Raw genomic sequence first — 119,323 nt, 5'->3', positions numbered from 1 at the left:
AACAAAGAAAATCAATGCAACAGTTTGCATCAATTTTTATTTAGTTAAGACAACTCCTAATGAAATTGTCTTAAAGCAACAAAGTTATTTGAGTTAGGGGAGAAAGCTTGTCCTCTACAATCAGAGGTGTTTTTAATTACCACTTACTTAATAATTGGTAGCATAAACACATGTTTTTAAGTTGATTACTCAAAGGATTAAGTTGTTCCGACTTGTTTTACCGTATTATTTAAAAGGAATTTTAAGTTGTATGTACTTAATTATCCTCATTGTAAACACACATTTTTAAGTTGACAAGTTCTTAGCTTTTTCATGTTTTTACCTTCAAAGAAAGAAATTAATTGATTCCACAACAAAAATATTAGGCAATTCACTTTTTATTTTGAACTGCAGTTGTTTATTTCAACACATGATGTTTCAATCAGGAGAGAATTAATTTAGTTTGAACATTTATTGACACCATATGATAAGGTGCATGAACACCTGAAATCACAGCTGACTGCAGGAGAGAGGAGAACCATTTTATAGTTTGGCTGCAGCGCGTTGATTGGCTGCTGGAGAATGAGGTGAAATGTAATAGGTTAAAGAGAACGCCTGTAATGAGCTGATTATAAGCAGCTGCGGAGTGAATGTATATACACCCAGTCTTCCCGAAAGAACTTGCGCTGAGCTTTATTTAAATCTTGAAAAAAAAGATAAATAACACAAATGTAAATTGCCCCACAAATAATAAATAAACACATTAGCCATATTACCATATATTAGCAAATAAATGCTGCCATCACTTCGAAGTTAGAGGCCTTTGCATATTTAAAACCAGTGCCAAATATGTAAAATCTGTAAAGTTTTTGAAAAACTACAGAAACAAACTCTCAATGGCCACCGATCCGCAGATCACACACATCAATTTGACAAAAAATGTAACAAAGATGGTTGCCATCGTATGGTCAGATCCTGGGGTGGACCGGTCACTGATGAAGGCGATATTCATGTCCTTTTGAAGCACATTGAATAATAGGTTAGCGCATTAGAGATAATGCATTAGGTAACTGCATACTTTCGAAACTGTCACTCTTAGCTAATTCAGAGCCATTATTACCAGCTTCTAAAGCAACGCTGGTATTGTTTTCACCTATTGAGTCTGCATGTGTGTGTCATAATGGCAATGTGGTCCTGAAGACACACAGAGGTGGCTTTGAGTACTTTGCCTAGTGTTTAAATGTATGTGGACAGATTTTGTCAATCACAACCGTGCAAGTTTAAGTGTGTCTTCTCATCTTTTTAGCAGGCTCCACACAATATGTGAGCTGGTTAAGTGAAGAGCAGAAGACACTTTTCAAATGTTACACAATCCTTTTCCCATGCCATTGCTGTCAACACCTATCCATGCTGAACGTTGCTAAGATATTATTGTTTGGGTTGTGGCCAAAAGTGCAATATGCTTCAAAATGTGACTGACAGAGAGCAGTGCTTTTGTCCTGTGTTTTTACACTCTGCCCATGGATTTTATGTTATTTCAAGATTTGTAATTACGTCGCTAAACTCCTTGAAAAGGTCCTCTTCCTTTTCTCCAACGTACACGACAAGGCAGCGGATGGCTATAGTTCTCTGCGTACTTCAATTGTATTGTGCTATTTTTCAAAAAGGAAAAAAAGAGAAATTATGTAAATTAATATATACTGAATGGGTGACTGCCAACAACTTGCATTTCAATGACAACTCTAAATAATGATCCTACCTCAAGAAGCATGTCCTTGATCTGCTTCACCGAGATTCATTTTTAATAAAAAGCGATATCACAATAGTACCCAAAGTATTTTTATTCTCACAGTAGCCTCTACTACTTTGTATCCTCTCACAGAACTATTCACAGTTCAAAGGCTGCTAATGGTGGTCAAACACCAATTTGCCTATACAGTGCAACTACAAGGCTATCTGTATTTGAATGACAAAAGATGACACTCACCTTAAAATGTCCTTTGTATATTTCTATTTGTCTTAACTGTCGGAACTTGTCCAGGCATGTTAAGTGGGAGTGGACTTGAAATCCTTAACTCAAGGTGTGTAATTGCATTACTTACTACAACTTGAATTTTGTTTTAAGTCAATAAACGCAGAAATCAGAGTTCAAATTACACACAATATTAAGTTGATTTAATTACCAACATTATTACGTCAACACAACTTATAAATTAATGTTTGCAACTTAAAATGTTTATCTAAATCAATTAACTCACATTTGTATCTTGCAACCATGCATTTAATTAAGTGGAGGTGAAAGGTCGCCTGAATTCGTTTTTAGAGTGTACGGTGAACACAGTCCTTAAGACGAGGAGGACGTAAAGGGAGTGATCCAAGGAGGGACACGTCTCTCTGTGAACAGCTGCAAACACAAAACAACATAAATATACTATAATAAAAAACTCCACATATACTCTCCAAATGTAAACTACAGGTTATATCTCACCTCTGAAAGCCAGCCAGCTCTCTGGTGTGCTAAAAATGTGACATTTCTGGGTGACTTTGTCAGTTTATGGAGCTTATCCCACAAATCCTGGAGATTCCAGGCCGAATTTGGGAGCTCATAGGCGGCCTGCCATGCGCCCCCAACCGTGGAAAGAAGGAAAAATTAAAGAAAACGGTCAATTATATCTTAAAATAATCAAAAATGAAGCCACTAAGTGCCAACGGAGAAGGGGCTCAACAAAGCTCAACCCTTCGGCGCTTCGGGCCGAAGCCCCGGACACTTTTCCACTCCCCCGTTGCAACTTACAACGGAGAGGGGAAACCAAGCCTCCCCTACTCTGTCAAAAAATTCATTCCTCCATTTCAGACTACTGTCTGCACGTAATCGGAAACCCGTTTTTTGAGAGGGCTCAGAAAAAAAAAAAGGGTGTCTGATTTCATGGAGGAATGTATCCGCTCCATGTGCACTCTGGCTCGGATTCATTTGTTGCCCGGAGACCCCCCAGCATGGTTCTTACCAAACTTTAAGTATTTGAACTGGTCTCTGGAGGAATGTAAGGGGAGTTGGCAGGGGACTCTACCCGCATTATGAGGCACTATTTTCGGATACATTTGATCACTTTTAACCCTTTTTTTATGGTTCTCCAAAAAGTTAACAGACTTTTTCTGCCTCTGGAGGAAAGTGAGGGGAGTTGACATGTTCTCACTTTCACCCCTTTTCTATGGATGAATTGAAATACATTGCCTGGAGGATAGGACAGAGAGATGACAGACTCTCTGGGGTTGCCCTCTTGAGGCTGTGTAACGCATGCGCAGTTAGTCTGTGTCGACCTGGAGCATGAGGTCCACTGTTCGTTAATGGCTCTGTATTGGTGTTATGCACGTTGATTGAATAAACCAAGTTAACAGAAGATAAACGTTGTGTTTATTTGTAGTAGACTAACAGTGTGGATTTAAAATGTATTTTCCGTCATGTCATATTGCTTTTTGTCTGTTCTACACATCAAGACGTAAAGTTGTGTTTCTCACGTGTGAGTTTTTGGCCTCAACCTCTAATATTAACCCCACCACTGACACGTATTTCCTTCCATGACACGCGTCTGAGCTACAAGGCATTTCATTAGTGAGCCACATAGGAAGAGACCACCCCTCTTCTTCTTTTTATATTTCAGTGTGAGGTTCACTCAGTCAGCAGCCAGACGCTATGGAGGCCACAGGGCTCTGCATCACACTGTGTGAGTACTGAGTCTTCATCTGCTGTTTTTCATATCAAAGATGATATCATATAGTCTAAAGGAACATATGGTAGATTTGTGTCAATATTGCTTGATTTTATACGTTTTTTGTTACGACTGGAGCACACACAAAAATGTTAGGACCCAAATGCATGACTCCAGACAAAAGATGATTCAAAAAAAGGATTTACTTGAGGTGATATACAAGGTAATACAAAACTCTCAAAAGACTTCACAACTATATATATTCACGTTGTGTTGTGTTTGCAGCCGTTCACAGAGAGACGTGTCCCTCCTCGGATCACTCCCTTCACGTCCTCCTCGTCTTAAGGACTGTGTTCACCGTAGTGATGGTGGCTCTGCTGCTGCTGCTGGCGGGACTGCTGCATTGTGGGAAACTCAGGGTTACACAGAAATAACTCATGTAAAAAGATCATAGATAGTTTGGTCATCAAGACAATGAACACCACGAGCTGAGGACATTATCACTTCTTCAGCTTTGTATCTCTTCTTTTGCTCAGGTTGAGTGTGAGGTGTGTAACTTCTCTGTGTCTCATGATGGTACGAGCAGCAGCTGTTAGACTTTCTCACACTCAAGACAGAGTTGAAAACCACAGAGGTACTGACTGACGCATGCATTTATTTTTAAAGGTGAGCTGAGTGTATGTTGTTCTGAGTTTTATTTTAGATTACAGATTTCAGCTTCTCAGACACAATCCACAGAACATATTTGTATGTAAATCTAAGTAGAAGAGGCTTTGTAGAAACAGTAAAACTTGTATTGTTTTATTGCGTAACTGAAGGGGTCAACAACTCACGGGACATATATACAAAAACATATTTGGAAGTTGGTATTTCCAAAAGAAAATATCCAAACTGTATCAGCATCTGAACTTTTCAAATTAAGATACAATTTGAAATTGATTATATCTTCATAGCAGAAAGTATAGTGCTGTATTATAGTTTTAACATATACAATGACAACAATACACAATTCATAAGTTCTGTAATGATCGTATGCATTTCAAATCCAGTAAACTCAAAACATTTTATTTTGTTAATTTCCGTATTCTCACCTTTCATAAGAATGTTTTGACTGAAGAAAAGTATTATTTTTTTATAACAATATATAAAATAAAGATATGTTCACCACATTTTAAGAATATTTTTTTTTGAATGGTTGAAATACCAGAATAATAAAAGTAAAATGTTTGTTTGAGCATCACGACTGTCATGTTGTTCCTGATGTATGATGTGTATAATGTTGGAAATGTGCTAACTTCTCATATAACTCTTTCCTGTTGGTGATAAATCTGTTCAGAGACGTTGCACATCTTTTTCATGAGGCAGCGGACAAGAGCATCAAAAGTCGCAAATCTACTTTTGTTGCTATGCAGATGATGAGCAGGAGCTTATTTGCAACCTTTAATAAAAATAGAGTAAGATCAGCTGAAGGAAAATAATATGAGCAGAAAAGAAGGGGTTGGTTATTGTCTTTCAGGGGATTTCATACAGAGTTGATGTTGTATCACCCCCTTTTTGTTGCGGAGGCTGAACCACAGTATATCTCCAGATTTCCAGGGCTTCAGATCCTCCCACACCAGGTCATTGGGAGGATAACAGGGATCAGTCATTGGTACCCAGATCTGTAAAATACAAGTTCACACTCATAAGACGGAATCATGAAATGATGAAAAAATTAAAACAATAAATACAATGTGTTTTTAGACCTGGAATATATTAAATTCAGTGTTGAAAAAAGAAGAGTATTACAAATCTTTCAACAAAAATTTAAAATGCAACTCACAGTGACACAGTGTGTCTGTTTTTCTTTTTTTTGTTGTTGACTTGCAGAGTTAACTTCCAACCCTTCAACTGTTTGTCCTGCAAGAGATAAAATCCGGTTTTGGAGGGAGGACGAGAGACAGAAACCCTAATCTTTTAATATCACAGGTAAATCCTCTATGTTCCAACAAGTCCTCCAACTCATACGACCAAGTGGGCCGATTGTTCAAGTGCTTAATACGTCCTATAATTACGTTTTAAAGTGTTCGCCCTCTAGTGCTCCTGTTGAATGCAAACGTTACAGATGGTCGTTTATTCACGAATAACCCTCTCTGTAAAATCCTAAATTGTAGGATAGTTTGGCCATTAAAACGCTTTTTTATTAGATTTCTAGCGAGAAGTGTATATTGTACTTTTAGAATCCACGTCCAGTGGATATGTAGGATCTATAGTTTGATAGATATTACGAGGATGACTTGAGGTATGCGGCAGTATTTCCGGTCTCGACGTTTTCATAATAAAACCAATGATCAAATGATTTAGCAGTGATATCTGCAGTACTCATCAACTAAAAAACATCAGTTTATCCTTGTTAATTATACTGCATTTATTGGTTTAAATTGTGTACAATGCTTTTGTGTTTTTACCATAGGTTTTTCTCTTTAGATTCTGAGAGACACCTTTCTTTTTTCAGAGGTTTTTTGATAGGCTAAAACATTGATTGATTTTGCCGCAATGCATGTTGGGATATGGTGTTTGTGCGATATGAAATCGGAAAAACATTTTTTAAAAATAAAATAATACTTTATTCCGAGTGTTCTTGCTTTTCTCTTTGGAAGTCATCACATAACGGCATTCTAATACACGGTTCGGCTGCATTAAATATTACACATCTGCCGTAGATATTTATTTATAGAGCCCTGATCAGAAGACTTCTGGACAAACTTGAATAACTGCCGCCAAAACTGAATATGTGACGTGGATCATAAATATATCAACAATTAAACAACATCTTCCATTTCTTTTCACACAATACGTCTCCTTGCAGTATCAACACTAATTTGGCTGACTTTTATATTTGATCCAATTGGTAGATAGGTTATGTTTACACCATAACGGGGCACAGCTGATACAAAATGATTTTTTATAGTTTTTAAAGATATTATTTACTACCTTTCCAACTCCTCAGGCAGTTGACTGTTACAGGTCTATACAGGTTCATGGTACAATGCATAAGCTTCAAATCGAGAGACTGAAACTGTATTTTCCTTAACTGTTCTGTTTTAATTGTACAATAAAGTTAATAGTCATATTATGTTTGATATTATTATGTTTTATTAATTACACCACTGGTTTTTTAACCCGCGCCGCCTAGTGGTTAAAGCACGTTATTTAATTTTGTTGTTGAATACGTTTTATTTGATGAAAACATTTAAATATTAAGAGTAGACTACATACAAAATTGAACATATCAAGAAGATACTGTAGTGATCTCTACAATAAAACAGTTTAGTGCAGGACGTCCAAAGACATTAACAGGAGGATGTGCAAAACAGACAAACTGATAAAGCTTTATTTAAACATTAAAGAATACTTTAAGTTAAGGTCTTCTTTTGATTAAGAAAAAAACGTTGGGGTTATCCACAGATAAATATGAAGTCTGACAAAGTACTTAATGTCCAATATATTGCATAGTTTATTTTGGCCCTTGAGAATCAACTTCCCTGAATTTGACTCAGGTGTAACTAAAGTCTGATTTAAGGGTTGTTTATATTTCACATCATTAATCAGAATCTGCAAAGTAACTAAAATAAATGTGGAGTTAAAAATACCAGGTTAACCTCTGAATTGTAGTGGAGTAGAACAAAGTAGTATGCTGCTGTTACAAAAACATTTCCCAATTTGGTATCAATACAGTATATCTTATCTTAAGATGATCGATGGCTACTGCCATATTTGCAAAATGTGCCTCTGAACCTTGACAAGTGCATGTTTCTGGCTTATCAATGAACAACAGGACCGGTCACAGAAATAAGACCAGCTGTTAAATAAAGCTCTTCTGACCTTAGGTGTCATGTGGGTATATGAATTCACCCATTTATTAATTATATGTTTTACATTTGATAACACCACTGTGTTTCGTATCCCCTAAACATCCAGGGTGTAAACAGTTTAATACTGGCAACTTCTAATTGTGGGAAATACGAAAACGTCTTATAAATAGACGTGTCATGGAACATGTTGCAAAACACACAATAGACAGCATGTGTAAATTCCGAAAAAACTATTTGTTTCTCCGAATCGAAGGTTAAAAACACAAAAGCATTGTACACAATTTCAACTAATCAGTGTAATTAACAAACATAAACTGATTTTTTTTAATGGATGAGTAATGCAGATATCACTGTGTAATAATTTGACAGTGAGGGGAATATATCCGGTTTTATTATGAAAACTTCGAGACCGGAAAAACTGTTTTCACCCACGCTAATTTTACATGGAAGCTGCATACACGTTATCCTGACGAGACCTCAAATCATCTTCTTAATATCTATCAAACTATAGATCCTACACATCAACTGGACGTGGATCCTAAAAGTACAATATACACTTCTCGCTAGAAATGGAATCAAAAATCATTTGAATGGCCAAACTATTCTACAATTTAGGATTTTCCAGAGAGGGTTATTTGTGAATAAACGTCCCTCCGGAGCGTTTGCAATGAACGGGCCGGAAGCATGTTGTTTCTTACACGACCACTAGAGCACCTCTAGTTGTCATGTAAGAAACAACATACACTTTAAAACGTGTCTCTGGGTCGTAATAAGGGCATGAACAATCGGCCTATATGGTCGTTTTTTGTAGGAGGACAGGCTGAACAGAGCATTCCAGTTTCTGCCTGACTGCTTTAGACCATAAAGGGACTTCTGTAATTTGCATACTAACTTTTTCTCCAGTTTTTGACTTTTTCTCATAACCTTCAGGTTTTTCCAAATAGACCTCACAATCAATGGGTGCATGCAGGTATGCAGTTTTCACATCCATTTGGTGTAAAACTAAATCTTCCTGCACTGCCTTTTGCATGACAACTCTAACAGTTGTCATGTCAGCTGTAGGTGAGAAAGTTTCCTCATAGTCAATGCCTTGTTTTTGGCTTGAACCTTTTGCAACAAATCTTGCCTTATACTTGTCTGACCCATCATTATCACACTTGAGAGTATAGACCCACCTAACCCCCACTGCCTTTTTGCCTAGAGGCAACTGGGTGATCTTGAATATGTCATTCTCTTCTAGTGACTGCATCTCGTCATTCATTGCATTGATCCACTGCCGTGACTTGGTTGACCCTATGGCCTTCTGGTAATTTTGTGGTATGTCACAAACTGCTCTATAACAAGATTCTACACATGTTGCCAGTTGGTCTGTATCCTCAGTCTCATAATCCTGTAAGTGCATTGGCTTTCTCCTAGCTCTAGGTGGGTTCTTTCTAGCCTCACTCTCAGTGCCTGGCTGTTCACATTCAGCCACAGAAACATCCCCTTGAACACTTTGACCTGATGCATTTCCCATTTTTTCATCAACATTTTCCTCATTGTCAAGGACCCTGGGGTGTACCTCTCTGTCCTGACATTCAGTTTGTGACCCAGGTGTCTGTGTTTCTTTCTCTTTGGCTGTCTTGTTTGTTAATTTCACCAACCTATGTTTTTGGACCTTATCTCTGTCTGGACAGTACACAAGATAAGCTGGACTGTTCTTATCATATCCAATAAAAATGCCCTGCTCACATCTGGAATCTAACTTCCCCTTTTCTTGTGTGTAGGCAAAACACACAGATCCAAATGTCTGAAGTTTGGACATGTCTGGCTTCTTGCCTGTGAGCATCTCATAAGGTGTTTTCTTTGTGTGATTACTGTAACACCTGTTTCTTACATAGGCTGCCGTCTGTACAGCATAATTCCACAGTGTGTCTGGCAACTTACTTTCTAACAGTATACACCTGCGCATTTCATAGAGGGTTCGCCAACCTCACTCTGCTGTGCGATTTTGGTGAGGTGAATAGGGTGCAGATGTCTCATGTCTAATCCTATTCTTGGTTAACAGTGATTTGAATTCTGTATTAATAAATTCCCCACCGTTGTCTGAGCGTAAACATTTTACTTTTCCATAAGGTGCTGAGTCTGCCAAGAACCTCTCTGTGGCATGTATTGCATCACTTTTGGATTTGAGAAAATAAACAGTTATGGCACCCGAATAGTCGTCTGTAAAAGACTGTGCATATTTGTGCCCTTCTAAGCTTGGGGTTCTCATGGGACCGGCTAAATCAGTGTGGACCAGCTGTAAAGGTTCTGTAGCCTTTCGGTCGGGCTCCCTATTCCTTGTCTGGGGGAATTTTCCTTTTGTACAAATTTCACACAACTGTGCTGTGACTGCACTGCCTCTTATCTCCATGCCTTTTACCACACCCAGTAACATTTGTACATCCTCATAATTGCAATGTCCCAAAATGTCATGCCAAGTTTGCATGTCGTGGCACACATTACATTTATCAAAATGTTTCTGAACAGTTGGCAAGTAAAACAGATTACCACTTTCATGGAAGTCAAACCGGTTGTTACCACTCTTGGTGATCATGTGGCTGTCCCCCTTCTTGAAAGTGACTGTCACTCCTCCATTTGTTGCTCTTGCCACTTAGAAGATATCGTGTGGATACGTCGGCATATACAGTGCCTCATGCAGCTGTGCTCTTTGTTGACGTCCATCGTTGTCTAGCAGGTAGATCAGCGCCGTCCCTCTGCGTTGCGCCATCCCGCTGCATTTGTTCCCATCCGCCAGCTCGATTGAATGGGTGTCGGGATGGAATGTGTTTTCAAATCTCTTGAACTTGGCGATATCGTTCACTATGTGGGATGTCGCTCCAGCGTCCACCATGATGCCTTTCTTCTTTACGTTGGCTGATGGCCTCTCGCTTTTTGCCTGCTTGGCCATGAAGCAATGATCCTCGTCGCCGTTGTCCTTCTCTTCTTCCTCTGCAACCTTCCTGGCTCCGTCTTCTTTTCAATTTTTCCTGCACAGGGACTCTGTGTGTGTGTTGCTCTTGCAGTGACTGCACCACACTTTCTGGGTGCAGTTGCTTCTAATGTGTCCTTTTTCTCCACACTTGTAACAAGTCACTGAAGTCAGAGTGGCTTCTCCATTCTTCCTGTGTGTCTTGGTGCCTTGTCTACCTTGCCTTGTGTTAGTCTTCATCACACTGTCCATAGATCCAGTCGTCCTCATCTTCTCAGATTCTTCATAGACCCTTAGTCTTCTCTTGAAGTTTTTAAATGTAACATCGTCCTCGTTCTGTGTTACATGGACAGCCAGTGGCCTGAATGAATCTGGCAGTCCATTCAAAATGGTGGCTACAAGCAGCACATCACTCATGTTCTCTCCTGCATCACGTAGAGCTGCAATTATATTCTCAGCCCTTATCATGTAATCAGTAACAGTTTCATTGTCTGCCATTTGTATGGTGGTCAATGATGTATACAGGTTTAGAATCCTTGGCTTGCTTTTTCCTGAATAGTGCTCCCTCAATAATTTCAGGGCTTTTCTTCCATCCTCGGCGGCATCATGTCTTATCAATGACAGGCTCTTATCATCCAGGGCATTCACTAACTGTGCATAACAGTCTTCATTTTTTCCTGGATCTGCAGCTAATGCGACTTCACCCATGGGCACTCGCAAAATAGTGTCTTTTAGCTTCAAAATGTGCAAACGGCTAAGGAATTTCGTCTCCCACAGAACATACTTATCTTCTGTTCCATCGAATAAAATCTGCTGGGGTGTTCCTGCTCCGGCCATTTTTTACGTTGCATCCACGTTAACACGTTTGCTCTTTATACAGTTCACTTATCTCCAAACATTGGGTTGCGGCTTGTAGAAACACCGTTACTTTAGTTTACGCGGGAGACTATCAGCGCCGTCTTCATCCAGGTCCCACTAGTAGCTTCTCTTGGCTAACAGCTTGTTCTTCTGTTACCTTGTTGCTCTAGACTGGCATTCCTGGGCCCATAACCTGTTAGGCGGAGTGCGTTGCGGTGGAGATTTAATAGAACTCAGTCGTAGACAGCTTTCTTTAGCCTTCATTTGGCATATTTATTTATATCGTGGTAGGAGAGATGCGGTTGTGCTGCCGCTGTATTCGATCCAAACAACATCTGAACGGATAAGGTAGAGGCCACAGGTAGTGCAAGGACGCACTGCAGACAACATTGCCCTCTGCAGGACACAATGAGCAAGGGCACACATAATGGTACAACATTTAACACTTAAAGTTTCCAGAATTGTTCCACAGGAGGTGTTTTTATATATTGCGTGAGCTGAAGTGTGATAAATGGTGAATAGGTGGTGAATGGTGCTAAATATGCTAATCTGAGGGGGGTGCAGCCTTTTCGCTGCTGGAGAGGACGCTGGCGTTGACTGTTCGCCGCTTCTCGCCTCTGTCACCCTCTATCACCCTCAGCTACCATTCGTTCTTCAATCTTTCGAATTGGACCACTGCCCTGCATTTACACATCTTTAATGCAATGCACATTGTTTTTAAATGTTTTACTTATTTTTGACTTCTGCTTCCGTTGCTGGCTGTAGCCGGCTGCCCTCACGTAGCCATCAACGTGCCGGGTGGCTATTGCTATCTGCTACATCGCCTACTGTCTGTCTCCGTCCCACGCAACAACCGTGAACTCTCTCTGCCTCCTGCCTTCATCTCTGGGGTGCATCTGTCCCGTCCCGCTGCTCACATCCTCCTGCCATGTCGTGGATCTTCCTCGTCTCCACAACAATCCTCCACCTCTGTGAACCTAGCTAGCCCGCTAGCTGCTATCGCTGCCATCACACTGCTCCCAGCCATTCCGCCTGTCATCATGCTGAAATACTCCATCTCCCAGCTGCTGTCATTGACCAACTCCTCCACTCCGTCTTCCATCTCAGTCATCAGACATCTTGGACTCCTTCATCGACCCCGCTACATTCACCGAAGCACCCGCCGCAGTTTTGTTTACCTTCAGCACGGACAATCCATTGCATCCATCTGCTCCACGCAACGCACTGTTGCACACCTGACGCGTCATCAGAACGCAACTCCTACTGCTCCTCTTACACTCTCCCCCGCTCACCTACACTCCCAGCTGCACGGAATACCTGGAGCGGATCCCACTCCCCTCCGCCTCCCAACACATATAACAAGCCATTTCTCCCCACCATCAAGCCCCCCTTCTCTGCTCCACTGCTCCCCCTCTCATGCCCACCCCCGCGCTGCTAACCTAGACAACTTCATACCTCTCCAGCCTGCCACCAGCCCTACAACCCCCCACTTGACCAATTTTGCCCTTCTAAATATACGGTCACTCAACATTAAAGCCCACATCCTTCACGAACTCATCCTGGACAAATCCATCGACTTCCTTCTGCTCACTGAAACCTGGCAACAACCCAATGACTTCTTCTCGCTTAATCAAACATCCCCCCCTGGTTTTAATTACATCACTAAACCCCGCCCCTCACGCCGTGGTGGTGGGCTGGCTGTCATCTACAACCAGAACATCCGGACTACAGAACTCACCCTCCCCTCAGTACCATCCTTCGAATTTCTCGCCTTCAAAACCCCTCCCTCACTGACAGTTATCCTCATTTACCTCCCCCCTAAACCACACCCCTCCTTCCTCTCTGATCTCACTGAACTCCTAACCATTGCTTCATCCCTCTCCCCACGTCTGTTACTCCTCGGTGACCTTAACATCCACATGGACTCCACCACCTGCAAACACGCTTCTGAATTTTCCTCCCTTCTGGACAATTTCTCATTTACACAACATGTCACCTTCCCCACCCACGATAAAGGACACATCCTTGACCTTGTCTGCTCCACCAACCTCACAGTACTCGACCTCCACCCCTGCCCCTTTCCCCTCTCTGACCACAAACTCATACAGTTCAACACCGCCTCCCCCGTCCGCCGCCCCCCCCCCCCATCCAGGAACATCACTTTCCGTAATTTACGCTCTGTCGATTCCCAGCACCTCTCCGACCTGCTATCCTCTACTTTCCCCCTGGACTCGAACCTCAGCTCACTCGATGATCAACTCAACCACCTTAATTCAACCCTACTCGCCTCCCTCAATAGCTTGGCCACCCTCAAAAGCAACAATTTCACTTTTAAAACCTCCTCACCCTGGTTCACCCCTGCACTCCGTAAACTGAAGCAAACCGGCCGCCAGCTTGAACGCCTAACCATGAAATCATCCCTCACAGTTCACCATGATTCCTACAAACTCCATCTCACTACCTACAGAGACGCCCTCAATGCCGCAAAATCTGCTTACCTCTCCACCATCTTCATCGACCCCTCCCGTAACCCCAGGACCCTCTTCTCCACCGTCAACAAGCTCCTCGAACCCCGTGCTGACACCCTCTCTTCCTCCACTTCCACATGCAGTTCATTCCTCCAGTTTTTCTCTGACAAAATCACTGCCATTAATCACTCCCTATCCGCTGCATCTGACACACAAACATCTCCCCCAACATCCACCGCCACAATTCCTCCCTCCATCTCCCTTGACCTCCCGAGCCCTCCTTCCCACTGCATTCTCTCCCAGTTCACTCTGGTCACCCCCCCTGAAATACTCCAACTGATCAGCTCCTCCAAACCCACAACCTGCTCGCTTGACCCTCTACCCACCCCTCTTCTGAAGTCCTGCCTCCCCGTCCTCTGCGCCTACATTGTCAATCTTTTCAACTCCTCCCTGTCCCAAGGAACCGTTCCCTCTGCCTTCAAAACTGCTGCTGTCACTCCCATCCTCAAGAAACCCGGTCTGGATCCCTCCTCCCTCAGTAATTACCGCCCCATCTCCAACCTCCCCTTTCTCTCAAAAACAATAGAACGCATCATCTCCAAACAACTCCACCGCCATCTCCAAAAAAAAGACCTTTTTGAACCCCTTCAGTCTGGTGTTTGTCCTCACCACAGCACAGAAACGGCACTCATCAAAGTCCTCAATTCCCTCCTCACCTCTGCTGACACCGGTTCCCTCAACATCCTCATCCTCCTTGACCTGAGTGCAGCCTTCGATACCGTGAGCCACACCATCCTGCTTACCCGACTCCGGGATATCGGTATCGAAGGTACTGCACTCAGGTGGCTCCAGTCCTACCTCTCCGACAGATCCCACTTCATCTCCCTCAACAATCACTCCTCTACCAAAGCTTCAGTCACCCAAGGTGTTCCCCAAGGTTCAGTACTCGGCCCCCTCCTCTTCATCATCTACATCCTCCCCCTTGGTCAGATTCTCCGCCATCACAACCTGGACTTTCACTGCTATGCTGACGACACACAGATCTGTCTCAGCACCAAATCCCCCCACAACCCCCCTCTCACACACATCGAATCCTGTCTGACTGCAATAAAATCCTGGATGCAACACAACTTCCTCAAACTCAACAGCAATAAAACTGAACTCCTCCTCATCGGCTCCAAATCCACCCTCAGCAAAACCCCCAACCTGACACTCACCATCGATGGCACCCCTGTTTCCCCCTCCACCCAGGCACGCAACCTTGGCGTGATATTCGACCCCACCCTCTCCCTCGACCCCCACATCCGCCATGTTGTAAAAACCTCATTTTTCCACCTCCGCAATATCGCCAAACTCCGTCCCTCTCTCACCCGCCCCGCAGCTGAGCGACTCATTCACGCCTTCATCTCCTCCCGCCTTGACTATTGCAACTCACTCCTCTTCGGCATCAGCACAACATCCCTCAACTGACTCATGCGTGTCCAGAACGCAGCCGCCAGACTCCTCACTCACACCAAATCATGGCATCACATCACCCCGGTCCTCAAAGAACTCCACTGGCTTCCCGTCTCACACCGCATTCACTACAAACTCCTGGTCCTCACCTATAAAGCCCTCCACCATCTGGCCCCCCCCTACCTCACTGACCTCCTCATCCTCTACCAACCCTCAGATCCACCTCAGCCGGTTTGCTCTCAATCCCTAAGGCCAAACTCCGAAGCTTCGGGGACAGAGCCTTCTCTGTGGCAGCCCCGAAGCTCTGGAACTCCCTCCCCCAAGACCTCTGTGAGTCTGATTCCCTCACCCTGTTCCAGTCCCGTCTCAAAACCCACCTCTTCAACTCTGCTTATCCTTAAACCCGCCCCTCCCCCCTCTGAACCAACATCCTCCTGACTGCTTTTCTGTTTTTGTTTTGTTTTTGTTTTTGTTTGTGTTTTTGTTCTTGTTTTGTTTGTCGACCTGACTCATAATGTAAAGCGTCTTTGGGTCTAAAAAAGCGCTATATAAATCCCATTTATTATTATTATTATTAATCTAAAACTACTCTCTGAAGGCATAACATTATTAGAATAGATTAACTGTATTTTCCACCTCAGTTGAAATGTGTCTTAGTCTTTTCCAAGTACATCTCCAAGGTACTACAATATACATAACATAACACACCATTAAACATAGAAATATACACAAGTCCTAAGGGGCATGTGGCAGCAATACGTAATGGAAGTAGAATGAGAGCACATTATATCAAACAGCAGCATTCTCAGTATTTAATATATCAAATTAAAGATCCATTGTTGGTTTCAATTTGATGTTATTATGTTCTGCAGCATATACACTGACCAGATTTTATCAAATGTTCAATCCATTACAATTTAGTTTCTTTCACCTGCAGTATGGTGTAATACAGTGCCCTACAGCATTGAAAGAGCAACACTTAAATTGTTCCCTTTTTGTTAAGAATGCCTTATGCAGTGGCTCAAGCATTATTTTTATTTTACTTTTGTAATGAATTTCATTTCAAGTTTTATATTTGATCTCTCTCACAGATGTAATAGAAATATAATGCGGTGAGGCAGCATCACGATAAACTTGCATCATACTTGCATTTAAATTAAAAAGTAGATTTAAAACCCAACCAAACTGTTGTACTGGTTTACACTTCAGCAAAAACACATTTCAGTTTTTCTGGGAATTCAGTATGAACTATGATTTCATTGTAACCAAAACAGGGACATACAGTGTTGAGTAATAATTATGAAATATATCTGTCATCCTGTTTTTGACCAACTGTTTCCATTTCTCCTGCCTCCTTAATTTTTTGTATTGCGCATTCGCAAAGGTTTTATGTCAATGTACATAGACACAATGCTATAGCACTGATACAGTATAATGCTTGCAATCACAGTTTTTACGTGTCTCTCTCTTTCAGTGTCAGGTGGCAGTGTACGAATCCTTCGATTACTTCGAGCGTGTGGAGAACAAAGAAAGTGAATGAGGACCTGCTCTGGGAATTTTTATATATATTTTTGTATCCGTACTTTCAGCATGTAAATTATGTATATACCTTTTTACTTTTACCTGAAGCATGTACATGTTTTTAAATGTGTGTAAATATTTTCTATTTTCTATAAATTGTCTTTTCCATAAACTGAATCTATGCGGTCCAAGTTAATTTAAATCAGGACATTCTCTTTGTGCATTTAAAAAATGTTTACTTCGACTTTCACTTGATCATACACTGAAAAAATGTAAAAAACAGTAACTTTAATTACATGTATTATGTCAACAGGTTACACATAACTGTATTAGGTAAGTTGAAAGCAATTGTATTACTTTTTTACATTTAAACGTAATATTAATGCTTTCAATTGACCTACTACAGTTATGTATTTTCTGTTAACATAATACATGTATTCAAGTCAACGTTTCTTAAGTGTACTACAAGCTAGTCAATGGTCTGCATTAGTGAGAGGTTCTGTAGAAAAGATGCCAGTTTCACAATGTCTTCCGTTCACACTGTGGAAAGTGTGGTGTTACTGAGTTGCTGCATTAAAGTTCAACAACAGGAAGTGGAAACAGCTCCTGTGTCGGTCGAAGTCGCTACTTGTGGCCTTGTGAGTGCATTTTCATCACACACGCTGATGGGTAATTTTTTTTATAGGGTGCCATTTGGACTTCATATAGTTGGGTGAAATAAATAGTTGATTTACCTACTTTTTAATGTTCTATTCTATAAAGGACATATCTAATTTGCTAAAAAACATTTTGGTCAAGCTCAGGCACCTAAATCTTTATATATATAGATATATTAACAATACGTGACACCCGGGATATGTCCACCCTGTTAAGGACATACACATAACTGCTTAAATGAGTTTTCAGTGCATTCTTACAATTAAAATAATTTTTTAACAAGGGTTGTATGTCCCTAACTCTAATTAGATATGTATTTCATACCTAATTAGTTTTAAGTAGTATACATTGAGAAAAACAAGTGTAGATTATGACAACGTGGCATATTTTTCCACTGTTTTTCATGAGAAAACTTAAATACAATAAGAATTACTAAAAGTTTCTAGAATATATAATCAACCTCTCTCATTTCTTTATAGAGTACAAATATACGCTTGATATTTGATATTTTCATTAAACTATGCTAGAAAAATACCAACATAACAGGGTGGACAGACGTCTAAAAGGGTGGACATACGTCTAACAGAGTGGACACCAGTGGAAGTTCATCAGGGCCTTCAGGACCTTCTCTCCAGGCCCTATCATTTTAAAGTGTAATTTTTGGTTAAAATATTACACAGTATTAATTCTATTGTTAAAACAATCTTTTATATTAAATTATTAAAATTGTTTGAATATATCAAATCGTTTTGGTTTGATGAACCCACTATTTGGAGCTGGAGCTGCAACTTTGTGTATCTGTCTCTGCTTCTTCATAATTCATTCTTACTTCATTCTTTTTGCCCTTTTCTCCCTCTCACAGACGTCATTAATACCCATCTTTAGGCTTTTCTCTCTGTCCCTCTTCCATTTCTCTCTCTCATTTTCAAGGTATTGATGTCTTCTCTCTGGGTCAGCATCACGGTGTGCTCTGTAGTACCGCTGTGATTCAGCTGCACTTATCGGGGGTGCCATTCCTATACAAATGCATGCCATTACTTTAAGTACTATACCTATAATTCTTGTGTACATAATATACTAGATAATATACCCATCAGTGTTCCCTTAGGATTTTTTGCAGCAGTTTGTGTTGTGCCTATAGATCTAATGGTGGTGATAATTTATTATATTATAAAAACATTATTATAATGTTATAATAGTAATATAATAATATAACAATAAATAATATAATATTAATATAATATTAACAAATGTTTTAATAAGTAAACAATACTTACATGTCCACCCTGTTAGGATGTTGTCCACCCTGTTAGTTGAATAAACCTGTTACCTGCCATTAACAGGTTGGACACTAACAGGGTGGACATTTTGAGCAAAAGTTAGCCTTTAGCCTGCCTGTGTTAGCATATTTGCTAGCATGACCTTGGATACTTTATGAGGAATCAATCACTTTTTAAAGAAACTTTTTAAAATAATAAAATTCGATTAATATCCTTCATACTTAGGCCTAAAAGGTTGGACATTTTATGTTCAAAAACATTGAACTAAATTGACAGAAACATCAAAATCAGTTGTAAGAGCAGTAGAAACCAACACAGCTTACCTCAGTTGAATTTCCCGCCTCTGGTGTCATTTAATTTCATAGGTGTGATGTCACTGAGAAATAATGTATTTTTCTTAAAGGGACAGATACACAGCTCAACAGGGTGGACAGCGAGCCGGGACGAACATTAAACCTTATTTTTTATTTTTTTACAATTTGAATAAAAACATTATTTGATTAGATAGATTTGGACAAGTTAAATAAAAATAATAATAACATATTTATAAATGATTAATTTAAAAAGAAATTAATAGCTATATTTTAGATCTAAGTTGAATGACCAGCAGTGGGGACATGGAAAAACTCCTCGATATCCCGATATCACTTAGATGTGCATATCATTGTATTAATAATAAATCAACAATTGAACACACATTAAAACCAAAATGTAATTAGTATTTGTCCAAATTTAGACAAAATACAACATATTTTGTACTGGGGACACCAAAGGCAACAAATAAAAAAAATGACCCTGATACAGAACTTCTAAAATGCAATATTCTGGTTAACTGACTCTTACTGTTGGTGCATTTTGCTGAGGCAATGTTTCACTATCATTATCGAACTATCATTGATCTCAGTACATGTGCCACAGTGCTCTGTATTTGAGGTTAAATGTTAATTTTGTGAAATGTCCAGAAACGACACGTACAAAACAATCTTAGCATTATTTAAAAAATCAACATTACACTCAAAAAGTTAGCAGGAGTTGCTAATACCAAATGCACGTGCTTAATTTAACCTGAAATATGGTTAAATTCTTTGTTCGTCTATTGTTAAAGGTTTATAAGGATTATACCTTGGACATGACATAAATCGTTTTTTTCTGTTAAATATTGGTCACGGTCTCCAAAACTAAATAAAATATCTCAGTCAAAGTGCTAATTTGTTAGCATACTGTAGGCTATTTTAAATAACTGTAGCCTATACTCCTAGCATCCCTACAACACTGAACATGAGAAGCTTTAGCTGCATTGAGCTAGTTAGTTAGCAAGTATCATTACATTACATTACATTACATTGCATTTAGCTGACGCTTTTATCCAAAGCGACTTACAATAAGTGCATTCGACCAGGAAGATACAACCTTTAAGAAAACAGAATCATATAAGTACATCAGGTTTCATAGAGCCAAACATTTCAAGTGCTACTCAACTGGCATTTAGAAAGCCAGCCCTTTATTAGTATATAAGTGCTTTGTTAGTAATTTTATCGCTCGAAGTGGAGTCTAAAGAGATGAGTTTTCAGTTTGCGTCGGAAGATGTGTAAGCTTTCTGCTGTCCTGATTTCAATGGGGAGCTCATTCCACCATTTTGGAGCCAGGATAGCAAACCCACGTGTTTTTGCTGACGGGAACTTGGGTCCCCCTCGCAGTGCGGGTGCAGCGAGCTGTTTGGCTGATGCAGAGCGGAGTGCACGTGCTGGGGTGTACGGTTTAACCATGTCCTGGATGTAGGAAGGGCCAGATCCATTCGCAGCATGGTACGCAAGTACCAGTGTCTTGAAGTGGATTCTAGCAGTTACTGGAAGCCAGTGAAGGGAGCGGAGGAGCGGTGTGGTGTGGGAGAATTTGGGAAGGTTGAAGACCAGACGAGCCGCTGCATTCTGGATGAGCTGCAGAGGTCGGATGGCACATGCAGGTAGACCAGCCAGGAGGGAGTTGCAGTAGTCTAGGCGTGAGATGACGAGAGCCTGGACCAGAATCTGCGCTGATGTCTGGGTCAGCTGGGGACGTATCCTCCTGATGTTGTAAAGCGTGTATCTGCAGCAGCGGGTTGTAGCAGCGATGTTTGCAGTGAAGGACAGTTTGTTATCTAGGACCACACCCAGATTCCTTGCAGTCTGAGTCGGGGAAACAACAGAGGTGCCGATGTTGATTGTTAGGTCAAGAGTGGGACAATCTTTACCCGGAAGGAAGAGCAGTTCAGTCTTGTCAAGGTTGAGCTTGAGGTGATGAGCAGACATCCACCGAGAGATGTCTGCTAGGCAAGCAGAGATGCGTGCGACGACCTGGGTCTCTGAGCGGGGAAAGGACAGAATTAGTTGGGTGTCGTCAGCGTAGCAGTGGTATGAAAAACCATGCGGGCTAATGACAGACCCGAGCGAGTTTGTGTACAGGGAGAAGAGGAGGGGACCAAGAACCGAGCCCTGAGGGACCCCTGTAGTTAATTGACAAGGGTCGGACTCGGACCCTCTCCAAGTAACCCTGTAGGTGCGGTCGTTGAGGTATGAGGTGAGGAGGGAAAGTGCAGTGCCTGAAACTCCAAGTTCTTGGACAGTGCGAAGGAGGATCCGATGGTTCACCGTGTCGAATGCAGCAGACAGGTCCAGAAGGATGATGACAGAGGAGAGGGAGGCTGCTTTAGCAGTGTGCAGTTTGTCAGAGACAGCAAGGAGAGCAGTTTCTGTTGAGTGACCTGCCTTGAAACCAGACTGGTGCGGATCCAGAAGGTTGTTCTGATGGAGATAAGAGGAGAGTTGTTTAAAGACAGCGCGTTCAAGTGTTTTAGACAGGAACGGGAGGAGAGAGACGGGTCTGTAGTTAATAACATCAGACGGGTTGAGAGTGGGTTTCTTTAGGAGAGGGTTTACTCTTGCCTCCTTGAGACTGTTTGGAAAGTGACCAGAAGTTAGAGAAGTGTTGATGAAATGGGTGAGAAATGGTAGAATATCAGGAGCGATAGTCTGAAGGAGGTTTGAGGGGATAGGGTCCAGAGAACAGGTGGTAGGACGGGCAGAGGTAACGAGGGTAAGAACCTCACTTGGAGAGAGAGGGGAGAAGGAGGTCAGTGTGTGGGTGAAGGGAGGGTCTGGTGACCCAGCGGTGAGTAAAGGTGAGTCAGAAAAAGAAGAGCGAATATCATCAACCTTTTTTTCAAAATGGTTAACAAAGTCGCTTGACAGAAGGGAGGAGGGGGGAGGTGCTTTGGGGGGGTCCAAGAGGGTGGAGAAGATAGAAAATAGTTTTTTGGGATTGGAATAGGAAGATTGGATCTTATCTTGAAAGAAAGTGCTTTTTGCCTGAGAGATGGAAGCAGAGAAAGAGGAGAGGAGAGCCTGATAGGTTAGGAGGTCGTCATGGTGTTTGGATTTCCACCATTTCCGCTCTGCTGCCCGAAGGATGGTTCTATTAGCACGCAGTGCATCATTTAGCCAGGGAGCAGGAGGGGACTGACGAGCCGGCCGCGATGTGAGAGGACAGAGAAAGTCCAGAGAGGATGAGAGAGTCGAGAGGAGAGTTTTTGCAGCAGCATTTGGAGGCAGGAGTTGGAACGAGTCAGAGGAAGGGAGGGCTGAGAGCACCGATGAGGTAAAGGTAGAGGGGGAGAGGGAACGGAGGTTACGGCGGACAGGAGCAGAGTTAGAAGAGATGAGGTTGTTATGTTTGGAAAGGGGTAGAGAGAATGAAATGAAGAAGTGATCGGAGGTGTGGAGCGGGTTTACAGAGAGGTTAGAAGTAGAGCAGTTCCTTGAGAATATGAGATCAAGGACATTGCCAGCTTTATGAGTTGGTGGGGATGGAGACAGTGAGAAAGCAAAGGTGGTTAACAGAGATGTTAGTTCAGATATCTTCCCTGTCTGGAGGTTGAAATCGCCGAGAAGTACAGCGGGAGGGCCAGTTTCAGGGATGTGTGAGAGGAGATTATCTAAATCCTCCAAGAAGTCCCCCAAGGCGCCTGGTGGACGGTAGAGAACAACAATGGTTAATTGTATAGGATGGGTTACTGTGACGGCATGGAATTCAAAGGTGGAAGGAGTGAAATTAGGTAGCTTGAAGAGGGAAAAGCTCCATTTGGGAGAGAGCAGGAGACCAGTGCCACCTCCTCTGCCAGAGGGTCTGGGTGTATGGGAGAAGGAATATGCTGTGGAGAGAGCTGCTGGGGTGGATGTGTTGGATGGAGTGATCCAGGTCTCCGTGAGAGCAAGGAAATCCAGAGACTGCAGGGAAGCGTAGCCAGAGATGAAGTCAGCCTTAGGAACAGCTGACTGGCAGTTCCACAGGCCCCCTGAAACGAGATGTTGGATCTCAGTGGAGCATGTGGGATAGACGAGAGCAGGCCGGTGAGATCTAGGAGAAACACGGGGCCAGTGATAATTGCGAGAAGACACATGAACAGGAATGCAGAAAATACACATGATTAAAGCATGAGGGGCTAGAGAACCCAAGAGAATTGAATAAAACTAAATAACACCAGCGATACTTGGCGCAATCAGAGTAGGATTTGCCTCCTCTTTGCCTCCCACGTGACTCACACAGGACTCTTAATGTCTTTGTCAGTCTTACTCCCACAGGACTCTTAATGTCTTTGTCAGTCTTACTCCCACAGGACTCTTAATGTCTTTGTCAGTCTTCGTCAAGCTGACGCTGAAGCTGACGCTCCAGGAAAATGCAACTTAAGATGGATACCTGATTGCTCAGTTCTCACAGCTTTGGGGGCACGCCCCTGTAATTAGTTAACTATTTTCTGCTGATGGGCGACAGCAGAGTCTTCCTGCCTATTGAAATGCACACTTGAGGGGCGTGACTCACTGAGACCTGAGCAGATCTGAGATTTTAAAATCTCTCAGAAATCGCCGTTTTAGCTACAATAACTACAGAACAATTATACAGAGTAGAATAAATGAAACAGAGAAGTCTATTTAAACAAGAATATAACTTACAGTGATTGCTGAGTCAGTATCGATAGTGTCCTCGCCGATTCTGGAAGCACACTGAGTTATTCTGATTTGAAATGCGCTATTTAAAATGTTTTTGCACTTCCCGCAATCAGCAGAGTCTTCCTGCCTATTGAAATGCACACTTGAGGGGCGTGACTCACTGAGACCTGAGCAGATCTGAGATTTTAAAATCTCTCAGAAATCGCCGTTTTAGCTACAATAACTACAGAACAATTATACAGAGTAGAATAAATGAAACAGAGAAGTCTATTTAAACAAGAATATAACTTACAGTGATTGCTGAGTCAGTATCGATAGTGTCCTCGCCGATTCTGGAAGCACACTGAGTTATTCTGATTTGAAATGCGCTATTTAAAATGTTTTTGCACTTCCCGCAATCAGCAGAGTCTTCCTGCCTATTGAAATGCACACTTGAGGGGCGTGACTCACTGAGACCTGAGCAGATCTGAGATTTTAAAATCTCTCAGAAATCGCCGTTTTAGCTACAATAACTACAGAACAATTATACAGAGTAGAATAAATGAAACAGAGAAGTCTATTTAAACAAGAATATAACTTACAGTGATTGCTGAGTCAGTATCGATAGTGTCCTCGCCGATTCTGGAAGCACACTGAGTTATTCTGATTTGAAATGCGCTATTTAAAATGTTTTTGCACTTCCCGCAATCAGCAGAGTCTTCCTGCCTATTGAAATGCACACTTGAGGGGCGTGACTCACTGAGACCTGAGCAGATCTGAGATTTTAAAATCTCTCAGAAATCGCCGTTTTAGCTACAATAACTACAGAACAATTATACAGAGTAGAATAAATGAAACAGAGAAGTCTATTTAAACAAGAATATAACTTACAGTGATTGCTGAGTCAGTATCGATAGTGTCCTCGCCGATTTCCTTGTAGGAAATGGTTAGCAGATATAAAGTTAGTCAAATGTGTTACTGCTCTTCATATGTTACTCAGAACCATCTGCTAGATTTTATTTGAGATGTTATCCTGTAGTGGGCTAAGGATTTTCATGATTCAAAACATGTATGTCCAGAATGGCAAAAATGTTGTCCTGGGAAAAAAAAGATGTTTAAATCCAACATTCCCACTTTGCCAAAGCATTCAATGCCAATGTGCTATAGCATGATATAGTAAGCAGTGGCTGATGCCGTCTGAGGTTTTAAACATTAGATTCAAGAACTTTAATGGCATTTTTAAGGCACGACAAAATGCTTGTCCCGTAGGTGCAACATATAAAGAATAATATAACAAATGAGGATTGAATAAATGTAAAAACCCATAAAATAAAATCTAATCTGATTTGATCTGAAGCACCTGTCTGATGGGGGGACTTTGTATACTGCAGGGTAGTTTGTGGATTTACTCCAGGTGGAATTAAAGTCTGATTTGACACTTGATTATATTTCACATCATTAATCCACATCTGTAAAGTAACTAAAGTTATTAAATACATGTAGTGGAGGAAAAGTTTACCTCTGAATTTGAATGGAGTAGAAGTAAAAAGCAGCAGAAAATGGAATAACTCAAGTAAAGTACCTCAAAATTGTACTTGAGTAAATGTACTTGGTTACTTTACACCACTGCTATTGCAATGCCATTGTGTGTGTGTGTGTGTGTGTGTGTGTGTGTGTGTGTGTGTGTGTGTGTGTGTGTGTGTGTGTGTGTGTGTGTGTGTGTGTGTGTGTGTGTGTGTGTGTGTATAGATGGTTAAGAGGAGACACAAATGGTTCTCACCAGTAACTTCCAGTAGTTGTTAACTAACATTACTTTTTCAAAAATGTTTTTAGGAAAACAATGCTAATACTACTTAAGAGAAATATACAGATGTAGAGTAAAAAAAAAAAAGAAGTGTCCTGGAACTATTACAACTCCTGGAAGCAACATTTAATACAACTAATAAAAAATATGCTTTTGCCTTAAGTATCTTGCCACAATTGTGTGTCCATTCCATCTAGTAACAAAAGGTGACAAACAGCACATTGTTCATAATTCAGCACTTTAAAGTCCAGACCTACCTTTTTAATTCAGATTTTAAAGCTATGTGTTAATCTGATTATCAACCGGGAAGGGGGAGAGATAGTATTGTTTCTATTTGTGAATTGTCAATGTGTTTTTGTGAAGCACTTTGTGTTACTACTGTGTATAAAAGATATGCCATATAAATAAAGTCAAATACAATATGTTGTCAAGAAGAAAGGGATAAAATATCTTTCTGAAAATGTAAATGTTTTAATCACAATGAAAATATATATAATCTACTTTGTTTCTGTCCAGGACAGGGTGGACACATGTTGGATGTCTGCTTGCAGTCTATACAAAAAACAGCCTGAGATCCATACAGGACTGTCTCAGAAAATTAGAATATTGTGATAAAGTTCTTTATTTTCTGTAATCCAATTAAAAAAACAAAAATGTCATACATTCTGGATTCATTACAAATCAACTGAAATATTGCAAGCCTTTTATTATTTTAATATTGCTGATTATGGCATACAGCTTAAGAAAACTCAAAAATCCTATCTCAAAAAATTAGAATAGTTCCTCAGACCAAGTAAAAAAAAAAGATTTATAACAGCAAAACACAATCAAACATTTGAAAATGTCCATTAATGCACTCAGTACTTGGTTGGGAATCCTTTTGCACGGATTACTGCATCAATGCGGCGTGGCATGGAGGCAATCAGCCTGTGGCATTGCTGAGGTGTTATGGATGCCCAGGATGCTTCAATAGCGGCCTTTAGCTCATTAGCATTGTTGGGTCTGGTGTCTTTCAGCTTCTTCTTCACAATACCCCACATTTTCTCTATGGGGTTCAGGTCAGGGGAATTTGCAGGCCAATCGAGGACAGTAATGCCATGGTCAGTACACCAGTTACTGGTGGTTTTGGCACTGTGGGCAGGTGCCAGATCATGCTGGAAAATGAATTCCTCATCTCCATAGAGCTTTTCAGCAGACGGAAGCATGTAGTGCTCTAAAATCTCTTGGTACACAGTTGCATTTACTCTGGGCTTGATGAAACACAGTGGACCAACACCAGCAGCTGACATGGCTCCCCAAACCATCGCTGACTGTGGGAACTTCACACTGGATTTCAAGCAACTTGGATTTTGCTCCTCTCCAGCCTTTCTCCAGACTCTGGCGCCTTGACTTCCAAATGAAATACAAAACTTGCTTTCGTCTGAAAAGAGGACTTTGGACCACTGTGCAACTGTCCAGTGCTTATTTTCCTTAGCCCAAGTCAGACGCCTCTTCCGTTGTCTTGAGTTCAGAAGTGGCTTGACCATGGGAATACGGCTATTGTAGCCCATTTCCCGGACACGTCTGTGAACAGTGACTTTTGATACCTGGACTCCAGCTTCAGTCCACTGTCTTTGAAGCTCCCCCAAATTCTGGAAGCGACTCTTCTTCACAATGCTGTTAAGGCTGCGGTCATCTCTCTTGGTTGTGCAGCGTTTCCTGCCACATTTCCCCCTTCCAACAGACTTTTTGTGGATGTGCTTTGAAACTGCACTCTGTGAACAGCTTGCTCTTTGAGAAATTTCTTTTTGTGTCTTACCCTCCTGATGGAGGGTGTCAATGACGGTCCTCTGGACAGCAGTCAGATCAGCAGTCTTCCCCATACTTGTGATTTAGTTTACTGAACCAAGCTGAGTGTTTTTCAAGGCTCAGGAAACCCTTGCAGGTGTTTCGAGTTAATTAGACGATTCAAGTGATTCGTTGAACACCCTACTAGTATACTTTTTCATGATATTCTAATATTTAGAGATAGGATATTTGAGTTTTCTTAAGCTGTATGCCATAATCAGCAATATTAAAATAATAAAAGGCTTGCAATATTTCAGTTGATTTGTAATGAATCCAGAATGTATGACATTTTAGTTTTTTTAATTGCATTACAGAAAATAAAGAACTTTATCACAATATTCTAATTTTCTGAGACAGTCCTGTATAATAAAATCACTATGAAGTGACACCACTCATGACGTCTGAAAGGGCGAAACCCTGAAGTTTTGATCACCTGAATTTTTGGATCCAATCCATATTTCCAAAGGTATCAAAAGAGCTTGCCTCCTCCTACTCCTGCTTCACATCTACAGCTCTTTCGATCGCTGTTGGTCTTCCATTTTCCTCTTTACAGCACCAGCCACCATGAGCAAGCTAGAGAGAGGCATGGGCTTCCCAGGAGGACGGAAAGAAAACCCTCACCAAAAGCGACTCAGGAAGAAAGCCCTCAGGATTACAAAACACCTGAGCTCTGTAAAGAACATCCACAACATTCACCTGTTTGCATCTTGCTATTTATTTATCTATACATCATATTCCATTTATGTGTATTTAGACTCTTCTTGCACTATTACTATTTTATTTGTATTTACTTGCACATCTTACAACATTCTCTTGCTCTATTTTATTTACATTCTTTTATTTCTTGAACTATTGTATTGGTTTTATTTGTTGTATGTTCTATATATATATTATGTTGCATTGTTGGAGGAGCCTTGGACTTCAGTTTTTCATTGCCATATCTACAATGTAGCTACTGTGCATATGAAAATAAAGCCTCGGATCTTGAAATAATTGATAAACATGCAGACACATGAGTTAAGAAAAATATGCGTAATCAGGATGATCAGGGCACTTCTGAGACAAATAAAATACAACCAAAGTATCTAATATAGAAGATGAAAGACATCAATAAATAATTCAAAACACTGGTACCGATATTTCATGGTGTGCGATAGAATCTTTTTTAAAGCACTGTAGCAGGGGATCAAATAGCCTGTCATGTTTGAACAATCACTAGATTTCCTGTCTAAGTAGGGCATGCACACAGGAGGTTCGATTTGTGTTAGTTAGCCTACTAGCCGTGGTGTGATTGCTCCATCCTAAGCTTTAAAGGACACTGTTTCAGCACACAGTTTGCAGAAATCTCAAGCGTGTGGTCAGAGCAGTGGCTTTGTATCAGATGCAGTGCTTGAATTGGGCCGGTACTCACCAGTACGCAGTACCGGTACTCAGCCGCAGGCAATATATATTGTAAACGCAACGCAGCGCAAATGTGGGTCTGACTCTGCCTCACAGAGGGTGACTGGCTGTCTACATGACGTGGCCTGCCGACATTGCCACTTTCATACAGATCATACACTAAAGCCCTCGATTGGTCTCTGTGTGTCATTCAAGCTCGGGAGGGTGTGTGTTGGTGTATGTGTGGCGCGAGCGAGCGAGAAAGCGCGCGCACCGGTTACGTGTATTGTTGTTAGCATCTGGTGCTAGCTAGCTGCGCTAACGGATATAAGGAGCTGTTAAAACAACAAGGTGGAGGGAGAGTCCTTTGCTGTCAGACTGAGAGGCTGATAACTACAGCTCTGGTGAGGTAAATTACTCTCTGAGTCTTTAGATAGTTAACTTAGTTTAAGTTATCTCAGTGGGTCTCAAACGGTTCGGTCACCATTTATGTAAACATATATTTCCATTTGAGGGGGTAGTGATAAATAAAAATATGCATGAATAATTCAAACAAAATGTTAACTAGGTGAAAAAAGGTAAGATAAAGTTGTTGAGAGCTAAAACTAGTCTTTGCTGTTGCCTCAAAGAGGAGCAGGGGGGAGAGGAGGGAGACAGGAGAGGCCGATTCAGGAGCCCAGACACACTCACAACTATAAATGAACCAAAAACAAATAAATAAACAAGTTTCAATGTTTTTTCATATTGGATATTGTATGTTATTGGTTATGGCCATGTACTTATGATTTTATGATTATTTAAATGTATAAATTTTTGTTTCATATGGGTGTAGTCTCTTTATTTCCCCCTCAAAATGCACCAGATTGATGCATTTAAGTCCAACATTTAAAAAAAAATCTTACCGGGGGAGCATGCCCCCGGACCCCCCTATAGGATTTGAGGCCCGGCCCCACTGTTCCCAAATAGATTTGCAATTTGTTTTTAAATAGTAATCCATCTCCATATGTTTCTTTTTGGGGAGTAGATTTAAACTAGAGGGCTATCACTTTGTGCAGCAATGCTATTGACAAATAAATCCAGAAAAATGGCACATAAAACTGGTAGTGGCCTCAGGGACGAGGAGTCATTTAACCAGCCAGGAGTCAAGCTTTACTTTCTTTTATATCCATAAAGAAAAAGTAAATCTGTTTACAGTGGTTTCATTATGGATGTTGAGAGGTATCCATATATCTCTTCATTTTGCTCTCAAATTGCACCAGATTGATGCATCTAACTTCAATATTTTAAAAAAAATGTTCCCGGGGGAGCATGCCCCCGGACCACCCTAGACTAGAGGGTGTCAGGTCCACTCCCCACTTATAAAAATAGCACTTTACCACTGCACCCCCTCTAATCTCAGATGCACCCTGAGTCATTTTGTTTAAGTACAGTGAGCCTTTCTGAAATATACAGTAAAGAGACAAACCCACCAGCATTATAGGATATACTATGACTTTGTGCCAAATACTTGTTGCTGATTTAGAGTACTGGCACCTTTTTTATTCCAATTCAAGCACTGATCAGATGCAACAGTGATGAGCCGCTCACACAAAGTACGTCAACACACAGCTTCTTGCCGACACAGCGGTCTCACACATCTATTTCCATAGGTGTTATTCAAAGTCAAAGTGGGGGCATTGGGAAATACACAAAAGTGGATATTTGGCCTGCGTTTTGTGTATGCATGACTATTGTAAAGCAGTTGGAAAGTAATGCACTTTGTACATTAAAATCGCATTTTTATAGTTCCTTTCTGGTGATGGAAGTAGTAGTAAAAAGCACAATTACACAAGTGCTGAACTTAATTATAAATATTAGAACCAGAAGTTAACTTTATTGGCAGAGAATTTGTATACATACGTGGAATCTGCCTCTTCTGTTGAAGTAAATGGACAGAAAAACACATAAATCTACTCACAGCTGAATAAAAAGCTTCACAGAGGGGGGAGTTGGAAAAGGAGTGAGTCAATGTATTTGTGCAGCCTGTTCTGACATGTATATCTTAATGGAGGTATAGCTTAGCACCAAGGTTTCCGAAATGAATGTGTTCCTGTCCTTTTTGATGGCCAATCCAAACCATACAGTGAACACACACTGAATAACTGCAGTGCAGAAAGGAAGTCAAGAGGTGTAGACTAGAGGTTTTCAATTTGCTTGAGTATTTTCTGCTCATGTGACTTTTAATTTCTACTCCACAACTCAGAGGGAATAGGTATAATTCTTTAGGGCCATTTACTTTGGATTTGATAGACTAAAAAATGAAGCAAAATAAGTTCATTCATCGAACAGGCACCCTTCAAAAACACGTCTGTTTTTTCTAACCTGGCTCCTAGATGGTTGAATGAGCTCCCCATTGACATCAGGGGGGGAAAGCCCTTTAAAGAGTTAGCCTTGGCCTTGTATTAAATTCACCAGCATTTACATGGTAATGCTTGCTTGAAGTGAAATATATCTGTACTTTCCATTTTGTTTGGAGTTTGAATCTCTATGGTTTTTGCACTTATTGTAAGTCTCTTCGGATAAAAGCGTCAACCAAATAAAATGTAATGTAATGTAAACAACGTGAATTGCCCCTTGCGGATAAATAAAGGGTTTTATTCTTATTATTGAAGTGGAATAGATTAGATGTTTTAGATTCAAATGTATTGTCATTGCACAGAGTTCAAGTACAAGCACAACAAAATGCAGTAAGCATCTTACCAGAAGTGTAAAACAAGTGCAGTGTTACATTTCCCTTTTCTTACTTTTGTATAATTTTTGCAGTACTTTTACTTGTAATGGAGTATTTCACAGTATGCTTTACTTCAGTTAAGCATCTGAAAAGGATAAAGGATCGGAGTCGACCTGCATTCTAATCAGTCAGGTCAACCCTTTATTAGCAGGGAGCTCTGGCCGAGTGACACACTTCCTCCAGCTGGGACTGTTGAGTAACAGAAGCCCTCTGCTGCCCTCTAGTGGCAGACCCAAAACAGATCAGAGGTTCATCTTAAAGGTGGGGTCGGTAATTCACTTCAGAAACATTTTTTGTATATACCATGGAATGCTCTTAACATCCCGATAGTAATGAATAAATTAAATGCTTTGACAATAAATATGTAAACATATTTCATCTGTGGAAGCCGTGGTGATGTAAAAAGCACGTCCAATTATCTGCCCGGCCCGGGGGAAATAATTGGATGGCCTACCTGCCTGTCAGCCTTCCATCTCGTGCACAAACTTATCTCGTGCCCTCATTGGTCATGTCCGCGTTCATGTGTGTTGGAGGAGGGGCTCTGTAAGGAAGTCTGAAGGAAGGGGCAGATTTTTTTCGGTTGTGTACTTTAAAATTCTGGCGCACTCGAGCTGGTTTCTCCATTCTTACCTATAGTCTACCTACCTTTAAGGTAAATCATGTACTTTAACTCCACTACATGTATTTAATACCTTTAGTTACTTTCCAGACTTGGATGAATGATGTGAATTCTAATCAAGTCTTAAATCAGACTTTAGTTCCACCTGGAGTAAATTCACAAGCTACCCTGCAGTATACAAAGCCATTAAAACTACCTGCACCTTTACCAACTTTGATAACACTTTCATGATCGATCTTTATAAAACATATATATATTATTCCGAAATGGACCAATCTGCACAATGACTACTTTTACTTTTGGTACTTCAACTATATTTTGATGCTGATACTTTTGTACTTTTACTTAAGTAACATTATGAATGCAGGACTTTCACTTGTAACAGATAATTTTTTTGTTAACTTTTACTCAAGTTCAAGACTAGAGGACTTCTTCCACTTCTGCAGATTACATGTAACGAGGAATCTGGATGGAAAAAAAAGGTATGTGTATTTGATTACAATTATACTACAACAAGTAATCAGATTACTGTTACGTTTTTTATTTTTTAAATGCGTGAGTGTTCCAATACATTTTGGAATAAATATCATAGACATACTAAATACGTTTTCTTCGTGGTTTATATTTAGGCTACTTTTATTTTAAATATATATATATATTTGAATGCAGTAGGTGGAGACCGGATTTATTAAACAAAAATACTGCATTTGATGAATGTATTAAGCTTAAACAGCTGTTACTGTTGCTACATTTTTATATGATATATCTTTGTTTCTTCTTTTCCAAGATTACATTGTAACATACACTTAATTAAAATGCATTCTGTTGTTATTTATTTTCACTGGTTATTATTTGCATTGCATTCGATATTGAGGTAATCCAAAATAAACATAAAGTAATCATTCATTTTATATGTTGACGCTCAGAGTAGGTCAAATCTTTTTTTACATGTTAGTCATTGTAACAGATTACATTTTTAAAGTACCCATCCCAGCCCTGGTTATTTGTAATAATCTATCATTCCTGCCACCCTGAATGACCTGGATTCATCCCGTTCTCTGTGAATGGAGATGGTTTGGCTGAAGGAAGGCCTCACGGCTGCTGAGTGGAACGTGGCCGGCCTGTAATCGGATTGTAAGGTCATTAAACTCCCACTCAACACTCTCCTCTCTGCACTTACTCTCTCTCTGGGGGCATTATGGGGGCTTATGGGGATTAGGTCTCCAGCAAGGAGGACAATGGAGCAGTGGATTCAGGAGGTTCAGGTGAGAAGAAGTGTAGTGGGGCACGGAGTTCACTGTATTTGACCTTTAGGACACATATAATAAACACTAAACACAGTTTTTATTTTTGTTGAAGAAAATAGACTAGACTTAACTGAATAAGTAGACTGATATAGTCTTGTTGCCAGCATAGTGAACCCGGAAATGTTGAGTACCCCAACGTTTATGATTGAAATTTATAATTTGATAACTTGCATATGTTGGTCAATTTGCACAATTAAGTAGGAATTATAGCCGATAAAATTAATTCTTGGCAGATTTGGAACATTTTGGACTGGTTTGGGGGTTATTAAGGATGCTGAATCCATTTCTGAACATTTTCAGGATGACAAAAAAAATTGAAGTTTTAATCACAAAGTGGCCTAATTTGTACTCTTGGATTTTGACAGATATTGCCATCTTTAAAAAAATATAGTTTTTTTAAACTATAACTATCTATAGAATTTACAAGTGAAAAGGACTTTGAGCAAGTATTTTGTGTCTTTTTTGACAGTATAAAATCACTTTGATGTCTATTTACTCTATTCTGTTCTTACTACATTATTACCAATAAGTAATGTGAACAGGAGCACTAACATATTATTATATTATTATTTGTATATCTGTTCTCTTTGCATTTTAATAAAGTATATGGGCATGCAACAACGTTAATAAAGTAAAACATATTATTAAACTCAAATCATCATCAAATTAAAGCATACAAATAATAATAATAAAGAAATATATAAAGTAATAAAGTAAATGTTATTTTATGGCCTATTGCCTCAACATTATAAGCTATTCTTTTTTAGGCTTTGAAATTTGGTTGAACGCTCTGGGCAACTAAACTAAATGGACCTTGCACTTAGAATAGCAACCACAGATAGTCAAGTCAACAAAATATCACCATGCCCAAGACTTTAAAAAGCCTGTATTAGCCATAACAAATGGCATTATTAATTGTTAATAAGTCTCTCTTTAAAAGCACACTGACTCATTTTGGAGAAGTGCCAATGCAAGCTATTTTTGGTTAGAGGTTTACACACACACACACACACACACACACACACACACACACACACACACACACACACACACACACACACACACACACACACACACACACACACACACACACACACATTGCATGGCTGGATCCACGTGAGGAGGTGTGCAGCAGTTATGAATCCCTCATTCTGTTTTAGAGCCACACATGTGGGGTTATATGAGCTGAAGGGTGTCCTGCTGACTCTCAGCAGGAGGAGCACGACAAACACACTGCTGCTCTTTGTCTCCCAACTTTAACCCAGTGTGTTTTCTTTGTGGACTGCAGGAGTCATAGGGCGTCACTGGGTTCTACTGAACGTCTGCAATATGTCTGTTACCATCCAAAAGCAACACGTTTGTTTGACCTGACGTCACACTGAAAGAACGGAAACATCACTTTAATTAAATGTATTATGTCAACAAATTCCATTTCATTGTATTAGGTTAGTTGAAAGCAATAAGTTGAACCTAATATTGGCGGTATAAATGGAGAGGTTAACATAGATTTGATGAATACATATTTCTCGCAGGAGGTGGTAGAGACCAAACCAGAGTTAATGTGAGAGTGAGAATGTGCTGGGTCATATTATACGTGTTTTAATGTTTTTAATGTAGTACACTATGTTTATATGTTTCTGTTCCTTTGGTATATTGTTTTATATTTTATGTCTGCACCATGACATCAAGTCAAATTCCTCGTATGTGTGAACCTGCCTGGCAATAAACCTGTTTCTGATTCTGATTCTAAAGAGCATTCTTTTTCATGTTGTATATTTTCTAGTGTGTAGATACTTTTCTGAATGTCTTTTTTAATTAGAATATAATACAGTATGTATTGTTTTACACTTTAAATGTTTTATGTTTATTTGTATTTTATTCTATTTTTAAGAAACTTTATAATTCGTGTACATTGACTGTCAAAATTCTGCTGTGATGTATGTATGTATGTATGTATGTATCTATCTATCTACTCTTCCTAAATTAATCAATGGCAATGTTTTTTGACAAAGGAGTGTAGCTATTTGCTCTAGGGATTGCAATCTAAAGTCTGTTGAATGGATTGCACATTGATGGCGCCCCAGGATGATTCCTAACAACTTTGGTGATCTCTTGACTTTTTCTCTAGCGCCACCAGCAGGTCAAAGTTTGTACTCCTTCAGTGAAATGCCATATTAGAAGTATCAATAAAGACACTTTGAGCCCAATGAAAACCATGTGACACGTCTCTTCATACCACAGACAGTTGCTGAGTAAGGCTTTATGTTTATAATGATGCATGCCTGGAATCATTTGTGTTCGTTTTGCATTGCAAAAGAGGAGGAGAACCTGGGAGGGTGATTTGCCAAACAAAGGCTGTGTAATGAATCCCTTTTTCCTTCAAACCTGTCTTCCCAGAATATCATGTTGTGTGTGTAGCGTGGAGGATTGAGTCTGGGCCAGAACTTATACAACAGCATTCCTTTCAACTTAGTGTCAAAGAGGACACTTCTGTCAAACAGGAGGCTGGTATCTGTAGACTAAAGACTTGTCTCCACGGATGAATTCTGACTTCTGAAGACGGCAGAACCAGACAGATGCTTTTTTAAGAAAAATCCATGTGTAAGAAGCTTTAAAGTGGCTCTTAAGTATGAAAGTGAGGGAACAGACACACACATCAGCTCTCATGACAGTAGTGTCAGCACTGTCACCTTTGACCTACACTCATGATAAGCACTGAAAAGACTGAAGCGTCGTCTTTAATTAAATGTATTATGTCAACAGATTTCACATAACTGTATTAGGCTAGTTGAAAGCAATAATATTAAGTTGAACCTAACATTTATTTATTTAAACTTGATATTATTTATTTTAACTAACCAAATACAGTTGAGTGAAATATGTTGACATAATACATTTACTTAAAACCAACATTTCTGTTTTTTCAGCGTGGGAGCAGGGGCAATTGTGCAGGAACTTATTATGATATTAGTCCCACCCTTATTTTAATTATGATCTTGGAATATAAATGAAAACATTTTCTATGGCCAAGGCTTGTAGTAAATGGGCCCGAGGCGTGATTGCTCTATTATATAATTATGTATGAAATGATCCATCAAATGCACTCACTATGATTGCAGTGTCACACGAGAACATGTGACACAGCAGCTGATCTGGGTAATGGCCTTGATTTTCACAGCTGAGCGTTAAGTTGAAACCATTGGAAGTGATAGATAAATGTAGCTTTGTTAGTTTTTTATGAGTGGACATTCAGTCACAAAAAAATCAAGAACATGATAAATATGGTATAGGCATACTTCTCCAAATGTGTTATTCAGTCTTTTACAGTTATTCTTTCTGACTTAAATAACTAACAGGAGGAAAACAGTGCATTTGTAGTGGATTATTTTGATTTGTCGATCAATACACATCTGTAGCTCATTCGTGTATTTGTATTAGTTTTCAGAGAACTATAGAACAGAGGAGTAAGATTCACATTACATTCATTTTTCATTTTGATGATCGCGTTTTCCTTTAACTACGTTCCAGTGGTGGAAATAACTAATTTACTCAAGTACTGTACCCACATTGTGAGGTACAAGTACTTTACTTAAGTTTTTCATTTGATGCTACTTTATCATTCTGCTCCACTACATTTTGGCCGAAAATATTGAACTTTTTACATTTATTTGACAACATTAGTTACTTTTGCAGGTTTATATGATTAATACAAACATTAAATAAACTAATACAGTACTATTAAGGATGAAAATGCCTGGCAGTATAAAAAGTTATTCATGTTTATGTCATCCTTTAACCGCTGCAAAATTAAAATGATGGACCACAGAATAATGCATCACTAATTATGAACCAGTCATATATTATTTTTTTCAAAAATTGACACTATGCATAATGAGCACCTTTACTTTTACTTATAGAAAAATATAGGTATAAGTATATTTTGATGCAAATAATGTTGTACTATTACTTAGGTAACATTTTGAATGCAGAAACTGAGTATTTTTAGACTGCGATATTCTTACTTTTACTATAAGAGCTGACTGAAAAAACGGAAACATTGATTTTAATTAAATGTATTACATAAACAAATTTCACGTCACTGTATTAGGTTAGTTGAAAGCAATAATATTAAGTTGAATCTAATGTTAGTTATTTTAACTCAATATTATTGCTTTCAACTACTAACCTAATACAGTTATGTGAAATCTGTCGATATAATACATTTAATTCAGTTTTTCAGGGAACTTCTTCCACCACTGCTACATTCATTCACATGTAAATGTAGAAACATCAACTCCAGATTGTTTTAGGCTCCTTCAAATGTACTTTTTTTAAATGTTTAAGCAGGATCTGATCAAAGAGAAAGAAAAACAAACTTTCTTCACTTTGTATACCCATTGAAACATTAATCAGTAATCATGCATGATGCAGACAGACAGCAGACAGGTTAACAGAGGGGCGTGGGGCCGTGCTATTTGCATTGAGAGCACATTCATGCCTGTACTGTGCTGATAACAGGCTCTCTGTGGATAGACTGTGACCGCATGATGTAATCCACATTTTCCTGCTTATACTGCCGCTTGCCTGTGATGTAAAATTTGGTGCACCATCTTGATGAGAACAGGACTGCTCTCTGTATTATACACACAGAGTGAAACACATGACAAGGAGACTTTGTCCTTTCTTTATCGTCAGTCAGCATAGACACGTTTGCACATTGTCGGAGCCAGTCATCAGATATATGAATTCAATGAACGTTTTTGGACGTGCAGAAATGTGTTAAGGCCTCCAGATGAGCGGTTTACATCGGTTTGATACATGCACATACACAAATCAGTAGTTTAAATCCCTTGACAACCTCCGACATTGCTGATCCATATTATTCAGGAACATTCCGGCTATGTTTCAAATGTTTGCTTTAACAAGATCTCCGTATCATAAATCATAATTGATCTGTGTCTGTGTGTATTATTTCCGTTTGGCTTAATGATGGTTAGAAAAGGATGATCATTTGTGTTAACATTTCATTCTGAATAGTTAATTGCATGAAATGATGAGCTATTATGTATCTTTGACGGTGTGCGTGCAGACCCCAGGAAGAATGGCCAATGCTCATGCTAGTGCTGATGGGGATATTAATAAATAAAAAATTACCTACTGACAAAAACATTTGTATGAATTCCCATTTTTACCATATTGGTCAGAAATGATGGGATCCAACAAGCCATTCTGATTTGGCCCCTCTTTCTATATCACAATCAGGCCTATTAATCTCAAGCCATGAATCAACAAATACCTTAGCAATTTTTCTCGTGAGCCAATCAGAGTGGACTTTTTCTGGAGGGTGGTTTAAAGAGACAGGCACCAAAACCAAGAGCCTAAGCCACCAGACTTATTGATCTGTATCGACTGGTATCGACTGACCTACTGACCGATCTCCCTGCTGCAGTGATAATTGAGTAACAACGCAAATCATCCTTTTTAGATCATGTGTTAATGAGTTTTTCTGAAAACAGATAAAGACAATAGTGCATGTTTACAAGTGCAGTTGACCTTTAACACGAGCCAGTAGACAAAGCATCTGTCAGGCTGGAAACCGTCACATACCTACTGCAGAACGAACTCAGTGACCTCAAGTAAGTTCCACTGCTGGCGGTGGTAAACAGTGTCGCACAAAGATGGAAACTATAAGGTGATCCTGTTGATCAGAATGTTATGAGAATCATGTGAAACGCTTCTCTACACCACAGACACCGCTAGAAAATAAGGATAGCAAAGGAATGCATAAAAATCAATAATTGGATCAACTCCTATACTTTAAATTATTCAAAATGAACCTGAACTTAACACATAACTAGGGCTGCCACAAAATATGTTTTCATTATCTATTCATCTCTCAATTATTTTCCCAAGTGACCAATAAAATGTCAGAAAATTGTGAAACATATTGTTTTGTCACTCCAATCCTCACATTTTTTATTTAATACGATATTAAACAGGAAAAGAAAACAGAAAATATCCATATTTTTAAGCTTTAAAACAGCATGTACGTTGATTTGTGCATGAAAACTTACTTTGTCCAGTAATCAATAACCAAAATGATGGCTGTTAATACAAGTTTGAAGCCATGTTATCTATGCAGGACACAGCATGACAACAGCAACAAAGGAGAGAGGATTGTAAGAAAGTACATACAAGTAGTTGTACGTTCAGCAAAGTGGATCTACAGCTGTTCTCATTATCTTTCTGAATTTCCTGAGGTAAGGTATGGTACATGGCTTGGTGCCAGAAAAGATTTGCGCAACAGGGAACAAAACATCACTCAGGCAGGCTGTTACACTGTTACATCAGTCTGTAATGAGAGGAGATCTGAGTGCATGTGCCACCAGGCATGCAGACAGAGTCCAGACAGAGCAGAATGTGGTAAACAGATTTGGAGACAAGAAAGAGGAACCAAAGTCATGGCTTAGCTCGGGGCGGGATCTCTTTCTTCCTCAAAGATCCTGATTAGTCTTTGTTAATAATGCCCCATCTGTGATTGGTCTCTTCCTGGGAAAAGTATTTAAATTCTGTAAAAATGATTATTCCTGAGAAGTGTGTCAACTTAAAAGGAGGTGAGAATTGTTTGTCACAATAGCATTAGTCCTTATGATGAATCCTGACATGTGACTGTCTTTGTCCAGGTGATTTTAATGAAGTCCGTCTAGATAACATGTGATTAACTTCTGTTGTCTGAAACTCTTACTAGTAAAACTGAAAACATAAAAGCCCCCCGACCCAGCAGATTAAAAAAAAAACATGAGCTAAAATGTTCTTGACGCCTTTGCAGGTTTTGAACCACCCATGTATTTAGACTTACGTAAATTGGAGTAGCGGAAAAAAATCATAGCTTTGAGTTTGAAAATGCTTAAAAGGTTGTGTTAGGACACAGAGAAAATGTAAACAAGTCCCAGTGTACAATATACCACATGTCTAAAGTTATAAAGCTTGTGAGCTATGAGGAATAAAGCATTTACCTCAGTGACCAACCCTGCCGATGATAATCAGCTTCACCTCAGATAGCATGTGAACCTGCTGTGAAGGTGCAAAGTAACACTAAAGCTTCGTGGGACACACTTATCTTACAGTACACAACCTTTGAGTGAAATCACCTAGAGGCCCCTTCCCCCATCTATAGCCCCCTTCCTGGGAGAGGATTATGGTGCATCTTTTAGCCATGCCATCTGCTCCAAATTGACTTTCACTTAACAAATGAGTAAGCTGTTGGAGCAAACAGCAGTGCTGATTTAGAAGTTTCTCTGTGGATGTTATGTTGTTGCATGTGATGTGCCTGAGGCGGAAGCGGAGGTTCAGAGGAGATGTTATCAGTGACAGGATGATGAGGAAAACACTTCCACTTCGATCAGGCCTCAATGCAGTCATTTGTGTTTCGCCTTAGCTAAAGATCAAAAAGCAGTACTCAATATTATTCTGCTGACTCTGATGGACCCTGGGAACTGTAGTTAAATACTTGCCTGTATAACCTGCCAGTTGCTGCCTCACTTAGACACACCTCACTTCCTCTCTCCCTTTATTTAGTTTTCTGCTCTCATTTGCACGTGCACACTCTCCTGTCCTCTTTTGTTTTCACACACTTACCTCAAACTCAAACCCATGAAGATAATAACGCCTGCTAATCGAGTAGGCAATGCAGCATCGGGTTGTGTGTGTGTGTGTGTGTGTGTGTGTGTGTGTGTGTGTGTGTGTGTGTGTGTGTGTGTGTGTGTGTGTGTGTGTGTGTGTGTGTGTGTGTGTGTGTGTGTGTGTGTGTGTGTGTGTGTGTGTGTGTTGTGCCAGGAGCACAAACAGCTGGTCAATAGCCCTTGACTCGTCTCTTCCCACCAGAGGTCATGACCCTATAGGGGCCAGAGGGCATTTGAAGTGTGCCACACTATGGACCCTTGATCGAGCCTAAAGAATATGCACCACCCACAACATACACTCACACATATATACACTTAGTGAAATTCATCTGTGAAAAGCAGTTGTATTGTTATTTAAAAAAAGATGTAGGACCTATAACTTATAAAAGGTAATACTTATACAAATGGCACAATTGCACAAACATTTGTATTTCTGTTGTGGTTTAACTTTAATAAATGTGTGTTACATGTTGACTACGTTTATTAGGTGTGTACACCTACTTGGTAGACTATAAGATTATTATTATTTATCATAGAAACATTAAAAAGAAAAATAATGAAAATTGACAAGTCTAGTCATATTGTATTGTGTACGCTATATTGTGTATTTAATAATAAATATTAGTGTGTTTTTTCTTTTGAAAACCTTTGTGTGTGTCTCTTTTTATTTTAAGAAATTATCATAACGTTGACCCAAGAGAGAATATTAGGTCTCTTATTTAATGTGTAATACTGACTTTAATCTGCGCATTGTAATTCATCATTTTACTTTTAGCCTACAAATATTAAGAGCACTAGTTGGGCTTCTGATGCAATACCCTAGCGGAGGAATCAAACCTTTGAGAACAGGACAGCAGAGGTTTGCCTTGTTGCCTAGATACGAACGCGGAGGGTGGCGAATCTCTCTGAATGAAACTGGCTTTTCGATAGCGGACATTGTGGTTCTGGGTATGAGTATCATCGAGGAATGACCTTCCTTATGCTCGAGCCGGAATGTCGCCAGTTTCCTTGACGCTGTTGAAGAAGCAGTGGATGTGAAAACAGCGCCATTTCTGTCGGCGTCCATGATACGCGATGCTACCGCAGCGGATTCCAGAGCTCGAGCTCGGAACGGCAGCGGGAGAGAAATAGCCGCTCCCCTTTCGCCGCTTCTCTTTACTTCAGCCCACGGCAGGTAGGTCAACCAGTGAACCGGCTTGGAACTTACTGTCGCACTGTGTTGTTTTTCTCCATGTTTTGTGTTTAGTTAGCCTACTCTGTCGTTGTATGACGATATGGCGTACATTTTGAAAGGAAAACGTCTGACAGTCCGCTTGTTGCCTACCCGGGCAGCCGCCTCCCCCTCGGTCACAACAAGCGGACGTGAAAGCTAACGATAGCAAACGTTTGTTTCAATTTGTACAGGACAATTTGCCACAATGTATGTTGACTGTTGGCCATTCTGGGCGCTACGGCTCCAACTGCAAGTTTAGACTCGGCCTAACGTTTGCGTGTTGCGGTTTGCTAGCTAACTATTTAATGGAGCACGGCCAGGGCTCTAATGTCACTGTACATAGGAGCCTCCGTTCACCTGCCCGACATAACAATCCAACGTTAGTCTGCTCGGGGACGGGGGACATCGCAATTGGAGTTACATTAATAACACTGCAATATAACATAGGTGTTAACCTGTCATGATGCCCGTTATGGTACCGTAAAACTAATACTTAGTGCTATTGACCGGAGACGAGCAGCTCTTGGCAGCTAACTTGGCTAACTTAGCTCATAAGCTAACGTTAAAGGTCGGTGGTCCAGCTAACCTTGCCATTTGACTGCAAAGTGACGCTATCACAAGTCACTTTAACGTTTGTTGACACTTCAGCAGCTACCAAACACTGATTGTGTAGTATTTAATCAAAGTAATGACAATACTTCTTAATCCTTATGAGTGTCCCTGGCTGTTATGTATTTGTATTGCCGCACTCGGCAGCCCAGCAATGTAACGTTAGCTACACTATACCTATTTGCACAACGTTACAATGCACCTGAAATAAAGATAACTAGCCCGGTAACTATGTACAAATGGCATTACGTTGCTCCCTTTCCATGTCAGCGAAAAAAATGGGTTGTAGGAAGAAGTTGATATGTGGGCAGTGCAGTCTGAAGCTAGCTGCCGGGGCTAATGTGAATACAAGAAACAGCTGGGTTGTAGACACTGGTCAGCCATATTTAGCAATTATCAATGGAGCTAGCTTATTTGAGCTGTTGTCCTTTCGTATTTATTATATACCGACATTGTTAAAATGTGATATATTTATTTGTGCTAAATAATTGGTTCGGATACTGCGAAACTTTTGATATTGCCCTATTGACGCCGCAAACGACTAAACCATAATGGGACGACGGGTCCAGCCAATCAAATCGCCGCAGCCTCCATTTGCTCTTCACGTCGGTCCCCTAATCCGCTGCTGCCATATACAACACATGCACTTGACAGCCAGCGATCCCCGGCCCGTTGCCCGAGTTATATTATCATTGTTGTCCTGTCATTGGCACAAATCCAGGACATACTTACTGTAATTATTTGCCAATTTAAATTATTCAGCTGTTGATTATGTGATTGCAATGAAGGGAATAACAAGCAACATGTTACTTCCTCTTTTAGTAGTTTTACAAAGCCTTGCTTTCATCCAATCGTTTCAAAATTACATGGTCATGATCATGAACAGTTCTTCTGTAATAAAGTTATTATGCTCTGTTGCATAGATAGATGGTTATTACACATGCACACTTGAATAAGAGTTAACTAAGTTGTAAATGTGAAGCACATTTACAACTTAGTTAAGCTGCTCCTCCTGAAAACCTCTCTTGCCCCTATCCCTTCATTCACAATCACATTGTCAACCTGTTTATCACATGTAAAAGTGTCATGATTAGAAGAACTGCTGCTGCATTATCTCAAGAGTTCATGATCTCTCATGAGCCCGTTAGCTTGCTGGTAAGCAAGGCTTTAAAGTTTAAACAGTCAGACTACGTCCTTTTCAAAGTTATTTTAAAATGATTACATTAAATATTGAAAACCAATTTATGTTTGCTCTGTTACAGGTTGTGCCGTTGAAGTAAGACGTAGCCCCAAAATGGACCACTCCGACTGAGACGCAAACACATCCTGTGTTTTGCTCAGCACTGAGGTCTATCTGCAGCCTAAGCCATGCCTGACGTGTAAAATCCCCTTTTTGCTAAAAGCAATAATTTAAAAAAAAACATCCTACATGCCTCCCCATGCAGAGTCGCTTCAGTGCGTCCTGCTGGAGTGACTACCCCCTCTTCCCAAGGTTCTGCCTCGTCCTCTCTCTGTTCCCTTCTCAACCGACCACCCTACAGTAACTACCCATCACAATGTTACTCCACCTTAGAATGGCCAACACCTGAGGTCCCATGCGTCCAGTGAGCACCGATTCAGACGGTCCTGCTCCTCCTGAAAACCTCTCTTGCCCCTATCCCTTCGTTGGCCCCCTGCCTGCCTCAGAGATGTCCTTGCTCCAGTCGCTGGGTCCAGTACAAAGCTGGCTTGGCCAGGAGCTTGAGAAGTGCGGGATAGATGCCCTGATTTACACCCGCTACGTCCTCAGCCTCCTTCTGCATGACAGCTACGACTATGACCTGCAGGACCAGGTAAGCAGCCACAAATGTTTGGAAATATTCTTTGTCAAAAAACTTAAAAAACAGTTTGTCAACTGTTTGGGTTTTGCATTGTCAAGTGAGTGGGCAGTACGCATTGTTTAGGAAGGGAAGTTATTTTTTGAATATAAAGGGCTCATTAGAAAAAACACCAATGTGCCAGGAGAGGTTAACAATGGGGGATTCCTTTCACCTCATAGCACTTGCACAACATCCTTTGATCTCTGTCATTTGTCATTACAGCTCTTGTTATGCTTTAAAAAAAATAGTAATAGTAACACCAGTGTGTCTTTTTGTTACTGACTTTCTCGTTTTGTGTGACAGGAGAATGACATCTTTTTGGGCTGGGAGAAGGGAGCTGGAAAGAAATGGGGCAAGAGTAAGAAGAAAGGAGGGACTGACCTGAGTCTCGAGGAAATGAAGAAGCAAGCTGCTGTGCAATGCCTCCGCTCTGCATCTGATGAAGTAAGCACTAATATCAATATCAATATAATCATTTAAAAGGAGTGTTATTCAAGTAAGGCTTTTGTTTGACCTGCCTCTTATTTTATGAAACCTTTAAGTGAAAAGCAGTCTGAATACAGGCACGTCACCAATTTGTAACACTAGTAATACTTTCTGTTTGTTAATGTGCAGTCATGCAGATGTAAATTGTATAAATCACGGTGAATAGACATGGAATAAATCTCTCTGGGAAGCTAATGCTATAAATCAGGGAAGATCTTCATTGTACATGCATCGCAACTTCAATTGTGTCCAATTGGTGTTCATTGAAAAGGGTCATATTAAAGTCAGGACTTAACATAAACCATGCTTTACACACTTATGATGCGTGACCTTACAATGGTGCTGTTCGCATATAAGCATTTATCTTAAGATTCTATCTATTGTTATCCATTCCTTTTTGTGAATCATAAAGCCACAGAGATTTACTGACATTTCTGTCACTTGCCGGCAATAGTAAGGGGAGGATGGTCTCGTTGAGAATGACACAACGTAGAGCTGGAGGGAGGGGAAGGGTCTGCAAGGCAGGAGGAGGAGTGTTGAGCTCCTCTCTGGGGAGTGGATTCTGCAGTCTATTTTTTAACCAGCACACGCTGCGCAGGATTGCAGCAGTGAGCAGCGTAGTCGGTCGGTTGTCAGCTGACCGGCATTAGCACAATGATGCAAGAGGAAACACAGGGCAGGAGAAAACTTTGCTTGGCTTTCATGAGGCGGCATGGTAAGGAATATTATTTTCTGGATGAGTGAACAGGGAAGGAGTGAGCTAAAGTGTCTGTCAGGACTGAGGTGATTTGTTTGAGGCAATTTCCCTCGACAGTGCCTGCTTGATCGAGCTTGCGACCTGACATTGTTGTGTTGTTTATTTCAAACCCTTGTTGTTTACATTTTCCACGAATCAAATTGCTCAATGTGAGAAGGAAGTAAGCTAAACCGGATATGTAGTAAATGTTCACTTACTCAGAACATAGTGAGGCAATACCTTGTCCTGTTGTTTAGCCTCTTTATTTATTTATTTTTTCAAAAAGTATTTCGGCAGCATAGCTAAATATAGAACCGTCATGACCGAGCATGCCTAAGCTCTCGCAAGTCAGCTGGCTTGACTTGTGTCAACCCCATGCCTTTCATTCTTCACATTTTCTGTCAATGTAGCTTTTGGGAATTCTGCATTCTTACCTAAGGCTATTAGATCTCAGGAGTCATGTTGTATTTGGAGTTTGAGTTATCTATTGTATTTATTTTGTTTATGTCATAGCTGTTTTGCAAATATCTTTTTAATGTTCTTTTTATCACAAAGAACAAACATGATTCAGTTTCCCCCTTAAAATAACTGAGCAGGATTTTGATAATTCAACTGATCAGTACAATATCACTAAGAAAATGTAACATCAGTAAAACCCTACCATGATATTGACATCATCATCATTTCTGTTTCATAGTAAGATATGCAATTTCAATAGACTTTTGAGAAGGTCCTTTATAGGTGTAACCTTTTTTCCCAAAACAGGTTTTTGAGTTGGAACATGCTCATACCAATTTTAACTATTGTTTTTTGCCCTCATTTGTGCAGAACTCTGGAATTGAGAGCCTGGTTGAAGAGCTTTGTTCTAAACTAAAGGACATCCAAAACAAACAGAAAGGTTTGTTCGGTTTATCATTACTAAATGTTGTGTAAAAAAAAAAAAAAGAAAGAAAGAATTTGAATAATAATTGCACTAATAAAATGTCTTGTTCAATTTCTTTTTTTATAGAAGAGAAACAGATACAAAAGAAATCTGATGGCTCTCAGTCTCCAGAGCGAGCTGAGTCCCCCTCTTCAAAGGACCAGGTGGAAATGTAAGCTATATAATGGATATGTGAATCATTTTATGTACAAAAGTGACTGCAGAACAACATCCACATGCATTTGTTTATTTCAACTGTACTGTTATGAATGCATTTAAATCAATTGTTCTCTCTTTTTGTTGTGACTGCAGGTATTATGAAGCCTTTCCTTCTTTGTCAGAGAAACCTGTTTGTCTCCAAGAGATCATGACGGTGTGGAACAAGGCTAAGGCCTGCGCATATTCGAGTTCATCGTCTGCTGCTCCACAGACCAGCACAGACACCTCTTCCCCAAAAGATTGCAACAGTGAAGGGGAGGCTGCAAAAGAGAGAAACCTCGAAGCATGTGGTACCATCACTACGACGTCCAACGAGAGAGGCCAGCACCGACGGAGCAAGAAGGAGAAAGAAAATAGATACCGTGGTGGTGCAGCAGCAGAGGAGAAATCTACCGTCCACTCGAAGAGACAGATGAGACACAGATCTGAGGGCAAAAACAGACCCAGATCCTGGTCCTCTGGCTCTAGTGAGGCCGGCTCAAGCTCTAGCGGGAACCACAGTGACTTGAAGTCATCCAGAAGCAAGGCAGTTAGAATAAGGCACAAATCCAGGGAGGCTGCTAAAAATAAGAGAACACGCAACAGCGGGCAGGTGAAGCTGCAGGTGAAGGTCATTGAAAAGGAGGAGCGAAGAAATACAGGAGGGAGCAGTAGCAGCGCCACTGGAGGCGCTGCTAAACAACCACAGCTTTACAAGAAGGGGAAGAGACCTCTGAAAGAGATTCGTAGAGATCCAGGCTGGAAGGAGGCTAAAGAGTCCGGAGTTGAGGCCAGAAACAGAAAGGAATACATGGAGGAGCCTCTTTGGTACACTGAGCCCATCACAGAGTATTTTGTACCTTGCAGCAGGCAAAGCAAGCTGGAAACAAAATATCGCAACAAGGTAGACTCTCCTGATGGTTTTGATTTGTCGACCGACATGGAGAGGCTGCCGGAGAGATTCCAGGGAATCTGCATTGCCAATGAGAGCTTCCAGAGAGCGTACCTAGCAGCAGGCTCTTTTGTGGATGGGCACTTTGTGGAAGGGCCTGGCGAAGCAGAAGATGAAAGTGTTGAACTCACTGGGACCTCATGCTGCCCTCAGCCAGAGGATAGTAGAGATTTAGATGACAAGCATCTGTCTGAATTCACTCACTTCTATGAAGTTGACATTTATCAATCCATATTGGATACTAGTGCCTCAGACTCTATACAAGAGAGTCGGATCTTAAGCATGATTCGACAAAAAAGCAAAGAGCAAAGAGACGTTGAGGCAGAATGTTGTTTAGTGTTAGATGGCCTTGAGCAGCATGGGAAAATTGCAATACGGGCAGACTCACAAGAACCTCTGGGATCAGTTGGATTCCTAATGGAGGATCTTGAAAACATGGCTCAAGTGTGGGGATGTTATTCACCATCCACTTCAGAAGATATAGATGGAGAAAGCTTCATAGGAGACTCTCCCATCCGCCTCTCCCCCCTCCTTGATAGTGTCTCGTTCACCCTGAGCAAACTATCTGGAAATTTGGAGGAGCCAATTGTCCCTGAAGCCACCAGTGAACCATCTTGCTTCTCTCTTTTCGAGCTGCAGTATGAGAGCCCCACGTTCCCTTTTCCCCGCGACTCACTCACCGTTGGTCATGAAAACAACACAGATTCTAGTAGCTGTCTCGACCCGCATTCTAATAAACAGTCTCGTTTGCTAATATGGACCAAAAATAGTGCCTTTGACGAAACTGAACACTGTTCTAACCTTTCAACAAGAACTTGCAGTCCGTGGTCACATTCAGAGGAGACTCGTTCAGACAACGAGCAAGGAAATGTTCTGACCGAGGATGCTGTTCAAATTGGCAATGAAGAGATTGATTGTATAATCCCTCCTCTCTCTGGTACATATCTAGAGGATGAAATCCTGGATTTCTTGCAGGCGAACTCTGGCCGCAAATGTGAGGAGGTCAGTGTAAGCACGGCATCCAATAAGACCTTCACCAAAAAATCTAAATTGGAGTCCATTTGTGGTATAGCATTGGAAGAGGACGAGGGTAAACAGTACAGCACTGGCATGTTTTCGGACGACACAAACCAACACGGTGACGACTACAGCTCAGGGATAATAAAGGACATTTGGACTGCAATAGGAGATGAAAAATCTGTAACGGTGAAGCAAGGAGCAGAACAACCAAGCGAGGGCCTGTTCTCAGATGAGTCCGGCGGTTACTGCTGCAGCCGCCTGGAAGTGCAGGCCAAAGGGGATCCAATTAAGGAACCTCAGAAAAAAGCAGTGCAGCGCTCAGAGTATCACCTTTGGGAGGGCAAGAAGGAAGAACAGGACTTAGCCAAAAACAAACTCTCCAAGGTAGATGGTGCAGGGGATTATATGACTCCGTCCAAGCCCTGGGACCTGAACTCTGACAAGGAGAACACAGCATTCATCCTTGGAGGGGTGTATGGAGAGTTAAAGACACTAAGTGGGGATAAGAATTGGGCTCTTGTGCCACCTAGTGACACCCAACATAGCCTGCTACAGTGTACCGCTGCGTCTGCGTCTGCTTCCAGCTCAGATATGCTCACCATCACCGGCACAGATGTGTTCATGAACACTGGCAGCTGCTTTGCCCCCGGGCACCGGCCCCTGTGGAGACCTCTTGTGTCTTTTGGGCAGAGTGACCAGGCCATTAGAGGTAGTGGGGATGGATTGAATAAAGGATTTTCTTTCATCTTCCATGAAGATTTGCTCGGTTCCTACGGAGGCTTGCGTGGTGAAGAGCAAGGTTTGGAATACCCGTTCACATCCTTCAACCTGAACAATCCCTTCTCTCAAGTCCTCCACGTCGAGTGTTCTTTCGAGCCTGAGGACATGGCTTCGTTCAGTCCGGGCTTCAAGCCCAAGTCGATTCTTTGCTCGGACTCAGAGAATGAAGCCTTCCACCCACGCATATATGGCATCAACCGGACGCAGTACAGGGCCATTCGCATCTCCCCCAGGACTCATTTTCGACCAATATCGGCCTCAGAGTTGTCTCCCGGTGGAGTGAGTGATTCCGAGGCCGAGACTGACAAGGAGGAGTTGAGTTTTCCCGTCCTGGCGCCTGTGGACGTCTTCGATGATCCTCAGGCAGATCTCAAACCTCTGGAGGAGGATGCAGAATGTGAGGGCCCCTATTACGGGAAGTCAGAACTGGAATCTGGTAAATTCTTACCCAGATTAAAGAAGTCTGGCATGGAGAAGAGTGCCCAGACCTCTTTGGATTCACAGGAGGGCTCCAGTACCCTCCTGCCAATTGCTGAGCAAGAGATTTGCTTAGACTGCAAGACTGCAGAGGCTGCATCAACTGCAGGCGGACAGACAGACGTCTCTGTCGGCAAGATTCAAAAGAAGGAATCTTCAGAAGAAAAGCAGTCCTGCTTCTCTGCACCAGTGGGTCAGATCCCCAAGTATGGGATTGCTTATGACTTTGTGGGAGATGTTCCAGAGGTGAGGGTTTCCTCCTAAAATGATGTTGTAAGAATGTTCTGTGTGCTAGTGCATTACAACAAAACTGTTTGCATAACCACACAGTGTTTTCATAATCTGTCAAATGGCTGTTAAAAGGGTTTCACCTTACTGACACACTAACCACTTCTCATTTGTCTTTTATAGTTCCCTCTGTTAAATATAAGTGGACAAAGAGGAACCGGCAACCAGCAAGACGAGTGCTGGTGGCAGAACACACTCTGTTCCCCCCTTTTCCCTGGATCGCAGTGTACAGGTATACCGTTTAAAAAAATAAAATACTTTTACATTTTATTCACTAGCAAAGAGAAAATATAATCACTGCCAACTATTTAACTGTTATTGAAACTGTATTAGGTACAGTGGCGGTTCTACGGGGTGGCAGCTGCCACCTCAGAAAAATGCCTTGCTACCCCAGTTGGCAGCTTCGTTTTGAAAGAAAAGTTGTGGCTCATCGGACATTTATGAGAGAAAATATCTAATGTCCGAGTGCAAGTGAATGCAGCACAAGACGCGAGCCTTGTAACCCCTCCCCCTCCCCCGGCCCTGGCGCGAGCCTGGAAATATGATTGGTGGCGATTTCATTTGAACGGGGGGACAGCGTTTTTCTGCTAGATTTTTTTCTCAGCCCTGTGAATAAACTATTGCAGTAGTCGAGTCTATTAAAGATAAAAGCATGGACAAGCTTTTCTAAGTCCTGTTGTGACATTAGTTTTTTAATCCTCGATATGTTCTTCAGGCTGTACTCAGCATTGAATCAAAACGCACCATAGCTTTAACTCTTAAAGGTGACATGTCATGCTTTTCCGGTTATTACCCGTCCCCTTGTGTGTTATGAAGGTTTTTCTGCATGTAAACGGTCTGCAGAGTCAAAACCCTCAAAGTACACCCTGTAGCGAGTAAAACTCTAAAACAGAAAATACCTCCACAAAACGCCTCGTTGGTGAAACGTCATCATGACGTCATCATCCATTTGATTCTTCCGGGTACGTCCTTACGAAAGCACGTACCCGGAACTAAATGGGCCAATCCGTGGAGCAGTTACGTTACGTCTACGGAGCCGTTACGTTAAGCCCCCGCTGATTGGTCCAAATTGACCAATCCACACACACACTCAGTGCAGGCAGCCCTGCTGATTTCTCCTCCCTGGCTGCAGGCTGATAACAGACAGTTGGGATTGCGCGAAATTCTCTCTGCAGACCCATTCTCACGGCCTTTATCAACCTATAAACCTTTTTCTTACTCAATATCAAGCCACACTTATTGTTTTTATTTCGGCTGTGACTTTGTGTGTGTTCAGGTTGAGTTTGGCTGTGTATCGCTAAACAAGGAAATCACGGAGGGCGGAGGGGGGGGGGGGAGCTGCAGAGAGCCATTTAGTGGAGAAAGTGAATACTGCTGAATACACATACAGAGATGCTGTATGCGAAACCAATGTGAGTTTGGAAAATTGCACAGTATTTTTCTATTTTAGTATACCTCAACAATGGAATTATGATCAGTGGAAATGGCCATGACATGTGACCTTTTAATACGTTTGTGAGGCGTTTTGCTGAACAAGATGGTAATCGCCACATTCAGCTGTTAGGCGCCAACTTGATGCTCTGCTCACGGATGACTCGATGAGCATAACAAAACTGTTAAGATGATGACCTTACGTGTGTATATATTTTTTTCTTTGTGGGGGTCTGCCCCCAAAAAACTGTTTTAAGTCCTGAGAAAGTCAAATAAGACGTAAAACTACACTGCCCAGCCAAAACAAAGTAACCACTTTGATTGAACTAGGCCAGTAGGTAAGGACTTTCCACTGGTTAATAACTTACTGCAGCGATGTATATGTTTTAGCTGAATACACGTTTTTTAACCCTTACTGATGCAGTTAGTCACTTCTTTAATGTTTGTTCTTTCTGATGTAAAGTCCAGGTTGTAACTGTTTGCAATGAAGTTGTGGGGCGCTGAACTGTTCCTTTGAATCTTTTGATTTATGATAGTAATTACTTACTAAGGAGGGTGACCAAGCATCTTGAGGAACATTCATCATTAACTCCTCCAAAAAATATAGTTTATTTAATAATAACACTGAATATGTGAATGATAACAGTGATTGACAGCTGATAGGAATAATATGATTGTTAATAGTATCAAACAAACATTGATGAGACAGTTAATTAATGTACTTATTGCGGCAGTCTGCATACATTGGTACCCCTGCTGTTCTAAGAGTGAAACAAACTCATTCAGTTATTGTTCAGTTAAAATTCATTAAATTGAGTCTGCCACCTTATATATTCATATTTAAGGCTTTACTGATGTGCCACAATAATGTCACCTATGTTATTCAGTTAAAATAAATATTGTGGCTTTCCAAGTTAACATTAATTGATATGACTGCGATTAAATCAGCATATACTTCTGCCAGGGGATGCCACCCCTCAAATTCTCCTGCCACCCTCTTGCCACCCCATCAATATTTTTCTAGATCCGCCCCTGATTAGGTATGACGGACAGAGACTCCCCATCTTGGGCCCAAACCTTCCTCCCACAACACATTCACATTGACACTCTTTATAGATGTCTATCAGTGCTATATACAAAGCACAATCTAATTCAAAAAAAGATATGACCTATCAGGTGCCATGACCTAGAAAGCATTGCTCATGCAAAAAAACTTGATGTTCCCAATATTGTGATGTTAAGATCCTAGAGACAGACCTGTATAATACTGGCCATCAGCTTCTGCTGTTGCAGGCATCAAAATATATGAGCTATCTAAATAGTATACCCATTTTTGGTGATGGCTACCTGCATTCCACTGAGGGGGTTTTAGAAAAACATTAGCAGTGAAAATATGGCTGAAAGTCCTAATCAGGTCATGAGTGTAAGATGTAAAGGAGAAACATAGGCAGCATGGACCTTTTTAGACTTGTATCAATCTAACCTTTTTCGTCTGACTTCTTTCTCCAGGGAGCAGCAACATTTGACTACTCCAGTTTTGCAGAGGACTCCTGTCGTAGAGAGGACATTCTCCTCTCCTTTTGTGACTGGAACTCTACCAGCAAAGATTCAGGTTCATCTCGGAGCTGGAAAAACCTAATGTAGGCTTATTGTCTGACACACCCATCCAAAACCCCCACACATAACCCCTGTTGGTTTTAATTTACTAAACATTGTGTAATCAACAATCAGATCAACAAAAAGTGAGAGAAAATATGAAAACTCAAAAAACATGTTCTGTCTTTGAGTGATGCCATGTGCAAACATGCACTTTAGGCATTTTAGAATTTGTTTAATTTGGTTCTCCTATACGCTGATCCTCATTCAAGTCTCACAGTTAGGTAGTAGGGACAATCTTTTGTTCTATCCTTGTCAGTTTTGTTCCCGCCATCTTTGCTTTTGAGCTAGGATACTGCTAGTTGCTGGTATCTGAATGGTTGTGCATGTATGTTCGTCCAGCCAGTCTCACTCCTCTTTTTCTAGTTAAACATAAAGTTGTGTGAAACGACTGCTTTCGCATACTCTACTTTCCATCTTATGTTCAGAAAGATAATTATAAGGAAGTTGAGATTTTTGAGTTGTGTAAGAATTTCGAGAGTTTAATTTAAATAGTTTGTTTGGACGACTTTCTGAATGTGAAGTAGAGAATGTGTGCAGTTTTTCTTCTAAATATCCATAAATTCCCCATGTGTGAAAAGTTATCATAAATGAGTCTGATTTTTGAATGGTGATAGTCTTACAAAAGCTAGTAGTAGACATAGTATGGTTTGTGAGGCTAAAAGAAAAGAAAAAAATCCTTTTTTAAAAACAGGAAATCAAAAGGAGTTTTGTTGGAAAAAATACTAATGGTCTACTTGAAATGCAATTCTGTAAAATAATTGGGGAAAAAAAAAAAAGTTTGTTTTGGGGTAAAGACCCAACATGATAAGACTTCAGCCATGTCTGCAGACACCTGTGTTGCAATTGAATGAAACTTTGTTTTAATTTTTTGTAATTCCTATGGTACAAAATATTGGTGCTATAAATATGTTCAAGAATCTTTTGAATTGCAGTTCCATAATATGGCTGTGATACAAGTAGATGGCATAGTTTTCTTTGTAGTCCAGACAGTCAGACTCCATGAATATCTTTTTGCGGAAAAATTGAGAAAAGAAGAAAAAAAGATTAGCTTGATCGCAGTTCTTGTTTAATGTGGCTTGGTTTTTTATTTGAAGTTAACCTCTTAGTTGTCAGGCCTGCAGCAGAAGCAGAAATACTTGCAGGTGTTTAAATCTCATGTTCATCTTTTAAGTTACTTGTCCCCAAACAGAAAGGACAGAATCAGCATTGTCTAATGGTTTATTGTCCATTTTGCAACTAAAAAAATGTATAACCAAGCAAGTGGCGAGTAGAGGTCAAACCAAAAACATGGCATAATTACTCTAAGGTACAAATGCTTTTTTTTTTTCATATGAGGTGTGTTATTTTTTTATTTTTTTTGGTTTACAATATATCTTGTTGAAATATTGAGTAATATCTCACTGTGTGAGTGTGTGTGTTTGTGTGTTGGCAAAACTTGTGGAGGTTCAGAATGAGTGGACTAGAACTTTATCTCAGAGAAACGTGAATGTATGCAGACTTACGTTCACAAAAAATGCATATGCATATTAGCGCCCCTTAAATTTGAAAAGCCCTGAACAAATTGGCAAACCTTCTGGCTTTTACCTTCTTTCGATTTCAGCTAAAAACTATAGGTAGTGAGGCCAGTAGTAGGGTAACTTTTCGTCACATACAATGAAACTGAAGCACACAACTAAAACTATCCTTCTGTTATGGGCAATTAAAAATGTGCAGACTTTCGGCAAGTCGCAGGTTGGCATGGCTTTGTAAATGGCTTCCTGATTTTGCAACGACTGTATTTACAGGCCAATGGTTTGCTCAATCCAATGCCACTTCAATTAATAAAAAAGGGCCCCAAGGTACTCCAACTTCAGGGTCTTGTCACCTTTCTTCGACAGTCACCAGACACTCAGGAATTTTTTAATATAAGCATAATCTACACTCAGACCTGTGACAGTGCATCGATGCATTAATGTAAAAACTTTTCTTTTGATTGTAGAGCAGAAATTATTGACAGTTCCTTCCGCGCAAACCACAAAGGTGACTGTCGTAAACATATAGTTTTAGGGAAGAAAAAAAAGCCATCGTAGGTTGCATAAGCAATGTGGAGGGGAATTCAAAAGTCCTATGCAATACCTTTGGCGCATGAAAACATTAAAGAATATACGGAGAAAAGTCATTCAGCTAATTTAGCATGTTGATACGATTTGAGTGAGGGACACCTGACAGGAAGAAAACAAAAACACGGACTGTCTCTAGAAAAACAGCATGCAAACATCACACTCGTTTTATGTTGGATTTAACAAAAAATATTTTGGTTTAAAGAATAAAAGTGAGGTTAAATTGAAAGAATGCTATGACTGTGTGAATCTGTGAGTGAATTGTGTAAGAAGATAAGTCACAAAAAGCACTTGGATGGGAGGTGAAAGGAATGCATCACACCTTTCTCCGTTTAATTCTTCCATTTTGATAGGCCGTGTTAAAAACACAAAGCGTGTGAGATGAAAAAAGGAATTCAGTGAGGGTATATGTGTTTGGAATGACACTGTTCTGATTGCACTGTGGTCTAAAGAACATATCCGGCACCGAAAACTGGACGTTTTCCTCGTCTTCTCATTCCCAACTAGACGCTCCTTCACCCTTTCCTATATTTTCCTGAATCCCATCTGTCCCGAGTAGATGTGTTGTTCTAATTTCATGTACACCCTGAGTCAATTATTTTGTTTCATTGTGGATTTTCTTAACATCTAATAAAGGAATAAACCAAACCTCAGTCTGAGTTTACCTGTTTCTTTTCTTACCTTACGGCGACACTAGAGGGCAGGGTGATGATACTCATTCATATCACAAGCTTTAATCATTATGTTCTATTCATACTTATCAACAGTGAAGTGAAAAGCTGCAAACAATTTAAGAAATAACCCTTAAAAATATATTTTATATGCGGATGTTATTCAAAAAAAGGGCAATGTTTTGACTAAAAGTTGACCAAAAAAAAAACTATTATTGTAGCATTTATTTGCTTATAGTCATTTGAGGCCAAATTGAATTGTCATCAAAATAGTGTTATATTTAACATTTTATAAAATGTTATATATTTTGTGTGATCTGACACTCACAAAATGAGAATTTAATGTCTTTCCCTATGCACATGTTGCAGTTGTTTTGAGTGCAAGTGTTTAATTTTGACCTTTGAAATATCAGTTCACCAAGCAACAAGTCAGTATATTTTAAGCAAGCAGTCGCCCATCCCACAAAGGGTGCTGTGCAAAACAAGTTTGATTAGTTAAATGACGCATTGAACAGGTGAGACAGTACCTGGGATAATGGTAGCATTATGACATTTATACTGCACTTAAAGTACATAGAGGAGGGGTATTTATAATAATAAACGCAGCAAACTATTTAAAGCATGGAAAGTGTAAATTCTAGAAATACCAAAGTATAGGAAAGTACTCATTCTGCAGATTGGTCGATATCAGAATAATATAATTATATGTTTTGATTATAATTATTGATGCATTAAAGTAACTAAAAGTATTAAATAAATGTAGTGTAGTAAAGGTAAACAATTTAATTGTAGTTGGGTAGAAGTACAAACTAACATAAAATGGAAATACTCAAGTAAAGTAAAAGTACCTCAAACTTGTACTTAAGTACCGTACTTCAATAAATGTACTTAACTTGTCTTACTAACATGTTCTTAAGTACAAGTTAGCCTGCAGGTACGCGATCGATTATTAATGCCTTCATTTCAAGACAGGTGAATCCATCGACGGTGAACATTCTTCACTCGATTGCACCGCACTCACGGTACAAGTTTGGTTTAAAATGGCGGCGGAAGCGTCAAAATAGGTATGAAATGTTAACGATACCGGATAAACTTATGACATGTGCTTGTTATAACACCGGTGAAGCGTGTCCTCTCCTGTAGAGATGACGTGAGAGCAAAACATGTCCGTCGCATTTGAACTTATTTTTGATATAATTCACTTGAGGAAGCGCTGCTAGAATCATCGTCGGTAGAAAGTCCGGGAAGACGTGTTTATATTTACCATCCTCCTTTTCCCCAGAGGTGAATTTACATGTTTTTGTATTATTATTTTTTCGACTCTTTTCCTCACACTGGTGCTGTTTGTGTACTCTAAGCTGCGTTGAGGAGGCATGGGGATTAGGGCGGTGCAGCAGCAGTATCACAGCATCACCATGGACCGCTTCAGCAGGCGGCTACCTGCCGGACACCTGTAGCATCAACCGGCATCATGGCGAACACGACCACCGGGACCCGGGACCGCAGAGACAGCCGCTGTGGTAGGTTATTATGATATGCTTTCAGACCTTTTTATGTAATTATTTTTTATTTTAACAACACGTACCACATGAACTGTGCCCTCATACTGTAGGCAATGTGCATTTCTTCCTTGGTATTGGCAACATTACAGGTCACGCCAAACTGCCTTTAAAAAATATTGGAGTTCAATTCAACCTCGAATATTACACATGTATACGGTTGTTAAACCAGAACATTTTGCATTTTGTGATTAATTTAAGGCCAATAATAAATTCGGCATACATCTAATTAACTAGAAGTACATTTCTGAACTCAAATCTAGACTTTCTAACAACTGTTTTTTTCTTAATCATTAATTCTGTATTCCCTTTGGAATTCAACATGATTTTAAAGTAGAATACAGAGTTGCACAGCTGCTATTAATTTCAAACTTTAACCCCAGCAAAATGGCTCAAAACCTTTTATGAATTGCTAAACCACTTAATTTAAGACTCAAGAGTACAAATACCAAGCTGCACTTTTGGAGAAAAAACAGCCTTTTATCTACTATTTCTTTTTGCTAACCATCATTCTTGGAGGTGATAGAATGTATCTGTTTAAAAATAAATACAGCTGCATTGAAAAAATGAGGCCTATAGGCTTGAAAAACCAGGCATACTTATCAAATATGTTTTATGTCATGTGCCCTGTATTATATGCATCACACCATGCATTCCAACCTTACCCTGCAGCAGTGCCACTTAGGAACTTGCTTCCGAACCCAAACGGAGGACAACTTTTCTTAGAAAACCACTGAAGCATATGCCCTTATTTTAGAATTTGTGAGATTATGTTTACCCACACTGAAAGTCATACTATTAATAATTATATCATGACTTGCAGGATAAGATTTGTGTGTGCATATACTCTAATGGGTGTTTCAGTTAATTAAGTAGCCAATAAGGAGTCAGCCACCTCTTTCTTCTGTCATGCCTTGTCTATGTTGGCGTGGCCTTGCTTTTACACTACTATGCTAATACTTTTGAATGATTTGTGGTTAAAACCTTATAAAGGGCATTGTTTTTATGTTTGAAAACATAAGCTAGGCTAACAAGAACTCCAGTTTTTCAGCAGTACACAGTAATACATTTAATAAAAGTAAGTGAGTTTGTACAGATTACTCTATTTATTGATATGTCCTACTGACCTCTGGTTGTAGATTATTTCCAGAGTGGCACAAGACCAACCTTTGCTATGTTTTGGGACAAAGTTTACCCAAATCACATGACAACCTGCAGGTCAGGGTTTAAAACTTGGGTAAGAATCTGGCTTTATGTGTCAAACATTTGCACAAAAAAAGGGCCCCGTTGTCTGTTAATGTTTATTTATTTGACCGTTCTCTTTTACCTACCTATTTATTTTAATTACCCATGGCATTAGCATTTACAACACTATGGTGCTTGAGTACAGGACTGATTGGAGACCCTGATCCATTAGCTTTAGCTTAGCTTCCCAGCTGGTGTTAAAGCATGCTATAGCCTTTACTGGGGCCCCTGTTCACATTACAGTCCGCACTCCAGTTACAGCCTGGTTTCTGTGGGATTAGTTTTCACCTCTCAAGGCTTCCACTCTAACCTGATACCCCGGTCAAGCAGAAAAAAACCTTTAAATATTGTATTATGTAGAGCTGGTGTTATTCATTTGTATGAATACATCTCATATATACACATGTTCAAATGGCATCACATTCAGGGTTGGATTAAAATGCTCTGGGCCAAGGAGACATCTTAATATTACTTATCATCTCAAACAAACAATCCATAACCGAGTTTTATTCAATTTGAAACGCTATAATAACTGTCATAGCTGCATATCCTCACTTTTGACAAGATGGAACCAGTGAATGTTTAGCATTTTTTTTATTGATGAAAAGCTATAAATTATTTAAATTATTGTAGAATAATTCTAATACTGTCAATCAATTTGACTGAAAGTGTAGTTGTAATGCACATTGCAAATTTTTAGTGTGTTTCAGATTGATTAACAGTAAATCTGATACAAGTGGAAATAAAACACCCAATCATAGAATATAAAATAAATAATCAGTCTTTTTCGTTTTTGTAAAACATTTTTAAAGGAATTTTATATAATCGAGGCCTTTATAAATATACCACATTTTCTGAAGATGTATATACTTTTCAAATCGTTATTGTTAACAAGTATGCTTTAAAAAAATATATATTTTGGACTTCCTTGGCACAATTCTTTGTGGTTTATTGACCCACCTGTCAGTGGAAACTATTGACATGATACCCTTTTTTTTTTTTTTTCAGGTAAAGCACACTCAAACTTTAAAACATGTGGATTATAAAAGCCTACTATAAATCAATAAAACATACAGTTAATCATTATTATATAATACATGTTCTCCATTTCACAGGATAGTTTATTCAGGGTCCCTGGAATTTGGTACAAAAAAGCTGGGCTCTCTTTGAGCTCATGTCACACCTATACACCACTGGAAATCGTTCAGAATAGTAGAATTGTGACCTTTTTTAAATTCTTTATTTAGGGTCAAATAGTATTTATATCGCATTTTTCTCAGTTAATAGTTCAATCTTTTTTAGTGACTCAACAATTGCACACAAACCAACGTACAATAAATAAGTAAACAATCAAACCAAAAATGAAATCAATTAAAGACAAATACAAACATAAAAATCAAACAGTAGACATTTATCTGTTTTCTGTTTTAAGGAAACATTTGAAAACACAGCCGGTATTATACAAAAGCACAATCAAACAAGGGATGGATAATGTATTGCTTGCACAATGTCCAAGTTTCTTTTTAAATGGTTTTAAATTGTTTTATTAAAAAAAGTGTTGTATAAAAATCCTCTAATTAAATGTCACTTTCTTTCTGAAGGTTTGTCTGGAGAAGCCATAGTGCAGAATGGCTGTGTAGTGACGGAGCTGGCTACCTCTGACATCCACAATCACACCAACAACCACCACCATGACCTCAGCTCCACCATGCACAGTGAAACGGTCGTGCCCACCTACAAGCCATCCTGCTCCTCCACCCCCATCTACTACTGCAGCCCCCAAAAAAACTACTCGGACATGAACCAGGACTGCCACAGCTTGACTTCCCAGGACTCGGGTATCCCCACTCTGGAGATCAACCCTCCAGAGCCCATCATCCACGCCCACCAACGCACCGGTGACGGAGGCCTCGTCTCTGACTCCAGTTCCTACTCGCCCGCCACTTTAACTTTGGAAGATTCTACTGATGGCAACTCCATCCGCAAATCCTCCACCTTCCCCCGCAGCGGGTACGACTCCATCCGCCACCTTAGCCCCGCCCTCAGATTGTCAACCACCTCGGGGGCGGCCGTCGGAGCTTTGAACCGCAGCGATGACATATCCAGCATGTCCAGCATGAGCACCGAGCTGTCCGTCTCCAATGAAGACATCTTGGATTTCACCGTCACCTCCAGCTCCAGCGCCATCGTTACCTTGGAGACGGACGACAGCAGCGGCAGTCATTTCACAGACGTGACACTGACGACGTCACCTGGAAACCCCGGAGACCTATGGAGTCCTGTACGGGGTCCGCATCAGGAAGAGGATGGAAGGCTAAAGAAATTAGGACCTCTAGCAAGCTTATTCAACAGGTATGTTCAGAATATCCGTCTACGATAACTCATGTTTCATTCAGATGGTTGATTTGCACTACAAAAGCCGGGCTCCATGCTCTTTATTACGTCATGATCATTCATTCATTTTAACTTCGCCCCACAATTTCTGTGTCTATCAAGGTAGTTGCCATATCATTTCATTGTAGCCATACCTGCAGTTATCCAGGACTTGGTTGGTAACACTTTACTTCAACCCCCCCTTATTTAATATTCATAAGCAGTGTAGAAACATTTCATAAATGGTTTATAACACACTTTAATGTAGTTGTAAGCAGCTTATTTGGCCATAAGTGGAGGCTGGGGTTAACAGAAAGCCATTTGCAATATAGTTAAACCCAGTTGTTATAACAATATAAAGTTTGTCTCCATAGGAGAACTTGATGAAATATACTGAAAAAAATATTTAAAAGGTCAAAATAGGTTAAAATAACAAGCTGATTTTAATTGGGACTAGAACAATGACATTTGGAAGTTTTAAATAAACATCCCTACTTTAGCATCAAGACAAATAGGGGAAAAGTACGGAGAAAAGTACTTTTCCCCGTACTTTTCCCCTTTAGTTCCGTTAGTACCTGTTATATGGAAGCAAGAAATATTGCTTCTCTATCTAGCCTATTCTATCATTTGGGTATAACAAGAGATAAAGCACAGGTTATCACAGGAGTGGCCAGAAATAGAAAAATAAGCCTCAGCAAACTAATAATCATTTTCTGCTTCCTCTCGTTCGACTCTGTGTGGAAGGCTTTATAATATAGCCTTAGAGAAGTAGCCATTGCTCAAAGTTGCTTTACAAACCTTGCTTAGCCAACATATCCCCCCCACCGTCCTTCCACTCTTGCATATTACGGCTCACCTACAATGACCCTCTGTAAAACAAAAAGCTCTGCGTTTCCTGGCTTCAGTGCACTTCTCGTTAATAACATTACAAAGATAAAACCTTGTTTAAATGAAGGTGTTTTTTTCGTTCCAATGAAAAACAACTTTGCCTTTTTTATTAATCAAGGGTTCCATTAACACCCTAAATCCCACCATCACCATTTTTAGTTTGCATTTTGACTGCATCATTGTGCTGCTTTGTTTGTAAAGAAGACAAGGCATTACATTCTAATTCTGTGTGTGATTGGGAGTGCGTCTTACTCTCTGATGTTGCAGACAGAGCAGGTGGGAGACAATATTTTACCTTTTTGAGATAATGATCCATGATTACTTTGGCTGTGGGCCTAGCCATTATCCACCTAGTGTTTTTAAATGCATCTACCAACACGGCAGGAGCATATGATATGCATGGCCATGCTTTTTGTCTTCTTTTGTCTCTCTGTTAGGTATCATTAGTCTATCATTTCCCATGGTTCAAACTTTCAATACATTATTTTGAGAGCTTGAATATTTAGTCGCTGAATGCATCAAATAGATAATTGATTACCTAATCATCTGCAACTGTTAAGTTAATTAAATAATGACTTGTCAACCACCACTAAAATATCTCAAATTATTTTCTTTATTTCATTTTTAAGAACTCCAACAACTCATCTTCGACTGGGCCTTCTTCAGACAAACAAGAACAAAAATGAAAGGAGAAACCGAGCTACATTCAGCATTTTACAAAGATTAAAAACCAAGACTATGAATTAAAAGTTGGAAAGAAAAAGTTATACATTTATCCAGATCTGAAAATGAAATGGAAAAATAATCAATCAGGGGAGCTTAGCCATGAATTGACCTATTAAAAATGATCAAACAAATCCTAAACGACTTTTTGGTTTTCACAAGACCCTTCATTATAGGTTTCTGTTTACCCATAACAACTTTTTGTATTAATTTACATACAATACAATGGTTTGCTCTGGCTGTGTTGATTACTAACTATCACTGTTAACACGTTTTATATATTTCAACCGGAGAGCATGTTGAAATTGTATCCAAAATTCAGCAAAGTTAGTCAAGAGTTCTTGGAAGTAGTTCTTAGGATGGTATTTAATTTCCTCTCACTGCTTTGCCACATTCCACTCTCTATTGAGTTGTCCTTGAAGGAACAGGCAGGGGGTTAACAGCACCTAGTCAAACTTGTATTTTTTGTTGTTGTCACTTTTGCACCGGTCTTAGAAGCTGACCCCCTCTGTGTCGTTTTATGACGTGTATCGCTTTATGACGTGTCTTCTGTTATCCTGCTGCCACACAGGCATTCTCTTAGCGTAGATAACACATTGTACATGTGTTAACACCAGTGTTAGCACTAACGTAACACTTAGTGACAGATTTGTATACTTTTTTCCCACTGTAATTGATTTAAAATGAATTACATTTAGTTTAATACACCATGGCAGCACCTCCTCTTACTATTCTACTATTATCCCTCCTACCTCAAACGGAGAAGTTACTGATTCCCTCAGTGCCCTTCAGACTCCTTCTCCTCACACCCACTCCTCCCCTCCCATTTGTGAAGTCAGGCCTCTCATTGCCTCTTCCTCCACAATCTCACTGTCTCTGAACATAGTGGCCGTGTGGGACTATTTCCTCTCTCCACCTTAAACTTTTGGAAGACATGGGCCTGAATCTTGACTAAAGAAGAGCTTTAGTCTTTGCTCTTCTTTTAAAGAATTGTAATTTCTAGAACCCTTCAGGTGCCTTCTCTCGGTTTTTTGGGGGAGAATTCCGTTTTTTGTGGTGACAGGGCAGCATGGCAACCCCATCACTTCTTCTGTTCATTGACAGGTAGGATACTAGCACATACAAAGTTAGTTTTCTAGTTGACATTCTTTGTACTTGTTCATCTTTGTGTGTTCTGCATGCCAGAAAGCACTGGAAGTTTGGTCAGAAGTGATGACTTTTGTACTAGAAAGTCTATTTTCTGTTGGATTACATTCATACTAAACTCTTTAGTGTGTGGAAGCAGCTCCTCATCAGACACTCTGATGTTCTTTCTGAAGGAAAAAACTCAATGTTCTTTCCCAATTCTTGTACTAGCTTGTTTGGTATTTCCATGCCATTGTTACCTGAAGCATAACCTTATCAGCTCCTGTGCACACACCAAGACTGAACGTAATGTTGTGAAATCAGTGTAAAGCCTTTAGCTTGAACTCAACATACAAACAAGCAGCTCTGCCATTTTCCGGCTGTTCCACTTGAGCACTGGACCATAGCCGTGGCCATTCAGAGGTCACGTTGAGGCACACTTAGCCCCAGACTGAATGCAAATCATGTCCCTGCATTGTAAACACCCCCTCTGTGGCATACACTGAAAACATAATGTTCTGTTGAACTGTACAGCACAATCTGGTGTATGAAGTTTTCATAAACTTAAAGTCAGGCGTTGATTTGTGAATGAAGGACTCAGTTGGCCTCTGTACCTCAATCCATCACTGTTTTATGTTGGCTCACAGGGTTACTGAAGTGCTCCCAGGCCATAGTTCAACGTAGAGATGTCCCGATCACGTGATCGGTGATCGAAGCCGATCACGTGATCGGTGATCGGAGCCGATCACGTGATTTTCAAAAGATTGGAATTGGGAGAAAAAAATCGGGGATCGGGATTTTATTATTATTATTTTTTATTTATTTTTTAATGTTGTATTCAATGTTACAAAACAAAAATGACCATGTTCAAGTCTTAAAGTCATCCTGAGGCCTTAGTTTTGGTTTCAAATTACACAACATCATGTATGTGTTGCTTCTTTGGGGCTTGTTTTCATAGACCTGGTTGCTTATTTCTCTCAAATCTGGCAACAGAGTGTGCAGGGCGCAGTGTCTAATTGTAGCAGTAAGCTAACGAGTACTGATAAGCTTTATTTTGTTTTGATCCAATGCTGCACAACTGAACTGATCCAATGCTGCTGTGAAAGAAAGAAGCTATATCCATGTTGGATAGAATATCCAATTTAAATAAAAAAATAACCTTAAGGGACAACTTGAATGCTTTTTTTCTCTTAATGCATTGCATAAAGATCGGATCGGGAAAAATCGGTATCGGCAAATTGTCAAAATCAAATGATCGGAATCGGATCGGGAGCAAAAAAAGGTGATCGGGACATCCCTAATTCAAAGCCTGGGTGCACTTTATTTTTCCTCAGCGTGTCCTTGGAAAAAAATAAATTGTCAATTTTTGTCCGAGTTATTGGAAAAAGTCCCTGGTTGAGCTGGAATGTTCTTTATTGACCTTTTTGAAATAGTAGTTTGACACAACGAAGGATCTTTACAGACTTTGATATTTTTCCGGAGCTTTCAATCATGCTTAATGGTCTTATTCAGCAAATAGAGTTTGCTCAGTTGAAATAGAGATGGTTCTGTTGTCATCATGTGACCTGAGTATCAAACTTTAGCACATTACAAAAGGTGATAACTAGAGCTTGGGACATGAATGCTGATGAAGACTGTTAAAAGGTAGTGCAAGCTCAAATACAAACTTGCAAGTGGACCTTGAGTTTGGAATTCACTGGTTGGTATTGGTCACACTGTTCTTTTTCTGATCTTCCCTTTGGATCAGATGCTTTCTTCTTTGTAACTGAAAGCTGATGTTTTCTTCCTTTTCCTCAGAGGGGAGTTGGGTTACTTTGATAACATCAGATATTCCCGTACACAGATGACTGCATTCCTTAGTATAAAATGTTGCTCTACAAGTGTCTGATGCCTAATTTCTTCCAGCATATGTCTCTTATCTTTCCACGAAAAAAAAGTTGCAAATCTAGTGGTTGCTTATTTCCCGTTCTGTGATTCCAGTGTGCAGTTCTGGGAACAGCTGAACAGATAATGCCACTGCATTTTGCACCTTTAAGAAATTGCTTCATGATCTTTCATATCTGTGTTGTCATTCAACTTCTTCTTTAAACGTTGTAGTCCCCTACTTAATGAGGAAATACCTTCCAATGCTTGCATTATCTTGTGTTTTCCAGTATCAGTAAATACAGTGGAGGAAATGGGTTGGGGTTGGATTGAGATGTTTCCATTGGAAAGTAAATGTCAAAAAATATCTTTAAAACTGCCAAATTGGCATGAAAAGACAACTGCTATAAGTCTTTTTCGGGGCAGCTTCTCTAGCGTAAATGACTTGTCAGAATTCTTACACCATAAGTAACGGGTTTATTTGTATAGCTCCAGTTAGTGTAATTCTCACATGTTCTCAAATATATTAGTTAGTCTATATGCTGAATACGTAGACAATGGGCCAATATTTAAACATCTCCAACTTGGCCATATGGTGCCATCACAACTTCCTTATCGGAACGGCTTATTAATCTTGACTAATACAATGTCACTTGATTATAAGATAAGGCAGTTGACATTGAGTCACTTGATGAGATGTAACCCAGACAAACAGCATCATATGCCCTCTTTGATGTTACTCCTCTTTACTCTGTGTGTTATGTTAAGTGTCCTGGTTAGAAAAGGTTTTTAATTTCACATCATTCATTTCTTCTTTTCATGACAGGGCTCTATTGAAGCTTTTAATTAAAGCCCCACTAACCGCTCTTTGACAACACGGCTCTGATGGATAAATGAAAGGAATATCTGGCTAAATGACACAGTGGATGCTTCTGAAAAGAGGAAGCTTTTCAGAAGCTTTGCATATGGTATTCAAACTCCAGGTGGATGGAAGCTGGACGGAGCGAGCAGATTCATGTTCTATTTACGCGTTAAGGTGGTTTTTAGTTTTGGGTGCAGAGCTGATAGTTTAGTGGTTATTTCAATTGGAAAGTTCCTATTCTTTAATGAAGGCAGCAGTGACGGGTTCCCTTTTCTCTTCAATGGTTTTTCAAATACGTTTTTGGTTAGATGACTAAAGTATGGTCTTAAGGTTTCAAGATTTTCACGTTTTGAATGACCCCGCTATCCCACTGGTAAATGTCCTAAAAAAGGCGATTGCTAACAAACAAACAACTAAACATCATCACGCCCCGTCGCCCCATCTACCTTTAGCTTAGCGGAGTTATGGTACCGTGATGTAGTTTGTTTATAGCATACGTTAGCTCTTTTCTTCTGCTTTATGCTTCAGTTTTTATTAAAGCGGTGTTAATATGTAGAGATTTTACTGCTGAACAAAACGTGTAAGCATCATAAACTTTTTTGCCACAGATCTTATTTTCTGCAATATTCCAAAATCCAATGGAAAAATCCCATTAGCTTTTTGTCGAAGGAGCCCTCGCTACCTTCCGGGTTAGCCTACAAAAATAAGTCATAACTGCTCCACTCTATGCGTCCAGGTCTACTTTAAATGACCCTGACCAGCCTGACAGCTCACACGATGTCACACATTGCCTTTACCCTTTGTTCTTTAAATCCACAGATTCCTGTTGTGAGCTTATCTAAGTCGTGAACTTCTGCAGTAGCATGCACACACACATATACTGCAGCTCTTTAGACCCCAAGAGGGACCCAGTGAGGACCGCGATCGTAGCTTGTGTTCTATGCTTTGCCCTTGTGTTTTAATGAACTCATATTATATACATGTTTGTCCTCCAATCTAATTCCCTCTCCCATTTGTCTCCCAGGAGCCTGTTTGCCAGGAGGGTGAAGGACAATCGGCCGGTGGAGCAGAAGGATCCGGGGTGGAAGCTGTTTGGGAAGGTCCCCCTCAGGGAAGGCCCCGTTAAGGACCCAAAGAGAATACAGAAGGTAGAAATCTTCTTTTTACAGGTTTACACACACAGTCTATCATTGTGTTTATTAACCATATCCTGTTTGGAAGGGCTTGTGGTTTTGCCTAAACCAATAAGCAAAGACCAACATGTCAATTCCAATGTCATTTTGAGTATGTTTGCTGTACGTTAGCTGTAAATTAGTTTTTTTTAAATACACAAGAATCATGATTTTGAATCATGAAGTGCTTGTGTGGTTTGTTGACTGAGATCTCACAAGAGACTTTGAATATTTCTGTCATTTGACTTAAATTGACAGGTTTTACTTGATAATATGCTCCTTGCGTTCAATTTGCGCTGCTATGTTTGAATTTGCGTATGTTACATCTCTCCATTGATTTTAAAGTTGCATTTTGTCCTTACTTATACCTAGATCATTAATGTAATAGTTGGTTATTTTGGTTATAGTTGACTTTTACACTGTTAAAACCTCAATTAGGACAGTGCAGCAGCTTGTGGTGCAGAACAGCTGCTGCTCAAAGGTCAAATGGATGAGCAAATGCTTTTGATGCAGTAATGCCTTTTAGCAGGGCTTATCACTCTACCATGGACAATACAGAGGGGAGTATTGTGTATGCTGTACACAAACATTATAAGGACTCATGATAACATATACAACTATGACTAAGATTGTTGTTTTAAGACACTATGGAAATGGATTTCTAAAATATCAGTAACATACTATACAATGGTAGTGAAAGTAGAAAAGTAGTACAATGCCTTCAGCTACAGAACTCCCCATCAATGACATGTAGCTGCTTTGGCTATCTTAAGAACTGCACGAGCTACTACTCGCAGTGCTTAGAAACTTATTTGACAGGGCTAAATATTTATTAAACCACAATAGATGTACTTTAACAAAATGTCTTTGTAGCATAAGGCGGCATTGCTATTTTCAGTTGGCCATTTACAGATATCTTCAGGAGTACTATATGGTACCTAAGATGAGTTGTTTATTTTTGGGGAAAAAGCTTTAATTTGTCTTTAGTTAGCTGAAGAGTTATGTCACTGTAGCCTGACTATTTCCAATAAAGAATGTAGCTCCCTTAGCTACATAAGTACTTATAATAACAATTGCTTGGCTACCTTTTATCCATTTCCCCAGATGGAAGTAACTTGGGTTGATTTAAAACCCAAACATTTCAAATGTAAAATAACATAATCAATATATGTTTAGTGTTTCTCTAAGATTTGTCCTACGTGCGTGTTGTGTTGCTAAGCTAGCTAACATAAAAAAAGTATAGTTCTTTTAACGTACTTTTTTTTTTTATAGCTGGTGACTGTACAATCCTTTGTTATTTCCGACCACCATTTAAAAGGCAGTCAGGTTGTCTTAAAGCCAATTAAAGACCACAGCATCTCCCTTCTGGTCAAATAAACCAGAGAACATGATGACAGCGTGTAATTAGAGCCCGTAGAAGCCTGTTATTGGTCTACCATTATCCCTGTGTCTGACACCACGGAAATAGCACTCTCTTCTGTACTGAAACTGTTTGAACTGCACATTAACAGACCTTTTTAACCTGGTTGAAAGGCCGGTAATGTGCAGTTCTAAGAGTTTACATATCCTCCCTTTAACATGTACCTTGTTTTGTTGACTTTTGTTGTAATGGTTAGAAATGAATCCCTGAAGACTGACACGCTGCGCTTCTTATCTGCAGCCCATCTCATCTGTGGCTGTAACCCTATATTGAACCTGGGGAATCAGTTAACACGGCTAGGTTTTCATGCTTTTGTCCTGCCGCTGTTCGAGGGCGGGGTCAGCTCGCTCTGTGTGTTTAATTCTTTATTTACCAAGGTTATTGTACAGCTGCGCCGGGACACATTGTGTTCTCTTTCAGCCAGTATCATTTCCCCTGTGAGGATGCTGTGAATCAGGTTTTTACATTCTAATTTACACCATTTCAGCCTGGGGACTTCAATATATCTCGGGGCCTCAGTAGAATGTCTGGGCACAGTGAAATGCTATTGCTGCTTTCTGAAGAAAGAAATTCAGTTCCCCGCTGAGACTCTAAATTACATTTTGCGGCAGCTCAGGCTGTTTGAGTTTCTGAGTTTTTGGATGTAGGGCTGAACTGAAATTGAACAATATTCCCAGCAGGCATTTTAACTTTCAAATTAAGCCATTCAAACCGCTTCTAGACTTTAATACATGTGTGATTTTGATAGTCAGCTATGCATAAATTGGGCTAAAGCTAAAAGTGTGTGTGTGTGTGTGTGTGTGTGTGTGTGTGTGTGTGTGTGTGTGTGTGTGTGTGTGTGTGTGTGTGTGTGTGTGTGTGTGTGTGTGTGTGTGTGTGTGTGTGTGTGTGTGTGTGTGTGTGTGTGTGTGTGTGTGTGTGTGTGTGTGTGTGTGTGTGTGTGTGTGTGTGTGTGTGTGTGTGTGTGTGTGTGTGTGTGTGTGTGTGTGTGTGTGTGTGTTTCGAAATTATTTAGGTATTAGAATATGAGTTATTTCTTCTTCTTTTTTTGGGAGGGGTGCCTAGGTTGATTACATATTATCAAATGGAATAATTCAATGTATACGACAGTGCCATAGCTAAGTGTGTTAGGTCTAAAGGTGTGTTTTGCTCCACTCACCGGTCCCTCACAGCAGGCAGAGCTGCAGGTGCTGGTCTCTCTCTCGCGTCCGGTTATACTTCACTCGCGTTTATGTCCAAATCCATCAGATCTAGCTAGTTCTAGCTAATGATATGCTGCTGCCCCTCCCTACACGCAGATCACGCAGACTCAAACCTCATCTTATGCCCAAATTCCAGCTGAGAGGGTCTTCTCTACAGCTGGCCTGATTGTGAATTGTCTCTGCACCCGCCTCCCCTGAGTAGACATGCTCATATTCTTAAAGAAGAATGAGTATTGAATGGCTGCATTCTGTGCATAGGCCCTGTTATAGGTTGATGATCTCTGTTGTAATAGGGTCACGTTACCCTAACCCGTTATGTTGTTCGTGTATGATCCCTCTTTCATTTAAAAACCAAGTTATGTTCTAAGCATGAAAGCTGTAGGCCTATAGCTGTCAACTGTTCAAACTGTGATCACCAGTTCAATACATTTGACAAATGTGACTTGGTTTCTATACTTATTTGAACATTTATTTATTTATTTATTTTTCAAAATTTAATTTTTTATATTTATTTTGGTTAATCGGTTAACCGTTTTTTTGGGAGTCGAATATACATTTGCTTTCAAATTCCCATCCCTAATATATATGTAAGTAAATAGGTAAGTACATGTAAGGATAAATATTACATGCATAGCCTGACAAGAAGTCATCGTATATCTCAGTAAAGTAATATTGTCATGGCAAAATATGGCAATTAAACATGCGACAAATTAAGGTAATTCATCACTTCCTGCAAGAATTATTACAATAATACAATTTTAAAAAAAAAGGAATTTCACGGTATTACCCCTTTTGAGAGTGAGACACTGAATACTTCAAAATAAAAAACATGAAAACTTGTTTTATTCTTGTGATAGCTACAGTATTGCTAGGCAACGACTGCATCAACACAAAGTGAGGAACATCCAATTAGCAGAGGAACAATTTCTCTCAGAGCAGTAGATGTGTACATTGCATCAACACTTGATTCCTGACTGGATTAGGAGACACAGTAACTGAAACCTGATCCATTGCTCTGGGATTGATTAGCACGGCTGCCAGGGTTGAGCAGAGCACAGAGCTCCTCTCAGTGCAGCGATGGTGACTAATAACAGACGGCGGTGCTGATTTGCTGACACACAAACGCACAGCAGCAGCCATAGACCTGATGCAGAGCAGCTCAGGCTAGCGTCAGTGCTCAGAGACACAGAGGGGGTGGGGGGGGGGCAGGAAAATAGAGGGGTGTCATGCTGCTGCTGCTGCATCCTCTCCAATGCGGGGAGTGTCCCTCTTTTGGCAGCTTGACTGTCCTTCTGCCTTCCTTTCTGATCTCCTCGTCTTCTCGTTCCTGGGTGTCTTGTTGCCAGGAGCAGCGATGACGCTACACTAAGGTTTTTTGGAAACAAATCCCCAGCGGAGGACTGTAGGGAACAGCAGCGTTCATGGTGAGTGAGCATTTGCACGACGAGGACAAGTGGATGAGATGGGTGACCCGTCTCCTTGTCTTGCGGAATCAGAGGGCATTGGTAGTCGGAGCGTGAGGGAGACGCTGCAGAGGAAGAGGATGGCTCGGATTTCACATGATATTCTCTTTCAGCTTGTCGTAGCTCTGCTTCGTAGTGATGGAATAGAAAGATTATTATATCCTGACTGATGATGTCCAACCAATAGATGACCCATTTCCATTGAATGTATAGGTGCAACAGTATGACAGTATGTTTTTGTTATGTTTTGCATGAATGTCAAGGGATTATAGCCAGCTGATGCAGTTAGAGATCAGCTGTATCAGTGTTTATTTACGCTTTCTAGTAAGGCATGCTGATATTTTCTTTTTTTAAATGCTTTGGCGCCAGTGCCCGTGGTTCCATCTGTTTGTCTGGATATTGCATATTTAGTCTCAAGAAAGCTGCCAGATCATTACAGCCTTACTAACAGAATCCTCAGCTCCCCTGCGGTAACTGTTACTCAGCTGGTCGAGTCCAAAATGAATCATAGCTTGAAACTCATTCAAATATATTCAATCAAGAATATTGTGCACAGCTCTTAAATGGGGGCCATTGCCGTTTTCTTCTATGAATATACATTTATGATAGCAACTTGCAACAGAGCATTAGCACGTCTAGATTGTTCCTTACGATTGTTCCTCACCCAACCCGATGATGTGACTTCATTAAAACAGTTGACATTGTCATAAGTCTAGGAGATCATTCAACACAAATATAAAGGTGCTTCTTTCCCATTCTGATTTAAAATGGACATAGCAGAGTGCTCCATTTAAGGACACTTTTTCCTATTTGAGAATGCTAATATATAAATTACTTTGTAATGTAATTGACATCTTTTAAAGGAAATCAGTGGCATAACCGTGTTGAATTTGGACAGTTCTGATGAACCTGTAGCACTGCCAACCACACAGAAGCCATCTGACTCATTGACATGTCGCTCTGAACTTGATGGGCTTTGGAAAAATACTTTGGGACTACCTCAAGCAGTTTCCAGTTAGAAGCCTTGTGATTGGCATGTAGTGAAAGCAGGCTAGGCACACTGCTGTGGGCCACTTGTCTCATACAGTAGCTTACATTTAGAAAGCCAGTGTTTTCATTACAATATATTGCATGGACACACAGCAAATAGAAGGACAGCGTTGCCAACATTTGTAACACTGAGCTCCTTTTTGCACATAGAAGGAACTTGCAAAACATGCCGTTACCTTTGTAAGACTTTAGGGTCACATGGTGTAAAAATAGTTTAAAAAACATCTCTTTCTTTTAGTTTGAAAGCATAAAGAACACTGGCAGTGAGCGTGAAAGCCAGTCAGTCACCCAGAGAGCTCTTGCTGCTTTAACAGGAAATTGGAGAACAACTAAGAGCCAGCATGACAAAGCCGGTTGCCCTGGCACCAGGTTATCATGGGACACAGTCGCTTTTGCAACAGCTTAAAGCTAATACAACGAAAGAATAAAGTTCTACCCTGGGCGTTTCTTCCCGTTGTTGAGAAATATACATACATACATACTTTATGTATGCAAGATGGCTTTTCACAGGAATGTAACTTCATTAATAGATATGAAAAAAATAAATACTGAGATGATCGAGCTTCAAAATCTGTATGAATCAAAGTTTTATAAATGTTTTTCTGTGTGAGGGAGCTGTTTGAAGTCAGATAACGTTCAGCCCAAGTGCTGATTCACCAGTTGAACTAGTTGTCGAGAGGAGAAGGAATGTAATGTGGTTAGTCTTTACCGGATTCAGCTCCAGTGTCTTGATATTGCACCATCAGTCCATTGTTATTGTTTTAGCTAATGTCTCATTGTAGGGAGTTTCTCAACCTCACATACTTGTTTGCACCATTCACCTCATGTACCTCCCCTTCTATACACCTCTCGGTACAGCTTCACACACATTATGTCTTGTGTTTCACCTTGTTGGTAGCACCTGCATTGCTGCTGGACAGATGCCAAATGGTCCCTCCCCCATCTACCTCCCTTCTTGTCGTCTTCCCTCTCTCTTTCTGCAGTATTCATCTATTGTCAGGGTCCTAAACCCTAGCTTACCTTTTTTTATCGAGCTGCAGAGGTTCCCTCGGGTACACACTGTCTTTGAAATGCGCATCAGCAGCACATCCATGTAACCTGTTCATTAAAGCACAAAGAAAATCAATACCTGGTCAACCATTCGCACAAGGGACATATTGTTTTGTGAATGTGTCTGTTTCTCAAAATAACATTAAGCTAATCTGGTTGAACTGGGGATTTGTTAACTGCACAATAAATGATTAACAAAACTACCCAAATATGTGTTTTTTTAAACTGAATCATAAATGGAGGAAGTATCCTAGCCTCCTTTCCTCTTAAAAAAAAAAAGAAAAAGAAAAAGGCCCATTAGCGACCAAGCTAGCTTTCTTGCTCACTGACCATTAACAATCTAGCTAGAGGGCTATTCTGACTTAGTAGTGCTAGCATGTTTCCAGCTAGCTAGATTTATAAAGGTTAGCCTTCCAGCTACAGTAGTAAACAACTGGCTCCACAGGAAGTCACTAAGCTTCTAAGGGAGTGAGGGACGGACAAACGGCAGGGAAGATGAAAGTCAGGATAAAGATGGCAAAGAAATAGGGAAAGTACACATAAGAATGGTGACTCAGCCCTCTGTGTAGCACTCTACTCCCATCCCAGTGCTGAGTGCAGGCTTACCCATGAATGACCTCCATTTCCCAGTGACGGGGGAGTTCACTTCCTTTAGCACTCTTGACTTTCATCCTCAATTCACCATTTATTTCTGTCTTCTGTGTCAACTGCTTTCCACTAATGCTCAATCCTCAGGAGAGGCATTCTACTGTCAGGCTTTCCCTTTGACTTTCTCTGGTCCTGTTTTTTCTTCTGCGTCCCTGCTAAGTGTAGATAAGATGATACCCTGCTATTACTCTGTAATCTGGTCACCTTTTTTTTTTGACACCTTTTGGCTTTTCTGTGGTCTCTGCAAAGGTAGAGACACTGGCAACTGGCGAATTTTCACTTTCTAATGTTTTTATTTAATTCAATCTATTTTTTGCTTTCTTGGAATAAGTTGGTTAAAATTGGTACCATTCTCATATTTGTGCTTTAAATATAAATAATGCCCTTCTCATTCAATGAGAGGTATTGATAGGTATATTTATTTTATCTTTTGAAAAATTTGGGCTAACGAGTCCAGTTTCAAGCAAAACTATTCTTCAACTTGATTTTTCATTCAGAAATGCGAGAGTTTCTATCTTCTCATTTAAGAATCTGCAAGAAAGAAATAAGCATATGTTCTAACTTCTAGAATGTGGGACTATTTTCAAAAACTATGATGATGAACATTACTAAACTTAAAATGTTAGCATTGTATTTGTAAGAGTGTGAGCATGCTGACTTTATCATCTAGCTTGTGGTGCCTAAGTTAAGACTCACACAGCTGAGCACTTATATATATAGATTGTTTTGACTGCTTATTCTTTTATTTTATGGCCTATTTCATTAACCTTGTAGAGAACTTAACTCTCTGTTAGGTGCTATTATCAATAGGTCATGATGGATTTGTCTTTTATGTCTATTACTTTTAATCTCTGATGCCCTGCCTTATTGGGTCTTATTCAATTAACTTTATTGCTCCCCCTGGCTTTGGGAAACAAAAAAAACGCGACAGAAAGGCGGATAGTAAACGTGGACAGCATCTGTCACACACACGCATACACAGCTATTGTGGAGAATAGATTTCCCTGTCTGTATTGTGACCAATGTGAACGGCCCTGTGGCAGCGCTGTGTTAAGCTGCCTACATTATTAACCAGCTCCATGCACACTGCAGGCCATTTTGGACACACAGTACGTAGTGTGTATGTGTGCTTGTATTGCACTCGTCCTAAATACAATGGCTTTTAAATTAACCAGACAATCTTGGGTTTTATCTAAAGGTCTTCCCTGAACTGTGTGTGCTCTTTAAGACAAACACAGAAGTCAGCTGGTAGTAAACCTTGTGTTGGTTGCTGTTTCATACTGAAAGTCACATGGCCTCCTCTTCCTATAGGCCAACACTCATTAGACACCAGCTGACAAATGCTCAAAGGCCAAAGAGCCTTGTCACAAGGTTAAGACATGCCTCAGTGTTTCTGTGTGATGTAACGTACACAAAAAGTTCTCATTATGTTTTTAAAATGATTCCCCAGCTATTACATCCTAGCAGTTGAGTCTGATCACAACATGCTTTTTAAGGTCAGCTTGTGGCAATTTACTCATGTACTTTGACATGGATTATAAAGCAAGTAATCCACCACATTTTCCGCTGTGTGTATTAATGTTGCTCACATCTCATGAACAGCAAAAGCAGACTGTATTTCCTCTAAAACTCCCAAGTAAGCTTTTTTTTTTTGTCTAAATGTGGGTTTTTTTGTCCACAGGAATATGAAACAAAGAGTGGCAGAGCTGGACCTGGCAACCCGACGTCTCCCAGGCACACTGTGAGGAAAAACCTGGACTTTGAGCCCCTGTCCACCACCGCACTCATACTGGAGGACAGACCTGCGTATGTAAACACTGACACTTGTCTGTGGCGTAGTTGAATATCTGTGGGATATTAGCATGTCCCACATTCTTCACTGCTTCTCAGACAGTATAGCCACGTATGTCGCCTCTATTATATCTTCCCCTCATTCCTCCTTTATCACTCCTCCTTCCTCTGTAATTAGACCCCATTCAGTATTGTTCCAGCTCCCCCTGTTTGTATCACAGTCGGTAAAAGAGAGGCGCTGCTGAAAGTTTAATGACCCTCCCTCAGCCTGGCTCCATTACCCTAGTTTTTTTTTCTTAAATGTAAAACAGGTAATGTAAAAATGTAAATCTTAAAATAGGCATACACACAGACATATTCCAGGCTTAATTTTTCATTCAGTTTTGCTGCTCAGCCACACGATTAAAACTTCTGCTCGTAGTAAGTAAAAACAATTGGCCTGATTTCCTGTGTGAACAAAAGGAAAGTTTATTCTAACACCATGACTGGCAAAATGTGAGCTCAGCCTCCCACCGCCTTTCCTTCTTTACTGTCACCCCCTACTGGTGAAACTCATCTGAAAAAACACTGAACATGTGTGTTATTGCCTTAGTTAAATTAAAATGAACCATTTGTTTGTAGCCCGAAATTAATGAAAAGCGTATACACAGTGACATTTAAAATCACGTGATTCCCACTAAGAAGACCCAATAAAATGTAGATTATATTCGGAGTGTAAAAACGAAATACTGAAATACCTTTCTATCACTTATATTTACAAAATAAGTGTATCAAATCTTAAAAAATGAAAAAAAGGCTTTGCTATATGATGTATTTTCTTTACAAAGGTCAATTTAGTAGCTGTTCTGGAGCTTTCACTCGTATAACCTGGTTTTCAGCAGCACAAATAGTCCAGTTGTCTTGGAGATGTGTATTTTTAATATAGAGCACATTAAGGGTGCACTTTGTGCTGTTCCATGCAAGCTAGCTCAACATGAATAATTCAAGTGAAGCTCAGAACACATAGTGGCTGATCCATTTCCCTGCATTGATGTGTGTTACAGTAATCTGCCTGCCAAGCCCGCCGAGGAGGCCCAGAAGCACCGACAGCAGTATGAAGAGATGGTGGCCCAGGCCAAGAAGAGAGGTGAGGAGTCCAGGTTCAGAGCAGGGGTGTCAAGCACACGGAAAACCAGCCCGCCAGAGGGTCCAATCCGGCCCGTGGGATGACTTTGCAATGTTACAAAATTACAGAGAATATTTAGTGCAAATCTCACAATTTAAATGCAATACACTTTAGTTTGTATAAGATAAGATAAGATGGACCTTTATTTATCCCTGTGGGGAAATTGAGGAGTTAAAGCAGCAACAGAGTGAGCATGAAAAACAGGACAGTACAGATTCTCACTAGGTAAAAAAAAATAATACAGAAAATACAAATTTAAATTATATAGTTATGATTAAACAAGATATCACACATGTAAACGTTGATCAGTTGAATGAACATATATACATATTTGGGTTTGTATTGTTAAATATATGTACTTGTATGTGTGCAGATGCGAGTGCAGGTCAAAGTAATTTGTACAAACAATGCAGATTTTATGTATGCACAGTGCGGGTTACTTTTAATGGTGCCGTGTCAGGATTACTGCACAGATGTGGAAATGAACTTAAAATAATTTGTATATCTTGACATGTTGTTTTTATCATAGCTCTTTCTAACGTTTCCTTTATTTGATTCTAACCACATTTCTCCTCACTCCTGTCTGCAGAGTTGAAGGAGGCTCAGAAGAGGAAGAAGCAGCTGGAGGTCCGGTGTAAGCTGGAGGAGAGCATCGGCACGGCCGCCCAGATCTGGAACCAGGAGATCTTACCCAACTGGAGCACAACGTGAGTACAATAACTCAGTCTATGATGACAGAAATAAGGATTTTCCATCAATTACAAAGCACAGTTGGGCCATTTATATCAAATCATCATTTCTACTGTCATTTACCCATAGCAAAAACTCTACTCACATGCGCAGCTTTGTGTTAGTTACGCTGCCTCATGTGGCCACATTTATGCTGATGAATGAGTCGCACTTAAAATCCTGGCAAACATATGAGGATGTTATCATAATGAAAACACCATTTTAAATAACTGAACATCTTAGCGTATCGTTGTTTAAACCCCAACCACAGTCAGCCAGCAGTTTAATACATGAATTGTATGTGTGTTGCACTTAGCGTAACATGCATTACACAATCAGTATATATTTAAGTCATCTATTAAGTCCTGTGTAAAATGATTAGTAAGATATGAAGACCTCTAGGCCTACATGGGAATTTAATATATGCCATTCTTTTTATCAGTGCATCAAATCAGTACACAGCCATTTATTGTGTCACAGTTATTGTGTCACCTCATTAGAGCGTACACTGAGCAGCTGCTGTAGGCGAGCATGCAAACACATAATGATTCATAATGAGGTCTACAGAACACAACCTGTTAAGCAAGCAGAACTGGCACCTATTCATTCCAGCATGTTGATTTTAATAATAAATTCAGAGCCTTTGTCATAAAGTTATGCAGTATTGCCACTCCTACATGTACAGGTGTAATATCTCAGATGTACTTTGCTGAGGTGTTTGTAGAGACTTTTGGTTTATTTGACAATATAGTAAACATAAACAATGAGTACATGGGTTAAGGATAAGTTTTATTTTGAAGAGGAGTCAAGTCCTGCACTTAATGTGGAGTCAGTGAATTCACTGTGAATGCTATGACAATAAACCTTTGAATCATGAATCTTCAGAAGTGGAGGAAATGACTGCCCCCTTGTGGCTGTAATCAATGAATGATGCTCCTCTATGATACGCAGTTATGAAGCAGCCTCTGGTGTGTCTATTTTTCAACATTTAACACACTTCACCTTCCTCCAGGTGTACTTCTCGACGCGTGAGGGACCTGTGGTGGCAGGGCATCCCCCCCAGTGTGCGGGGCAAAGTGTGGAGCCTGGCCGTGGGCAACGAGCTCAACATCACACACGGTACACACCAACCTGTGACCACACACACACACACACATATATATATATATATATATATATATATATATATATATATATATATATATATATATATATATAGATAGATAGATTTCACAAGTTCTATCTATGTTAATTGAAACAGTATTATCACTACACATACACTCTATACACAAACACACACAAAGCTCAGTCCCCTTCAAACATGTCCGTCTTTTCATAAGCTCAGTGCCATTATTCCTAGGTTTAATGCTGCTGCTAATGCTACTACTTGCATTTCTAAGGTTTATATTTCTTCTAGTGGCACTCAAGTTACAGAAGTGCATGATAAAAGTAAGGTGTGACACACTAAGATGATACTCATATTTTTAGATGCAGAGTTACTTATACTTCCTGAGGATGTCACTTATATCTATTGTTTCCGATGTCAACGCAAGCAAATGTCAGTTAATCTGCAAAGGAACATTCTACGCTGATTAGAACTCCAGAACTCCAGAAAATATCATCTTTTTTTATTTTTTTTATTGGAATATTCCAGTGATAGCTGACAATTTGCCAAACGGTGAACAAATGTAGGCTATGAATTATGAGAGTTGTGGTTACACCTAGAGCATAATCATCCATAAAAGAGATGAAGAGTTATAAGAGTGACGAAATCCATTTATCTCACCCCCTCCCAGTCAGTTGACATAACATTAAACAAAAACATTCCCCCCCCCCCAATCATTCATATAAGCCCAATTGAATCACGTTGTTGGATCATTAGAACAAGTCTGAAATGTTTTATAGATAATGCTTTTAATGCTTTTAATACTATTTATTTTATTTTGTATTATCTAGTTCCTCTGTGTTCTTTTCCTTTGGCCTTTTTTCAATCTGATTTACCATTTCTGGTTCTATTTCCTTTATTAAGCACTTTATTGCATTGTTCAAGAAAAACAGTATATACAATAACACCAGAGCTCCGTGTCTCAGAAAGCTCATTATTTGGATCCAGAAGCTCATCACTAGAGGGCAGCCACAGGTGGTCACAACACATCCCAGGCTATCTAACGTAGCATCATAATGGATTTCTTCTGGTAATGGAGGGAGATCTCTTTCCTTTAATCACCTCCAGACTGGGGTGTAACGGTTCACAAACATTTCGGTTCGGTAAGTACCTCAGTTTTTAGGTCACGGTTCGGTACGTTTTCGGTACAACAGAAAAAATGATCACAAAACATAAAATATCTTTTAGGGTTTTTTAATTATTATTAAACTGTGAATAATGTATTCACTCAAATAAATACAAAATAAAATAAACATTACGGTTGCAGCATTTCGATGAACTGAAATAATTTGTATTTGAACTTTTCTGCACTAGTACTCACAAAACATAAAATATTTGTTTTGGGTTTTTAATTATAATTAAAGGTGGGGTAGGTAATTTTGAAGAAACCAGCTTGAGTGCGCTAGAATTTGAAAATACACAACCGGAGGAAATCTGCCACTTCCTTATAGAGCCCCTCCTCCGACACACACGAACGCGCACATGACCAATGAGGACACGAGATAAGTTTGGGCACAGATGGAAGGCTGACAGGCAGGTAGGCCATCCAGTTATTTTAGCCGGCCCGGCTTTGGTTCGGTCCACCTGTCTTTGTCCGTCATCCTTGTACGTAACTGCGAAATTAAAATGTTCCCAAACCGGAGACTTCAATGATGCTGGAGGATTTTCAAGCTCAACTTTATCTGCGTTCGCCATTTCGCCAGTTCCTAAAATTAGTGACTTAATTTGAACGCATCCCTGTGACCAGCTCTCATTGTATGCCTCTCGTCCAATGAAATGACTTGGTCGCTCTTTGACGTGTTGAACCCAATGTGAGCAAATTACTCTGAATGCTGCGACGCAGCACCTGAGATTACTTCCAAAAAGTTGTTCACGTTCTCAATTTTTTACGTTTAACGTTATATTTGTTCGGTACACTTCGGTACACGCGTGTACCGAAGTGTACCGGACCGAATATTTTCGGTACGTATACCGTTACACCCCTACCTCCAGTGTTACTGCTGCAGAGTAATGTGAATCCTTATATCATCTGAAGTGGATCTATCCAGTCATCATGTTCTCCACTTTTTCTGTTGTCGCCCTCTATTTTTCTCATCGATTGTTGTGTGTTATGTGACCCTGCAGAGCTGTATGACATCTGTCTGTCCCGGGCCAAAGAGAAGTGGAGGACAACACCAGCACCGTCCTTAGAGGCTGAAGGTAAAGAAAAGAGAAAATCCTGTGGCTGTTTCCTATGCTGTTGGGGCCCTATTATGATCATTTTCAGGTGCATATCAGTATGTAGTGTCTCTAATGGGACATGTCTCCATGCTTTAATGTTCAAAAGCTCTTTATTGTTCTCATACTGCCTGTGCTGCAGCACCTCTTTTCACCCTCTGTCTGAAACCAGAGCCCAGTCTGCTCTGATTGGTTAGCTGGCCAGCTCTGTTTTGATTGGTCAACCTCTTAAAGATGTCCCGCCCCTTTGCCTGTCACGTACAATGTTTTGGAACACTAGCCAATCGAAGCACGAGTGTTACAGAGTGATGTCACTTTGTTACAGCTTTGTCCAAACCTTTTTTTTTTTTAGGTCTTTGTTTTTCTAAAATATGTATTTTTAAAAGCTTTGTAAAGTCTGACACTCCTTTTATTCCCATTGGTCATAAACACCAACTCCAGCTGTATCTTATTTAAAGCAATTCACAACATGCAGCCTTTTGGATCTCAGGATTGTTGGAGCCCACAAAGGGAAATATAATATCCAGCTCTTAAGTTGCTTAATGCTCGACTGGATTCACCATCTTCTTTTTATTTTATTTTTTATTTTGTATTATTATTGAGTCAGGCACAATGTGCGGATCCCCCAAAGGGACATGAAAAAAAGGCGGGATAACGGGTTAATATCGGTGCGCCAAGGAGGAAGTGGAGCGCACAGGAGACAACCGTTTCATTGCAGAGTGACTGTTATGTTTACGTGGGGAATGACAGTGCATAAATTATTTGAGATATATTTCGTACTCTGACTTCATTTTAAGGACATTTCGGTCAGGGGTGTGTGGTCACTCCAGGAGACAGCGGGACGTGCAATTGAGAGAAGAGCAGCACCAGCGCTCAAAGAGCTTTTACGCACCGCCTACACTGTGTTTACCTTCATTTGAACAGCTAAAGAGTGACCACAGGCTGTTACGTTTTAACTACACACACCTCTACACACATCGAACTGCCCGATTACTCCCCCTTTTATTAGTTTTGTGTGTGTGTGTGTGTGTGTGTGTGTGTGTGTGTGTGTGTGTGTGTGTGTGTGTGTGTGTGTGTGTGTGTGTGTGTGTGTGTGTGTGTGTGTGTGTGTGTGTGTGTGTGTGTGTGTGTGTGTGTGTGTGTGTGTGTGTGTGTGTGTGTGTGTGTGTGTGTGTGTGTGTGTGTGTGTGTGTGTGTGTGTGTGTGTGTGTGTGCGCGCAAGGGAACTTTAGAAGTTTACAGACCATTAACAAAAACATAAACACACTACAGGAAAGGGAAATCCCAAAAAGCATAACAGGGCCCCTTTTTTAAATGACAAATACATTTATTGGTTTCTAAATGTTTTGCCGTGTTTCCAGATGCTGGTTCGTCAGATCGGGAGTCGAGCCTGGAGCTCATCAAGCTGGACATCTCAAGAACTTTCCCCCACCTCTGTATCTTCCAGCAGGTCAGTGAAGAAAAGCTCAGCAATCCTATAATACTTCTGTTTCAAAGGAAATGTCTCATCAGCCTTTTTATTAAATACTATGGATCCTCTGTAACATTACTCTGATATTATTGTATCATCAGACACTGAATGCCGGGACAGGGTGTGTGTTTGAGTGTACTTTATGCCTGTTGGTTCTTAATTTCTTTTTGTTACATCAGGGCGGGCCATATCACGATGTGCTGCACAGCATTCTGGGAGCATACACTTGTTACCGGCCAGACGTCGGCTACGTAAGTCCCACACACAAAACATAGCATTTGCATCCTTATGTGTTCCACAAGCACATTGAATGCTTTTTGTCTCACTTTGTGTACTTTTAAGAAAAGCTGTCACATAGTCCCAAACAAAGGCCTTTTAATGTAGGTAGACATTAGATATTGTCTTCTGGGTCTGTATGCATGTGTGATGCCTGCATCTCTTTTTTTCCATCGTGTATTTTTGAGGTCTTGCAGTAGTAACACTTGCCTATCATGAAGGTTAAATATGACACAGCACAGACTTCCCACATAACACCTACAGTTTGATTGTGGTCTCTATGACTGGAATGTTCCAATATTTGGTTTCCATTAAGTGTGAGGTGTCATCTCAAAGTTCTGTTGGCTGCATATTGCAAACAACCAAAACTTAAAGTAATAATTTTAACCTCATGTTTTTTTACAATTTAGCTTTTTATAAGCGTAGGATAAGCTTCTAAATGTTATTCAATTGTTCATAATTTAAAGTGATTAAAACTTTATTTTCACACTATTAGTAGTTTTTCAGAAAAATATGATGATTAGCAAGAGAATACTGGTTTAATGCAACCTGAAATGTTGATGGCAGATGCTATTTGCACCCGGTGTCTATAGTCAACAATGCTATTTACAACCGGGGATACATTTGATTATATATTGAATTCATAGGTATTTTTGGAAATATTTTTCTCGATAACTTAACAAATAAATAGCTATGGTGTAGCTATTTTCAAAAGTGTGCAAATAGCACAGGTGTCAAAACAGGTATGTTAAAACCATGTCAGTCAAATATGCATGGTTGCACCCGTAATTTAAATTCTGTTAATATCAATAAATGGATAATATAGGTTTTGTTTGATATTCATTTTATTTGGCATATAATAGCAACAGATTCACAGAACTAGATGAATGTGTAAATTGATGTCAGCTACACGTTCCTAGAGGTGGTTGTGGTCACTTTCTCTGAATTTCCACAATTGTAAAACGCAAAATGCCTCACATCTTCAGTGTTTTTCCAGTGTGAAACTCTCTAATCAGACAGTACCATTAGAAAAAAAAGTGTTGGATGCTTTTCCTCTCACATGAACTTGTGTTTGCATGTCTGTAAGCCACTTGTAGATGCTGTGGTTCTAACCTCGCTGCTGCTCACTGCAGTCCCACGCTGTGTGTACTTAGGTGGAAATGACTGTGACTTCCTGCACTGACCCCAACCCATTAGCTGCTACACACAAACACACACACACACACACACACACACACACACACACACACACACACACACACACACACACACACACACACTATGCATTCACCTCTGTGCAGGCGTCTTTGTTTTCTCCTTTGCATCTGTCTGCATCAGCATTTCGTTCCCTTCTTTACATTTCATATTGAACCTCAACTTATTATGATTGTTAATTACAGTTAATAAGATGAATAGAGTGCTTTGAGTTATTATCAGTGTAAATTAGGGTAAAGTGTAAAACTTACCGTTAGCAGGTGTTAACTTTTTTCTCTGATGTTGTTTTTACAGCGGAAGTCAAAATATACGCTTCGTGGTAACTTTTTTTTGTTTTCACATACAAGACCCCGACAGACCGGGGTTTTGTGTTTGCTTGTTCAAACTATTATGTGTTTTTGTGTTCAGGTGCAGGGCATGTCGTTCATCGCAGCAGTGCTCATCCTGAACTTGGACACAGCCGATGCCTTTATAGCTTTTGCCAACCTGCTCAACAAGCCCTGTCAGATGGCCTTCTTCAGAGTGGACCACAGCCTTGTCAGTACACACAGACACACACACACACACACACACACACACACACACACACACACACACACACACACACACACACACACACACACACACACACACACACACGATGATATTATTTAAGTGCGAGACAATTTACATGGTTTAACCAAATGTTTATTAATAACATGACATTAATATTTCAATTCTAAATATCAAAGCTATCGTTACACCCGTATTCCAAGGTAGGGCTGCAACAAAAAATGACTACCGGTAATAATTGATAAATCTGTCAATTATCTTCTTAATTTAATCATTCAAACATCTATTTTGTTTAACCAACAGTCCCAAACCATAATATAATTAAATTGCAGATCACTGAGGAAATAATCAAATATTCACATTTAAACTGGAAGCTGTACTCTACTGGCATTACTTTCTTAAGACTCAAGGAGAAGCCTCCGCGCATATATATTTACTATTAGTTAACTTGGCAAAGTAGTACATGCAGCACGAGAAACAACAGCTTTTTATACAATTGCAGGTCTATCTAATTGAAGCCGCCACACACCACAGAAATCACCGGCCCCCCTCCACACATGACTTGTTGAACACTCATGTGGTTTCTGTGTTACCCCTCTTTAAGACCACCTTCTCCTCTCTTTGCAGATGTTGACTTACTTTGCGGCTTTTGAAGTGTTCTTTGAAGAAAATCTACCAAAGCTCTTTGCACATTTCCAGAAAAACAACTTGACCCCTGATATTTATTTAATCGACTGGTGAGTTGTTAACTTCCTGCAGTGCACGTGCTTGTCTCTTGTTTTAATCTGCTGTAGTTGATCCGTGTATCTCCCCCCCCCCCCCCCCTGCAGGATCTTCACTCTGTACAGTAAGTCCCTGCCGCTGGACCTGGCGTGCCGGGTGTGGGACGTGTTCTGCAGAGACCATGAGGAGTTCCTGTTCCGCACGGGGCTGGGGCTGCTGCGCCTCTACCAGGACGTCCTCTCCCCCATGGACTTCATCCACATGGCTCAGTTCCTCACCCGCCTCCCCGACCTCATCCCAGCGGATCAGCTCTTCCAGCACATCACTGCCATCCACATGACCAGCCGCAACAGGAAGTGGGCGCAGGTAGGATGTCGGAGAGTTACATTGGAGGGCTTTGGGTTGGTGCTAGGGCTGGGCAATATATATATTGATATGATATCAGTACTTTGATATAAGGCATCTTAGAAATTGGTATCGTGAGTGTTGATTTTTCTGGTTTTTAATTTAGCATTAATATATTAAAATAATACACCCATCTATATACATTAGATATCGTAGTACTATGGTCACATCTTTACTTTAACTACTTTAGTTAACATACATATGTTTATTCTATTTTAGTTTATCTCTTGATAGAAATATTCTTTCAATTATTCTTATCTGTTTATTGGACCTTATTTTTGTAACTTATGTTATTGTTATATCAATATTTTGATTACATTTTTCTATTTTTATTCATCTTTTAATTTATTCAACTAAGAAATAAAACCCAATTCACCCCAGGATAAATAAAGTCTTCTGATTTCTGGATTTACCAGAAATATCCACATTGTGTAAATATTTCCTGAGAGCATCAATAGTCAACCCTAAAATATAGTGACAATATCAAGGGCCACAAATAAATGAATGTCCTATTATCAGCCAGCTTTAGTCATGGCCAGTGGATTGGTGGATCTCTAACTGTTTCTGTGTCTCTCAGGTCCTGCAGGCGCTACAGAAAGATCCGGAGCGATGCAGCCCGGTGCTGAAGCGCTGATCTGAGATCAGAGGAAACCAGGTCCCCTCCAGCTCTCGGTGAATCAAACTGGACTCTCAGCAGGCAGAGTACGGACCTGAGCAAGACTTTTAACCTCAGCGGGACACGTCTGAGATAAACCTCTTGCCTCGCTGCTCTAACAGGAACCAGCACCCTGGAGGGGGAGAGAGAAGGGACACGAGGCCTTATTTATCTCCCATCACCCCTCCTCCCTTCAGAGGCCCAGCGAGAGGCGGGAAAGTGTAGTTGGTAGAGGCTGAAGAATGTATCACACACACCAGAGGAAATCAACTTTAATCCTCCACTCTAATTTGAATTCTATGCTGTCGATCTTTCTAGCTACACTTCCACTCGTCTTTTCTCTAAATGTGGCTTTTTAGTGCAACAAATCTCCACATCTCCCGAGTCACAGCTTCAGCTATATCTCTTAGTTTCTGCACCTTATTTTTCTCAGATCTTCTGTCATTCCTTCACTTTGATTTTGAATGTGTTTTTAATTTGTGTTGTTTCCTTTTCCATTCCATGAAGTCAACTCTGTCACGAGTTATACATCTATGAAATGCACGTCGCCTTCATGCTGAAGACAAATTGGTGTCTGCGAGAGCACCGTTACATTTGTTTTAAAACCTCTAAAAGGAGGTCGTAAACTGCCTGTAAAATTTAGTTTTGCAGATTATTTATGTCGATGACACTGGAGTAAATGATGATGCTGCTGTAAAACACAGTCATTGTCACACTGGACCCCCACCCTAATGTTTGAGGTGCATTTCAGCTTGTTAGTGTTCTGATTCCTGATGTCTTGGTGTGGGTGTGAAGTCTTTAAAGTTTGTATTTATTCATATTTATCCAAAACAGGACTTGTTCCAGTCAAATGAAGGGTTTTCGCTGAGCCTCTCCCCCACAAGCACATACTCGATTTGAACAATGAAAGTAGTAACAGCCCTAAACAGATAGAAAAGTCGTCATATGCACTCTTGCAAGTACATACTGTAGGCGCTGTAATCTAAGACACAGCAGCTTGACATTCTGTAGCAAACTGCCCGGCTTTTATCGAGTATGTATGGTTTATGGTGATAGTTTCATCAAGTTTTCTCGGTCACTAAAGCAAGAAAGCGCTTCATAGAATCGACTAGACACGATAAAAGGTGGCAAGTGTGTCTTTTTTCTTACCAACGTGTTTGGACTCAGATTTCCTGTTATTGTGAACACATGTGGCCGTCAGTAAACACCTGTGGAGCTCTGTGGCTGCTCTTGTTCTCTGTGTGCAGGCCCTTAATGTGGCTGCGTTCACAACGTGGTGGATGTGTCCCGACCAGCAGGGGGCGGGGCCAGTATTCAGATCAGTGGTGGTTGAGCTTTTATTACCAGCATTGGTTTGATGAGTAATGAGAGGTCGGGTAAAAATTAGTAGAATTACTTTTTTGTCTGTTGAGATTTGAAATCAATCTATTTGTTGACACTGGTTCGGCATTTGTTGATCTTAATAAATGAAGGACCATCTTACTTATGATCCCGTACAGGATGATAAATGTATTTTTTTCCGTGTATGTTGCCCATTTTGCACAGAAACTGCTAACGGCATTTCCTCGTGAGGAACTTTTGTGTTACTTCCTGTTTCCTGTACTATCTAGCTTAAATGTACTTTATTACATGCCTGGACTGCAGCTGAAGTATAACGGGAGCACTGGGTGTGAAAACAGGAAGCGCCTTTCATTTGTAAACCATCATGTTGTGCTTGTCTGTGTTTCAGTGTGTGCGTCAGCTAAGCACCATGCAGCACACTTTCTGATCACTCTTCTCGATGCAATCCCCCCCCCAGTGTGGTGACACACCGCAGGACTGCAATAAAGCTTTTTGCACATACATTTAAGCCTTTGAGTTGTGCCTCGCATCATCCCTTTCTGTCATCAATCGCAGGTTTAAACGAGTTGTTTGCTTTTGATCCTTTTTCGAGCTCAAGTCGTGACAATGCAAGTGTGTTTGTGTGAAGTGGCATTTTCACCAACACTACCCTCCTCCGATAACAAAACACCACTGTGTGATCCACAATGAAGCAAAATTCAATCAAACTAATTTGAAAATGTAATGTGCTGTAATTTCTTGTTTGTTTTGATTTGTCTCTTTCTCCCCCCCCCCCTTCCTGGAGAGACCTGTTCTGTTGTACTGTAGAGCGACATGGAGACGGCTGAGGGTGACCATGCAACTTTGTCTCACTTGAACTGTATACAAACAATGCTTTTATTAAAAAATAAAAAGCTGTACATATTCAACCAGCGTGTCTTTATCTGTAGAACATGTTTATTTTTTTCCCCTTGACAGACCTCATCAACTTTACATTTCCAATTTTCTCGACTCCAAAAGCCTGCTGACCAAATAACTATCAGAACATGGAGTCAAGACTTTTGACCCCCTTACATTATTATTATATTTAATGTGGGCTCTTACCACACGCTCAAAACAAACTTAAGAGTACATCATTTTAATCTTATGTCAATTTTAATATTTCACTTCCAGTAGTTCTTGTTTCAGTTGAATTTTCTTGCCTTAATTTTTATTCATGCATTATGTATGTATATATTTATTTATTTTATTCATTTTTCAATCTTTTGTTTTTTATTTATTATTTCTGTTTCTTGTTCACTAGAATTTGTTGTTTTGTTATTTTATAGCTGAGCTTATTAGGTAAATGAGGTCAATATAAAATAAAACTTCAATAAACGTTACTTAAAGCAGCTTCTAATGAGCACTAAAACTATTTATACATTTTTATTTGCTATATTTTTTAAGTATTCGTATATGGAAAGGAATAAATCACCCTTAAATGCAAAACACATCTTAATTTCCGTGTCTTAATAGGTGTTAAGAGATCTTTAGAGTTATTAAGGGCTGAAGTGATATCGTAGCATTTGGTTTCGCAGTATTTCACGTCAGTACTTTGAGCTACATCTCTTTAACCACATGCATTTCCTGTAATCTACCTCAGCCTTTGAAAAACCCAGCGGAAAGTTTTGTAGCAGGCAAAAAGTCGCCTTAAAACCACAATGTCCTCCTTCCTTTACACCAACAACACCTTTTTTTTAAAATACTTTTTTGATCGTGATAAACGCAACACCCCACCACCTTTTTGTCAGAAGCACTTTCCTGCAGACGAGGAGCGGTTTGATATTAACCAACATCATCACATCCAGAAACATCTCCAGAGGCCACCATGAGGACCAGTCACATCCTCCTGCTCTGCATCCTGGGACACGCTCTATTCGCCACGGTGTTCTGCAACAGTAAGATGATTTAAGATGTTATGACTTAAAACATTTTCTGTTACACTTCTCAACTCATTCTACTTTTTCTTTCTCCAGATGCTAGTGGTCCTGACAACTGCTGCTTCGAATACTACCCGAGAAGTTTGAACAAAATATACATCCGCTCGTATTACATGACCGACCACAGATGCCCAAGGACTGCAGCCGTGTAAATTAATCCTTACATTTATATGATATAATGACCAGAATAAGCATAATAAGTTAAAAACCTTCACAAATGTCCCTTTTCTCATTAAATACAGTATATTTCAGACAATAAGATTTTGAGTCTCCATTTCCTACTTTGTACTTGGTTTTAAACTGTTAATTTATTCCCTTTCCTTCCTCCTTTTACTTATTTGTTTCAGTCTGACCACGATGAAAGGTGCTACCCTCTGTGTGGATCCGAAGCTTCCCTGGGTTGTGAGGGTCATGAAAAGTTTGGACTAATAGAACTTTTAAAACTCCATGCCCGCTCATCCTTCTTTTAAAGTGCCTGCGCCATCTGTTGCTTTAAAATGCAATGAGATCATGATTTTGGTGTGAATGTGTAAATCTGTAATGGTTGAAAAGCATTTTACCCCCAAATGGATTCCTTTTGATCCTGCCTTGATATAACCAACCTGTGTTTTTTTGCTATTTCTTTGGTTGCTTTGTATTACTCATACCGTTTCACTGAATAAAGAACAACGTAAGGAATACCGACTCTCCTCTTTTCCTTTGACCATTAACACTATTACATTTTTGCTGCATGATTACCGACCGTGAGTATTACTGGAATTAATCATATAATATTTATTATTGTTTTTCTTACAATCTATTTGCATAGTTATAGTATCACAGGAGTAAACAGAGATCATAATGAGGACTCGTATAAAGACCATTACAATTAGTAAAGACGACTAACAATAAGCGCATAAACTGAATGTCTGCCTCTTGTGGCTCATTTCAGGTCTTACCTTTGGAAATAAGAACATTTAGTTTTGCTCAACAAACTAAAATGAGCTTTAAAATTGAGATCGGAATCTAAAATGAGCGAAGAGTACTTTTGGTCATGTCTTCGAAGCCAAATTAACTCATTTGAGAGAATAATGTTCCCTTTTTTTTTGTTCCAACTCGGAGAATCTTAAAACCATCTTGATTTTTTATTGTAGTTCATCAAATCTGTTGTCTGGCCTCACAGTCTTAACTGTGAAAAGAGTTTTAAAATGTAAATGTTTATATATTTTGTGTTACGCATAGATTTTTATTTATATTTTACACAACTCCCCTTCTCTTTTAAGCAGCTGTTTTCTGTCATATAATATTATATACTGTCCAAATTATTGCATTCAAAATAGCAAAACACAAATTGCACAGAATGTTATTTGATGCAATATTCTACCCTAGGCTGCTAGTGTGCAGCTTTAGAAATGCTGGCATTTGTTCAACGTCATAATGATTATGCTGCCACCTTTTGCTACAGCAGTTAGAAATAAGCTTCAGAATATTTACAATAAGTTATAGTTTGATACAAATAATACCTCATCTCATTGCTATTTCTAGTTTTGTCAAATATAGCTTTATTATCATGTGTTTTAAGTTGTGACCCAAACTATAACTTAACAAAAGTCTCATCAAAATGAGTGTAAAAGTGAATCTAAAATAAGGCAAACGTTATCAGAAACACAGAGATTCTTCTTCAAGAGATGATGTCATTTGAACAAATGTTTAATCTACAGCCATAAAAAGAGGTTTACAATTTATAATCTGAGTTGAACACTGTGATAATAACCTAAGAACACGTTTTCTTTATTTATACAGAAACCTGCCAAACTACTACTTCTTGTAAAACCAGAGGTAGAAAAAGTACTCAAGTATCTTGTACTTGAGCAAAAGTAGAAGTACCAGAGTGTAGAAATACTCTGTTACAAGTAAAAGTCCTGCATTGCAAATGTTACCTAAGTAAAAGTAGAAAAGTATTAGCATTAAAATATACTTAAAGTAGTGAAAGTAAAAGGCAAAAAGTCGCCTTAAAACCACAATGTCCTCCTTCCTTTACACCAGCAACACCTTCTTTTTTTTGAAATACTTTTTTGATCGTGATAAACGCAACACCCCACCACCTTTTTGTCAGAAGCACTTTCCTGCAGACGAGGAGCGGTTTGATATTAACCTACATCATCACATCCAGAAACATCTCCAGAGGCCACCATGAGGACCAGTCACATCCTCCTGCTCTGCATCCTGGGACACGCTCTATTTGCCACGGTGTTCTGCAACAGTAAGATGATTTAAGATGTTATGACTTAAAACATTTTCTGTTACACTTCTCAACTCATTCTACTTTTTCTTTCTCCAGATGCTAGTGGTCCTGACGACTGCTGCTTCGAATACTACCCGAGAAGTTTGAACAAAAAGCACGTCCGCTCGTATTACATGACCGACCACAGATGCCCAAGGACTGCAGCCGTGTAAGTTAATCCTTACATTTATATGATATAATGACCAGAATAAGCATAATAAGTTAAAAACCTTCACAAATGTCCCTTTTCTCATTAAATACAGTATATTTCAGACAATAAGATTTTGAGTCTCCATTTCCTACTTTGTACTTGGTTTTAAACTGTTATTTTATTCCCTTTCCTTCCTCCTTTTACTTATTTGTTTCAGTCTGACCACGAAGAAAGGTTCTACCCTCTGTGTGGATCCGAAGCTTCCCTGGGTTGTGAGGGTCATGAAAAGTTTGGACCAACAGAACTTTTAAAACTCCATGCCCGCTCATCCTTCTTTTAAAGTGCCTGCGCCATCTGTTGCTTTAAAATGCAATGAGATCATGATTTTGGTGTGAATGTGTAAATCTGTAATGGTTGAAAAGCATTTTACCCCCAAATGGATTCCTTTTGATCCTGCATTGATATAACCAACCTGTGTTTTTTTGCTATTTCTTTGGTTGCTTTGTATTACCCATACCGTTTCACTGAATAAAGAACAACGTAAGGAATACCGACTCTCCTCTTTTCCTTTGACCATTAACACTGTTACATTTTTGCTGCATGATTACCGACCGTGAGTATTACTGGAATTAATCATATAATATTTATTATTGTTTTTCTTACAATCTATTTGCATAGTTATAGTATCACAGGAGTAAACAGAGATCATAATGAGGACTCGTATAAAGACCATTACAATTAGTAAAGACGACTAACAATAAGCGCATAAACTGAATGTCTGCCTCTTGTGGCTCATTTCAGGTCTTACCTTTGGAAATAAGAACATTTAGTTTTGGTCAACAAACTAAAATGAGCTTTAAAATTGAGATCGGAATCTAAAATGAGCGAAGAGTACTTTTGGTCATGTCTTCGAAGCCAAATTAACTAATTTGAGAGAATAATGTTCCCTTTTTTTTTTTTTTCCAACTCGGAGAATCTTAAAACCATCTTGATTTTTTATTGTAATTCATCAAATCTGTTGTCTGGCCTCACAGTCTTAACTGTGAAAAGAGTTTTAAAATGTAAATGTTTATATATTTTGTGTTACGCATAGATTTTTATTTATATTTTACACAACTCCCCTTCTCTTTTAAGCAGCTGTTTTCTGTCATATAATATTATATACTGTCCAAATTATTGCATTCAAAATAGCAAAACACAAATTGCACAGAATGTTATTTGATGCAATATTCTACCCTAGGCTGCTAGTGTGCAGCTTTAGAAATGCTGGCATTTGTTCAACGTCATAATGATTATGCTGCCACCTTTTGGTACAGCAGTTAGAAATAAGCTTCAGAATATTTACAATAAATTATAGTTTGATACAAATAATACCTCATCTCATTGCTATTTCTAGTTTTGTCAAATATAGCTTTATTATCATGTGTTTTAAGTTGTGACCCAAACTATAACGTTATCAGAAACACAGAGATTCTTCTTCAAGAGATGATGTCATTTGAACAAATGTTTAATCTACTGCCATAAAAAGTATTACTACTACTTCTTGTAAAACCAGAGGTAGAAAAAGTACTCAAGTATATTGTACTTGAGCAAAAGTAGAAGTACCAGAGTCTAGAAATACTCTGTTACAAGTAAAAGTCCTGCATTGCAAATGTTACCTAAGTAAAAGTAGAAAAGTATTAGCATTAAAATATACTTAAAGTAGCAAAAGTAAAATTAGTCATTGTGCAGATTGGTCCATGTCAGAATAATATATATGATATGTTTTGTAATGATTGATCATTAAAGTGTTATTAAAGCTGGTAAATGTGCAGCTAGTTTGAATGACTTTGTATACTGCAGGGCTGCTGCAGGGTAGCTTGTGAATTGACTCCAGATGGAACTAAAGTCTGATTCAAGACTTGATTATATTTCACATCATTAATCCAAATCCGCAAAGTAACTAAAGGTAATAAATACATGTAGTGCAGTAAAATTACACAATTTATCTCTGAATTGAAGTGGAGTAGAAGTACAAAGTAGCAAAACGTTTAAATACTCAAGTAAAATACTAGTATCTCAACATTGTACACTATAGTAGGCTACTAGTAAATGTACCTAGGTACTTTACACCACCCGGTAAAACATATAACTTTCATAAACTCATACCGAATCCAATTGTTAAAATACAACCTCCATAGACTGAATACAACAATTGTGTCAATAGAAAAAGTGGGGGGCCAAAACCCTTATCCTGATCAGATCCTGATGATACTCTCTATGACGCCATTGCTGCGCGACGGACTTGTTGTAGACATGAGAGCGAAAAATCTGCAGTGATCCGGCTCAGCGCATCTCGTTCTTTTTCACTTCTTATAGATATTCGTGTCGATTTCACACAGATGTCTGTCTGCAATCTATACTTAATGTTTAGTGTTTCATTTGTTCGTTGAACCGGAAGACCTAAAAGAAATCAAAGTTCTCAAGGAGGTGACATCTGGCTCCTGCACACCTGACTTCATTGAATGAGGTTTAACATCAATTAGCATTTGTTTTGGTTCGATACCCTGACTCAATTAAGCACGCCCAACATTCAGTTGGAAGCAGCTGGACACACATTCATATAAATCTGCAGTCCAACGGTAAGCATATGATATGAACACCTAGCTTTGGAAGCACTACAGTAAAGCCGGGCGTTTTATTTTGTTGTTGCTAACATGGCAGCTCCCTTCTAGCTAGCTAACGACAACATAGCTAACCAGCTAACATGCTAGCTAGCATAGACAACGGATTATTGGAGAGCTATGGTTATTTCAGTTGGTTATAAATGGTGTTGCGGGGGCTTCGGATAGTTATAGTTACATACAAAACACAGTTTGCAGTTAATTGGGATTTTATTTCGGTTTTAAGTGCTGAAACTGTGACGGTGATGCTGCTAGCGCTAAATGCGAACAAGCTAGCCTGGGTAGTGACTATTTCCTGCACCGGAAAGAATTGTCCCCTTCATAGAGCTGGTTTTTTAAAAGCATATCCCCTGCAGAAAATTATGCACTTTAATAAAAGCTAATTCGCCCATTTGCTTAGTTATACTTGTACCCAGTGTAGCTAGCAGGCTAAATTACATATCCGCTTTCCGACCAGGTGCACATGGTGACGACAGTCCCGGTGTTACAAAGCTGCTCTCTGCTGTAACACAGCCATATGCATTCTGAATGAAATGTGTATAATGTAAACCAAGTGTTGCTTGCTAAACGCTGGTCCTATGTCAACAAAAACAATTAGGTTTAATTACCTTTTTAAGCAGGTATTATTTATGCACATTATCAATTGTCCGTTGGGAGGTCATAGGTCATTCTTATTTCCATTTCGTGGTAAAGTGTTGCATTTTCCCGCTTGTTGTTCCAATTGCAGCCCTGTCATTATAGAGCATGAAGGGTGCTTTGCTGAGGTGCAGCGGTGGAAGAAGTATTCAGATCTTGTACTTGAGTAAAAGAAGAAGTACCAGAGTGTAGGAATACTCTGTTACAAGTAAAAGTCTTGCAATCAAAATGTTACTCAAGTAAAATCATGAATCAGCATACAAATATACTTAAAGTAGTACTCATTATGCAGATTGACCCATTTCAATATAATACAAATTGCATGTTTATATTATATTATTAAACTGTTTATCAAAGCTGGTAAAGCTTCATGACTTTGTATACTGCAGGGTAGCTTGTGAATTTACTACAGGTCTAACTAAAGTCTGATTTAAGAGTTGATTATATTTCACGTATTTCAAAGTAACTAAAGGCAATGTACTGGAGTAAAAGTACACCATTTACCTCAGAATTCTAGTGGGGTAGTACAAAGTAGCAACACATTGAAATACCCAAGTAAAGTCTAAGTCCCTCAAAATTGTACTTAAGTACAGTACTTGAGTAAATCTACTCAGTTACTCTAAAACACTGCTGAGTTGTAATGTGCCCCAACCTTACTCCGCAGCTCAGAAGGATTATCTTAAAGGGACTTTGATTATGTCACAGTTGTTTTTCTGTCCACTTGTGACAATTTCCACACACTGTGTAGCATCACTTCTTTTCTCTTCATATGTCAACTCTCCTTTCCAAGGCAGGGGCTGCTGCAGGCTGATGTTTAAATGTTAGTTTGGCCATTGCTTTCATTCCAGGCTGACTATAGCCATTTTTCTCATTATAATCTACATGTGAAAATGTTATCTACTGCTGGATTTCAGGTCAATTATTGGTTTCCTATTTTCTCCTAAGCCAGCTGATTTTAAAAGATGTTTCCTCTTACCCTTTGTTTAATCACATGGTGTTTTTAATTAGAAAATTTGATATTTCATTTTCCCAGAATGTGGTGATGAACATCATTTAGGAGAAACATGGCACAACTAAATCTTATAAATTACCAATGTGACTAGTGTGGAGCATGGCGGATAACCTTTTTTAACATCTGCATTTCTAGAGAAAGTAAAGTAAACTCTGTTTGTGGTCTGCAGGTGACGAGCTGGCGCAGGTTGTGGGTTGTCCGTGGATAATGCGAGACAGTGGCGGTAGCCTGGCCCAGAACCGCTGGCAGGGTGACTTGGGTCTGACCGCTGTGGGGCAGGACGACACTGGAGGAGGTGGGCTTTTTATCAATCGTTAATGTTTACATTCCTGCTAGCTGCATGATAATTTATTTTTATTACACAGCTCAGTTGAATACCAGATTCTGGAACTGCAACAACTTAACTTAAAATGAAGGTTTTCTGTGTCCAAGTCTACTCACATTTTCTTTTTCCACGCCAGAACCCATACCCTGTTACTGTTAGTTCGTACATACCCTCTCTTTCTTGATCATCCTTAGCAACGGTCATTATTTTGCTTAGTAGCGCTGTGTTATCGAGTATTATTGCACGGCTTGGTTGAATACTTTTCAGAGTTTGTTAATACTCGAACACACCTGCTAAGCAAAAATAATGACCTTTCTGCATATTATCCATTACATAATAATGCATTTTCTTTTAATGGAACTGTATCATAATGAACAAAATAAATCCCAGTTTTGTACAGAACCTTTTTTTTTAAAGTCACACTATGATCATTTAAATTGTTAATAATAATAATTTAATTGTTATTCATTTTTTTAATATTTTTAATATCTCAAATCCAATCCCAATTGCATTGTAAGTCAATATAATAATATGAATTAATTTTTTCAAAGTCGTGCAGTCCAAATCGGATATCACAATACACAATTACTTTTTCTAAATGTATATTATAACAAGCACATTATAACTCAAATTTGAAACAAAAATGTCAGGTATTAGACAGCATGTGTTCGGTAAAATGAACACTAGTATTATTTATAAAAAATCCTAACCTAAAAATAAAAAAAATTGGGAAGAAATGCAGCTGATGATAGTCAATGTTTGTATCCAGGTGGGATTCCTGGGGACCACCTCATCGTCCCAGTGTCGGGCCACAGCGTACCCAGCCCCATGCACCTCCGACTGGGGCAGAAAGAGAAGGTGTGGACGGGCGAGTATGTGGAGGAGGAGGAAGAGGAGGATGGCATTGTTAGGATCAAGGCAATGGGTGATGAGGAGGAAGATAACAATCTGGATGGCGAGGACGAGTTAGAGTTTGAGGGCAAGGGCTGGGAAAACGACGACGAGGAGGAGGAGGAGGAGGAGGAAGAAGAGGAGGAAGATGAAGAGGAGAATGATGAAGAGGAGCCGGAAGATGGCGGAGACCAGGCGCCGTTGGAGTGGGAGATCCCAGACTTTCCCTCCCAGTCCAGCGAGCTCCCTCACTCACACCTGCACCACCATGGACCACAACAGAAGGCACAAGACGGGGACGACGTCGCCGGGGACGCCGCCGCCTCCCAGGCCGAGGGGGGTGACGTGTTCCGGCCCCCCCTCAGCAGGTACCGGGTTCAGAGGAGGCGCTGGCAGCGTTTGAGGACCCATCGAGGCCTGGGCTTCCGGCTCACCAGGCACTGGAAGAGCTGGCGTCAGCGGGCGCAGTGGGTCTGCTCCCAGGGGCTCCGCTACCGGCAGAGAGCGCACCACCTGTACGGCAAGCAGAGGAGGACAAAAAGGTACCAGCAGTCTCCGTACTCCGACGGAGAGGAGGACAGCAACGACGAGATGTTCACAGACTCTGAGAGAGGTACTGACCTTTCACTTCTAACACACGTACTGAATATGTTTCAATGGCAAGGTTCTGTGTTTTTCTTAATACAAACAAATCTACATCAAGCTAATTGCATGTAATGACCAAAACAACCAACAGTGTTTCCACCAGGAACTTTTTCAGGGTCAGAAGCCAAGTGTCTTTTTTGTGTTTTGGGTGCTGTGCTAATCTTGTAAGAGTGGTTCGTCACTCAAATCTGAAATGTGGGGAGTTAACATGCAATACACTGGCAAAAACCCTGCAACCATTTTTGTTTATCAAAACTTTCTGACCATGAGCTGGCCATTAGGTTGCTACTGAACATCTTTTAAAACGGCTCACAACATACTTAGACATTTTAAACAGCTTAACAGTGTAGTATTTATAATAGTACTTATAATCCTCTAAACCGGAGGATATTGTTTGGTGAGGACTATTTCAGGTGGCCGATAAATCCACATTTGTATTTATTATCACAAGAGATTTGAGTTGGTTTATTTCTTTATCTGCCATCATTACGATGATGCGCTCCAGTGGCATTTCTGTCCGCTGTGGGAAAGCACAGCAACAATGGCAGATTCTTGACATTTGTACGGCTCCCAATGATTTTTACCCCCCTTCTTTTTTCGGTGAGATTTCACACAGTGTAATTTATGCTGTTAATGTATCAAATGATCAGAGCCATGGCATTGCAAAACATGTAATCTTCACTGGATAATTACTTTCTTTCCTTTTCTCTGTCAGATAAACAGATGAATGGCTGCTCTCCAGACAAGCCAGAGGACAGAGGGAGGCGGGAAGTGGAGGCCAAACCTGTGGAGCTGGCCCTGACTGAGGAACACATGAGTTGTGTCACAGGTACGGATCAACATCTGTCAGGCAGATACATGTAAAACTGCTTTTTGATAGGTAAAAAGGAAAGAGTAGGACCTCTTGAATGGTTAAGTATGCTTTTTTTCTGGCTTGCTATGAAGATAAAGGTGTGACTATAACTGCTTCTTTCTTTCTTCTGTCAAGGGATCCTTGAAGAGTCTCTACAGCAGTACGGCAGTTTGATCCCCATCCATGTGGATGACATCGTGGAGAAGCTTCAGGACATCTTCAGCCAGAGCTTCTCACAGCCACACAGGTCAGACACACACTTCTTCTGACATGGGGTTGGCAGGCAGCGCAATTGTGTGGCTAAAAAACAACATCCAGGGAAAAAGTTAGCATTAAGCTATACCGGTTCTCTCCCCTGGTAGTCAACAGTTTTTTCAATGAGTTTTCAGTTAGATGCCTGATATAAGGTCTGTGGTTGGTCATGATTGGTTCTACGACATCAAATACGTCAGTAATAATGACCCTACTGATGAAAGTCTGAAGCTTTTAGTGGCTCACAGGCAGCTGCTAACAAATGCCTGAATGAGGCTTCTAAACGTCATCACACTGAACACGAGTCTGCATTTAGCTTAGCATTTGTAATGTGAAGGAATGCAAACGTTGGCTTTTTACTTCTGGCAATATTTTTCAAATTCAATTTCAACAAATATAAAAGTAGGTTTATCATGCTGAAGTATCATAAATGTGTTTTTACCACAGTTTATTTTCTGCAGTATTCCGAAATCCAATGGGAAAAGACAATTGCTTTTAAAAAAAAATACATCATCCCTGCACCACTCTACATCAAGAAAGATTGTAAAATCCACTTAATAATTTATGAAATTCATTAGGGCATCCAGAGGTTGGTAAACCATAAACATCTTATGTGACAGTAGGTAAAGGAATTATTAATTTTTTTAATGCTTCTCTGTTTGTGATTCTGCTTCCTTAGGAAAGCCGTGGTCCAACACCTAATACAATCCTTCCAGCGCTCTTCGGGATCCGCCCTGGCTAAAACATTCAGAGTCAATTACAAACGCCACGTCCTCACCATGGACGACCTCGGCACGCTGTACGGACAGAACTGGCTCAACGACCAGGTAATACAAAACACATTTTGAATTGGTATTGCAGGAAAGGAAAAGCTTATTGGCATCATGGAAGGAAATATATTCAACTCATTTATTGGCAATTTTGGGATCACTTTGCGATGTTGATTTTGGACATCTTGGGAACATCTAAATCTTCTTTTGTTGTTCAGATCATGAACATGTATGGTGACCTGGTCATGGACTCTGTCCCAGACAAGGTAAGGAAATTAATGAAATATGTCATGCAGAAACAGAATTCATGCAAAGACTTTATTGAGCTACATTAAAACCCAAAACAATCTACCCTAATCCTCCCCTTCCTCTGTTCTCCCCTTCAGGTTCACTTTTTCAACAGCTTCTTTTATGACAAGCTAAGGACAAACGGCTATGATGGAGTCAAACGGTGGACGAAAAATGTAAGTGTGTGTCAGAACCCTGTGTCTTCTGCATCCTCTCAAAGTTGAAGTTGTGCTAGACAATTTTTCTTACTCAAATCAACTTTATTTATATAGCACTTTATGTACAACCCAGTTGATCTAAATAGCTTTTACAGCACACACAGGAGTAAAATAAAATAATGAAACAAACACATCAGAAAATAACTAATATCTGAGTAATGATAAAGACCTACAGGAGAAACGAAGAGCTGGTTAAGTAAGACAAATAGAAGCTAATCAGAAAAATAGTTTTTAGATGAAGCGTAGAGATATTGGTAGTAGGAGAGAAAACGTCTTTTGGGGGCGACTACCCATGAAAGTAATAATTTAGATTTGTATCAATACTAGTTTGGTTCCTCATGAATCATTGTCTTGAATAATCTCACACACACATATGCCATTGAGCTCACCAAGTTGCGCTTTATCAGAACAGCACTGAAGCTACCTTTCCGTGTTAATAAACCTAGCTCACGACTGACATTTTAAGATGAGGAGCCGCCACCAACCAACAACTATTCTGCATTTAACACAAGTACCGTTGGCAGTAAAGGGGGCAGGGAACAAACTGAACCGTTGAGAGGGCGGGAGGAGAGCCATCGCCAGATATGAACAGGTTGTCCGCGGGGTCTTAAAAAGTATTAAAAGTTGATAAATCAATTTAGCGAAAATTAAGGCTATTAAAAAGTATTAAACTGCATTTTCCAAGGTATTAAGAAGTCCCACAGCAACGACAACATGAAACACCCTTTAAAATTTACTGAAACGACATGTCGGGAAACCCCCCAAGGCGGCCCCATGCATAGCGCGCCGTAAAATGCTGCTTATTATTTTAAGTTTCGTTGCCTTGCTCCGCTCTGTGTGGGGGGGGGGGACTAAAAGACTACGGTAACGGGTCCCAAGGTGGGTAGACCGGCATACGCAACACTCTGGGGGTCCAACGGCTCCGTGTGTTCATTTTCTGATAACGATGAAATAGCCCGCCTCCCTCTCCCCACGTCTCCTGCTGCTGCTGGGCTGTCAGAAGAGGGGGAGGAAAAGAGAGGCAGTCACCGTTTATTAAATATTATTATGTTATTATACAGAGAACAGAGTCGTTATCAATTTGTTTTAAAGCTCAATAAATAACAAAGAAGACCTCTGACCGGCACTTTTCTAATTTTGTACGGAAGATTTAAACTTTAACGGACATGTTGACTGGCGGAACATTTTTTTAACGGAAACTCTGCCGCACGGTCCCCTCGTTCCTTGGAAGAGGCGGAGATGTGGGTGTTTTTCATCTGCTGGTGGACTACCTGAGAGATACAGAGAGAGATTAATGAATCGAATGCGTGTGAACGGAAGCCTTTTTTGCGCTTGCGTATGCGTTTTACCGTGTGGGGCCGGGGTCTAAGCCAAACTATATCCGCTCACAGAGATCTGCTATTTTAAAGTAAAGTCAACACATATAGACCCTAAATATAGTCTATATTAAGAACGAGAAAAGTCTTAACATATATATATCCTTTTTTGTAAACATATGATAAATGTGTGAGGGTGATGACGTCAGAGCATCGTCCTATGTGCCAGGGCTTAGCCCCGGACAGCCCCAGCCCAATTTAACCCCTGGGTATTTGAGAGGGAGCTCCTATATGGCATTACCCCGCTGAAGCTCACCAAAGTTTAACATATTTCATAGTTCAAAGTTTTGTCAATTGTTTTGTTTATTGGTCAAATACTGGTTTCTAATGGTTTCTGAGGAGTTTTACTGGAATGAAAGAGCACAGAGTCTACAGAAGCAAAAAAGCAGCATACTGCATTAAACCTGACCTTCACAGAGAGGTTGAAGTTCATGTGGAAAGGAGGCTTCAGTAGTCTGTCTGCACTCTGTTTAGTTTTGCTATCTTACAATCAATACAGTAAATGTGAGGTAAAGTGTGTTGCCAATGTAACCGGTTAGAACTCAAAGTTGCGATGAGGTCTTAAAATGTATGGAAAGGGTCTTAAAAAAGGTCTTAAAAGGTATTACATTTGACTTCAGGATTCCTACATATACCCTGATGAAGCTACGGTAGCCACTGTTAGCAAAGCCAAAAGGAGCAGGAATTTCCGAGAGTTGCTAAGAGAAGGATAGTTATGAGTGCTTGAGCTGTGCTAACATGATCGCAAAATAATTAAACAAGCGAGTGCCTGTTTTTCCTGGCCAAGGACAGGTTCCTTGAACACAACACGAGCGTAACGTGTCTTCACGTGGTATATGTCTCGTCTGAAAGGAGTGTAGACTAGAGTGCTGACCATAGGTGCTGACGGAGAGCACCGGAACGCTGCTCCAGCTCTTCAAATATTGCAGTACCCAGGGGCGTCGCCTGGACCTAAAAACTTTCGGGGCTTAGCCCACAGTGGCGGCGGCCGCGGCGCTACAGTGGAATTTTCTACTTCAACACTCCCCACACTAGGGCTGCACGATATTGAAAAAAAATGACATTGCGATATTTTTTCCCCTATGATATATATTGCGTTTTTTTTAACTATTTAACCGGATGAAGGATTTTAGTCACGGACGTATGGATCTTAACTGGTTGACTCATCATACCTTAAGTCATGATCTAACATGTCATGATAATGCATGTTGCTTACCCTCAAATAAGGGGGTTCATCTGTGAATGAAGAAGAGAAGAACCTTTTTGTATCCAAAATAGTTCCAGATGGCAGATGTTGCTTTTCTTTTTGGAACTAAATCTTAATTCTCGCCGGTATTATCCTCCTGTGCCTCGCTCATTTTTTACTGGTGTTTTGATGGTCTGCAAAATAGCGGAGCCGGGCCTGCTGTGATCTGATCAAGAATGATTGTGATTGGTGGTTTGCTGTGCATGCAGAGCCTGCATGTCACTCACTCAATTACCCCTGACGCAAGTTTTCCTTTTGTAGCAAGCAGCAAAATAATTGTAACATGACGTGTTTGAGTTAATGTACCTACTTAATATCGCACGTCCTAAAAAAAAAATAGAAAAAAAAAGAAAATTATTATTATAAAAAATTACTAAAATCGCACGTCCCTGCGATGTGAATATCGCGCATACGCATATCGCGGTTATCGCCATGACACGATGTATCGTTCAGCCCTACCCCACACGCACACACACAGTACACCTGCGACTGTTACAATTAAGGCTCGATAATCAGCTCATAGGTAGGGGTAAAGTGCTATTTTTTATGAGTGGGGGGTAGCGGTACAGCCTCTTAGCTTCGGAATCCGGTTCATTTCGAGCACCAAAAAATGGTCCTGCTAGAGCAAAAGCACCACATACGTCACGCTTACGTCGAGGTGGGGCAGGGGCATGAACTCCTGAACAACAACAAAAAGCCGGCGTTTTATCCAGTTTGTACACAACAATGGAGAAACTTAACAAGCAGCAGTGGTCCACTGAAGAGACCAGCTACCTACTGGGAATCTGGCCTTCCGAAGAGGTACAGAGGAAGCTGGAGCACAATCGGCCATTGTTGTTGTTGTTGTCGGTGTCAGCTGTGAGGGGTTTCCTCGCGGTCTGGCTTTATGAAGCAGGCACGCAAACGGTTACGTCATGACTCAAACAATGACGCAATGACGCAGCAACAGTCGGACTCTGGGCTGTGTGAAAAGAGCCGGAGCTAAACCGAAAAACCGGTTCTGAACCTGAAAAGCTCTAGCACGGAGCTTGAACCGGAGTTGCGTTGGTGTGAATGAGGTAACAGTCTGAGAGGAGAGGACTCTCCTCCAGCTTGTTGTGGAACAAACAGCTCCTTAACCCATTTAAAGAGCTTTTCTACAACCAAGTGGAAGAGAGCTCTCTCCCGAGATGCTCAAATAACCTCAGCTCAGTGAGGTTAAGGCATACCTTGATATGATCATTATAATTGTTACTGAGACAGTGGAGACTAAATGAAAAACAGGTATAAAATACTATATGACAGTAACAAAAAAGTTGTTAAAAATGATTTGTAAAATATCCAAAAAGAAGAATCTGCTTACAGTTCTGTTTCATATGGGTGTTGAGATGTATCCATAGATCTCCTAATGTTGCTCTCAAAGTGCACCAGGTTGATGGTTTTAACTTCAATATTAAAAAAAAAAAATCTTCCCGGGGGTTAGGTCCCCCCCCACTTAAATCATGTTCACATGGATAGGAAACTAAATACATTTGCACACATCTTGTGTCCATATCTTTCTGTTTTGGTGGTCATGCTACAACCGTGCACATGCATGCATGCGCGAGTCATGTATACATATATATATATGTATATATATCTGGATTAAGAGGTTGCTTTTTCTTTGCACAGCATGAAAGAAAGGCCAAATGAATGGGCTGTGATTTTAGTTTTTTAAGCAGAGGTTGAGTTCAATCATTTGTACGGCCCTCGGAGGATGTTGTAAAAATTGAAAGGAAAAAGGTTCCCCACGCCTGCTGTAAATAATAATAAAAACCCTTGATTTAAAACTTAACATCTCTGTCTCCTATTGATCTGAGTATATTATAAAGAATAGCCAGTTAATTTAAGCATTATAGCACAGGCCTTTGTCAGATGGTATATTACGCTGTTTTTTTCTGCTTCAAATAGTTCTCTCTTTTTTCACCATACTTGTGTTTGCATCACTGTAAGTTAAGCTAATATAAGCTATCAGTTTCACAAACATGCAGCAACACAGACACACAGGAGACCCTGAAATGACAACATGCTTATCGTACTGCCTCGATATTCTCAGTGGTTAACCATCTTTGTTCAAACGTTTCAAAGTATGGATATATTCCATTCACAGTAGTATTTACATCAGTTCTCCCTCCTCTCCTCCCTGTCAGGTTGACATCTTTCAGAAGGACCTGCTGCTGATCCCCATCCACCTGGAGGTCCACTGGTCTCTGGTCAGTGTGGACATTCCTCGCCGAGCAATCACTTACTTTGACTCTCAGCGGACTCTCAACAGACGCTGCCCAAAGGTAGGACCACTTAGCAAACCCAGGCGCCTAGTAGTAGATTATTCTGAAAAAATATATCTAAAAGCCATTGGAGACCCTCAATGCTTCTTTTACTGAAAATGTTTTCCATTTTATCATTTGAACTTTTCCACTGGTTAAATCAATCAATTATATTTATAGTGGGCTCTCTTGTTATGGAAGGCAATAAAGACTTCCTTAATAAAACAAGTCTGTGACTAGAGTTTGTCTCAAGTCTTTCTGTTTTTGTTTACAGCACATTTTTAAGTATCTGCAAGCGGAGGCCATCAAAAAAGACCAGCAAGACTTTTTGACGGGATGGAAGGGCTTTTTCAAAATGGTGAGCTTTTTTTCTTATGAATTTTTCTCCTTTTTGACACGGCTTCAGGTTACTAGTTCCACAAAGCTCTTTCTGTGTGGGCTGAGCCGCTGCCAGCCACTCACACATTACCATGGCTTTGTTATGTACTTGAACTATTATCCTGCGAGTTGCTCATGTTTTGTGGATTGTTTGTTTCAGAATGTGGGTCGTCAAAACAACGACAGCGACTGCGGTGCTTTTGTGCTACAGGTGAGTCTAATGTTATTGTCCATGTGCAGATTAATGGAAGACTATGCTGGGTAAAGCTCACATCCCCCATAGCAGGGCTGTCCAACTTATTTGTACCTTGATTAGTTAAGAATTACCATAAATAAATCACAGACTACAATTGTAGGCTAGTATAACGATTTAATTTGCAGTGTTATAATATTAGTCCTTCAATAAAAAAAGGCATACTTTTTAAATGTTTTCATTTAAATGTGTTTATCTTAAATGAAAACACATTAGTTCCAGCTAATCAGAAACTTGTTTATTGCCAAGTAAGTTTACACATACAAGGAATTAGCCTTGGTGTATGGTGCATACATAAACACAGTTTAAGATCAATTGTAAGTGTATTTTAACATTATATCAACATGAAATATAGATATACTAAAAACTACATACAATAAAATATGACAAAATACTCTTGATTAATTTAATAAAATAAAAATATATGCAGTATCTTTATGAGAGGTGGAAAGCTGTGCAGATATTACAAGAGGTAGATTTGTATATAAGTGTGCTAAATATTCAAAGGGTTGTGCAGGACTGACAGTAATTCAATTAAATAAATAAAAACAAGATATTGTTCGCGTAGCCTGCTAATAATGACATTGTGAGGAAAAAATGCAAAGCGAATTTAAATGAACCAATTAATACAATTGCTGGGAATTTTGAGAGGCAAGCCATTTCAAATCAGTTGGAGCGTCACAAAGGTTCTTAGGGTGGGAATTCAGATTGCCCTAAAGGAAATGCATCAATCTGCTGCACTTCGAGAGAATAAAAAGATAAGCTTAAATCTATATTTATGTTTCAAGCATTTATTAACACTGTAATCTGCAACATTTTGGTAGATTAGATATGCAAATATTACCCACTGAACCCACCCTAATGCACTATATACACACATAGATACACAAGGCAAACACAGGCTCTATGAATCTGTATATTGTATTTGACATTTCATTTATTTTCTTGTGTTGATCTCTTATTGCGTCACGTTTCCTTGTATTTTGCATTGAGTTTAATCTTGCAGAGAAACTTGTTTTTGACTGCGTATAACAATCAACGCTTTAACATGATATGAAATCACAGCCACAATGCATGGGGAATAAAGGATGTGTTTAAAGACCGATCGGGTGGGTTTACATCTCCGAAGACCAACTGTCTTGGTCATTCATGGGATTTTTTTTTTTAGACCGCATGTCCCACACCTACTACATGGAGCCTGTTGATCTTCACTGTAGGAACGCACACTTCTTACTTGTGTCGTTGCTACACGCTAATAACTTGGTATGTTTCTCCTCATGTGCCCTCCACCGTCCTACAGTACTGCAAGTGTCTGGCACTAGGGCAGCCGTTCAGCTTCGGCCAGCTGGATATGCCCAGGCTGAGGAGGCAAATGTACAAAGAACTCTGTCACTGCAAGCTCACCCTGTGACCCGCCGCCCGCCCGCCATCTCCACCTGCTCCTTTAACAAGATGGAGGGACAGTGATACGACAAAACCGAGGGCAAGGGGAGCAAACGATTGACTGGGAAAGAGAACAAAAACTATTTTTCTCAACATCCAGAGAAATGACTTCTTTCTTCTATTGTAGGTGGTGTCATTGTTTCACTTTTTGTCTCCCTTTGCTTCCCTCTCTCCCCACCCTTTGATAAATGTTTTAATTTCCGTGTCATGGTTATTCCTTTGTGGTTGACAGAGGCCAAGACTAGCTTCCGTTTTGGGAATGTGCTAATCTTCCATCCCATTGTAGACCACCGTTGTTTTATCGAGAAGATTTCAATAGCGTACAGTCCAGATATAAACGGTTGAAGTCCAACCTGACTACTACTTTCACTTTTGTGTGGAGGGCAGAACGAATTGAACCAGTCTGTGTAAGCTTGTGGTTAATTAGTACTTGTGGATGTACATGCCTTCCATCCATCCAGTCCATTCAGTATGTTGTGTTCAAATCATTGACACCCAACATGAAACACACTCTACAGCCAATGGTATGTTGACAATTCTATCCATCTAGTCAGCACATAGCGTTTGTAATGCAGCGTAACATTTCCGATGTTTAGTTTAATTCAAGAGACAATGGAACTTGCTAATTGATGTTCCCATATTGATGTCCGAAAACAGCATATGAAGAGCTACTCTATTGCATTTTTTTTTTTTAAGGAAATCAGAATTGACATCCATGGAACAGCCCACATTTCAACCCATGTGCTGGAAAATTGCCCTGCCATCACTCAACCCTAAATAAAACATCTTTAATGTGGGAGACTGGATCCGCATCGTTGCCCATACAAGCCAGAATGACATATTGGCCCTGAGAAAGGGGCATCTTTACATTGCATTTATATTTTTCTGTGTTTTATCTGTCAGTAAATGTGTTGATATGCTTATTGCTTTAAACAAATGGTGTTAAAAAGGAGGACTACTAATAGGTTATTTTCCAAGTAAATACAAAACTGATCCTCTGGTTAGTATTTCTTTGAAAGTTTGACAGCCATTTTGGTGAGGACCACGACAGCAACACAACAGATTCAGTATGTTCACAATGGAGTTACAGCACCCTCCTCTTTTTTTTTTTATAACGAAAGAAAGATTTTGTTGATAGCGGTGTGTCTGTTTTTCTTTTTCTTTTGTTTTTCCAAACAGGAGATGATGCATCAGAGTTGAACGTTTTATATATCTTCTACAATGCATTATTGTTGCTAAAAATAAAGATATGCGGCAAAAATTGGACTGTGCATTTCATTAATGCTAATAAATAGGCGTCATAATCAAAATCCAGTAGTATTGCAGTATGTTATAACATACAAGGAATTTCTTTATGGGCCAAAACATAAGCAAAAACAAATGGTCGTATCAAATTAAGTCTATTACTCAAATTCTGTTCTTAAGATCATAGTTATCATTCAGTACTCTGAACATGTAATCTTTATTATAACAAGCTACAATGAGCAAAGATATTATTTACATTTGTTTTTTATTTTGCCTATATTGTTGCTATGGACCCTTATATAAACAGTCCATGCTAAGGACAGTTTGAACTTAGTATTCCTGAAAGCCTGGTTCTTGTCATATTCACAATACATGCCAAACATGAATTGGCATTCATTATGCTATAAATTACAACTATAAACAACTGTGTCAAGGGACATATTCTATAAAATACTTATTTCAGACAGTATGAGTCATACGTCATAAGCTTTTTTCCATGTTGTGTTAAATATGCTACACATGAGTACACTGTGACTCATCCAGACAGTTTCACACTTTGCATCATATCTCAGTGGTCATAAGATTTGTCACTTATTTGTAAGGAAATATGGTTCAGATGATAACAAAAAATAATTCTACCCTAGGTACGGCCTTTTGTCTGCGTTGACGAATGGCTGGTCTAGGAATGGGGAACCTTAACTTTGTTCTACAGCGTATCGCGGGAGAAGCAGCTTGATTTGCCCCATACAGTTTTTCGTAACATATAAACACCGCCTCTCTGGCCTGCTAACGCAGAGAAAATCATGCGCCACTAAAGACGTTACGACCCGCCTACCCCTATGTGACGTAAAATTGAACCAATCAAAAGTGTCCGTGGGCGGGCTTATAGCTAAGTGACGGGGATCTGTTGCAATGAGAAGGCCCCTTTGTGTGTTGTCAACGTATATAACACATCTCTGCCGCAGTTTCTTTCTTTGGAATAATGTCGGCTGAATATGACAATAGGTAAGGAAACGATTTTATGGTTTTGTGTGCATTTCAAAATTTAGAGTACGATTAATCTGTTAACGTAGGTGTGTTGGTCTTTCTTATCGACGACTATGTGGAATGTAGACGTTAAACCAAGCATCTTACGGTTTATTTGCTCGGCAACGGTTAGGCCTAACGATAGCCTGCCTCGGACTAACGTCACAGCTCTTCATATTTAATAAAACAATATGACGACTTGAGTTAAAACTCACTATTTTACGTTTATTTTGCCCCCTAAATCGTTTCACGTTTATTAGGTGGTACTAATAATGGCTTTTGCTGTTGGTCCTGAACGTCGCTGAAGCAAATTAAATGGCAACCGGCGCCTTGCGTAGCACGTGAGTGCGTCTGGTCTAGGCCTCAATTTCTATTCCAGAAGCTTCCGTTTCCACTATCATGATTACTAACACATTTTACATTAGTACGGTGTAATGAACGGCTTGTGTTAACATAGTGAACGTCTCTCATTGTTGCCGCAGCAAATGCAAAGAGATTTGTTCCGTTCATACGACGGGCGCACATGGCCGCCGCAGCGCTAATCGAGGGGATGCGCACAATGCCGGTAGCGTAGGCCGGTTAATTCCGTTAGCATATGCTAACGAGGTGATATGCGTTAGCTTTGTGAAACAAATAAATTGTTTGTGTGGTCACACGCACCTCATAGGGGTTTCACTGGCTACGAGCTATTAAAAGGCCACATAAAGAGGCGCAGGGCCTGTTGGCAGTGGCTATTGCGGCCCTGGTGCTAGAGGTAGCCGAGCCTTTTATTCTTTACAATAGTAATTTTGACATTGGAACCATTTTCTTCAAACAATCTTTAATTCTAGTTGGTTAAAGTCTAGAAATATGTCAGTTTTTTTTAAGCTACAATGCTATTCTACGTGTTTAGGCCGCCATTCCTGTCGACTGGCTTCCGACTTTTTCAGCCCGACAGTAGAAACGACCATCTTGAGTGAATGCAGTAGAAATGGCGGACTGGAGAAAAGGCGTTTGTGTACAATCACGAGGATTCAGCCGAACATTTTGTTTTAGAGAAATAATCTATCGGCACAGAAAATAAATGTGTCGCAATTAGTCGGTTGAAGTGTGCGTGACCATGGAACACAATCGTCTGATTGACTGGAGAATCTGTATTGTGTAATCTGGTGGCGGAAAAGGGTGGAGACCATAATTGGATTTAAAAGGGAATTTTCTTTTAAAGCCATGTCTTAATCAATACAGTCACATTTATAACATGACTCCACATTTTCTTTGATTCTTTGAATTGACAATATTTAATAAAAATAATTTTATGTTAAAATGTGTTAATGTTAACGATTCAACTTTGCAAGGCTTAAACTTTATTGTTTTCTCATTCACAGAGAGAATGGCCCGGAAGGCATGGAGCCCGATGGGGTCATCGAGGTGAGTGCACTAATAGGCCACTATAAGACTTTAACACGCTGAAACTACCATCTAGGTGCATGTACAAACCCTTTTTCATGTTCAGTACACTTGACTCCATGATTAATATTGTGTTTGTCTTATCCCTTCCAGAGCAACTGGACCGAGATCACGGACAGTTTCGATGAGATGGCTCTGCGTGAGGCTCTCCTCAGAGGAATCTATGCCTATGGTTTTGAGAAGCCCTCTGCTATCCAGCAGAGAGCCATTATGCCTTGTATCAAGGGTAAGTAAGGCTTTTTCTTTCCTTGGTCAACATTTTCAATGTTTCTTTCTTTTATAAACATTAGGCCTGTGTACTCTGACTTTCCAGTCTAGACAAAAATATTCCGGCTTCTTAGCGGTGTGTTTTTTTTGCCGGCTGTCAGTAATGCTAGACAGCCGTAGCGGATATTGTTCCATCATCTCATTCAAAAAAGAGAAATTCTTCACTTGTGCCAAAGTCTGTATAACTTTATATTTGCATCCATTAGTTTCTAACTAAAGGGTTTGTCTAAGTTAGTCATTTTAAAAGTTGTTTTAGTGTGTACACAACAGTGGTTTGATATATTTTTGTTTTAAGGTTACGATGTGATCGCTCAGGCCCAATCTGGCACTGGGAAGACTGCCACCTTTGCCATCTCCATCCTCCAGCAGATTGATGTGGAGCTGAAAGGCACTCAGGCTCTGGTCCTGGCTCCCACCAGGGAGCTGGCTCAGCAGGTAAGCTTGCACACAGTTACATTTAGCTAAAAAAAGAGTTCAAGAGTTACTGGCTGCTTAACACCTACAAGCACTCAGAAGACCTGCTGTATAATGATGATAACCATGCGTGTCAGCTGACTCTGTTTCCTCATGCTGTATTGTAACTCAGGTTGGCGTTTTGTTGGCCTGAGTGCTCAATGCAGCAGGGATCCAGAGACATGATCTTACTTCACTTCTGAATACAGCAGCCATCACGCTCAAAAGAGTCATCAGCTAGTGTAAACAAATAGATATGCATGACTAAACTGCCATGAGGGTCCTAAAAGAAGGAACTAATAGCACTTGTACCTGAAGTCACTGAAGCTATGTTTTTTTGGTTTAAAATGAAATGCCCTGCTGTTACAGCACTAAGCACCAGATGCCGACTATAAAAATTAATGACATTTACTTCATGGGGACCTTCTCAAAACATTGCACAATAATGTATACAGGATACATATTACAGTCATTATTATTAGCCTTACCTGGAAAATAATCTGGGTTTTGGTCTTCAACCTAAATATTTTGTAATGTACTTCCGTGGCAAATATAAAACTAGTTTTACCTCCATCCAGCATACTGCCTATGACACCATTGTTGACATTTATTTAAATTTACTATTCATTTTATGGCCATTAAAATACTTCCCCTTATTTAGATCCAGAAGGTGGTTCTGGCCTTGGGCGACTACATGGGAGCAAGTTGCTACGCTTGTATCGGAGGGACCAACATTCGCAATGAAGTGCAGAAACTGCAAGCTGAAGCCCCTCACATTGTGGTGGGAACCCCCGGCCGCGTCTTCGACATGTTGAGTCGCAAAAACCTCTGTAAGTCATACAGGAAACAATTGTGTTAAGATCCTGATCTGTCTTTATTTTACTGAAATTTTAGCATGTTGACACCTGTCTTTAGACGGTCAACTGCAGTCGCATATGCTTAAATTAATTAAAAGGTGGAAGATCAATTGGTTTTTATCAGAATTCCTGCTGTATAATGATGAAACCCATGCGTGTCAGCTGACTCTGTTTCCTCCTGCTGTGCTGTGGCTCAGGTTGGCGTTTTGCTGGCCTAAGCCCTCGGCACAGCAGAGATTCAGAGACGTGATCATACTTCACTTCTGAATACAGCTCCTGTTGTTTTTGACTAATCAAACCCATCCCGCATGTTTTCTTGCATCAGACCTGACACATTCAAATAAGACCACATACAACGTGTTCATTCTGGTTTATTTATTTAATTTGCATTTCCTTGCAGCTGCCAAGTACATCAAAATGTTTGTTCTGGATGAGGCTGACGAGATGCTTAGTAGAGGGTTCAAGGACCAGATCTATGAGATTTTCCAGAAACTGGCAAGCAGCACACAGGTGAGAGCTTTGAATTCTTTCTGTAATTTACCAGAGACAGTGTCAAGTTTGCTTTAAAGTAGAGTTCTGTGCTGTCCAGGGTTCCCTCTCCTCCCATCTGCAGTGATGGAGTGGGACTGAATGTTCCTTGGTAGAGAAGCTTTCTGCCCTCCACTGTAGCTGGGCTCTAGTCCTTGACTCACAACTAATTGGCGGAATACATCCCTTTGTCTTTCAATGTTTAGGTGGGATATATTGATCAGTTTTTTTGTTTTCATTCCGGTTTTAACCTGTTTCTCTCGTCCGTTTTCAGGTTGTCCTACTGTCGGCCACCATGCCAGCTGATGTCTTGGAGGTCACAAAGAAGTTCATGCGTGAACCCATCAGAATCCTGGTGAAGAAGGAAGAGCTGACCCTTGAGGGTATCCGTCAGTTCTACATCAATGTGGAGAAAGAGGTGAAGAAATGTTTCATTTATCACTTTTCGTCAGCATTCTAAGACAAATGTTTGACCGCTAAATGTCACTGAAAGTAAAGTGTGGAGATGATCAAGTTATCAATGGACTGCCCTGTTAAGTTAATTTTAACTAGTGTGTCTATTCATAGTGCTTTCGCTTACTAGAATGTCTGAACTCAAAAACGTAACACTTGGTGGCACCTACAAGCACTCAGAAGACCTGCTGTATAATGATGATAACCATGCGTGTCAGCTGACTCCGTTTCCTCATGCTGTATTGTAACTCAGGTTGGCGTTTTGTTGGCCTGAGTGCTCAATGCAGCAGGGATCCAGAGACATGATCTTACTTCACTTCTGAATACAGCAGCCATCACGCTCAAAAGAGTCATCAGCTAGTGTAAACAAATAGATATGCATGACTAAACTGCCATGAGGGTCCTAAAAGAAAATGAATTTTCAGTTTTGGCTTTGTCTGACCTTGCGGTTGTTTTTCAGGAATGGAAGCTGGACACGCTGTGTGACCTGTACGAAACCCTGACCATCACACAAGCGGTCATCTTCATCAACACAAGGAGGAAAGTGGACTGGCTGACTGAGAAGATGCACGCCAGAGACTTCACTGTGTCTGCTCTGGTAAGATCATCCACTTTTCCACATCAAAACACCCGGATATACAGGTGTGCTGTCCAGGGTTCCCTCTCCTCCCATCTGCAGTGATGGAGTGGGACTGAATGTTCCTTGGTAGAGAAGCTTTCTGCCCTCCACTGTAGCTGGGCTCTAGTCCTTGACTCACAACTAATTGGCGGAATACACTCCTTACTTGTCTTTCAATGTTTACATTGTATGTCTAATCATTTGGACTACTTGCATTCTAACCAACACAAGTTATTTGTCCTGTGAAGAAAAGTCAATTGTGCTCCCGATTAGAATCTTCATGCCATGTTGCGGGTTCATGTGTTTTCATTGTCTGTCTTACTGATGTCCCCTGATTTCTTTCAGCACGGTGACATGGACCAGAAAGAGAGAGACTTGATTATGAGAGAGTTCCGCTCTGGCTCCAGTCGAGTCCTGATCACCACTGACCTGCTGGTATGTACAATAAATGCACAGGCCTTTTCTCTTTACAAATTCAGGTTTGCTTTAAAGTAGAGTTCTGTGCTGTCCAGGGTTCCCTCTCCTCCCATCTGCAGTGATGGAGTGGGACTGAATGTTCCTTGGTAGAGAAGCTTTCTGCCCTCCACTGTAGCTGGGCTCTAGTCCTTGACTCACAACTAATTGGCGGAATACACTCCTTACTTGTCTTTCAATGTTTACATTGTATGTCTAATCATTTTGTGCACATAATTATTGAACACATGTGTTTACCTGGCAGTAGTTCAGTTAAAGCAATACTTTTTTAACCTCTACCAAAAGATGTGATTTTTATACAGTGTAAAGTTGGCCCTTGACCGCAGTCATGTCTACTCCTTTTGTCTATAGCTTGTAATTAATGTTCACTATGTTTCTCCTCAGGCCAGAGGTATTGATGTTCAGCAGGTGTCCCTAGTCATCAACTACGACCTGCCGACCAACAGGGAGAACTACATCCACAGGTGAGAAGGAACAAGCAGTGCTCATTAAATAACACCATAACATTGACATGTGTCTTTCAAATGCACTTTTTGTACTGTTTAGATCAGCCCCATGCTCTTGTATTGTTTCAATTAAACCCATCTTATTATTATTTTCTATTCAGGATTGGTCGCGGTGGTCGTTTTGGCAGAAAGGGTGTAGCCATCAACATGGTGACTGAGGACGACAAGCGAACCCTGAGGGACATTGAGACATTCTACAACACCACCGTCGAGGAGATGCCCATGAATGTGGCCGACCTTATCTAGACTACTCCACGCGCCCTTTGCCACCCCCTCTCCACTTATTTTAGCAGTCAAACCTTGTTTCTTATACGATCTGAATTCTGAGAACTTCCTTTTGCTAAATTCCACAATGACTTTACCCTCTACATTCTAAGGAAAGGAAGAATGTGGCCATTATTCCTTCCTAACCTTTGAAAAAGTGATCGGTCGTTTTGGAAGGATGAATTACTGACCTGCCTCATCTGCTTGCCATAGTCCATTACCTAATATTGGCACCTCAATTCTTTTCTGCAGCTAGTTCCGCGTATAAACCTTAAAGCATTGAATAAAATATATTTTTGCAAACTGAGGACTAATCCAAATCAGTTTGTAACCGGGTCCCAGACATGCAAAAACATAACCGCGTTTCCAAAAGCACATTAAAACTCCTAACCAAGTTGATGATCAAAAGTATTTTGGCTCTTGCTGTTAGAAAAATCTTAACATTAATAACAACCCGGCTCAATTGATAACATTCTGACAGTCATCGACACTTTTGGTAAATATGGCTGTGATTTGCACCTCGCACCGTCACCAGGTCTGCACTGCCTGGTGACGTTAGGTTAGGCTGCAGTTCAGTTTGGACTTAACACAAAAATGATCTTAATGGAATGGGAAGTGCTGCATTTGACCAGATCAGTATTTAAACAACCTTCGGTGTACTGAAAAGCGCCTTTTACTCGTATCCATGATCATGTTAAGAAAAGGTTTTGGGGCTAGAGTACACGGGGCATATTCAATAAAAAGACCTATATAGTAAAATCCAACATGATTGAGTGGTTTACCGTTTCGATCCTTTACTGCTGTTTCACATATATATTTTAATTGCTATTGTACAAACTGCTTGACTTGTAGTCATTTGGGCAAGTAGCATTCAGTTGAAGACTGGTGGCATCAGATGTTTGGAGGCAAAAACAACGGTGAGTGCTGTGGGGACTTTGCCTCTCGACCCTGACAAGCGCGTTCGATATTCATCTTTGAGTTATTGTTCATTTAGATTTTATTTTTTGACACTTGATTTTTTTTGACGTTATTCTGATATGGTGGCGGAGTGTTTTTGTAACCTCCCTCGCCAAAATGTTTGGGGAGGGGTGCAGTCTGAGCTGATATGAAAGGACCAAACTACAGATGAAGTATATAGAGACCCCCCCCCTAAGCGCTCATTAAAATGCCTGTCATCATGGGGTTTGGTGTGTAGGAGAACCGTCATGTTTTGAGGTGTGTAGTCAGTGCTATTTTTTAAAATGAATTTACGGAATTGTTAACCTTTTGAGACCGAACCGGTATCAAGTTTTCTACATTGGATTCTGTATAGTATTTATTTTAATGGTCTTTAAAAAAATAAAGGTTTCTCCTCTTTATCAGTGTAAACTGGCCTCTGCATTGTTGAATAGCATGAAAGCTGATATGGCCAAACCCTTTGTGGAAAGGCTAGTATTTAATGAATATACACTAAGATGACAGCCGAATCACTGGTTTTTAGAGCCCCGCCCACCTGTGCTGCGAAGCTGTCGCTGATTGGCTGCTGAGAGGTCTGGAGGTTTGGTCCCAACTTCCTGCGCTAAAACTGAGGTTTTAGTTTGATATGCTTTTTTCCTGCACAGTTAATATGCCAAATGTTGGCCTCAGGCACCGCGGAAATATTATTTATATCGTGAACTTTATTGCTCTACCATTATAAGCTGCATCGAACCAGTGTTTGCAGTAGTTTTCATCCTGGTATTTAAAACATTTTAGCATGTCAATACTGGTTGTCTTTCCGCAATAAACATTTAATTGTATATCAGTGTCTTATCCTTTTAGTCACGTGTATAAATAAAGTAGAACATTCAAACATTCCCTGTAACCTCACTGGGATCTGTACAGCTGTTCGACTGACGTCACAACGACCTTCTAAAGTTTTATACGGTATACAAACTCAATCGCTTTTATGCCCAATTGAACATTGATAACAGGGTATATATCTAAAAAATTGTTAAGTCCTATTAAAAAAAATCTGTCCCAAAAACGTATTAAACTGATAAAAAGTTTTCCATAACGGGGAAATTTAACACAAATAACCCACCAGAAAAATATGTTAATACCATAAAACTGGAGCCGTAATTTCGAGCCTTAATCACGAGAATAATTTAGTTTAAGAGGCGTGACGCATCCTTTTACTGATAACCGTGACGCCATTGTACATACAACCATGGAATACTTTCCCAATATTGAAGCGTTAAAGTTTAAACCATAAGTACCAATGCGCTACATTACATGAATGGCTGCATGTTTCCTTTTTCATATTCAAGATTTTCCTACAAGTGGCTATAACAGTATTTAAAACCGATATTATTATAAAGAAGATGCTATCCTAGTCCTGAAAGCTGGACGAGAAAAATAAACATGGACTCTAGGTCTCAGGTGTAACAAACGTTTCCGCCACTAGAGGGAGACATTGCCCTCACATTAC

At 40.0% G+C, this 119,323-nt stretch overlaps 5 protein-coding genes and 1 long non-coding RNA gene across 8 annotated transcripts; 5 read left to right on the top strand and 1 right to left on the bottom strand.

Annotated features, from left to right (window-relative positions):
- Positions 1-3,871: 3,871 nt before the first annotated feature.
- On the bottom strand, positions 3,872-8,040 carry LOC307031317. The gene is made up of 2 exons (XR_013805922.1): positions 5,509-8,040; positions 3,872-5,347 (listed from the first exon to the last, which is right to left on the bottom strand). It is a non-coding gene; the product is annotated as an uncharacterized lncRNA (long non-coding RNA).
- A 33,916-nt stretch (positions 8,041-41,956) lies between these two features.
- Positions 41,957-56,464, top strand: kiaa0232 (KIAA0232). Its single transcript, XM_079668278.1, has 8 exons — positions 41,957-42,256; positions 44,167-44,736; positions 45,067-45,207; positions 46,814-46,883; positions 46,995-47,079; positions 47,220-50,580; positions 50,746-50,854; positions 53,563-56,464. Exons 2-8 carry the CDS (start codon positions 44,500-44,502, stop codon positions 53,577-53,579), a joined length of 4,020 nt encoding a protein of 1,339 aa, XP_079524404.1. The 5' UTR covers positions 41,957-42,256; positions 44,167-44,499; the 3' UTR covers positions 53,580-56,464.
- A 1,009-nt stretch (positions 56,465-57,473) lies between these two features.
- Positions 57,474-91,466, top strand: tbc1d14 (TBC1 domain family, member 14). Of its 3 annotated transcripts, XM_079668286.1 has the most exons (16): positions 57,474-58,002; positions 60,888-61,638; positions 68,145-68,268; positions 76,807-76,931; positions 77,960-78,042; positions 78,671-78,788; positions 79,823-79,929; positions 82,100-82,174; positions 83,554-83,642; positions 83,843-83,914; positions 85,563-85,691; positions 86,334-86,443; positions 86,537-86,795; positions 87,412-90,746; positions 90,825-90,936; positions 91,136-91,466. In XM_079668286.1, exons 1-14 carry the CDS (start codon positions 57,954-57,956, stop codon positions 87,466-87,468), a joined length of 2,148 nt encoding a protein of 715 aa, XP_079524412.1. In that variant the 5' UTR covers positions 57,474-57,953; the 3' UTR covers positions 87,469-90,746; positions 90,825-90,936; positions 91,136-91,466. The 3 variants fall into 3 exon arrangements, with proteins under 3 accessions (XP_079524412.1, XP_079524413.1, XP_079524414.1); XM_079668287.1 differs by lacking the exons at positions 57,474-58,002; positions 60,888-61,638 and adding an exon at positions 64,170-64,374; XM_079668288.1 differs by lacking the exons at positions 57,474-58,002; positions 60,888-61,638; positions 68,145-68,268 and adding an exon at positions 72,124-72,338.
- Positions 91,467-92,871: 1,405 nt separating this feature from the next.
- Positions 92,872-93,750, top strand: ccl36.1 (chemokine (C-C motif) ligand 36, duplicate 1). The gene is made up of 3 exons (XM_079668302.1): positions 92,872-93,030; positions 93,109-93,220; positions 93,420-93,750. Exons 1-3 carry the CDS (start codon positions 92,961-92,963, stop codon positions 93,511-93,513), a joined length of 276 nt encoding a protein of 91 aa, XP_079524428.1. The 5' UTR covers positions 92,872-92,960; the 3' UTR covers positions 93,514-93,750.
- A 1,706-nt stretch (positions 93,751-95,456) lies between these two features.
- Positions 95,457-110,002, top strand: senp3b (SUMO specific peptidase 3b). Its single transcript, XM_079667817.1, has 12 exons — positions 95,457-95,823; positions 97,683-97,808; positions 98,608-99,342; positions 100,090-100,203; positions 100,363-100,474; positions 101,159-101,306; positions 101,468-101,515; positions 101,636-101,713; positions 106,546-106,683; positions 106,937-107,020; positions 107,201-107,251; positions 108,594-110,002. Exons 2-12 carry the CDS (start codon positions 97,721-97,723, stop codon positions 108,702-108,704), a joined length of 1,707 nt encoding a protein of 568 aa, XP_079523943.1. The 5' UTR covers positions 95,457-95,823; positions 97,683-97,720; the 3' UTR covers positions 108,705-110,002.
- Positions 110,003-110,872: 870 nt separating this feature from the next.
- On the top strand, positions 110,873-118,242 carry eif4a1a (eukaryotic translation initiation factor 4A1A). The gene is made up of 11 exons (XM_079672792.1): positions 110,873-110,986; positions 112,372-112,414; positions 112,547-112,679; positions 113,016-113,155; positions 113,835-114,003; positions 114,431-114,540; positions 114,833-114,976; positions 115,472-115,609; positions 115,976-116,065; positions 116,489-116,568; positions 116,712-118,242. Exons 1-11 carry the CDS (start codon positions 110,964-110,966, stop codon positions 116,854-116,856), a joined length of 1,215 nt encoding a protein of 404 aa, XP_079528918.1. The 5' UTR covers positions 110,873-110,963; the 3' UTR covers positions 116,857-118,242.
- The last annotated feature ends 1,081 nt before the right edge of the window (positions 118,243-119,323 follow it).

Source organism: Notothenia rossii (assembly GCF_949606895.1).
Source record: "Notothenia rossii genome assembly, chromosome: 3".
NCBI lineage: Eukaryota > Metazoa > Chordata > Actinopteri > Perciformes > Nototheniidae > Notothenia > Notothenia rossii.
Note: the sequence above shows the minus strand (reverse complement) of the source record. Positions and strands in the feature narration are given on the sequence as shown.

Bases quoted from the DNA above. Each gene is read 5' to 3' on its own strand.
- kiaa0232 (XM_079668278.1), top strand. From the start codon at position 44,500: ATGCGTCCAGTGAGCACCGATTCAGACGGTCCTGCTCCTCCTGAAAAC. The intron at 46,884-46,994 runs GTTTGTTCGGTT...CTTTTTTTATAG, and splicing joins CATCCAAAACAAACAGAAAG to AAGAGAAACAGATACAAAAG. The intron at 50,581-50,745 runs GTGAGGGTTTCC...TGTCTTTTATAG, and splicing joins TTGTGGGAGATGTTCCAGAG to TTCCCTCTGTTAAATATAAG.
- tbc1d14 (XM_079668286.1), top strand. From the start codon at position 57,954: ATGGCGAACACGACCACCGGGACCCGGGACCGCAGAGACAGCCGCTGT. The intron at 58,003-60,887 runs GTAGGTTATTAT...TTCTTTCTGAAG, and splicing joins CCGCAGAGACAGCCGCTGTG to GTTTGTCTGGAGAAGCCATA. The intron at 79,930-82,099 runs GTACACACCAAC...GTGACCCTGCAG, and splicing joins CGAGCTCAACATCACACACG to AGCTGTATGACATCTGTCTG.
- ccl36.1 (XM_079668302.1), top strand. From the start codon at position 92,961: ATGAGGACCAGTCACATCCTCCTGCTCTGCATCCTGGGACACGCTCTA. The intron at 93,031-93,108 runs GTAAGATGATTT...TTCTTTCTCCAG, and splicing joins TGCCACGGTGTTCTGCAACA to ATGCTAGTGGTCCTGACGAC. The intron at 93,221-93,419 runs GTAAGTTAATCC...TATTTGTTTCAG, and splicing joins TGCCCAAGGACTGCAGCCGT to TCTGACCACGAAGAAAGGTT.
- senp3b (XM_079667817.1), top strand. From the start codon at position 97,721: ATGCGAGACAGTGGCGGTAGCCTGGCCCAGAACCGCTGGCAGGGTGAC. The intron at 100,475-101,158 runs GTCAGACACACA...CTGCTTCCTTAG, and splicing joins AGCTTCTCACAGCCACACAG to GAAAGCCGTGGTCCAACACC. The intron at 101,516-101,635 runs GTAAGGAAATTA...TCTCCCCTTCAG, and splicing joins TGGACTCTGTCCCAGACAAG to GTTCACTTTTTCAACAGCTT.
- eif4a1a (XM_079672792.1), top strand. From the start codon at position 110,964: ATGTCGGCTGAATATGACAATAG. The intron at 114,541-114,832 runs GTGAGAGCTTTG...GTCCGTTTTCAG, and splicing joins AACTGGCAAGCAGCACACAG to GTTGTCCTACTGTCGGCCAC. The intron at 116,066-116,488 runs GTATGTACAATA...GTTTCTCCTCAG, and splicing joins TGATCACCACTGACCTGCTG to GCCAGAGGTATTGATGTTCA.